This window comes from Oxyura jamaicensis, chromosome 7 (genome assembly GCF_011077185.1).
Source record: "Oxyura jamaicensis isolate SHBP4307 breed ruddy duck chromosome 7, BPBGC_Ojam_1.0, whole genome shotgun sequence".
Classification (NCBI taxonomy): domain Eukaryota; kingdom Metazoa; phylum Chordata; class Aves; order Anseriformes; family Anatidae; genus Oxyura; species Oxyura jamaicensis.
In genome coordinates this window covers 4,044,629-4,186,572 of record NC_048899.1, presented here as the reverse complement: position 1 = coordinate 4,186,572, position 141,944 = coordinate 4,044,629, and the positions used below count along the sequence as shown (strand labels likewise).

Below are 141,944 nucleotides of genomic sequence, written 5' to 3'. Positions count from 1 at the left end.
GGTGACTATTTTTATAATTCTTTGCAAAAGCTGAACGGTCATAGCAATAATTAGCAGTGGCCCTTGTTCTGAAGCAGTAACCACATTTTCTTTCTGGCAGGCAGCTTAATTAATGTTTGCAAAGGAGACTGAGATCTATCAATAGAAAGTGTACTAGAGGCGGAAAAGACATCACCACCTGTGTGTTATACAGACCTGCAGTAGCTTTACTCCTTTGAAACCTAGTTTGAATTAAGAGCTGCAAAAAACTTTGATGTGAAGCAAATAATTGTCCTGCCCAAAACACAAGCTGTTTTTGTGCTTTGAAGATGTGTGGCAGTGAAGAGTGGGAAGTCACGACTGACTTCCATGGGAAACATATGACTCCGCAGTACCCCTGTCACTGCTCAGACGTCTACTCCTGGGTCGTCTGATTACACTATGAAAGGATGTGAAACCTCAGAAGTATTATTTCTTGTATATTTGTACATGTCATGAGCACAATGAACACAATTGCTCCCAGGAGCAAATCACAGAGCACGCTGCGTGCTTCTTGTTGGAATCACAATGCACTGAGCACGGATTTTGATCTATTAAAATAGACTATTTACAGCTAGTGGTTCTTTTTTGAAGACGTTTCCCCTTCTGAAATGTCATTAGGAATGTGATGGTAGACGTGTGCTGTCACACATATTACTTTACATGGTGAAGGATGCACCATTAAGCACGCTGTGTGTATTAGGGCTTTGGTACTGACCACTTCATATTGTAATGAGGAAGGTTCACAGAAGCATTTTCCCCCACAGATTGTCAACCAAATAGCAAAAGCTGATGTGGCATAACTCATTCTTCCCTTGAAAGTGTAGCTCACCAGGAGAAAGAACCACCAAAACCTGGTCAGGAAACACATTTGGCCTGTTCAGAGAAGCCGAGATATTTCCGGGACCGATAAATAAATAAATAAATAAAATTGTTTCTGATGCTGTAGTAAACAAATGAAAATAAAAACAAATTTAATTCACCTAAAGGCAGAAACACCTGGCTAACCTTAGCAGGTGACATGTAAAAAATGTGTTCTTAGACATAGCTGTATAGGCAGACAAAATAAATGCTTTTACATATCCTACTGTTTGTTTTTTTTTCTCTGCTCTATTTATGCTTTTGTCATACACCTCTCAAAATGCCTGAATATCTTTGCAATGCCTTTCTGCTCAGCGTCTCTTAGCAATGCGCAGTCATTTTGCAGCTGCTGCCTCTCCTCCTCACATTTCTGGCAAGTGTCTCTGACTCTGACAAAACACATAACTGTTGGACCATAATACAAATTACTACAAAACCACTTTCTAATTAAAATGCCATTCTTATCCGAGCAGCTGAAATTACTTGAAACTAATATTATAAATATATATATAACTCATAAAATATTTGTTCCATTTCAATCTTTTTTTCTTTTAATTTCTAGCCTGGGTTAGGAGGTAGAAAAAACAAAACAAAACTCTGAAAGCTTGCAAACGGGAGCAACAGAAGTTCATTTCAGACCATATGCAAGGCGAAAGAAGCACATTAGCTCTTTTCGAGGCAAAAACAAAGATCATGTGAGGAATGTGCCAACTTTCCATAGATAACCAATAGAAAACAATTTGACTTCCTTCATGTATTTCTGCTTTTCCAAGGTCAGAGGAAAGAGAAGAGTTTCAAGGAAATGAAACTCCCTAGTTACAAGTATCAGCATGATTACATTTGCTATATCTGTGCTGAGACACACGACTTTCTAAGTGCAGAAATAAATAACAGCAAATATTCCAACAAGTGATCCTGAGGTAAGAGGCATCACGTGAATTTTCTGGTTCGCTTAGACATAATGTTTTGGAGTCGGCAGCCACATGTCGTGGTTAACCCTCCTCTTATAGGCACTGGAGTAGGTTCTTCAGCAGCTAAAGCATCCTTGCTATTCACGGCCTCTAAACCAGCAGATTAAGCTGCTCTCCGGCACAAAATTTCTTCCATATCAGTGGCAGCGTGGAAGACAGTGACATATATTCTGGGGCTGAGGTGGAGTTCCTTGTATTAAATTAAGCACAGACTTGGGGTGGTGCAGATGGTGTTTTGTACGCTGCTGACCTCATACCCACATCTTCGTACTGTGCATAGAAATGTTTTACTGTACTCCGCATCTCTGTTTAAGGAAGTATTTTCACTACTTTGTCAATAAATTAGCATTTGAAGCTTCACAAAATATAATGGAGATTGCTGATTCTCAAACAAAATCAGCCTTATCATTTCTGGTAACAGATGTGCTATGACAGGACTGCGGCCCAAAAACGGAGCCCTGTGTTGCACTCCTTTTGGAGACGCAGCGCTCCTCAGAAAGCGGAAGGGAAGGAGGTAAAGGTGTGGAATAGAGCTCCGAACCACCTGTTAATTCATCCTTTTAAGTGCCTGTGTACTGAAAATAGTTGCTAGATTGAATTTAGGTCATAAGCCCATTGCTCATGAGATCCAAAGCCCATTGAAACGTATGCAAGTATTTTCCCCCATCAACTTCCATGGGCTTTAGGTCTGGCCTGCATTCGTCCACTTAGTCCTTAATCTACAAACTGTCAACCTAAATAATGGGACAAAACTTTCAACAATTAGAGAATACCACTGCAGAAACCTCAGCAGATATTGCTCCTGTTATATTGCTCCCTCAATACTGAGCAAATCCTTTGGAAATATTTTTCTCCTCCCAAGCTGCTCTTCTCTGCAGGCATTTCACCACGCCTGGCATGAGCCCTTCAGGGGGCCAGAGGCCACTGATGCTGTGAGCTCCTGTGGGCACTGAAAAGCCCGGGCTGCAGCACGACGGGCCGGTGGGTGGGAAGGAGAGGGCTTTAGCCTCTGACCGAGATACTGGAAGAAACTCTGAGACTCAGGTGAAAGCTCAGGGAGAAACACACTCAAGCTAGGATGTCAGCCTAAAGGTGCTGAGCAGGTCTGAAGGTCAGAGTAATGGCAATCTGTTCTCAAACCGTGAGAGCTGCTTTCGGGGTGGTTGCTAATGCAGAGACGCTTGCACTTACTTCTTGCGTCCACTCCTACTGCCCGGCCAGTTAACAGAACCTAGGCTGTTGTGGAGAACATCTAATATGCGTATTTTTCACCTGTAGCCTCTCAGTTTAAACTGTAGTTTTCCTGGCTCCCCTTTAGCTCAGGGAACAGAAGCAACAGAGAGGATTATTTCAGGCCAACAGAGAAATATTCGCAAGGGAGAACCATTAGGTTCATAAAGCTTAAATCATTGTATTGATTGCTCCCTATCATTCCATGTATGTTAAGCCTAACGTAAGAGAAACCTGACCCTTCCAAAATATGTAAGACTCCTAACAATTGGATTATTACTACTTTAGCTCAAAGTAACTAATTGTTTCCTACCTAATGAGCTATGTTACCACGTTGTGCAATAGCTGCTTTCTGGCTTGGTAACCAGAACTCAGGCTTGTGATTTAATGCAGCTGAAAATACATACTAGTAGTTATAAACTTGCCTTATAGGAAACTGCACACATCTCCTGACCACTTGAGTACAACTTCTGTTCACGTCAGCACAGACTCAACACCCGCAGTTGGAAAAGTGGACGGTTATTCTCTGATCAGCTGTAACCATCATTCTGATAACACTTCAGTAACAAGACAGACAGTATTTTTAGCTTCTTCTCACTCCTAAAGCCTGTAATCCACACGGGGGATCTATTCAGGTTTGTGTAAAGTGCTTGCTGCATGTACTAATAGCTTGAAGTGAAAATTTACTTAAAAGTAAGGGTTTATACCGCAAGTCAATAGCCTTATCAGATTTGTGCCATCCAACTTTTTGTGTTCATATCTCATCATTCTAATAATTAGCATTATTAGATAAACATTATTAATCTGAAGTGGGTGGCGAGTGGCAAAGGTAATATTGTTTCATCTTTTAAAAAATGGAAGGTCCTATACAGACTTGTCATTAAATAGTATTTTCCGGGGGAAGTGATTCTGGAGCCTAATCAGAGGGTGTTTGGTTTTCCAGGCATACAGAGCCACTCACACATGTAGTTTTATCATCATGATGTTTTAGACAGAAGGGTAAGATGAAAGAAAGTAAAAGCCAGTCATATCTCCATCCAAAAAACACGCAACGTGCGTTGGCAAGGAACTTCTTTACATGGAGAAAAAACAGAAAGAAAAGGCTGTCACCACCTAGGAAACTCACAAGCACCTGTGCTAAAAGAATCTGCGGTAAGTGCAAGGTATTCTAAAATCATTACCTTTACCAATGATTTGGATTGCCACAGATTTCCATTCATTACAACCATTTGTTTGAATTATTGTTTGGAACTTCCAATAAAGTTTCAATACTTAAGTAATTTCTGAAGGAACAGAACACAGAAGTTTTTGTCAGAGTCAATTTTAGTTCCCCACGCACACCCACACACAGAAGACACAGGTAATAACACTCAGTGTCCTCTGTCAGCTTCTCTGGGACTAAAACAGGGAAGATGTTCATCAAAACCTCCGCGGCACGGCTCCGGCAGTGGTGGGAGGAAAGCTTTGCGCCTGCCAAGAATCTCAGCGACGGCAAGCAGAGAGCTGAACTTTGCCTTACATAGAGGCTGACGAGCCCAGAGCTGTGTAAGGCTTTCATATCTTCCTTGGGCTTTACTTGCTCACAACAATGTAAACTCTGTGGGAATCCAGTGAAAAGCAAGCTTTCATTTTGAGTTACTAATTCATGCTGTGTTAAACCAGTAGCTACAGGTCAGCTTTTGCTATAATATGCAGCCACTACAGATTTCTTTTAACGTCTTCTCATAAAAACTTCCCCTCCTTATAATGACTGAAAAAAAAAAAAATGGATTTATTTATCTAGTCTCCACCTACAGGGCCCTGCTTTGCCAAAAATAGCCAGGAGAAAAACTCACAAGGGAAGCCTCACATCTGCATTTTCCTGTCAAAACGTTTAATCTTGCCCACATGAACATGAGCTGAGTGAACACAGGAGCACCCAAACCCTTGACAGCAATTTTGTCGGTTCTACCTATGCCAGAGGGAAATTGATTAATTCTTGGAGGGGATTATTTATTTTCTTAATTCTTTGGTTTGTTGTTGTTGTGGGGCCTTGATGCCACGTGGCACTTCTTACCATTTCATTTTCACACATCACGTTCCCCTCCCCAGCCATACAAATCAGTAGGCTGGGACTACAGCAGCAAGGAAATTTTGTTGTGAATTTGGATTAAATCACTGAACAGCTTCAACTAAAACAAACAAATTTTCCTCTTGACTTTAAAAAAAAAAAAAGTTTGGGGTTTGACATTTAAAAACATTTCAATGTTCTACTTTGCAGAGTTACTTTTGTTTAGAGAATAATACTTTAAGTCACATTTTGGATAAAGCTCAATAATTTGGCTTTCCCAAAATACATTTTGGAGTGTGTGTTCTTTTGTTGCTAATTTTTGTTTGTTTTTGCCAAGAGCATTCAAGTTTTTGAGGCTGAGCAAGACCTGTGGTTTTTCTTTCCTCAATAATTCCACCCCCCTCCCCAGTTCAGTCATTGAACCAGTATCTGGTTTTATTGCCTAGCTGTAAACCTGACTTTAGTTCTCGATCCCTGACTGAATTTGCAAAGACATTGTGAATTCTCACCAAATTCCACTGAGAACTGTGCTGATCACTCTGTTTTCTCAGGGGGCACCGCTCTCAGGTCAGATTCCTTCCAGCTCTCATTCCCTGCCCCTCCCTGCAAAGGAAATGCCATGAGATTTTTTTTCTCCAGAGAAGCAAGTTTGGCCACAGGGATGCTAGAAGTTTCTCCCTGCTTTCCCAGTAACCTTCCTGCCCCACAGATCTGCTGATCTGCACCCCATCAGGGCTGCTCCTGCAGGGAGCTGCATGGTCTCTTGTTGGGCCCAAGGCCACCTCACAGCTCTGTAGGCCATAGGAGCTTGCAGAGGCAGCATCCCACACGGGCTTTTTGGCTTTTTTTTCTTCTCTGTACAAGCAAGAAGGTGGACATGGGACATCAGATGTGCTGCATCCTATTTTCTAACTGAAAATTGAGGGGGGGACCATGACGTCTAAGCTTATTTGAGCGTCCCGCAGTGAGGCACCGCACCAGGGCTCCTCTGTGGGAGGCCGATGGCGGGGCTGCCCCGGCACGTGAGGTAACCGGCTGCCCGGCGAGATGGGGAGAGAGCACAGTGCTAGGCCTCCCCGCGTGGATAAGGAAAGGGGATTTACAAACTGCCAAAGTGCCCATCATCACATGAGCTTTGTTTCCTTTTTAGTTCTACTCATGATTTTATGGCAAAGGCAGGAAGACCACTACTTACTGCTCGTGATGCTGGATTTCTGCTACACAGAATGAACCCTTGACACCTACCTACAATGACAGAGTAGCACACACCTGGCTGCGGATAAAGGACATGAGCATTTCTCACACACATCGCATATTTTAAGATCAAAAGGTAGAATTCAGCTATGTTTATGCTCACTCTCACTCTGTCATTTCAAGTTGCCTGCCTTATAGCTGACCTCTAATCACTGTATTTTTTGGTCATCACGAAAAATACAGATGAATGATTGCAAATCAAACCCCAGTCCAGGAGATACATACAACTTGCTTCCTCTGTGTTAGCAGCCTTGAGAAGGTTGCTAACCCTCCTGCCTGCACACAGCGACATAAAGCTGTACTGTGTAATACGAACGAGTTCACCCTGTCACGGTTATATTTCCGTGGGTTTTGGGTCTCTTTGGTTGAAACAGTTTTCTCACAAGAACTGTAGTGCCAAAGATAATTATGTTCAGTGGGAATATTTTTAGTGAAAACTGTATCCATTCAGCTGAGCCCTCTCCTTATGTTGTATAACTTCGTGTGCTCTCATACTTCTAATGAGTGATACATTAATAGATTTACCACATCATCACAGATAAGTAAAAACGGAAAACTATAACTAAGGAACACATGATAGCAAGCCTCAAAATACTCTGGGATAGGTTTGAACGACTTACTGGCTAGGAAACTGCTGAATCATTCCCTCACGGTCATACCGAAAATAGCATTTAATTTGGCAAAGCACATACAAGCTACTCATGTTCCCTATTGTTTAATGTCTGCTGAACAGCTGCTGATCAGTAAAGGTGAAGGAGCGCTCTCCTAACTTTGCTGCCCCCTTGGCAGGAAAAGAATAGCGATTATATTTTTTCCTACAGTAACTCTCCCTTTTATAACTTCAGTTTTTAAATAGGAATAAATAAATAAACCCCCCAAAACAGCTTCAAACCATCCTGTGAGTTTTCTGAGTTTGAGGCACCTTAGAATAAAATGTACGTGCCTTTTCACACACAGAGCGCTGAAGGGTAGCAGCTATCACTCATCTCAGTTACAGTCAGTCCTCTGGTGAGGCTGACGTTTTCAGTACAGGGCCTCTAAGTTATTTCTTAGATTGAAGGGAGAAAAAGAGCCTATCTATGTCAATTAAATATTGAATCAATACGAAGGAAGCGGTGCTCTTTGAGGTCTTAGAAAAAGTGATTGCTTAATACTCTTAACAAGAGGTGAGAGGTTTTTAAAAGTTGAGTTCAAAAGTTCCAGCTGGAGTTAATTATGTTCTCTAATAGGCTTTGTAATGACTGCATTTCCCTGCCCCTGGCGTCCCAGTGGTGGAAGGAGAGACAAGAGCTGCCCTCTGAGTTTCTCTGGGAGCCTAGTGATCTCCTCCCTTACTCCTTCTGCCCCGGTGTAACAGAGCCCTGGGCTGAAGTCCCAGGTTTATCAGCAGAAAGGGCACAGCACAGGCTGCTGGCATGACCTTGGCAAAGTCTGTCTAAGGCAGACCAATGCCCCGCTTCCAGTAGCACAAGCTTCATCCTCTCTCTGTCCCCTGGTCCCCATGGTGCCTGATGCCAGCACGGATGCTGTTGGCCTTACCCTAGGTGCCTTAGCCCTGCTGGAGGGATAGGTTGTACAGAGCAGCCCCTTCATCCCAGCTGCCAGGGGACAGGCACCAAGCAAGTGTAGGGAGAAACTTAAGAAGGGAAGGAAAATGCAGTTTTCTCTGCTCAGTCTGGGAGCATCGCTTCCCATATCTCTCTTGACTCAACCTCTCTGCGGTGGCTGACCAGCACTGAACTCGCCAACTGTGCTCCCACTGGGGCATCGCCTGCTACTGCTGAGCCCCTGCTGGTGCTGGGAATACAGTGCAAGGTCTGATAACGAGGTAAGGATGTAACTGTCCATTTAAAATCTGACCATTTAAAGCATGATGGTGTTTTTTAAAAGAGTAAACGATATACTACCCATTAACCATTTGCCTTGTAAACTTTATTTGGGAGCCTGTGTATCACTTAATGAAACATTCTCATGCACTTTGTATTAGTGCAGTGTAAAGTAAAATGTCTGTGGTGATCCAGCTGTGTGAAGTTGCAGCTCTTGCATTTTTGTCCGTAACTTAAATACAATCATATAATTTTTCTTGCAAATAAAATCCACCTTTGAAAGGAGAATGCTCTCCAGGCAGGAAGCGTGGGCAGCCCAGCTCTCCAGTCTCCGTGGAGGGCAGCTTGCTCCGAAAGCAGAGGGTGGCATTTCTGGTGTTTCCTTTACAGATCTCCAAATTGCGGTAGGTTGGACACACAGGGGCTGCTGAAGGGATGTGCTGACTCAGTTTGCTGTTTTAGCAGCGCTGCCTGGTACAGCTCATCTGCAGTTTCCACACCGCATAGGAGGTTATAGGTACTTCACTTCCCTAATTACCTTTTCCACTTATGCTACCTATTTCTCACAACTTTGTGAGTAATTGACTAAACTCTTCGGCACAGCCGTAATCAGGTAATTCCTCTCGGTTTCCGCCTGATAGGTTAAACTTTTTTTTCCAGAAATTCACAAATAGGTTTTGCTTCTTGGCCCTGCTTTTTTAGATTTCAACAGTAAATGACTGAGCCTATCCAAGCCCAGAAATGGTGGTCCCCCCACAATCACAAAGCCCACGACACAAACAAGCCGTGTTAATTAACCTTCAGCCAGCACCATTAGGGTGGTGCAGAGCCACCTCACTCCAGATGACTTCAGAAGCAGGAGGAAAGTCTGGAGGCAGTTTGCTAGAGTGACAAGCAACAGTTTGGGGTGAGGGAGAAGGGAAGGATGGGAGCTGCCACACAGTAAGATAAAGACCTGAAGGGTGCAGGGATTTCAATAATGCCTAGAAGAGAGGTGATCGCGTGAAACCAAAAAACCTCATCCTTCAAGATTTATTTGCCTGTGCTCTGTCAGATGTTCCTGGTGAGCTGCTACACTTCCTTCTTTCTTAATATTTTATATCCTTTAGCTTTCCAGCCTGAGCTCTCCAATATGTTCTTCTACAGGCGTTGGACTTCTGGTATATTCTACCCAGCGTGACATAAGGCAAGAACTGCTGACTCATCCCTGAGTTCACCCAATAATGCCTTGTATCACTTCCTCTGGGTGGTCTTGCGAAATTGTTCTTTTTTTTTTTTTTTTTCCAAACAGTGCTATTCACAGATGCAAAGTTAGCTGAATAAAAACACATTGTAAGAACTGCAGTCAGTACTACTGAAGTGAGCTTCTTGTATTTATTTCATTCCTTAAAACTTTACTCAGTAACAATTTGTGTAGGCATCAATATATAATGACTAAATTGTTCATAATTTATCAAATAAGCAGGATAGCATACTAATATCCTTTTAGTTTTAAGCGTTAACAAGGAGGATTAGAATTGCAATTTTTGTTAACAGTTTTGCCTGTTAATGAAGAGAATTGGAATTGAGTAAACAACAAAACTTGAAAGTTGCAGCTGCCTTGATCGTCTTGTTTGGCACTAGGCAGCAAGTCAAGTCTGCGCCCTGAAGCTCAGTATGTGAAAGCCACCAATAATGCTGAAGTGCCACCGATAATATAGTTCCTCCAGATTCTTTTTTTCCAATGTCAAATTTGTCCATGAATACAAAATTGTCCTCAGCAAATAGGTGATGCATTGGAAATATACAGACCTTAAAATCAGCACCTATCCTGAAGACACGGGTGCAACTTCTGTGGTCTGGGGCTCTGTGAACATGGAGGTGCCTGGCTAGGGTTGAGGAGAATGTGGACCTGTAATTCAGTTTCTTTATCACATTTAAGAGTAGTTACCCTTGCTAGAAAGCGCAGTGGTTATTCATACAATCTTCTAGTGCTTCTGCTTCCATGCTCTGACACTTACCTAACCTGTGTCCTCAGCTTCTATATGAGGAATGCCAACTAGACACCAGAAAGAAATACAGAATCAGTCTGAAGTCACAGCTTTCTGCTGAACATCCAGATATTGGCCTTTGTCTCTTCTGTTTGCTCTGTTCCATTTAGGTAAGACAAACATTTAGATTTTACCTCAGCTAAACAGATAAAATGAAACCTAACTTCCTTTGTAGCCTTGAACTTGAACTTAACTGGTCCCCTAAGGTAACACCCAAGCAAGGTAAGCCAAGTTACCATTTCATTACTGAAAACCTAGTCTCAGTTAGGAAAGCAAAACTGGATAAGAACTAATTATCTGTAGAGGGGGAACAAACCTATGCATTCACCTTAAGGGAAAAAAAAATCTAATTCTTATAGGCTAATCAGGCTCTTTGCTTTGCATCCAAAGATTGGACATCCTCAGCTCTGGTTCCTCTATTCACTGAATTCCTCTATTCAGAAAATCTATTCCCCTGGGTGTCCACCTGGTCCCACAGAATTAAAGACACAGAAGAGAAGCAGTGGGAGCACAGTTGCTTTCTTTCCCTTTTTTGGCCAAATGAGGCCAAATGACACAGTAGGGGAAGGATTTAAAGGTGATGAGATACATTGCATTCTTTTGTAGATACGGTGGTTTCCGCACTGAGGCTGGTGCTATCTGCCAAGTTTGGGCACTAATTAAAGCACACAAGAGAGCAGAAAATAGAGCCAGACTCTACCTCTCTGACAATTGAAAATCTCTAGAAAGGCTATCCTGGCAAGTAAAGGCAGTAAAAAGGCAGTAAAGTTAAAGGCCCTTGAAGCATGCATGACAAAACCAGCTGGTTTTTTATCATAAGACAATGTTTGGATTGCTATCCTACACAAAATGAAAGAATCATTGTATCTTGAAAATAAATGAGCACAAGCTTCCAGACCTATGTGAAGTTTCTACATATTTCAGATGGGGAAGAAAATTTTCAGAAGACATTTAGGAGACTTTCTTCCACAAAGCTTTTCTCCTGGTAGAAGTATTTAATGTTGTTTTTACGTTCCTTCCATGGGCATATAGTACCGTAGTGCTACGTTGTGTGTCCCTCTCCTGAAACTGGTCACGTTCCAACAGGCTCACAGTGTCCTGAGGTTGCAGGGCGATTTCTTCCTGATGCCATCCCCTCACTCCATTAAGATCCTGAGTTTATGCTACCGAAATTTGCAGTGGTATCAGCAGAGCAGCTCTGGCTGTTCGTTCACAACCTCTTGAAAGAAAATATCACGTGGATGAAGCCTCCTGTGCTCAGACCTCTACTGAGGAAGCCCGGCAGCTCAGAGGGGCTGTTTAGTGTTTCTTTGGTCCCTGGCTGTGACACAGTTTGCTCCTTTCGGGCATGGCTGAACAATGCCAAGTCACTATACGCTGACATGCAGTAAGTATTTTGCAGCCAAGCAAATAAAAACATCAGAGCTCATAAGGTTTCAATTAACTTATTTTTATTCCTCTGAAACTTTTGTCAAAGCTGTCCCAAAGAATGGGTTCTTTATCTTGTTTTGTTATCTTTAGGAGATAAATGGACTGCAGCACACTTCATACTGTAAACAGTGACTTTGACTGGCCTTACTCCAGGAGCAGCTGAACAAATATTTTTAATGTCGACAACTCCTCCTCCCTCTTTCTCAGCTGGACAGACAACATATTTTTGTAACTCCCCGTTAGTTCTTGTGTCTAATGTGGTCAGCCTGCGGAGGGAAGCCCCCCAAAAAGAAGAAATTCAACCATCGCAAGTACCTTCTCAGTAGTCTTAAAACCAAAATGTGCCTTTCTAGGAGCAGTCCCACAAAACACACAGTCCAAATTCTCCAAGCTAAGGTCTGCAGCTCTTACTTAAATCAGCAGGCTACAGACAGCTGAAAGAGCTTAAAGAAGCAGACCGCATAGGAGATGCACACATATCATGTAGGGAGGCTCTGCACAGGAATATTGTAGCATTTGAGCATTTTGGACAACGGTTTTGGCAAGTCTGCTTAATGATAACAGGGTTGTCTGCACTGTTCCACCAAAATAATTTGAGGGGAAAACTAATATTCCTAACTGATATGCTAAATAATAAAGTGTAAGATATTCTCTGCTGAAGTAATAAGGACATGAATCAAGAGGCATTGAGTCCTTTAGTTCAAGATAAAATACCTGAAAGGGTTTGAACCATGTTGCAAGTGCTAACGTAAGGGATGTATGTTTTCTTCACTTTAGGTGCCCTGCTTTAAAAGGATCCTTCAGTGAAAAGGTGCTGAAGCCTTGTTACTTGTACTTTCGAAGTATAAAGAGGATTTTCACACTTAGCCTAAACTTTCACAACCCTGCAGAGCAGCTTGTAATAGTGAATTCAGAGGTTGGTTATAAACTAAAAGCAAATATTAAGTCCTTAAATGAAAAGATACATTTCATAGAATCATACAATCACAGAATGGGTTGTGTTGGAGGGGACCTTAAAGCCCACCCAGTGCCACCCCCTGCCATGGGCAGGGACACCTCTCAGCAGCCCAGGCTGCCGAAAGCCCCATCCAGCCTGGCCTTGGGCACTGCCAGGGATGGGGCAGCCACAGCTGCTCTGGGCATTCATTGATGGAGAGCTAGCCACTGGACAGACCTTGGGAGGGCAATTAGCTGGGGAGAAAAGTCACTGTGAACTTGTCTGCTATCTCAGTAGTGGCTCTAGGGGAAATATGGAACTGAACTAAATGTGGAAAAATATTACGTGCAATGGAGAAAAGTGGAGCTGGAAAAATGGTACATCTCCCTTAAAGATAATTAGAAACTCCACAACTTCCAGGGCCGCAAGCGTACTGTAAGCTACCTTTGTTCTCAAGCAAGATTACACAGTATTCTCATCCCCTCTTATATACTCAAGTATGGTTAGCATCACCTTTCAGTCTTTATGTGACCCCAATTCTTTCACTCCTCTCGTTTCTCTCCAGTTAGCACCACTGCTCAAGAAGAAATGGGATGCAGTACCCCAGACTTCCCAGTTCCAGAGGACAGCCTGTATGGTTCACTTCAGGAATCACGCACTACATCACCTGTTCCCCTTTCTCTTTTCATGTTATGGCGTTGTCTTATGTTTGGCCTCGATGCTGCAACACTGCCATTCTTTTCTACAAAAACAGATAGGTGTTCCCTAGCCAATATGCGAGCAGTCAGTTGTTCCGTACGTAGAGCCCTGCACTTGGCTACATGTGGTTTTGACTTATTTTTCTTCCAGACCATTTGATCAATTGGTTAGGATGTGCTGTTGGCAATCAACTAATTACAGCGGTAGCACACAGCACGTTACAGGCATATTGCTTTTTTACCAGTTTTCTACGGACAGGGGACTTACAGAGTCACCCTGCTTTCTGTAACACGCGCCTCCGTCACTTCGTGGCAAATAGCTCCCCAATCACCTGGTTAATTCCAGCTACATGGGCTGAAAGAGAAAGGTCTCCAAGGCTGATTTTAATCATAGAATCCATTTTAATGGGTTTATGAGAATCAGCGCCTGGCTGGAAGCAAGCCTGGAACTAGTTCCCCTCCCAGAGAGAAAAGCCCTTGGCATGAGCACAGGCCTCCTCTGTGCTGTTTGTGCTGTCGGCTGGCTAATCAGTCCCTGAGCACCCGCGGGCCGTTGCAGGCAGGGCGCTCCTGAGGGTCAGGCAGAGCGTGTGCCCTGCTTTGCCCTGCTGATAACAGCGGGCAGTGCTGCGAGGAGATCTGGTGGAAGAGCCAGGAGGACACAAGGCAGAGCTAGGAGCTACAGTTATTGCAGTTGTGGGTGTACGGTGACCTAGGACACACACGGACACAGAAAGTCACGCTTCCTTAGTTTTGCTGCTCAAGGAAGAATGTGTTTTCAGATTTGGGTGCAGCATCATCAGGATGCTGATATGCTGTACACTGTACCACGAACAAACGGTTGGCTGTGTTTTCTGAGCTGATACCTACCATTTTAACGAGTGTTTGCTTTGCTAACTGTTTTTTGGGGGCCTTGTTTGTTTCACTTAAAGGAGTGGTGTGCAGTTATCTATTGGAGCCCTAACAGCAGCAGGTACTGTGCATTCTCTTTCCCTTATCTGCCTAAGGAGTAGAGTCAGATTTTCTAAATGTAAGTCAAGTAACTTCCTGCACACTTACCATGGAGTAAGAGACCTCTAAGTCTGCATGTGCAGATTGCTCCATCGCTCTACCTAGAATACGAGTGGAAAGCACATGGCTGAAAGCTTGTGACCAAACGCAATAAAAGTTTAACTAGAAAGAAATACTGACCCGCACAAGGACAAGCCAAAGAATTTGAAAAAGCTTTACTGAACAGTTCGCACTTTGTCCATGCACTTTGCAAGTCTTTAAGCAAACATCCTCGTCCAGCTTTTTCTGCCCATCAGTTGCAAAACACAGTCTGTTTTATTAAGGTGGAGGCACAGTCTTACTACAGGAGCAAAATACCTTCTTTTAATCCCACAGTGGTTATTACACCATGCAGTTAACGGCACCTAGAAAAAAGAACATGAGTACAGAGGGCAAGAAAGTACTGAGCACAAGCACTCTGAAACTTACTACTTGCCTCTCTGCTGCCAAGCACAAGAGAAAAATCTGAATGCTGAGCGCAGCAATTAACTCCTGGAGGACCTAAAAACTGGTCAACTTCAAAGAAGATGAAGCAGAATCATCTCCACAGATAAAAGTCATGTTAGCTGCACTGCTCTTCAGCAGAAACAATCGTCTTTACTCTGAATTTTTTTTTTTGTATCATTTTGGCCTTACAAGGAGCCTATGACTTCACATTGACTCAGTAACATCTGTTATTTTTAATACTAAATGTCAGAAGTTATTTGAAATGGAAGACAAGAATGGGCTGTTCATTTGTTACGGAATGCTTGTTTTTTTTAGGATGTTCTCTCTGCAAATTGTGCTCCTTTGTACATTAACAGTTTAAAGACTGCTTTGCAACACTAGTGAAGCAGGCTCTGAAGGAAGAGGGAAAAGAGTGGGGAAAATAAAACCCCAAAGGAAAAAGCGTGGGCTTTGAGACTGATAGGAAACAAGCAACCAATGTATTAAGCACAGGAGTTAGCCCAGCTAACCTGGGACATACTTTGTCCCATACACTGCATACTTTGTGGAAGCAAAGACAACTGTAATTGTAATATTTTTAAAATATTAACTATGAACCTGGCCTGCTTGTTTTGAATTTCTAAGGGATAGAGCTTTCTGAGGCAAGAAACAGGACATAATTTAATCCTTAGGGACTGAGCTTATTCTATCCTTCTCCTTGTATCTATATATGATTTGGGGGTTGAAAATTTTAAGTGCTAGCTCTAAGAAAACTATTTTGAGAATAAGACCAAGAGGAATCTGGTCAGAGAAACACTACTAAATAAGCACAGCATTTCCAAAGATCCAAAGACTTAGTAGTCATGCACAACACACCTTCTATAACAAGCATCAGTCCCATACAAAATACTTATTTGTAGTTTTTTCAAGATACAAGCCACAGTTTATTTGCAAACACTCTTATGCCTAGCTGTTGTATAGTGTTCTCACCTACATATTGCTGCTACAAAAGGCCATCATCTCCGATTCAGTATGGCAGGAAGATGACTGGGAAGGTAAAACCATTTTCTTCCTGCTGCCCAGCAAGTCAAGAGACAGAACTGCTGTATCACAATGCTGGTCCTGTGCTGAGGTTGTAAGATTCTGTGGAACGGTAACTAAAAAGCAGTTTACTAAAGACCAGCTTAGTGTCATGGAAAGGTTTTTACTCCATTTACTATTTCCTTTCTCCTCAGTGCTATTTGTTAGTGCTTCCTGGCTGTTCCCATCCCACCATGACAGAAAAAACTGCTATGGGATCAGTACAAGACGCAGACAAACCGAGTAACACACAACAACCTTTTTTGTGCAAATTTATTCATTAGCTTTAACAAGATTAATACATAAATCAATACTATGTCCAGCATAAGGTTGTATAACAAAATAGGCTATTTTGGAAAGATTAATTTTTAGTGCGTACATTTTAAGGGCAGTTTTCATCCAAATTGGACACATTTAAAAAAATAAATAAATACAAGGCCAAAAATGCTTACTTAATGAAAGTCCTGCTAAGTAAGACTTCAGGCTCCACATTGCTTCAAAGCACTAAGCAGTACAGGTGTCTGCGTACATTTTAGAGACGTACACACGGGTTGTGCTCAAGCAGCATACATTTTTTGACATCTGATTCACTCTAAAGCATACTATACTAGATTTCCAATTTAGACCTCCTTGTTCCTCTCAAGGACAGCATCTATCTTGCTTTTCTGCCTTTTAGGATTGTCTTGCCATCCGGTTGTGTATCTGCACGTACAAATCCCAGGAACAGTATGCATACAAAACGCGAAGGACCAGCCCCCTCCCAATACTACTTGTTTGCCTTGAGATCCAGACTGCAATATCTAGTGGGCCTCTTTGTGAAACACACTGCTACTCTACTGAACTATGACTACAATGATCTTAAAAATAAGAATGCTTTGGGAACAGATGGGAACGTAGTAAGCTCCCAGCTCTACCTGCTGTATGTTCTTGGAGCTCTCTGGACTGCATGAACAGATTCTCTTGGGGATGCCTGCTGCTTAGGGCTGTAGCATCAAGCTTCAGGCATACTCGATTCTGGGGGCTATAGGAAGCCCACAGGAAACTGCATTTTCAGCTTGGCTTCCCTGACGGGCAGCGAGTCCAATACATAAGTTGGTATTTAGATGTTCCTCAAAGTGCAGTTCAGAGGCATTCACTGTTTTTTGGGCTACCTTTGTTTGTTTATATTCAGCAATACTGAAATCTGGTCCCAATTTAGATTACATACACGAGACAACATATTTGGCAAAGCAGACATTTTATTTACTACTTGGAAATTCCTTACTGGTTCAACCCTATTCTCTATCATATGCTGTAAAGGCAATTCTTTGGGCATATTTATTCTACAAATCTAGATTAAACTCGATTTATTTCTCTTTGACTTAAGTTCTGCTGAGGGCAAAATTCCCTTTTCCTCAAAAATTTACACTCAGGATTGAGTCACACATTTTAAAGCTCTTCTAATTTACATGTTATATTAAAAGAAAACCCCAAAGCTTGGACAAAGAAAACACAAACATAGTGAAAACATCCCTGAGAACCTTTCAGTAAGGTATTAATAATGATTAGTTTTGGTCCATTAGAGTCAAAAAATTATTACATCCAGTTATTGAATCCTGAGGGCTACAAGCGGATCGTACATTGGATTCCCATTCATTCACCTTCACTCTTCTTACAAAATACTGAGACAAAAGCCACTAGAAGTGGTTTACATTCTATTTAGAGAATCATCACAAATTTTAAGACAGATGGCCTAGATTCAGCCCTGGTGTAACGCCTTTAATGTCAACGGAGTTCACACACTTACATTCCAGGGTCAAAATTTGGCAACATCGATGAGTGGGTGAAGGACAGTACCTAAAATAAAAACCTTAGAAGTTATGTCAGCAACTTGTGAAAATTATCCTTCTTGTTTCTGCATACTTCATGTAATTTGGCAAACAAACACTTTACAAAGATTTAGGTTGAAGAGTCATACTGTCACACCATAGGAAAACCTGGAACTCTACAGATTTCAACTCTACAGAAAAGCAAAGTGCTCGGAATAGTTTCCACAAAAGTGCATAAATGGCTAAAGACTACAGAAGTACTGTGTTAGTACACACGCAGGGTCAACCAACACAAGAACTTCTTGAAAGTCAGAGGGATATATCATTCTCCATTTCTCTGAAGTTGCTTTAGAGGGCCACACAATCCAACATCTCATTGTTCTAGCAGAATTTTAGAACAAACTAAGTCAAAATCCACATAAATGTAAAACAGATAAAAGCAAGTCATCCACTTTGTTTCTTCTGCCTGGAATACTAACCATTTTCCAATACATCAGACTTCAATAGGGTTTCTGAAAACAGTAGCATTTGAAAATAAACTAAAGCTGCTTGTACTCAAAAGCAAAGGCTAAGTTAGCCCAGACTTTAAGTTCTCTGTACCAGTACTCCTGACCTTAGTACTTACTCTCTGCTACATCAAACCTGAGCAGACCTGTCATTTGCAACTAAAAAAGCCATGCTTTATAATGTTACATTATATTAATAGCTTCTGCTAAAATGAGGTTATGTTCTAGTTTATGAAGTGCAACAGTGTAATACAATATCTTGTACCTATGGCTAATCTAACTCGTAAGAAAACATGCAAAAAAAACCTACGCAGGTGTTTCTGTAAAGTTAAACCAGAACAGACATAATACTAAAAAGCCCTTTGGGGGAAAGCATCGGAACTTTGGAGTTCCCTTCAGGAACAGGATATTTTAACCTTTTTGATAAGACAGGGGGGCAATTTGTGGAACAATGTTTATGAATAGGGGAAAAATAGAAAAACAAATATGGTATATCAAGCTTTTCTAAAGCAACTAAATAAAAACCTTGTTTTGCTCAATGAGCAAAAGAATTGTTCAGAATTCACAAAGTGACTACATTTAACTGCAAAACAGTATCACTGTAGGGGTCTTGGGGACATAAATACAACTTTATTTTGTGACCAAATACTAGATGTATTATTTCCGAGGTTCCTTTGAAACACTAGTCATGAAGATCCAGCTAGGTTGTCCCTAGCCAAACAGGAAATATTTGTGCAGGCTGGCTGTAAGACGGATTTTGGCTCTCTTGGGAAGGCTTCCTTACATGTTTAAGTTAAGCATTCAACTCTAGAGAAACACCTTAGGCATGGTAACAAAAGGCCATATATGTTTTTAACCATGGTATCTGTGTAGCAAGTTAGTAAGAAGTGGATCCTTTCAGACAGTGGACGTATTACCAGGCAGTGAACTATCAGAGACTGCTTTGGGATCAGGAGTGCAACAAGCAAAAAGTTGTTTTCCCAAGCTTTTCTGAGCAAATCTGAAGTACATTATGTGGCCCATTGCAACAAAAGACACAGAAATAAGCACCAATAAGCCAAAAGCTTCAGGATTTGGGGCCAAGATGACCATGATGAAGTGCAGCAGATCAAGAAGGTAATTCATGGAGTTTTGGACACCGTTTATGATGCCTCTTTCAGATTCTACCACGTTTTCTTGGAGTAACTGTGTGACAGTCAAATCAAAGGACCAAAGGCCTAAGGAGAGAAAAAAAGTTATCCATACAACTGGGCTTCTCAAGATAAGCTTTCAGTATTGACACAACCTAATTCATGTTTGTGAATGCTTATTTCTGCCTAAAACATGCAGGTCAAACTAGCCTCCTGTCTGAATACTATGCATTTCACACTGGCACAGCAACGAGACACTTATTTCCCCATTACTCGTATTTCCTGAACTAATACAAACAGCTTGCCCATTTCGCTTCAACACATCTATTAAGCTAACAATGCTTTGCTCACCTGTTCCTTATTTAAATAGCTGTTTTACAGCAACTTACATTGCTAAAAGCTTCCTACATGTGAATCAAGTAATTTCTTCCTCCAAAATTCAGCAAAAGCTGCAGAAATGTACAAAGGTTCTGTAGATGAAGTTTACTACATGTACATATTTATTTTTTACTGTTGATAAATACTAGACTATCTGGCAATTCCTCAAAAAATTAAGCTGTCATTCAAACCAAAGTTTCCTGTTCTAAACTCCTTTGCTCGTCACAAGTTTAAAGAAGAGTTTAAAGAAGAGAATTTATTTAATGAATGAACTAATTTAGTACACTGCAAAATTTGAAGGTTTATGTAGCAGAAGTGTTTAGATCCGTCTTGTGTTAACATGTTTTTAAGAAAGGAAGATTGTTTAAAGATTCTAGAGATGATCATTCCAAAAAAAGAAAAAAAAAGCTATATTAATAAGAACAAGCTAATCCAAGTATGACAACTTCTCATGTTAGAGCAGAATGATATACAAGAAGTTAGAGCTGCAGTCCCTGCATTGGCAATACTACTGTGAGAACATTTCATTTGCCTGGTAAGTGTAATGAATTAGACTTAGAAATGTGATACAATACCAACTGTAGCCTACGATTCTCAATTCAAGTTTGTATTTAGTTGACAAGTACTGTAGGTTCTAGAATTAAAAGCAATCAATAGGTCAGATGTTAATAGCGATGTGATACTCACCAACTCTAGCAGCAATGACCCCTGCAAACAGGAGACTAACAGAGATTAAAGGCACGGGCTCAGGACTCATCTCTGGGCCGCTGTCAGCAGGAGTAGTAGACCCATTTAACAAGTTGGGCATTCCAGTTGCCAAAGCCATTTCAGGCTCACTTCCTGGAGATGCAATCGTAGGTAATGGTTCACTTTTAAACAGCCGGGCACTGATGTCAGCAAATGGGGAAACTGTCAGATCCATAGGACTTCCAGGCATGAATACAGAGATGGCACACAAGATCAGACAAGCAAACTGGGCAACTCCAGAAATAAGGCCCGTGCGGATCAGGCCACATTTGCGACGAAGCCAGGTGAAAGCCACTGTTCCCATGATGCCAGTGACTGCTGAGGCACCCATCAGGAGGCTTAGCACAGAACCACTCAGACCTTGAGTGTATGCATAGCCTGTAGTAATGCAATCAAAGCCCAGAACAGTCATATACAGAAATGCAAGCCCCATGCCTGCAAGAAACACGGGCTGGTTGTAGTACGCAACCCATCCATCACGAAATGTGATGAAAGGCTCGGCAACCCGGGCAGCGCAGCCGACTTCCTTCTCCTGTTGGGGCTCAAAGCCACTTACATCTTTCTCAACAATTAATTGCACTCCTTCAGCGGGTTTCATGTCATTGTCTGTAAACAGAAACGTAACTGTTAGATACACTCCTGCCAGGAAACTGCAGAGCGGGAACTGCAAGACAATTGGCTGCAGTAAGCTCACTGCTCCAGCAGTGCCTCAGTTAAATTTGCTCATTAGCTTTCCTCTGCTTAGTTAACTGTCTTTAATCCCACCTGCATGGGAAGATGAAGTAAAGTTTCTGTATCATTTTGAACTTCTGCCTTTTCAGTTAAACTCTGGTGAGAATGAAGCAGGCTATGCTTCCTTCAGACTTGACTGAGTGATCCATGTCCATAAGGAAGTGATTTACTTAATGAGTATTAGCTTGAATTAGTTGGTATTTTAATACAGCTTTTTATGCTTAGATGAACTAACCAGAGGAAGTCGGGAATTTTTAAACATATGTCAATATGTTATGGTAGAAAAGCCAAGACAGAAGCTTGCTGAAGCCTACCAAAGCCAAAAGGCTTCAAAACCTTTGATCATGTTTTCCTACAGTTCCATGCTTACTCCTTTAGTATAAGAACAAGGCACCATGCTGCCACTGGTCACAAACCAGTGACAAAAAAGTCATGGCAGTGTTTATATTTGCCTAAACTCCCCATATTGCAATTGAGACACTTCAAGTATTTTGGCAAGTTTTCAAAAACTGCAAGTCCTCTACTGAATCAAAATACTGCAACAGCGAAGATTAAGAGAACGTTCATGTTTGCTAAAAGCTTCATTATTCAGAAGCAGAGAAGAGCTGGTTTCAGAGACAGAGAGCCTCCTGCCTTTTTTGTCATGCTTCTCTATCATAGGCTGGCATCAGCCTACTGGACCACAAGGCATCTGTGCCTGGGAAGAAAAGTTTCTTCAGCACATTTAATAGCAGCCTCCTAACTCACTATATATTGAGCAAAGAACAGATTTCCTAGCTCACTTTTGAAGAGAAAACTAGAGTTCTTTGCAAACACTTTTGGCTTTAAAAAAGAGCATGATGTAGTTGGGAATACCATGCATAGCATGGGCTTCCAGTAGTAGTTACATACTGCTATCTCCACTATGGGGGAAATGCTCAAGTCTTGCATTCTAGTGTCTGGCACATTTTGAGTGCTTCGTAACAAAAAGACTACTTGGAAAGAATTTTGTGCTATTAAGAGAATCAAAATTAACATTAATTTCAGTTTTACGGTTGCCTTAAAGATCACATTGCAGGCATCTATACTGCAAATCCCAGTTGTTCAGCTTGGCCAAGGAAGTTGAGTAGATGACCAAACCAGACTTTCCTTCACCGTTTCCTGCAGCACGTAGAACTGAAAACATGCTAGATTAGCAATATTACTGCCTATTCTATATCTTCCTGAAAGCCTGTTAGTACTGTACGTAATTAGAGATAAGCTAGCAGGAAGAGACCTACACAAGCTGTTTTACTCGTAGACACTTCAGAGCAAAGGGCTTTGTCAGCCCTTTCGATGTGATACAGATGGAAGGGTGCATTCAACAAGATCGGCCCTGAATAACAGGCTAGACTGCAGGATTAAGAGGAAAGCATTCATTTTGGGGCTACATTTGATGGGATTTGTCAAATAGCTGCATGAATGAAGAAGTATCACTGCTTAGGAGTCTCTATATCTATACCCAAAAACTGAAAGCTTCAAGCTAGGAGCAAAAAGCTTGAGCTTCAAAGCAGTGTCCATAGAAGATGAAAGTCAACAATTCTGTTTGACTTTGACTGATACAGTGAGGATACTACGGACTCCAACAGTTATGTTTGTGTTTCCAATACCTTTTTTTGCATTCAGCTGTTTCAGTTCTGATTCTTCAACTTTTGAGCACTTGAGAGCCAGAGTAGGGGTCTTCTGATAAACCTTCCAAAGCAGCAGGTATTCCACACACATCGACATCAGGTTCCAACCAGAAATGAATCCACAGCCAATCATTGGAGAGCCAAATGTCATTATCTGACCAACTGCCATTGGGGCCAAGATATTGGTCAACTGATCGATTCTTCGTATTGTGGCATTCATATCTGTCAGAATGATTTGAGGATATGAATCGCTGAATACTTACAGGGGAACATTCACCATTATAACTGACAGTTGCACGTATGCACACACATCAATAAGCGGTGACTCAACTTCAAGTGATTTCAGTAGGAACAGGAATTTGCCAGATACCCCTTTAAAGCATTCCAGTGTCAGAATTTACTGAGAGCAATCCAGGAGTTCATAAGCCAAATCCTTCCTCTGTCAGCTTTGCCTGCAGGAGGTCTTCCAGGTTTAGGATTCTGCATTTACAGTGGAAGCTTATTCCTGCAGGTAAAATGCTTTCTCACTGGATCACAGATTGCCCTTACATCCAGCAGACACTATGGACTCCTAAGCCTCACTAACATTCCAACACAGCATGCTCAACTGCAGACATTAACAGAAACCTGACATGGTAGAACTCATTCCTGAAAAGATAATTTTAGCAGCTACAATCTCCCTCCATTCACCTCTAATACGTGGTGACCACAGCACCCACCATGATAGCAGCAGACCTTTGAAATGGCTTTCCATTTCCTTATCGAGTCACATTGATTGATGGTAGCCGTAGGCATTCTAAGAACTTACTGAGCGAAGTCCTCCCTCCCTTCTGCTCCACTCTTGGATGTTTACAGGCAAAACAAGCCCACAATACATCTTCCATCTGCTGGTAGATGTCTCACCCATCCCAGTCAAATCAGCTTCAGTCATCACACCCTCTAAGTTGCTGGGGGTTTCAATTAATGGTGCCATTGTTCTGCCCCTAAAAGCTCCTGGATGCTCCACGCTTTTGCGCACTATGGGTTCAAGCTGCTTAGAAATATATCTCAAAGCCATTTTAGATTCCTACTAAGGAAATAAAGCTTCTCAAGGGAAAATGAAACTAATGCGATATAAAGCTGGTTTACTGAATCTGTAGAGAATTGTTCCTTTGCATGCAGAGACTAGTTTAGGTTATTCAAGTTAGAATTCAAAGTCATTTCAGTATTAAGTATTTCACTGATATTTAACTAAGATGAGTAAGTCAGACTTGCCTAATACTTGACTTTAGACGCTCCTGGAACTAAGCTTTGTTTTGTTTGGGTAAGGATAGGATTACCAAACTCAGGAGAGCTACAAAGTAATCGGAGTGAACAGAAAGATTAATTATGGACAAAAAAAGAAGAGCAAGCCAAGGCAACTATTAGTTGCCCGTTCCACTGATTTATTTAAATAAGGCTATTCTTTCAAGAAACCTAACAGTGCTGAGATAGACAACAATATTTGCTGCAAAGTCAATGCTGGCATTTAATTTTTTAAGTTAAGGAACCTCAGTCTCGAAGTTATGTTATGACTCAGTACAAAACCACCTTTTCCAGCCTAGAGTGAGATTCACTTTTACATAGATCTGATGAATCGAGGTGCTTAGTTTGGGCCTTTTGTTGGTTTTAAAATCGAGCTGCATCAGGACTTACAGTAACCTCTTGCCTGATTTTTCAGTACAGAATGTAAGTGGTCATGTAACTGTCTGAACCCATCAAGCTGTACAGAGGCACGACTGCCTCCCTTGCAGCAGTTCTGTGCAGGTGTGGTCCGTACCTTATCTCATGAAGGCGCACAGGGATTGGGGAGCATGATTTGCTGAATAAGAACTAACATAAGAAGAAAGGTTAATGAGAACCATTAGAACTTCAAAGCTACTATGGACAGATCATATTTTTCCTACGTGCATAAAGAAAGTTAACTGGTACTGCTGCTCTACAAAAGGCATGACCTAGAAAAGCACTGCAAGGTCAAAACAGAAGACTATAAGGGAGAACTTGTATACTTGGAAATGAAAGCGAGACACTTCAGGCATCTGATGAAGAGCAAACCTCTCCTGGATGAGATGGGGAAGTAAAATTCCTTTACAGGAGATACACTGCAGATTTATTCCTTGTGGTTATGATTCAAATCGTTAAAATGATTCAGGCATGTGAACTGCATGGATAATTTAGGCAGCTTCCTACAAAATTAGAGACCAGAAGCTGAAATGCTGTCTCAGCCTCGAGGTATCTAAACTCCAGAAGTGTCTCACACTTGGAACTTTCAGTCCCAGAGTTACTTCAATAAGCTATAAATGTCTTAGCAATGTCAAGCTGCTCTGTGCCTTGTTTGCACTTCAGTATCAGTTCCTCTGTCTGGGAAGGCTTAAATCTCCTCACAGGGTTGATCAGAGTCCCTACAGCATGCCCAAGTTCATTGCAAAAGAAGCCAGTTCCCAGGCTTGTTATATCAAAGCAGCAGCATAGCACAGGATCGATCACATATCCCTTGGAACTGCCTTGCTGCTAGGAGTACTCCCCAGCAAAGGGCAGTCAGATTCAGTGTCTCCTTGGTGCAGAAGATCCCCAAATCTCTCATATCCAAGGAGTGTCATGGCCACCAAGCTGCAGCAGAACCTGAATGGGAACTCTTTCTCCTAATAATGCCATGCCACTGCACAAGAAAGGGGAAAAAGGAAGGAAAAATATTTACTAGGCCAAAAAGGAGATTAAGTCTGGACTCTAAAACCAAAGGTATCAGTTGTCAAAGGAATACAGAGTATTCAGTTCCAACTGAAAAAGCATCCGCAGCTCTGAGTTAGACACTAACGCTAGAGAACTGCGAGACTTCAAATACATCCGCATGCACAGCATTTCCTATTGGCAGCTTCCCGATCCATATACTTTATTGTTCTGGACTTCATTCTTGTGTATCTCTCTTTGATCCCTAGGTAAGGAGCCCAATTACGCAACAGTTTTCTGTTTCAATCCAGGGACCTAAAAATAAAGTATTGCAACACTTGGCTTTAAGTGCCTTAAAGTTAAATAGCTTTTCTATTAAACACTCATTATTTGGTTTAGGAGTTGGTGCACGTTTATTTGGTTGACAAGAATAAAGATTTCTTCTGACAAAGCTGCAATAGGACTACGCAAGGACAAAAGTAGTTTAGGGCTATCTAACTGAGTTGTTAGCACAATAGCAACTTCTAATCTCTCTAAGTCTGGTACAGAGCAGGAAGGGGGGAAAAAGGGCTGCCCTTTTTACCTGTTGTTTCTCACAGCAGCTGGAACTCAAAGATGTGCTGACCTCTGTAAAATTCTAGCCTAAAGTCACACTCAGAAAGTAAGACAATTTAAAGTATTAAAAAGGCAATGTATTTCACCTGCCAGTTTGCTTCTGTCTTCCCCTGCAACCACAACAATCCAGTCCCTCTGAATTGTGATCGCTGTGGCAGTGCTGGCCAAATTGGCAATATTTGCTATCGTGATAACCAGGATATAGCACATCGTCTAGAGAAATGGGGGGGAAAAGTTACAAGGTGAGAAAAGTGATGAAGGGAGATCTTCACTCCTACCTTGTACAAGGAGAAAAGACACTTTCACATTTGAATCATGCATTCTACTGTTATTCTTCAGACAAGACCAAGTCTATTTTATAATTCCTAAAAGAAAACAATCACTTGTTTCCCCAGCTACTTTCAGTTTTACTTGCCAGTTTTAGCTCACAGCAGTGTCTAAACAGAAAGAGAAAAATAAAAGTTTGTCTCCCATACTCCCAGAAGTTTCTTTATAAAAGAATTCCTTATTAAGAAATTTGAGCACTCACAAGAAGCCATCCGTGGTATAAGGTCAAAAGCTGTGTCTTAAACCAGAAGACAATCATCAGGATAATACCACACAGGATGACAGATGCATTCTGTACAACCAAGGATGTCTGGGCCACTGTTTTAAATCAAAAGAGAATAACCATGAACATGAGTAAACTGTAAGCTTACAGAGGTTATAATTAAGGAACATGCACAGATTCTTGAAGTATTTTTTAGCTTCCTGTTCTCCCAACCCAAATACAAAACAAAAAGTATATATCACTTCTGATTTTGAATAATCCATTGTCTTAGGCAATGGAACTTACTGTCTGATGCAACTTTCGAGCTAGAAGTAGTGCCTAATTAGTTATTCTCAGTCAAAAAAAATGCATGCTGACACCATTTTTAAAAGGTTAAGATACTCGGCTTAAGCCTCTAAAATTCAACTTCAGCATAGCGTGCCAGTGATGCTACTGTGTAAACTCTTGGAAAGCAAGCATGTATATGAAGATGCCACGTTACTTTTAAAACGGGCTACAGCAGACATATTTCAAACAAGTGTAACACAAATGCAATGTTATCACTTAGGCAGAAGATGTTTATATCTAGACAAAAGACAACAAATAATGCATGATGTGTTTGCATTAGAAGGTAAAGAACTTGCCTGCAGCTTTTACCTTAAGCCATGCTCTTTATATTTTGCATTTCTGTGCAGCTCTATGTATTGTATAGGTTTAGCCTGAGTAGTCAATTATCATGATATAAAACTGTTTACCTCCCGTCTCTGACATTCTGTATAGTTATAACCACTCTGAAACACTATCCATAATAAACCGAGCAAGCCCAGTTCTCATATTTGACTTCAGGGGTTAACTAACAGCTTTGTCATTAATTTAATCTATCCTTGAGTAAATAACCTGCTCTGGACATCTAACCTTTGAGCCTGGAGTTCTTGTCCACCCAGTCTCCAATAATGGCTCCCAGGAGAAGAACTGATCCCGCCACAACCAGTCCATAGACTGCAGTCAGGAGTAAGCTGTTTCCATAAAGTTCAACCAGGAATACAGACACAGCAAAATGCCACATTCGATCTCCCTTTAAGAGTAACAGAAAGTATATACACAGCATTATTATTAGCACTTTTCAAGCATGCTAGTTGACTATTTTACAAATGCCCTGAAAATATCCGTATTAGAAGTATCAGATATGTTACACATACAGAGGTGGGGGTTTTGATTTTGGTGTGGCTATTTTTTTTCAATGCATCCTGTCATCGTTGAATTATCCCAGCATCACTAAAATCATCTGTCCTAATGAAATGTAGCACACATTTCTAAGCTCATACCAAAAAATCCTCATTTTCTGTAATGCAGAACAATGTTTGTTACCAGACACATCCACCAGGACTCAGAAAGCTTACATGGATTCTCCAGAGATCAGCTATTAAGAACAGATTTAGTGATTATCAATGCTATTTAAATAACTTATCAAGATAGCAGTTTGCTCTTGAGAATGCTCACTAAATGCCATTTTAAAATACAAAAGCAAGCCTGGGCAAAGCAAGCCGTAATATAGCTCATAGGGATGGGCAAATCAAGGACAGTGGTGTCCTACACATTCCTAAATGTTAAGCGAAGTTTCTGAAGTCAAGGGACTTGACATCATTAACAACGGTAAAATGGGCATATTGCTAAGAGATGGGATAGCAGAGCTAGCTTGGCCTATTGCAGTACTGGTGTTTAGAATACAGAATTTCAATGTTCCGATACCAGTAACAGCAGGCAAAAAATAAGCCCAAAATACGAGACGTGTCCAAGTGATGCAATTCTCCTACTATTCAAAACGTCTTTAGGTTTGCTGCCAAAGAGACCTGTGGCTTGCTGATGAATACACATCAAGGTTTTAACGGTGTCACATGATGGAAGCCGGCATCTCGCTATTTTTAAACATGCTGCCAGAAGTACACTACAGAAGATGTTTTATTTAATCAAAAGGCAGATAAATACAATCATTCATACTATTCTTGGATGACTTGTTTTGCAAGGGTTCCTAATGTTAGTCTGTCACAAATGAAAGACAAAACTGTTTTCTTCTGTTGCCTTATCTAAAATAAGCAATTGCTATGTGAAACAGCAAATAGTACAAATTTTTAAGAACCTCAAGTACTCTAAAGGGCTGGGGGAGAAAATGCAACATAGAAGCACTTACAAAGCAAAGTCTGCCAAATCTGTCAAGCAGCACAGGAATAGAGAGATATACAATGCAAGCTATTGGTAGGGTCAACGTAATTGCAAAGTTTGATGCAAGTCTTCAGTGTAGCACAGACACAAACAAAGAATTTAAATTGAATGGAGTTCTCCAAAGGAGGCTTCTTCAAAGCATAAGCACTTGCTTCCTTAACTATGAGCAGAAAAAGAATTACATGCCAAGTACATGGGAACAAAATTTCACCTGCTCGAGGAAAAAATCTGGGTATTTAGCATGTTTTCTAAATAATGATAGAAGAATGTGTATCTAGGCAAAACTGGCTTAGATTTGCCTTCTCGTACATGAGATAATTTTCATTCTCTAAAGACCCCTAATGTGGTCTCTAAGATATGTTCCACTTATACTCCATATTTAGTAGAAGCACATGGAAAGTATTCTAGCTATGAGAGAACAGGGATGTCATTTCCCAAGTCTAGCACCCACTTAAGCCTAGTATGACCTGAGGCATCTCTTTACCAAACTTCACTTACGATTTATGCACGTGGATTAACTACATCTTGATTAGCCTGGGTAACTGCTTAAGGTGGAAGAATAAGTCAAAAGAGTACTTTTATGTCAAAATTTGATCATAGAAGTTGTTGGCTTTTCTTTATGCAAAGATGTTTCAGTTGTGATTCAATGATTGTGAAAGGAATTTTAAAAGCACCCAATAATGTGAAAGTCCGTGACAATCTCTGACAGGTCTGCAGTCAGACTGAGAAACCCCATCTCACCTGATATTCACAGCAAGCCTCCTCTGGTTCCAGTGAGATCATGATTTTGCTACACAATTTGCTTAAGAAGCCTATGAACTCTGTTCAACCTCATCCAACATTTATGCAGAGTAATTTGACCAGGCCAATACACACTGCTATCTTCTACGGTAACTAAAGATGTTCGTATCAGGAAAAATTGGTTTCATTCAGGAATTAAAAACTATAAAGTGCAAGTAAAGATAAGTCAGTGACACAGAAGAACAGCATTAGTGAATTACAGAGGTTTGAAGCTGATGCGTCAGAATTAATGAAATTTCAGCAGTACGTATTACCTTCAGAAATGAGCAAAACCTCAATTACATAACTTAACCCCCCTTTAAAAGAGTCTCAAAATATGTGTATCTCAACTCTAATAACTATAGCTGGTGAGCTTCACCAAACTTTTAAAGATGGTTCTTAGCTCTTCTGCTGTAATAATTACCCTTATAAACCATCTCAGAGTGGATGTACACAACCCCACCCCAGCACCAAAGCCAGCAGGAGCCTGGCTGCTGCCGGGCCTCCTGAGCTCTGCAGTGCCACAGACAAAGCTGGCAAGTTGCTGCTGACCTCTTGATGAGTACTCAGCCTGGCAGCACCTAGGCGAACTTGGTTTCATTCTGTTCCTTCTTTGGTGCTGAGTGATAGACAGGAATGACTTACAGAGCTAAGGACGACAGCATGTGGTCTAAGACTCCAGGAGAGCAACATCCTGAAGCCAAGCCCAGATTCAAATGCTTTACTTAACGAGAGCCAGAAAGGTATGCTAGGCTTTGTTTGGATCTGAAGACATTGTATTTAATCATTTACAGCTTCTCTCTGTATTTGGGAATGTCTTAGCAACGTGGAAACCAAGTTAAGTTCTCTCAACCACAGCAAAACCCCATTTCTCCTAGGCTTTGTCTTGTGGACATAGCCGGTTTACAACAAGGATGCTAGAGTAATTTGAGTTCTGAAGATAAAGGTGCTTGGTTGCCGTTCCTGTTAAAAACGTTCAGGAGAACACTAAAGCTTAGGAGATAGAGAAGGTGCAGTCCTGCACCAGTTCTGCCAAAATAAGCTGCATTTCTGTTGTTTCAGCAGATTTGGAGGCGGGTTTTTTTTGGCGGTGTTTGCTTTGAGTCAAGGTTTTCAGCACAAAAGAAAACATGCTGGAACGAGGAGTATACCATTAATGCTGCTAACCAGCTGAACAGACGTCCTGCAGCCTGTTTGTCATAGTGCGCACCAGGGTTTTCAAACCTTGCTTTGTCACTCTCCCTCGCTGAGAGCGGCCCCACCGGCAGCCCTGCCAGGGGCAAACAGGGCTGGCCGCGCTGCCAGGTAGGCCCTTTGTTGGCACTGCTGACAGAAGCTCCAGCAGGTAACAAGCCTGGCCTCTGAAGAATGGTGAGCCAAACAGGTACATCACCACGCAGCTCTTTCAATAATATTAGTAATTGCTAAAACATTGCTCTTGTTTAAACAAGCGTTCGATACCACTCCGAGCCTCCTTCCATTAACAGGACACCAACATGACCTTCCGTGGTGGTGGAAGCGAGGCACTGCTGGAGCTGGGCACGCAGTGCTGTAACTGAATAGCAGCAGCCTGTCCACTGCTATACAAGGCACATGTTAATCCAGCCCAAATCCAGCACTGGAGACAGCAGGGAAGACTGGGGGGAAATTCTCCATTTCTTCTTCATTCAGGTCATCCGAAGGAGACTTTGGATTATATTACAAGGTTTTAATCTTTGTTTTCATACATGAAGGATGATCATAGCCTCTATTTTTTGTTTATATTTTAAGGTTATTGAACCACATCTTAAGTTAATAAGAAATGTCAGAGTCAGTAATTTAGTCCAGAAGGAAAGCATTTCAGAAGCTAAGCATTTTGATGGAGAAAGGACCAGTCCCCTGACACTCTCAACTAGTTAGCAAGAGAGCAGTAAGAGGTCTATTGCAAACACGGAGTATTTCCTATTAGTAAGAGCATTAAGTAGTTAAGCCCTCCATTTACAAGTTGCTATGACCTGCCTTTCACGTTCTACTCTGGACCATGCTTGGTGTCTTTCACTGACAGCTCACTCCACAGGGAATCTCCCTGGCTCTGTAGTCACTTAAAGCACAAAAGGTGCAGAATCAGGCCCTGCACGTACTCCTACATGCTACTGGAAACTGAACACACCGCCACACAACACGGGAAGGTTGTGAACGAAGGCTGCTGACGGCAAGGTGCAGCAGCGAGCTGCCCATCCTTGTGGCGTGCCATCCTGGGGGCCCTTTAGCTGGATGCTAACAGCAGGTATGGCAGAGCCAGACTTACCCCGTGCTGCTGTTTCACTTACCCAGGTGGACAGCGCGTGCCCCAGGTAGAGGAGGAACTTTGCAGAGGTGAAGTAGCCGAGCACGGAGCCTGGAGGGGAACAAGAACTGAGCGCTGGGGGCTGGCAGCAGCCGTGCCCTCGCCCCCCGACCATCCCCGTGCCCGTCCCGTGCCCGTTCCCCCCGCGCCCCCCGGCCGCGCACTGACCGCAGCGCTGCCGCCGCTCGCCCGCGGGCTCAGCTCCCCGCGCCATGCCGCGGGACAGGGACCGGGGCTGGGACGCGTCGCTTCTCTCCGTGGTGCCTTCCCCGACTTAGCTAGCACTGTAGCTGAAGTCGGAAAGCGCTGGCCTTATGCGCCGGCGGGCCGGGCGGGCTCGCTGTGCCGCGGGGCAGCCGAGCAGCGGCTCGGCTCCGCTCGGCTCCGCTCGGCTCGGCGGGGCCGGAAGCGCGGGGGCTGCGCGCCGCGCTTTGTAGGCGGCGGCGGGAGACGCCCACCGACACGCCCGTCAGCCGCACGCCCCGCCCCCTGCCGCGAGCCCCGCCCCCCGGGTGTGGCACTGAGGTGAAGCCGCCTGCCCGCGGGGGAGGTGGGGGGGGCGCTCGTGTGGTAACTCCGGGGTACCGAGGCTGAGGTCTTTATTTTATTCCTTAGCACCGTAAAGTTCCTCCCTATCTGCGTAAAATCTCTCTTTATCCCCCCCCCCCCCCAAGTATATAGGCCATCCCTGCAGCAGGTGTTTGACATAATAGACCACTAATCTGTTTTGGCTGTGCCGCTCCTGTGATCCTGTTCAAAGTACTCCTTGTATTAATTAGATGGCTTTCTGCGCGTGAATCACGCTTCGTCCTTTGCATAAAGGGAGCTCTACCTTGGGAAGAAAAATAACACGGGAATAAAAATGCATATAAACATAGGAAGCCTAAAATTACTGCTTTAGTGGGGTTGGCTCTCCTGGGTGAGCTCAGTGCTGCTTATATGGTGCATTCCTTAGAAAATGCACAAAAGCTTTCCTCAGATAGAAAGATAATTAATTTTCCTAAAATGACATGTTCCATGGGGGCCAACGTGCCTGACTGGCACCTTTTCAGCCCCTGTCCCTGGTGGCGTTTCTGGCCGCTGTTACGCTCTGGTCACGGCACCTGATGGATCTGGGACCTGGCCTGTCAGGTACCCTACCTAGCACAGCAGCAGCAGAGCTGGGTCCTGAAGAGATTTCTTACCCTCCGTACAGTACCGCTAGGAACACATCAGAGAAGCACTGCTGGTTGGGCCCTTTTTTTGCTACTAGAGAACGATTTGGGTGGATTAAAGTTCAAATAACCATTTCTGACTGAACGCTCGCTGTACTTTATCCATGTGCCTTGGGTTCTATAGCTGAAGTCATTATCCTCATTATTTTTCCTACTGGCTAATGACCCACTTCTGTGATATTTAGGGCATGAGAAAAGGGCAAGAAAGCATACTTCCCATCCTTTCACATTTAAAAAGCAATGGTTCCTGTATGCCTGTGGGATTTCTCCGACAGAAGGATATATGTTCTGTCCGGCGCATACACAGTGGGTCCACCATGCCTGTGAACACTGAATTTATTAGATGTCACGAAAAGACTGTACCACGTGCAGCACAGAGTGACCTGCGCACAATAACGCCAGCCTGTCCGCAGAGCACGAGGCATGATGCACACGCTTTGCATAGTGCAAACAAACCGTGCGGTTCCTGCACCGTAGGTCATGTATGTCCCGGACACAGCACTCACAACACGTCTCACACAGCCAGCCTGCACCAGCTGGTACAGTGGGTACCATCCAGAATTGTTGGTATCTGAAGCCAGTAACAGCACCTTTTCCAGTGTTTTGTCTGCCGAATGTCCGGCTAGACATACAGCTAAAAGGCCATAGCCACAGCTGATTTGTGAAGCTTTTGTCTGCTTCCAAAGGCAGTGTTGTTGGCAGGTAGAGGAAACCCAGTTTTTCTGAATTTGCCACCATTTTGCTGCATGATCTTTCACCAGATGCTTATTAAAATAAGTCTGTGCCCACGTTTCTTTCCCTGTCAAGCAGGGAATCATGTAGCATTTCTTACAAGGATGAGGTTAAAACTAAGAAATTAGCTGGAGTACTTTGATTTTACATCTAAGAAGTCACTAAAAAAAAACAAATATTCTTATATTTGAACTTACACCTCCAATAACTCAAAAATTATTAAATTTCTTTGTGAAAACCTTGTGAATATTTTTAAAGAGACAGCTTTTGTTTCTGGGTGACTGGCTCACTGGAGTCTTTTCACCACAATATTTACAGATTTCAGATGCATTTAGGGAGGTGTTTAATAGCTGGAAGCCGTATGAGAGGAGTTACCTGTTTTACTTGGTATAGACCAGACTCAGCAGTCTTACAGCAGTAATTTACATAATGGGACAGCATACCAGCAGTGGATTTGAACCCAGGCCTGACTAATTGTCATTGGCAGAGTGGAACTGGAGACAAAAAAGTGGGATTTTGGAGATCAAGATTTTTTTTATATTATTTTTTTGTCAAAACACAGGTGCTGGAAGTCTGTAGGTTCAGAAAGTCTGCTTTCATATCTATGTTTCAGTTTGCAAATAATAGCTTCTGAGTTTTCAGAGGTTGTAAACAGCAGGATTCTCATCTTCCTTTACAACAAGGGCAACCAGCACGTGCAGAAGCCCTAGACTGTGTTTGCAAGCGTTGACCAAAACAGCAAGCCAACCTGGCTATGCAGATAACACTGGCTTTCCACCATTCACTAGAATATACGTTTGTGGGCAGCCCGATAGCCTCTTCCATTCGAATGCCAGCCATAGCTTCTGACTTAATAACTTGATGTCTCTTGTTCTTACCTACATCTCTGCCTTTCCTAGGGGAAGACTTAATCTTTTCTTTCATTGCTGCCTTTTCCAGATTATTAGATAGCAGTAGTTATCTTTATTTATTTTTTTATCATGTGAGGAAAACCCTTTCAGAATTTAACTGCTGTTGTGGCTGTCACAAAGGCATTTTATTCTTAACAGAAATTTCTTAATTCTTTACTGTCTGTCTCTGAAGATGCACAGCTATTAACAAATATTTATGTTATAAATACAATTATGTTATAAATACTTCCTATGCAAAACTTTTTAGTGGTTAAAAAATCTTTAATTCCTTACGCTTTATTTAAAATACATGATTAACATTGTCTCTCCAGTTATTACCTGAGTAAAGAAATGTGACTACTGGAATAGTTTAGAATTTTTAAGCTTCAGATTAAGATCTACAAAGACCTCAATTCAAAAGACAGAAATATTCTTCAAAATGTTTCTAACGAAACACCTGTCTGTAACTAAGAAAGCCCTGGTAGATTTAACCTGCCTGGCAACAAGGACAACAGCTCAACTACAAGACGAGGAACAAGAGAAAACATTTTAGTGATTGGTAAGCACATAACTATGATGGAAAGAACATTCAAAGATATGCTTCCAGGAAAGACATGTCTTGAAAAATAAGAGAGGGCATGTTTGGCTTTTAACCACTGCCCACATCACTGGCAGTTTTTGTATGTGTTGTGCTTGTAATAGAGCTGCTGAATCTAGAGCAGCAGCAATTTCACAAAATAATTTCTACAAATGTCATCACGGATTCAACCAAAGAGGCGTGAATAATGGTGAGAGACCTCGTGTAAGCTCAGATCTTACACTCAGCAGAGAGGTTTCATGAAGCTTAATTATCAGGATGTTGCCATTCTTTCTTCATTACAGCTCCCCTCTTGGTGTGCAAAGTGGCTTTTTACTCATTAGCTTACACAAGGCCTGGCAAAGCTGGCAAGAATGTGCATGATCTGTGGCCTTTTGAAGGGCAAAGCGGGGAACCACTCACTGAGCAGGGCCCTGCTGAGACTGCTCACAGCCCCCTGCCCCGAGCTGTTGGGCCCCCTGCCTCTGTATCAGTGGGCACACCGAGCCTGAAGTTGGCCATGCATTGGCATGGGGAAACAGGCAGAGATGGGGTGGGGAGAGCCTCCCTGGTTTCTTAGGCTGCCTGCTCCCATGCAGGGAGAGATGCTTCTTCCTCCAAAACCATTCATTTCACTTGCCTCTAAGTAACCTGGATATCTGTACGTACTGACCCGCAGCAAGGAAATATCCAGTCCCTCCCACCTTTCTCGAAGACCCGCGGTGTTATGCTCCTATTGGATTTGTCTCATTTCAAAGTGACAGCTCTGCCTCTCGGGGACAGAAGACAGGCTGCAGTCATTGTCACCTGAAGCGATCATCCTTTTCATTACCAGTGACAAACCCTTGTAGGGGATCCATTCAGAGGGGCTAGCAAACTCAGAATTCAGGGATTGATTCAGACAGGACCTGATCCTTAGCTTAAACAAAACTCCAGCTCAGGAGGCTGGACCACCCTCTGCTCACATGCCTGATCCAAGGCATTTGTAAACGAAGCAGTGGTGGCCTGGCTGGTGAGCAAACCAACATGCCTAAAATCCTAGGTTATCTTGTTTCAGTAGGACTCCTTTTGTGTGAGATCATTCTCAGCCATAAGAAAACATTGTACCCGAAACACGAATAATGAAAGCAACTTGTACCAAAGGAGAAAAAAAAGTAATTAAGAGGAAGGAAAGCACTCCATCTGCTAATAACAAGTGGATGTTTCACACTCGAATGACAGCAGAAACATTTCTGCAAACTCCCTCTATCTTACTGAACATTCATCCTAAAGACTGTGCAGTTACTGACTTGAATTCGAACACTGTGTTGAGGAAGGGCCTGAAATGAGTCCTGAGGGTGAGATAAGAGCCTATCTGCAAGCTAAGCTCATTTTGTTTAGCTTTCCTCATTAGAACTTCAGCCCTTTGTCACCTCGGGGGTGTCATTGTTCTCTTACTAAACAATCAGACACTGTTTATTAAACAGTATTTTGTTTCTCGTCCATATTTCAGTAGGCAATATGAAAACATTGGGATTTGTTATTTTCCCTGCAGCTTTCTAACACCTATGAGTTTTGGCTTTACTTTTCCGTTCAGTGTTCGGGAATTTTGACACATGCAATAAAATCAATTGTGAAAGCAAGTCAGGAAGTATTTGTATCTCTTAAGAAAAATACCCTACTGTCAGTAGAAGGCATTGTCCTCTTGAACAACTCCCACTGAAGGTTATGCTTGATGTCTTTAGGACAGTCAGATTTTGACATCCTTGTTCACCTCTCTGCAATATTTTGTTCTGATTCTGTGCCAAGAAAAAAAGTTTAGGCACAGTTTAAAGTTTAAAGTTTAGGCACACGTTTAATTTTCACTGGTTTCAATGAAATAAAAAAAAAATAGATTTAAGATAATGTTGAAAGGTTTTCGGACTAGAAGTGAACTGGGGAATAAAAGCTTCTTTTGACTTGCATGAGTTTGAACAGAACTATCTGTAATATGAGTGATTTTTTTTCCTGCTGTACCTCTGCAGCAGAAAAAAGGAAATCCCTCCGAAGAGCTACTTAATGTGATGTACATGTGTTTTTTGCACATATCTGTTGCGCTATCAATTTCTGCTTTTGGGTGTGTTGCCCAGAACCGTCTTCATAAAAACATATGTTTTGTCTTTGGAGCCAATATTAACTCACCTTCAAATCAGCAACAATTTTAAAGTAATTTTTTGGACAGCAAAGCATAAAGTGCAGGAAGTACTTGGAATTACATGAGGAAATAAGATTCTGGCAGTGAATAAAATCATTAATATAAGCAGTTCTACAATTACAAACATAACATCAACCTCACCAGCCATCAGCTTTGTTGGCATCTATTTTGTAGGCGAACGAGGAAGGGCGGGGCCCTCTGCCCATAGACAGCACCCCATGTGAACAGGACTCTGCAACAGGGCACGGGACTCAGCCAAACAAACCTTCAGCAAAGCCTGCACCGATGACTCTGGCATTTCTAGGCACGAGAAAAATGTACGACCTTCTAGGCGTACTTGATGTTAGGCAGTGATTAACTAAGCTGCTGTATCTTATTAGGAATTAATAAACCAGTCTTCTGATTTTGCAACATCATTAATATAATCCTTTGGAGCAAGTGCTATATTGATTATTTATAATAACCCATCTAGTAATTAGTTATCATTCTACAATTACTTAGCTCTCGATTCTAATACATCCTAGCTGTAGCTTTCAGAAGAGTCATTTTACTCATCAGACTCAACCTAATACCTTCTTGCCGTATGGTAGATGACTTCACCAACACTAGTAAAGATCAGCTGTCACTTCAGTCAAGTAAAGCTGGTCCCACAGAAAGCTTTGTCCATCTTCAGACTTCCTTCTTACAATGTGTTTAGCATTAATAAATATTTGAAAAAAGAAAAAACAAAAAAGAAAACCTTAAAATGTAAGTTCATTCTGCAATTTCTTTTACAGAAAGAGCAAGAATACACATGTTAATAGTTATGTTACTGTTCTCATTTACCTGAGATGAAAGTTAAAGCAATTAAGCACCAAGGAAAGCACTCCCTCCCTGTTCCATTAATGATGCCCATGGTCTCAACCATATTACAAAGATACTGCCTGGGAGATCCCTCCAGTAACCAAAGTGGTCTGCAGAGGCTGTTGGCATCAGAGGCTTTATGCAGCTGTGCTCGGCGACAAGATACAACCCTCACTGCCCCAGGGTGTTCTTCAAGGAGGTGGTCTTAGCCCTCACTTTCTGCTTTGTGTAGGCACTGCTCCGTCAGAGCTGAAAATGTGGCTTAAGGTATTTGCAGAGGGTTTTTTCGGTATCTTAAGCACAAATCTACTCATTAGCTGAAATCAAGCTAACAAAACACAAATATGGGTGATAGCTTGCTTTTATCTTGCTATAATACTTCTCCACCCTATTATTATGGCTAGCACTCCCAAATGGATGGCATGACCTGCTATCCTAACCCATATATATGGCTAAACTACAATTTTTCATGGAACAATTATGCTTAATGGCACAAACTGTGATACATTTAAATAATTAGTTAGGGAAATCAAGTCTCCATGTAACTGCCCACTGAAAATTTGAAAAACAAGCGTGGTCAACATTTCAAAAAACGATCAACAGAAGCAAATGCAAAGTCTTAGACGTGGGAGGAATAACTCCACACAATAGTACAGGCTGGCGGACAGCTGTCTGGGATGCAGCTTTGAAGAAATGGATCGGAGGGACATGGTGGACTGCGAGTTGAACATGAAGCAGGTGAACATGAAGCAGCAAAGAAGGCCATCTCCACTCTGGGTTGTGTAAATAGGAGGGTAGCCAGCAGGATCAGAGAAGTGATCATTTCCCCCCTATTTGGCACTGGCAAGACAGCACCTGGAGTATTGTGACCAGTTTTTGTCTCCAGAGAATAAGACATGGAGATACTGGGGCAAGTTCAGCTAAGGTTAGCAAGATGGTCAGGGGGCTGCAGCACATGACCTAAGAGAAGCAGAGAGGCTGAGAGAGCAGGGCCTGTTCAGCCTGGAGAAGAGAAGGCTCAGGGGAGACCTTAACACTGTTGGAGAATACACTAAAGACAGAGCTAGACTCTTCTCAGAGGTGCACAGCAATGGGATGAGAAGCAACAGATACAAACTGGAACAGGAGAAATTGTAATAGCTATAATATTTTTTTTAATCACAAAGGTGGGCAAATACTGGAATAGGTTACCCAGAGAGCCTGGGGAATTCTCACCATGGTGGTGTTCATTGTGCAGATGGACAAGTCCTTGAGTAACCTGCTCTGAGACTTTATTCGAACAGGGTGCATGACCTCCAGAGGTTCTTTCCAACTTTAATTATTTTGCGATCGTGGAAATTGTATAACCTCCAACACTCAATTTCTCAAACTGCAGGCAGGCTGGGAACCTCTCTTTTGGAGGCAATGTAAATAAATCCCGTTACAGATCCACCAGGTAGAGTCAGCGTGTGTGAAGAAAAAACGGTCAAAAACTGATCCTGTTTGTCTGAAGAGGCGATGTGGATTTGAATTTGGGGAAGAGTTGTAAATAACCAGGTATTACAGAAGAACTGCTCATAAAAACAAAGCTGTATTCAGGGCTCATGAGTCAATCCATTTAAATCAAGGTAAAGCTATTAGAATAATACACACAAGCAGATCTTTGATAATTTGCACATCAGAAGATCAAACAATAAACTAAGGGAACTGATTTGGAAAGCTGGTGACATCGTGGGGATCTTGTTCTAAATATATACGAAGCCTGGCATGCGAGTCAAGCGTGCATTAGCAAGATTCCTTTCCTAACACATCTGTGTCAAGAAAAAGAGCAAATGTGTACAGACAACTATGAGAAGAAAACAATCTAATGAAGTCTGCATATTACTGATACAGAACAGGTATATATTAGGTATATTCTTAAACTACGTTGCATGTGTTTGCACATGGGAAAAGTAACAGCGAGATCAACAGATTTTAAATCGTCTCATAAAAAAAAACAATATATCGATTTTTTTGTGACCAGTTGGGGCTGAGGCAGGACTCTTGCTTAACTGACTTAAGTTGCCTCTCAAGGTAATTTTCAAGTAAGTAGTCTTTTAAATCTCTGGGCTGCTCACTAATTACGTCTTCTGTTCTATAAAAACATATAATTGTCCATTACTGTATTCAGTGGAAATAGTCAAGTATTTATTATGCACGTGCTTCCAAGTGTTTTTAGGGTGAGAGTCTGTGCCAAAGTCAATTAAATATAGGGCTCCTAAGTGGTTGGGAAATTACATAGGATAAACAGGCAGAGGATGTTTCTTAAGTGAAGATGCAACTCTGGATGTTGGCCACGGTCAGAAGCATTGTTGTGATGTAGTTAACCTTGCGAACAAACAGAAGAGCTGCTGTAACGTATAATTATTAAAGAAAACATTGACACAATTAAACCTCCAACTTTAATGTCTATTTACAATATTCACATCCATCCCGAGGAACAGAGGTTTTTTATTTGTGAATTCCTTTCTTCTGTAGTCTTTCTGTTTTGACCACATTCTTATTGCCAGCAATCAATTTCATGCCTCCCGTTGCAAAACAAGTGCTTTGTTTATGCTGTTGTGCATCACAAGTTTCAAAATGACGACTAATTTAGCTGAAAAATCACACCATGACTTCATGCTACACAGAGCCAAATTAAGCTGCCTAAACAAAGCATCTAGTTTGAGACACCCCGTGTGTCTGAAACACCCAAATGGCAAATAAAAAACAGGTCCCCTAAGAGACCTGTGCTCTTCCGGAGTATCAGCTCCCTGGCAGATAGGACACCCTGTGTCATCTCAGATGATATTAGACATCTAAACTTAGGAAAACAGATAAAATCCTGACACTCTACAAACCTTACTGAGGCTATTGGAGATACACTAAACTTTTAGGACAGTATGTGTTCATTATTATTATTCTTATTGTATGTTATCCAAGTGCCAGTGCTTCTCTGCTTAGACTCGGCAGTTCTTCTGCACTAGGTATTACAGCTACATTGTGGAAGAACTGAGATTCAAGAGGATTGAGAGTGTCTTGAGATTGAGATGAACCCTTCCCAAATTCTAGTCTTTTCTGACCAGCATTTCCCGCAGGAAGAGCATAGAGCTAACCAAACACAACCCTATCTCGTAGTTGCAGTTCAGATGGCATGTGCTTGGAGCTACGTAACTTCTTCCAGGATGACCACTTGGAGCCACCAGAACCCTGAGATGGAGTCTTAAGGGGGAACTTATCCTGGCTGATTTTTAGAAGGAAAACTGAAGAGAGAAAATGGTGGCTCTCCAATACCCGACCTTGTGCTGTTGCAGTGATTAGCAGGTTGTAGTAATAACTGAGGGAGCTACTCACCACGAAGGAGAGAACCGAAGTGGCCAGAGGAACATGTCTGTCTTCACAATTACTGTTCCCTAGACAATTAAATGCATGGAGATGGGCTGTGGGAAACATTGGAGTAACATGCTTAAGTTCCTCAAGATTTTGTGTAGAAGCCTAGATCTGGAGGTTAAAGGAAGCCATCAAATGAAGTGTTTCATTAACGGATTCATGAAGATGAATTAGATGTGTTCTTGTGATTCAGCTTTGATATATACTGGCATTTAATTAGTGAAATTATATAATTATGCTCTGATATATCAAATTAACAAATACAATACATTCAATTAGGTTTAGTATTTTCTCTAAAATGCAGAGGCCAAAGACAGCACCTAAGAGAAGAGAAAACTGGGCATTTCCTTAACTACAAAAGGAGGGGGGAAACCAGAAAATTCGAGACTGTACCTGCCAATGTGGACATGATCTAATCTCCAGTGGGGCCTGGGGGAAGTAAAAGACAAATGGGAGGAAGGCAAGGAAAAAAATGAGGTTTTGGCACACATGAAGACAGGACCAGGAAAGAGGTGGATCCAGTGACTGACCAACAGGCTGGGTGCCAGGCACTTCTGGATTCTGATCTTAAATTCATCACTGACTCACCACGTGGCCACGAACAAATGACTCCACCTTTATGTCTCAGCTTCTCATAAGCAGGGTGATATTTATCTACCAGTCTCGTGGAATGTTGTAAAGATTAATTAATAAATGTTTGGAAAGCACTTTGAAGATGAAAGGCTGAATTCACAGTAATGGCTAGGAGGCAGTGAATTGGCTTGTTATTCCTTTTCAGCAAACACAGCCTATACATAGAGAAAACACACAAAAATATGCCAAGATACATTTCTATTATTGCAGTCTACTCTCTCCCCTACCTATTTTCTCCTATGATTACGCTCAGTATTTAGTTGATGTTTGATTCAGGCAAATCATACGTGTACAGCTATTTATCAGCTAAAGTTAATCACGTGCCCAAACGATTGTCAGATTAGATTCCAGGACTGTAAGTGGTGTGTAAAAGATCTTTTATCATATAGCTACATGTATCAGGCAAATCTGATAAATGCGTTTTTAAGATACAAATAATAATAGCTGGTTACGTTTTTAAAAAGTGACAAATACATTTAGCATTGGTCATCAGCTCTATGAGGCTGGAACCCTTCTTAAGGTCAGTATTTCTTGATGTCACAGCACTGAAATATACTGCTGATGGCTGGCATTCATTAGAGTTGTATATTATTAAAATACAAAAAAAAATCACAACAAGCTATAGGATATGTTTATTATTTCACCTAATATCAAAAGTCTAATGCATCTTAGACACCCTTGTGTTTGTTTGGTCACAATCAAACAAGAAGCAGATTGCTGTTTTCTGGGCTGGTAAAATTCTGGTTGCTTCCTTTCCCTAATGATTCCTCTACTCAAAGCTGAGGTTTTTCAGGAAAGCAAAACAGTGTCAGCTAGGCCTTTCGTGTCTTACGAATGCCATCAGTCAACCAGAATTTCTGTCCAACTTAATAAGCCTGCCTTTATTATGAGTTTATTTAAAGTTATGTGTTTTGGGCTTCACATATGCAACTATCAATGAAATCACAACTTGACCCAATTTGGTAATGCTGAATAACTGAAACATTTTTTGTCTGGGGCAATCCAATGAAAAATAACTTACAATTTTTGCAAGGTGGGAAGCGTAGGGGGGTACATTATTATGTACATTATCATTAAGAATGTTAATTCTTTTTTCAGACCATTTTAAAACTTAGATGAACACAATCAAGCATGCTCACAGGTTTTGCAAAAAAAACTCTGCAAGATGCAGTTGTTTAGCAAAACAAAATAACTGCTAGTTTAAAAAGAAATACAGGCTGTATCTCTGAACATGACAGAACAGTCACTAGTTTTCAAGAACATCACATATAAATAACATCACTCGAGAAGTTACAAAACGTTACAATTTGCAGATGAATATTGTCCTGCCCAGTAAATTCAGACAGCTGTCATGTACAGTCATGTCTAGTTTTATATCCTCCAATTTCCTCATCTACAAAATGACAATTATTATCTTTTTTATAATTAATGGGTCATTAAGAGGTTAAATTCATGAATGTCAGTCAAGTATTCTGAAAACATGAAAAGGGAGGCAGCACTCAATGAATATTATTATTAGTTTCACCACATGCAAATTGCACAAAGCACAACTCTACGGAGAGGCCAGGGAGCAGGAGACAGGGAACAGTGATGTTATTGTGACCAGACTGCTGTTGGCACAACGGCCATTATAACCCGATGATACTCAATTAACTGCGTGGAACAACGGCTGAGGCGTAGCACCCAGTACTCGATTAGTTGTGGCATTATAAATCAGAGAGTTCCTAAAAAGGAGGTCAGTTCTCAGGGTTAACTGTGTTTGGCTATTTGTTGAGAATTGTTTACGCAGGAAAATGTGTGGCTCGGTTTACAGATCTACCGTGCTAAAAGTGAGAAATTCAAAAGGGCTAAAACTCAGCTGGGCTCCTTCCCCGGTGACACCAATCACATTTCTGTAGCAGGGTCCTGCAGCAGGATGCTGAGCACTTCTAAAATCCCAGAGCAAAGTGTGCTGTTAGCAGGATTCACAAGTCAGAATTAGTTCTTTGGGAGGAAAAGTCACGGTGTTAATACCTAAAACACATGTGCAGGCTGTCCACTGTACTGGGCTCTCCTTGGGGCACCTTCCTTGAAGGTCTTCAGAGTCACCTGTCCACTGCATGTCTTGCCATTACATTTGCCATCTGCTTTCTGATCTGAGACAGTTTTTTGGTGACCAACCTGCATTAGAGCTGTGGGATCACGCAGAGTCTCTTGAGGAGTGACTGTGCAGCAGTACAAAGAGTGCAGGTGCAGAAGCAAACAGCGCATATCTATTGAACAGAGGGGACAGGAGGGAAAGTGGAATTAACTTAATTAAAGTCTAAAATACAAGATGTGATTAATTTATGGCAGGTGTTGAGGAAAACGTGAGGATTAAAGAATGGCTGGAGTAATAGGATGAAAGTGTCTTGGCTGGACACGTCAAAAATGCGACTGTATCTGAAACAGCGTGGCACTGATCACATACACTACTACTATCAGCATGAAAGAGGCAAGGAAATTAACTTCAGTAATTGAGCACATGAAAGGAAACAACAAAACTTCCTGACATTATAATACGGTACACACTGTCCTTGTCCACTCCTCTCTCCAGGATAACTTCATGAAAGTCAAACAACATTGGAGAGAACTGATCAGCACAATCTTTGTAGTGGAGTCTGGGGCAGATCAGTGGGTGTGGGAAAGGGGTTTTGAGAAATGGCTGACAGGAACCTCCGCTGAGAAATGGGCTGAGAGGGTTTTGAGAAATGGGCTGAGAGGGTTTTGAGAAACGGGCTGGCAGGAACTTACGAAGTTTGACGAGAATTGCAAAGTCCTGCACTTGGGGAGGAACAGCCCTATGCACAAATATATGCCGGTGGCCACCAAGCTGGAAAGCAGCCTGGCAGAAAAAGACCTGGGGATGCTGGTGGACACCAAGCTGCACATGAGCCAGCAACGTGCCCTTGCTACTAGGAATACTGATGGCATCGTGGGCTGCAGTAGGTAAAGTACTGCTAGCAGGTCGAGGGAGGCCATCCCTGCAGCACTGGTGAGGGCACACCTGGAGTGCAGTGCCCATTTCTGGGCTCATTAGAACAAGAGAGAGGCAGATGTACTAGAGAAAGTCTAACAAAGAGACATGAAGATTATTAAGGGACTGGAGCTCTTCTCCTGTGAGGACAAGATCAATGTCTATAAATACCTGAAGGGAGGGTACAAAGAGGATGGAGCCAGGCTCTGCTGAGTGGTACCCAGTGCCAGGACAAGAGACAAAGGGCACAAACTGGAACACAGGAAGAGGTCCCTTCCAACTCCAATCAATCTGTTTTAGGTAGCACTCCACACAGACACTAACAGAAACAGGAGATGGGAGCAGCCTGACTGGAAAGAAGGGCAATCAGAGAAAGGAGGATGTTGCAGGTAAACATCAGGTCAGATTGTGGCAGGTTTTATCGACCTTGTAGATGCTAGACACCTTCAAGCATTTCTAGAAATCACAGATTTGAATAACAGGATAATTAAGGTTGAAAGGGACCTTACGAGGTTTCTTGTTTAATCTCCTGCTCCAAGCAAGGTCAGCTATGAGATCAGGTTACTCAGAACTTTATCCAGTCTGGTCTTGAAAACCTCCAAGGTTCAAGACTACGAAACCTCCCTGGAGAACCTGTCCCACTGCCTGACTGTCCTCATCTGCATCTTGTTTTATCTCATCTGAGAAATGGATTAATGCTTCCAGCTGCCAGGCATCTCCTGCATCTGTTCCTGCTTCATTGTTGTTCATATTGACAGCCTGGAATAGCTTTTATTCTGCTAATGAGGCATAACTAGGTGAAATTATTTTTTCCAGAGTTCATATATTATGAGCTGGACAATGTATAAACAAAATAGAAGGGAGATGGTGTTACTTTATAAACTTCAGAAAACCCATCTTTGTCAGGAGATTGTGAGGCATTAGGAGCTGCCTTTCACAGTTGGCTTATCAAGATTCTGCAGGCTATGAGGCACTAGCCTCTTGGGCTAGGATTTTAGGAGTTCCTACCTGATTCCTGTACAAGCTGAAATATTCGCATGGTCATCAGAACAAGGATTTCAGTCCCCATGGATGTTTAATGGCAAAAAAAAACATAAGCAGCTGTGCAAGCATTCCTGCCAAAATAATCCAGAAAACAGTAACTAACAGCAACTGGAGTGAGCAGCTGTTTAGCCTGCACCCTGAGTGCCACAGGGAGTCAAAGGGAGACCAGCAGCTGTGGAAGAAGTAGTTACAGAAATAGAAAAGGACAGCAAGATACTCCACGATACAGATTTGTATTCGTTCTGAGGTATGCACCTTCTGAGACAGGTGTCAGAGTGCTTGTCACCTCAGAGAATTAAAACTCAACAACATCGTTTGTGTCCCAGACAAAGCACTGATAAATGTTCTTCCCACACATGTGTGGGGAGGTGTGGCTCTCTGGTCTTTCATCAAATCTCTGTTTGCAGGAAAACTGGTATCTGTCAAAAGCTTGACAGATACAGCGTCTTCCTAGCAGGAGCCTTTCACAATGCACACTCTTAACTTGGCTGGGTAATGCAGAGAATTTTCTCAAGTTAATGACCCTTCCTGTTTAAAGATAGCTTTTTTTCTGGATAAATTGGTAGAGCCTGCAGGGAGCTCAAGGACTAATTACTCCATTTTCCCTCCTCAGACAAATTTTCAGTCCGGATGTTGCAGCTGTTTCACTGTGCACAGCAGTCCTCTGCAATAATTTAGGCCAGGAAGCAGGGATTACTTCATACTGATGCAGGGCTAGTTGATGATTTTTTAAAATTCTCAGAGGTGAAGTATTATTTCACAACAAACCATTAAGTAAATAAACACGTGAAGTGATGGCACCAAAGTCAGGCAGGAAGCCTGCTTAACAGTTTTGAAGTACGAAGGACTAAAAGTACCGGCTAACATAAAATGACAGTAACACACAGAACAAAAATATCCCCGGCCTATTCACCTGAACTGCTGCATTTAACAAAAATGATTAGCCCACTACTGAATTAGACACAGGCTGCTCCATAAGCAGTAAGAACTACTTGATTCAAGCCCCAAACTATAGTCAGTTTGATGAGAAAAAAGCTATTAAGAATTAAATAATGAAATTTTGCTGAATCCTTTTTCTGTGCATGAGGTAAGTATGATTTCAAAACAACTGCCACCTATTCTGCCCATCAGAAATTCAGGCATAATAAACACATGCAAGAAGACCTATTTACTGCCTACAGCTATATGATAAAGTCTTTTAAAGATGAACTAGTTAGAAATTCATTTAAATGGATCACATTAATGCCTAAGCTGAGTTCCCTTTTGTCATGTCTCTTAGTAAAAACTGGAGTTAATGCTTCAGGAAAAAAAAATAAAAATAAATAAAAATAAAAACCACTCACATTAAAACCCAAATGCAAAGAACTTAAGTTGGATCCAGTTATTTTTAATTCATCACTCTACATAGCATAGAAAAAAAATCAGAACTGAACCTGATAACCAAAAGGTAGCATTGCCAGCTACCTGTCCTCCCATGCAGGAAGACAAGTCAGACTACACTGACTACAATTTGTGAAATTGTTCTGCTTCTGTTACTTAACAGCTAGCAGCAGTTAGGTCTAGCCAAGACTATGTCGCTCTGCTGTTGTTGTTGACTTCTTAAATGGAAAATTTGATATTGGAGCATCAGATCTATCCCATTCAATCTAAGTGTCGGGCATTCTGGCTTTTGCTCAGACCATCAGTCAATACTATAAAAGCAGATTTCAGTAGACCTAGACATGCAAGGCACTGCTGCATTTGCACACACCACTGCAGAAAGAGACTTGAGGGCTTAAAACAATTAATTTCTGACACCTGCTTATGCCCTGAAGCATGAGATGTGGTTCCACTTATTCTATTGTACACTGCAACAAAAAAATGTCATTAGTGCTGATAACATTAGTCTATTAAAAGCCAGCATTTTTAGCTTGGAATTTCTGTGACATTCCATTACACTCACCGTGTGCATCATAAATATATCCAGTTCCCAATATATTACTGTTCACAGGTCCTTTTTCTGTTATTTAATTAAATTTCAGAGAGGCAGCCATCCCAGTTTGCATGTCTCACTCAACCACTTTTCCAGTTCTAATACAATTGTCCAGAAATTCTCCCACACAACAACCACATAGTACCAACGAGGTGTTAGATCAGAAACATAATTAATGTCAACACTGTTACCAAATTTCTTGCCGATCATCTAGCGAGTATTTCCTCATTGCTGTTCTGTGTAGAGCCAGATATTTCACCTGGATAGATGGCGCAACCTGTCATTAGAAGCTGTGCTGGGATGGGGCTGAATACAAGACTTCTCCTGCCCCCACTCCTCCAAATCACTTCCCTATCTGTGTATTAGTACAGAAAATCTTTACCACCGATGTCCTTAGCTTTGTCCTCAGCATCAGAACGTGAAACACACTCACAGCTTTGCAATGACCAGAAAACAAAGCAGCCAGTAACTACAGTTAAATGTCCAGCTTTCCTCCTCAGCCCAGTACGTGGTGCAGCCACGTGTTCTACCTTCAGTTTTGAAAATCTAAAAGCAGCTTGAATAAGACTGAATGTATTATCAAAATAAACAGTAACAGATTCTGTGTGTGATTGGAATGGAGTGGTGCCTGAAAGAAAACAGTAAACTGAAGTGCTCTTACATGCATATTTAGCTCTGATTCCTTATGTGTGATATGGAAATTGCCCACTTTCCTGCTTCATTCCTATTAATGCTTTAATTCACTTGACTTTTAATAACTTCCATGAACTTGAAAAAATATTAGCTGAGTTATCCATGATAATTTAAAAATCCTACTCAGAGCAGGATCTGCCATCCTTAGAGGTAATTGGGCCTAACAGAAAAATTTTATCACTATTCAAGGCAGATCAAAACAGAAGCAGAACGGCATCTATTAAACTATAAAACCATTTAAAAGTCTTCCCATTCTCTCTTCTTTTTTAAAGTTTAGTACCACCTAACTTCCTTCTTATACTTCTAATCCATTGTTAAATATCTTAAACAACGAAGATCCACTAAAAAAGCCGGAATCTTCCTGTAAGTAACTTGTAGATATTCATCCTGGGAACAGCTGTTCAACCCTTGTTGTCATGCAGGGCTTCATCCTGACATGAGTTTACCCTCTAGGTGAAGTCCGACCTTGTCCCCTACACAGAGCACCAACTATTCCAGTAGGTTCCACTACCCATACAATATTTTCCAAGTAGTTTACATTAGACACGCTATTTAAACATCACATAGCAAGATAATCCGATCGAGTTCAAACTTAATTCTGAAGCTGGTGTGGGTTTCTACAGAAGAGCTTGCTCAAACTTCTGGCCACTTTTCCACTGATTCCTAGTGATTTCTACCTGGACCTAACAAAAAAATCACAAGAATCTAGAACTATTTAAGTCGGAAAGCTGTTTTACAATCAAATTCAGCACCTGTATTGCACAGTCTCCTCCACTGCGGTTCCTAAAGAGTCTCCTTCTTAGCATATAATTTTACTATATATTTCTCAACTCCCAAACTATTTTCTCTAACTTAATTCAGTCCTTGTCAACGTTTTAGATTATTCTTGCTTCATTTTCACTAACAATTTCTTAAACTTTTCTATGAACAGTTTTAATATTTTATCTTTCTCTGAATCACTCTTTCACAGGAATGACGTTAACTTGGAAATGATTTTTTTTTAAGAGTTTAACTACAAGCTTCTTAGTTGATGCTATATATATACACATAGGCATTATGTAATTATTTAGCAAAAACGCTATTAATAGAATTACTGAAATATCTAGGATGATTATTATCCCATAAAGTGTGTTTATGTACACAAACTTCTATCCCTCTGCACACACACACACACACACACACACACACACACAAACTCAGCCATTTAAGCTAATGGGAATCCTCCAAAAGCCAGGCTTTCAAGCCTGTGTTCCTTATATTCCCTACCAAAAGAATGCAGTCATCCAAAAAGGTCTTTACCAGCTAACTCTTGCTCGTGTAACTTAGTAATCAACAGTCATGTGATACAAATTATTTAAAGAAGAGGATTTGGTGTTGAGGACTACCAGTCGCTTCACCAAGGAAGATGCAGATCATCTATCTAACTTCCTATACGAAAGTCAGTCTATCGCATAATAGTGACTCTTGTTACAGTTAAAAATACCAATTGTGACTGCAAACTCAAATTCCATTTCCCATTATTACTCGGAACAAGAAATGCTTATTTCCCAATGCAATGTATGAGCACAATTTTCTCATTTTTCAACGTGATCTTGAGCTTTTAATAACAAATGAAATAATATATCAAAAGTGCAAAGATTCCCTTGCCAAATTAAACTCACCCAGTGGGTTTCTTATGAATCTGACGGATGTTTTTCTAGTTTTAATTCAATTATTTGAAACCATGTGTACATCCTCCTCCAACACTTCTGCAAAAGTCATGAAAACATCTGTGAGTTCAATTATTGATTAGAGTCTGAAACTTGTCTCTGGTAGAAGTCTGTTTATGAAAGCAATGAAGATAAAAGAGCATGTACTTCAGAGGCTCTTGCTGCTTATTTGTGAGGCTTGAAAGCCTAAGTAAATACTACCTTAAGCATGTCTGCTCATGCAGAAGTCACAGCTCCTGATAGCCAAACAGCGGTCATACAAAGACGTATTTCACTCTCCAAGTTGTTAGCTCTTAGCTCTTTTATTACAAAAATAAAAGTACAACGCTAAAGGAGGAAGCATGTAATGTGCAAGAGTCTTTTCAAGTGTGTGACCGAAAATAAGCATGGCAAAGTCTCCTGGCAACACGCTGTGCAAAGATACAGTAAAGAAATAAGTTACACGGGTGGTAACTGAACATAAGAGACTTCCTTTCTTAGCCAAAAATATTTTGAACGGTTCTGTGTCCAGTTAAGGACCCGTTGCATGCACTTCAGGAGCAGACAATCCTTGTAAGACTGTATATTTAGTGGACTTATTTCATGGAGGTTTAAAAGTCAGTTAAATACTTCAGATAAAAACTACAGTAAAAACTACAGTCAGTAAACTACAAGAAAAGAAAGGGTAATGGCATCGTCTCACTGACTTTTAAGAGGATCATGGCATCCTTCTAGTTAATATCATTTCAATCATTAATGTCTTAATATAATTTCTGCAGTAGTAGTTTAACTAATAGAGCAAATCTGACAGTTGCGAGGCCTGGCTAGTCTCTTTTGCTTATTTTAAGGAGAGGCCTTTTCAGAAGGTATTTGCCAAACCTGTCAGCTCTACCCATTAACTGTGTTGAACACAGTATAACTGCATTAGCAGTGGTGGCAAACATGTCACTTACGTACGTTCTGCTCACCAACATGTCAGGCACAGCCTTGTAGGGGCTTGAGCCTGTTTGGTTTTGTTGTTGTTGTTTTTATTATTATTATTTACTTATTTATTTCCACTGGGACAGCTGCAGGGATCCTTGGAGTAGTAGTGCAGTCTTGTGCATTCCACACGGCAATGAACCAAAAACTAAATTATAATCCTGGCTTTGACATGAACCGTGAGAATGCTCCCCTCCCCTTTCACCATTTAGCTCCAGCAGCCATTTGGGGAATTAATTACTTAGTGCCTTCTGCATCCTACAAACACACATTGTTACACACATCCTAGCACCTGTAAAGGGATTTTCGCAATACAACTTCTTTTGCAGATTATTACTGAGAGACAATGTGTCTTTCTTTTCCTTTTTAATATTCACTTGTGCTAGAAAACTGTAGTTCTCTGAGTCCAATAAATTAGAAGAAGCAAAGAAACATTTATTCCTTAAAAATTCCTCTTAAGTGCTGAGTCTACCTGGAAAAACTGACAAGTTTTCTCTGGGGAAATGACAGGTTCCCCAGAGAGTTTTTATATACATTGCACTTTCGTTCCCTACCCCGAGAAGGCACGCACCTGACTCCTCCTTTATCAGCAAGCAGTAGGAACAAACCCAACTCATCTCGTTAAAGAAGGCAGTATGCTTTCAAAAACCAAAGAACTTCTGCCACACAGATCACCTTTTTAGTATAATCAGCACTTGATACATTTTTTTTTTCTTTATACCTCTTTGCATATTCTTTTCTGGGCTTCAGCTCTCAAATACAGCCAGAAGCAGCCTACAGACCAAGATGGACCTTTGATCTGACTGCAAGCAGCCACTTGTGGCATATCTTAGGTTCTGACTTACTTTTTTCCACAGAGTGCTGTGTATGAGTAGTAGCAGAATTTTCCTTGTACCAATTTATTACTGTAATTCAGGTACAAGTATACTGAAATAGCTTTATGATGGGGATAATATTATGGGCTATTTTTGGTGCATTATAAGGAAAAGCCATACCAATATACATAGTCCACACTAGAAAAATCTACCACATTCCTCAAGTATCACTTTTGAGCTTTCACATCAAGAACTGAAATTTGTTATCTCCCTGATAATTATTTTGTAACATTTACTTGGAGAATCCCAGAGGAAACCACCTGAGAAGGCTCAGAAGATCCAAAGAGAGTGAAAAATGTTTGCCAGTCTTCCATTTTTCTGAAAGAATTTACACATTCTAGGAATTTCTGTTCTTGAATTACAACTTACTGTCTGGCTTCTTTGTTCCGGTCCAGAGAGAATCAAACGTGGTCACATGTTGCTCATAAGTTGCTCTGAATTTTCCTCCTTTACACCCAAGTAATCTTACCTTACTTACCTTCCTGCCAACTTCAGCCTATAAAGCTTGTAAGAAGAATTTTACAAAGGCTGTTTGTTCTACATTTGCTCTTCTTATTACTAACTTCCACTGCTAACAAGGGTCATTTTAGCATCTCTGCCAAGTTACACTGATACTCTCATATTCTTCTCTTTTTAGAAAGTTTTAAAAGTTTGTTCAAACAGCATTAGCTGAACTCTCAATGTGTGGTGGCTGAGATTTTAATTTACAGGTGTCTAATATGATGTTTTAGTTTCTTCTCCAGACAGCTACCTTACTGTCTTGAATTCAGAAGTGCTAAACACCAATATCTTTCATTAAATAAATGAATATTTATAAAAACGGTATGTTACTCTAATGTTCAATGTTGTAAAATTACACGACTTATCTAGGCTACCTCTGTCACATATGACAATGTATTTGACTGACAGAAAAAAAAACTTTTTAAAGTTTTCTATCACCGAAACCACTGTTAAGACTCCAAGTCATTGTCAATGTTTTGCTAAATATCCACCAGTTAAAATACATGCCAGGAATTACATAATAATGCGTCTCCCTCCCTTGTGGTGGTTTTGGCTTCAAGTGATGAACTGCCCTATTCAAAAATCACTGCTGTGAGTACTAGAAACTCAGTCAACATTACTACATTTCTAATAATCGTATCAGCTACAGGTATACCAATACTCAAAGCCTACTAAGATTTACATTGCTGGATTCTTAGCGTCTAGCGGTTCTGCTTTAGAAAAGAAGGAAGCCTTCTGAGTGCTGTAATACTATCTACGAGATGAGGTTCTTACACCTCGCGGTAGCTATAATCTTTTCATACTGCTGTAGGTCCTTGCTCAATTCTAACAGCTGTAATTATTCCAAAAGTTGTGGTAAAAGTGGGAAAGAATAAATGGTCGGTGACTGTGTTTCACAGGAGGGTAGCTGGGGAGAACAGTTAAATCTCAGTGATGCTCAGACTTGAAATAAGATGGCAATCCCAGTACTGCACAGGACAGAGCAGCAACTCATGACTAGTGAATTTTGCCTTTCTCCAGTTTTTATGCCAACATGACAAATCGAAGATGCTTTTGTCCCATGACATTCCAAAATAAACGTCTCATGAGAACTATTCTCTAAGCTCTTCTGTCAGAGCTCACATAACTGTGGAATCCTAGGCTCCAATAGGACTTCAGTTATTTGGGTCCCAGGTTGTCCTGACGTGTGCAGGCTGATTTGTACCAAAGCTTCATGTAGAAAAAAAAATGCTCGAGGGTAATAAGGTCAGTGGGTAAATGGGAAGCCCTCAGCATAGCATAAGACACAAAGGACAAAGTATAAAAATAAGTGAAGCACAACAACCTGCTTGATAACATGTCCTCTGGCACATCAGAATTTGAAAACCTGAGAGTTTCCTTTCAAATCAGTCCCCTCTCTAATCCTGGGAAAACTAAATTTTCTGTCCTTGGTGTTCAAGTGGCTATATTTGCTCGCTAGCAAGCACTAAGTCCAAATGTGTGTAAAAAAGAGGACAAAGCGACAAAGAGCACTCAAGAGCACCACATTTAATAAATCAGTCTAGGTAAATCCTAATACAGCTGGGTGCCTTTGACCAGCCTTACCATCACTCTTGCCTCAGAGAGCTTTGCAAAGGTATTAGGTATTTCCTCCTCTCTCCAGCCTACTCAGATGTGTTCTGGTCTGCCCAAATTCACAATTAGGCAGGTTCATTCTCTGTCTGGGGGAACGTGCCTTACGGGACTGTAACACTCTGAAATGACAAAGGCCCTGGTTCTAGGAGACTCATGTTGGAATATCGTAAGCAGGCTGCCACTTCTGTACCTTTAGCCCGTACTGCTTGGGCCTGCCCACTCCTTCAAAGCAATCTAATCTCTGTGTTTTATCTGCAAGAAAATATCAGTTGTACATAATATTTTAAACACAGTACTTACCAACAGGGAGGAACTCCCAACAGGAAATAGAAGCAAGCACATAATTATCTCTCTAATCTTCTTCAGGCTTCCTAGCTCAACTTGCAAAAAAACAGGCTCCCGGTCAGGCTGCCTCTTCTCTCGGTGTGTGTTTGGTGCAGTTCTCTTTTCCTTTCATTATCAGATAGCTACATTAGCAGTCATCTGATTTTGCATCAAGACCAAGGTAACATGATTGAGGCGTAGGTCCAGCTGGTGTCCACAGGCAGTTCTGAGCTGCTCACACCCGAGCTCTTTAACAGCATCAGAAGGGCTTCCAGCTTCCAGGCTTTGTACTGTAAACAAAATGATTGTTATAAGACAGAGCACTCGATTTTTTAAGATGCCTGAACATTCATTGCTCAAAGGTTGTATCTAGAAGTCTGATCCCATTCTCAAACTAGACACTTACTCCAGTGAACCCGTGTGTTGGTTATTTAACATATGTGAAGGAATGCTGTTATTAAGTCTGCATAACAAATACGACAACAGAAAGCTTTTTGTTCTACTTTACTAAGTAAAACTACGACTCATAGGAACTTCTAAGCAGTGCACAGCAAGGTGTTCTGCACTAAGGAAGGAAAGATATGAGAATTAAAGGTCAGACTGCATTCTCAGCTATAGCAACATAAGAGCTGGAGAAAGGACCTTGTATTCATTAGGGATATCTCAATTTTACACCAGAGAACACAGTGTGGACTTGAAAAAGTCTATTTTTAGACCTTTTATGTTTAAATCATCAGATGAAAGACTATGCTGGGAATATCTTTATAAACAAGCTGCTTGGTCCAACACACTCAGAAGCTTTAAGCAATGTAATCAGAATATAAAAAACTACCGATAGACTGATGCTATGCAAGTTCTGAGCAGTTTTCACAATAGCCTGAAAACATTCTGTGTGAAAGTGATGAAATTCTGCTTTTAACTGGAAAATTAAGAATTGCCTGCATCTGATCAACACCGAAGGTTTGTGCAAAGGAGGTCACCGATTGCTTTAAAAGTGTATCAAAAGCAGACACTGAAAAATCCTGGCTCTACTACAAACTCACAAAATGCTCCAAGATCTTTTGTTTGCAGTAACAGGACTTTTAAAGCAGAATGATTAGAGGGTTTGCAAGGTTTCTTGTGCAACTGATAATCCAGACACTTAACCTAAGGAAACAAACCACAACTTTGCATAGATTCGGGTACAAAGATCCAGATTCCTGGTTGTGTAAACTAACCTGACTTCCTTCAAATCCCAACGTCTCAAATTAGCAAAAGGATTATCGTGAAGCTAAACTGATTAATTTCAGCAATTTGAATGTTCTTGGACTACCCGGTATGAGTTAATAAGTTACTAACATATAGGTTTAACAGAGATCATTGTTATACCTCAGAATTTACTCATGGGGATCCTGAAGTTGCAATGTCAGAACCCAAAATAACCCAGGATCAGAATGGAAAATATCCCAAAAAAAGACAAAAGTAATGCAGATACCACCTGACCACGCACTCCCCTATCTACCTGTCCTATAACCCAGGCTCCATTCTTTCTTTGACCAGCTCTGGGTTTGCCGAAGAGCCAGCACAGTTTCAGCTTGCTCCCTTGTGGCCAACCTTAGAGCTACAGTTGTCCTGGTACTTGTTCAGTTCCAGTGACTTTCGAGCATCACAATGGCAAATTAAATTTAAGTTTCAGTAGTTACCAGTGTCTGCAAGACAGTAAAGAAATGGTTTTATCCTGTCTAACTCAGCTAGCTATGTAGGAGAGTAAAATTCCTTCTGATTGCCCTGTCTGTTTAGTTCTTGCGACCTGTGTGGACTACAACCTCTGTTTTTTAACTTGAGAAAGAACATGCTGGGTAGAAAGTGCAGTCCTCCAGGTAAGAAGAATAATCCCCTGGGCAGGAAGAAACCTGAGGGAAAACACACACGAAGGCCACCTTGGCTGCTGCCCATCTGGCAGCAGATGGAATCCTTTCCCAGCCAGTACTCCTGGAGCAAGGGGAAAGCATTAGTGAAGCCCTCTTGTTTTGTTACTTCTCAAGGCTGCTGTTGGGATAAAATTACCTCCAGCCCCTTTGCCAAAAATTTTCAGACTCTTGGGAGACTTGGAGCAGCTACCAGCTCATTCCCCAGCCCCAGCTGAGTACTTCCCCTCCTTGTACACTTGCCTGCCCCCTCTGGGAACTGAATGAGCCTTACAGATTTACCTCCCCAAAATAGTTTCATGCTAAAAATAGTCCGGAGCACCGGAGGTGCGCACAAGCACAGGCAGACTGAGCAGAGCTGTATCACTGAACCACGCTGCCCACTTAGCTGACAACCTCATCTTCTAGACAGCGTGAGAGCATTCACCCCACCACCTCTCACACGCAGGCACACAGCGACGCACCGAGCTGGGGTAGCCCTGAAGTGAGGTTGATTTTTGATCTCTCAGGCCTGCACAAGGAGAGGAAAGGTGCAGACCTTTTCCTTTGCTCAGTTTTAAACACAGCTACTCCTATTGTGGGTAAAATGTGGGTAAGTTCAGGAGCAATGATGTAGTGGGAAGCCATTCATCTTTAAAAGGACTTCTCAAAAGCACATTCCATATGAGCGTGTATCCACAATGCGTGGTAAGACCAGAAGCTGAAAATGCTCCATGTTCGCTGTTACGCCTTGAGACCATTATTGTCACTCCTACCAACCAACCGATGTAACAATCTCAGAACCATTTTTGATTAATAAACATTAACTGTGTTTATTACTGAACATGAAAGGGATCGTCATTACAGAAATTACACTTTGACTACCGGGTTACTTAATCATCAACCTTTGTAACAGAACAGCAAATAAAACACGCCGCTGGCAGACGGCTGGGAGGCGCTCCGATTAAACGCATTACTCCACAGAACAGGAGTGACAAACCACCACTAACACTAACCAATAGCATCAAAACTGTGATCCAGGTACGTGTGTTTCTTCTAGAATTTGAAGGACAAGCCCTCGAACCCTTCTAAACCACAGGCAACAGCTGCCCAGCACCTTCAGCTTTTGGAGTGCCGGGATCAGGCAAGCACCCCGCTTCCTCCGTTGTCTCACCGCGCAGTCCCACGGGCAGCTCGGTGACGTGAGGCTGGAGGCAGGAGAGTGTGGCTGAAGTTGGAGGGAGCAGCCAGACTGACCTGTTATGAAACTGCATCCTCAGTTTCTCTTTCTGCTGAAGGCAAATACGGCAATGCTAAGTGTAATGTTAGCAAATTACGGTGTTGATAATTATTCCTGCAGCCAAATTTTTTTTTCTCATAACTCTGCTGGGAGCCCGACTCCTCCTCCTTCTACCACTGCCAAAAATTCCAACCAACTTCAGTGAAGCTCATGGACACCATCAGAACAAGGTACAAACTTGCTCACAAGCTGGAAGTATTATAAAAACGTGTGTGATTATGTGAGACACAAGTCAGAGAGCAGCAAAAGTCAAGGCTCCTACCTCACTTACGCAAATAACAAATGTTTCACATAATTCATCAAGATTTGCACAATGTTTGCAGTGCACTCAACAGCAAGAGGACTTGTGGGATTTTATGAGATTTCTGTATCAACAGAGCTGTGAGTAACAGTCTAAGTTTGGAATGGCTCTTGGGTCTTTAGAATGAGGTACAGTGTTTAAAAAAAGGGAAACGGATAAAATGAGACCAAAACCAAACAAGCAAACAAACAACAACAAAAAAAAAAACACAACAATACTAATGTTCCTACATCGATTTGCTTAATAAAGTCTTACCCAAACCCTCCACTGCTATCCATTATTACTCATCAATAAATCTATGCTCTATTCTCCACCAAAGTCAGCAGACTTCTGATTTTTTGAGATACACAGTTCAGTCACCAGTTACTTCATGGATCAGAACATCAAATTTCTTTCATAGCCAAATAAAATTCTGTCTTAGAATAAATCATGTTCAGAACATTCTTGTCATAATAACTTGGCTCCTTCTCCATTTCTCAGCCTAAACTTATTGATGACATTGAATCATTATACTATTATTTGTCTTTGTGTTACCATTATCCTGCCACTTAAACAACTCTCTGCTTCCCTGATGTATTTGCAAAGACAGGAAAACAGATGTATCACTGAAATATACCTAGAGCAGAATGAAAGAGACAGAGAATTGAGACCATCCTATCACAGGGCGAACTGTATTATTACCTTACTATCTGTAAGTATTATAAAATTCGTATCTCCTCTGGAATGTCTTTAAGCAAACTGATGGGTTCACAAGGGAAAGCGCTTGTCTATTTTTGTTGTCTCTCTTGTCGATGCAAACAATTGCTTTTCCTGCAGTGGAGACGTTAAGTCGTCAGGAGTGAGAGGTGGCTCTTCAGACGTTCTGAATGCTAAACTGACACGAGCAACACGTAGTCAATCCTGACTGAACTACCTTATTTCAGAGATACCTTAGGAAAATGATCACCATTTAAAAAATCATCTTCTCCATCTTTTCACATTATAGAACAACTTCCTCTAAGCAAGATAGTGAGATGCTTATTTCCTGAAGTGTTTTGCTTGAAAGTTTTCCTCTTCAGTTCATTCTTATACAAAAAGTTGTGATTGCTGGATGCCAAAGGATGCTGAACTGCTTGCAGCCCAATCTACTAAAACATTTCAAGTAAGCATCCTCATGATGCAAGCCTCACTTGTGCTTCTCTTACATGTAATTTAAGAGACAATAAAAAGGATTCACCAAGAACACACACTTCATTGAAAAGGGCAATACCAGTGCCATCCAACTGCAGAAACTGCAGATAAATTCATGTCCTACGCTGATTACATCATCACTCATAAATTACAAGTTCGCTGATAAAATGATGCTTATTCAAAAACATCCACACTTTCATCTGTACTCCTTAAATAATCAAAGCAAAGAAACTAAAGCCAAGAGAAATTTTTTTCTGTCTCTTATGATAATGATTCTGTGACTGAGGCTTAATTATCAGGCTTGATGTTCAAATCAAGACTGGGATTTATCACTCTCTCAATGCTCATGTTCCCTGCTCCATGTCAACAGAATCACAATAAAACAAAATCTACTTCAGCAGTGAAGCAAAAATACAGGAGATAGTATATGATGACCACACAGCCTGATGTTTTCTCACCTAAATATTATGATAGAAATATGTCCAGGTGCTGGAATGCCACAGTCCAGTCCACCAGACAAGCCCATGGTGATGAGGCAGGGCCAAGGGCAAAACGAGAAGGTGTGTCACCAGCAAGCCTGGGGCCGTAAGGACAGAGCAACCAGGGCCCTGAGATCCCCAGTGATGAGATGGGTCGCAGGTCGGGCTGGGAAACAAGTCAAGGGGTCAGGGGCCAGGTCCAAACCCAGGTCCTGCCTACAAGGCAGGGCACTGCCACAATGGTAGTGCAGGTGAGAGCCACACGTGAGAGGCTTGGTCTAAAAGCAGCTCCCAAGAGGAGGAGCAGGCCCTGAGATAGCGAGGGGACACTCTGCTGAAGTTTCTGCCAGCTGATTCTCAGGGCTCCAAGCCCACTGGAAATAACTTTTCCCTAACAGAGGGCTAGCACTCTTGGGACAAGCCTCTTGCTCAGGGGCTGACAGGAGAGTCCTATAATAAACTAATATACCATACACCACAGTTGGATTCCAGCCACTGATGGCACAAAATTGGAAGAGATCCACTAAATCACTGAACAAACCGCCTCTGACAATGCTGTGGCCTTCAGCAACCCTGACACAAGCAATTTAGCGGCTTCCTTCCTGTTTTAGGCTGTCAACAAAGCATGAGTTGAGGTCAGAAAAAGGGCTCCCGTGTGAGAGATAAGATGGATATTTTTGTTTCACTTATGTCCAGCACAATGAACTTGCCAAACCAATATTTGTTTGCAAACACTGCATGCTATGAATGTTATGAACACAAAGCGTTCTTGTGTTCCTACATTCCACCCCACCAGCCGTGTGGTATTTCCTGTGTCAGAAGCCCTTCTCAGACCTCCATCCTCCGCAGCACACTGTAGTGCCTCAGCTCCTAGGATGCACTTACCTACTGCGCTCAGCGCAGAGCCCAGGTTGAGCCGAGCACGTGGCACCAGCCTGCTCGCAGCTCTCTGCACCCTCCCGCGTGGTGGGGCTTCATTTCCACTTCCACTGACGGACTGCACACGCTAGGCATGAAGCCCTTTGCTGCTTTACTCATGACACCGCCACAGATTCAGGTGTTCTGCCATATTCTTTTAGTCCTAGCCTTTTTGAGTGTTGCCAAATGCTCTGTTTTGGGAGTCCCAAATTATTGGCTCTGCCTCTCATTTGGTGTCCAGACCAGACAGACCGCCACTGCCCTGATATTTGATTTGCATCCCAAACTGGTAGCATTAAATAAATTTAAAAAGAGGCAGAAAAAGATGAGGCATCCAACCATTACCCTTAGTAACTGTGACAGCTCATTTAACCAAGGAGACTTCAAAAAAAGGTCTTGCTTTGCGACCTCCTGAAGTACGTACCAAACTCTGCAGCCCAGGGCCTTTTCTTTTTCTTTCTTTCCCCTTTGTTTTCCTCGTTTTTCCCCTTCCCGCCCTCTGAGGCCCGCTCTCCGCCTCGCTCCCGACGCCCTCACAGCGCTCTGCCCGCCCCGTTCCCGCCCTCACGGCGGCCGCGCGGCGCATGCGCGAGCAGCCCGGCGGCTGTGGAGCGGCCGGCGGGGCATGGCGGCGCGGCGGGGCGAGGAGGAGGAGGAGGAGGAGAAAAAGGAGGAGGAAGGCGAAGGGGACAGCGCCGTGCTGCGCCCCAGGGACCAGCTGAGCCGGAGGGTGAGCTGAGGGGCGGCCCTGCGGCGGGGAAGGGGGCGATGAAGCGGGTGGTGAAGCGTGTTGGCGGCTGCGGGGAGGAGAGGAGGGCCGGTCCTGTCAGGGGGCTGCGTTTTCATGTCCTATCCTGTAAACTTAGCGGGTTTTCCACGCAATCACGGCTGCGTTTCCGTCCTATAAACTCCGGGGTGTTTCTGTCATTCCTTAATTGCCTGAGGAGCCACGAAGGGTTAGCAGAGAAGTTTTGCAGCCTGTAAACTCTCAAGGGGCTGGCACACTCTAGCAAAAGATGGCACTGCTGTTCTGTCTGGTGAGACAGTTTTAATACAGTTCTAGGGGGGTTGGTTATTTTATTTTCTAATGTACTTATTGATTTTTGCCCGTTTCATTTTGAATCTTGAGATATCTGTGATTATAAAGTGTATCATTGAGGTTATGCTAACTTTTGGTCCCTGAAAGTTATTTGATATTTTTGTTGTTAGCTGTTTGCATATTTTTTTGCTTTGGTTTTGTTTTCTTTGGGGGGGAATCTCTGATCATAAATAGCTAGAGAAACTGATCATAAATAGCTAGAGATAACTCTGGCTTCCCGGTAATGATTGCTGTGGGGGATAGGGGAAATGCCAATTCATGCAAGGTAACCCCTTCCCAGAGCAGTTATTAGTACTGCTGCACCAATCCATAGGTGTAATCATAATTTAAAATTCAAAAGAAGTCTGCAGACTGTAATTCAGTTACATGGCCCAAAGCATTGCAGTACCTGTTTGGAGTAATGGGTACTTTTAAATCACTTTTTCATTCGTGTGTCCACTTTCAATTCAACAGTCCATTCAGGGAACAGGGACTGTGTGTTCTGGTAGCCGTCTCTAAAATGTGGGTAATGGCTTTTCCCCACCAGGATTATAACACAATAGTTTATTTTTAATAATTAAATTGGACTGTGTCTTTTACTTTTCAGATTAAAGAGCAGAAAGTTATAATTGATGAGCTTTCTAATTTGAAGAAGAACAGGGTAAGTATTTACACTGCACAAGTAGCCAAATGCAAACTTGTAATACAGTGTGGCATTGAGGTATTTTTCTTAATGTTTTATCTAAGTTATGATGTTTGACTTGAGCAGAAGATGTCATTAAATATTCTTGCTTCTCATGTTTATATGTTTTAAAATAAAATATGATCCTGTAAGCATGAGGAAGAGAGAAATGCAAAGTAGTGGGCTGACCATTAAATGTTTTTTGAAATGCACATGAGAGCGTTGCTGTCAGCAGGGTAGAAGTAACTCTTCTGACCTAAAAGTGAAGGATATCTCAGTGAACCTGCATCAATTTCTGCTGCGGTGTGGTTGCTTGAGTTTGTTACTTTTCCTTAATGCAGTTTGTTTTGTTTTACAGAAAGTTTATAAGCAGCAACCCAACAGTAACATATTCTTCCTGGTAGACCGAACAGAAACACTGTCTCAATGCAAAAGTAAGTTTGCAGAGTAAAAGCTAATCCAGCAGTTAACTGTTTAAAAGATCTCTGTGTAGCTTTTAAAGTTTTCAAAGACGTATTAAAATGAAAATCTGGCACCTGCGTGTTAAGTGAGAAGTACGCTTCAGGGGTGCTTATTTTTCTGGGTTGGATAAATGTGAAAATGTTTCTGTTTGATATACATATGATACAAAAGCAAGTGCTGAGACAGGAAGGAGAACATCTGCCCCTGTGGAGGAGTCACTATTATTTGTGCCCTTTTGTCGAGCTGTATGCAGTTGGTCCCATTTTTTTATTTAAAAAAAATCCCCCAAATTGCATGGAATGAGTATAAATTAAATAATGACAAACGAAATTGGAAGCTAGGATAGAAATCTTTAGCCATGTGCAATACTGGATTTGTGCAATCAGGGAAGTAGGATAATGGAGGACAAATAGAGCTGATGGTTGAACAGGTTAGAAATATAAATTTAAAGTATAAATAGACTTCTTGGAATGCACAACTGCTAATTTCATTCTTTGGATTGGAGTTTACAGCGTTAACACTTTGACAGCTCACTTATTATGAACGTGTAAACCCTATTGATTATGTAGACAATAGCTGGCCATTCCTTCAGTTCTTAAACTTGTAGCATGGCTTCCCCTGGGGGGGGGAAAATCATAAACTTTGTATAACTGAAGACAAATAGGCTACAGTGAACTAACTATATGTTATATCATATAGACCTTTTGCTTCTGAGTCTTGTGTTCATCTCTTTAACTGAACAAGTGGCTGAAGTTACTCATTTCTTAGATGTGTTCTTAAACTTACTTATTCAAGCTTACTCCTAAACTGACCGAAACTAATTATCTGTGTATTTTTATCACACAGTTGTATTAGATGAATTAAAGAAGGCACATCAGGAGATGGAAAATTCCGAGAAGACTAAAATCAAGAAGTAGTCTGCCTGAATTCAGTCACAATGTGTGGTATTTGTTGTGTTGTTACCTTGCCTAGCCAGCATGCTGTACATGATTCCTTTAATGAAGACATGCACTGCTGTCTGAGAAGAAGAGGACCGGACAGTAGCCAACAGTTGATAAAAACTGCGTCTGATCTGTCTTATAAGTGTCTGTTTTCTAGCCACGTACTTCACTTGAGGGGAGTACTGACTCCTCAGCCTCTGGAAGATGCCAATAACAGTATTTTCCTTTGGAATGGAGAAATTTTCAATGGATTGCCTGTAGGAGATACAGAAAATGACACTGAAGTTATGTTTCGTCATCTTGAATTATGCAGTAATGAAGCTGACATTCTGTCGCTCTTCTCATCGCTTCGGGGTCCGTGGTCCTTTATTTATTATCAAGCTTCTAAACACAGTTTATGGTTTGGTAGAGATTATTTCGGTCGTCGTAGTTTGCTTTGGCAATTCAGTAATAAGATTGACGGGGCCTTCTGTCTCACATCTGTAAGCGTTTATTCTAAATCTGGTAACCAGTATCAAGAAGTCCCAGCATCGGGAATTTTCAAAGTCGACCTCAAAGCTTGGGCAACAACTAAATCTTTGTCTTTAACATTCTTTCCATGGAAGTACAGCTGCTCAGAGAAAACAGTAGAAGAAATATTCATTAATGTTCTGGACCAAGTTTCAAAAGACTTACCAAATCACATACCTCTTGTGATGAATGAATCAAAACTATGTCTAAGAGCACCAGTTATCCCCTTAAATAAAACAATTTCTGAAGCCTCAGATGAATGTGCAAGCACTAATATTAGTGACATTACCCCTATGGTTTCTGTTGAAACTCTTCAAGGATTTCTTGCAAAGGAACACAGGAAAAAAGTGGTCCATCAGTTTATTGATGTTTTAAATGAAGCAGTGAAGAGGCGGGTTTTATTGCTCTTTAGAAATGAAGAACAGGAGACAAGAGAAGTTCAAAGCCTTTCTCATGGGAAAGCCCACGTTGCAGTGCTCTTTTCTGGTGGTGTTGATTCTATGGTTATTGCAGCCCTTGCTGATCGACACGTTCCTTTGGAGGAACCAATAGATCTTCTCAATGTAGCTTTCACGATGAAAGAACAAGCTAAGCAAAAGGGTACTACTAAAAAACATACCAGGAAACGCAGCCAGGAAATAAGGCTTGATTTGCGTAGCTGTCAAGAAAGTTGTAAAGAGACGGATGCTAAAACTGGTGGTCATTTGTCTTGCTTTGATGTTCCTGACAGAATCACTGGTAGGGCAGGACTGAAAGAATTAGAAGCCCTTAACCCCTCAAGAATCTGGAACTTTGTGGAAATTAATGTTACACTAGAGGAATTGAAAGAAATGAGACAACAACACATTAATCACTTAATTTATCCACTGGATACGGTCTTGGATGACAGCATCGGCTGTGCAATTTGGTTTGCTTCCAGAGGGGAGGGGTCTATTAGTAAACAAGGAGAAATGAAACCATATAAAAGTCCTGCAAAGGTACTGATTTTGGGGGGGGGGGGGGATTTGTTTTCTTTCTTACACTTGATTTATGACTGTGAAAATAGTTCAGTTGCAGAAATTGGCAGCAGTTTTTAATACTCGTGACAATTCTGAAATTCAGTGGCTGAATGCAGGATAGTTCTGTATTGATAACCTTTCTATAATTATAGAATTAAAAACTATTCAGTTCCTTTGTCCTGTAACGTTGTTTCAGTAAGCTTGAATAAGCAACAGTGACTAGGAAAAAATAAAACCCAACGCCTCTCATTCTCAAGATCTTAATTCAGTAGTAGTGTTACTCAGTGCAACTGAATAGGTTAATTTAGGGAGAAACTCTAATTGATACTGTTTTGTGCCAGCATCCCAGAAGTTGTAAAATTACTAGCTGCTCCTTTAGACAAATGTACATGATGAAATAGACATTAATAAAGACAGAAAAGATGACTACTTTGAATCTTTTATAATTACAGTCTGATTATTTCCTTTTGTAACTTGTTTTTGTAGTTTTTAGTACAACATTTTAAGTAGCTAGATATTTTCTTCATGACTTCATTTATTTTAATTCCTTCCCCCATCACTACCCGCTTTCCGGATGCTTTATATTCGGAATGATTCCAAAAAATAGAAGCTGTTGGAGTGATGCTATAATGTGCTTTGAAACTACCACTTGTAGATCACTGGTTATTTAGTTGACTGCTCTGCTCAAGTCTGTGCATCTCAGATTTGCAAAATATAAAATCACAGTAGGTCCACAATATGTTGAAATGGGTCATGAGATTCCAAACCAAGTGACAGTCTCATTCTCCTATCAGTGACTACTGTGCGCAGGTAAATTTGGTTGATAACTAGCTAGTGTCACATTAGTAGTACACTGAAAAAAAAAAGGTTAGTCATGACTGGTTATTCTACAGTGAGTTGCTGTTGAAGGTGCAGTAGAGGATCAGGTACAGTAGTGTTGAGGACATCTTACGTGCTTATCACTGAGCAGACAGGACAGCAACATTTTTACTTTGTGTAATGTGGTTATTAACCCAGTAGCTTGTAAATTAATATAATCTCGGTGTACATTCAGGTAACTATGTAGAGTGACATAGCACCATCTCTGGCAATGATTTTTTTAAAAGGCTGGTGCTTAGCAGGTGCTATTTATTGTAACAAACTGACATTCTTCCAAGATACCCATTTCTGACATAGAGCGTTTCAGTTTTCTTTTGCATGCATGAGTATAAATGTAGGTACTTCTTAGGTCTGATCATGAACCTGTTAAAGTTTCTAAGTGGCTTTACTGGGAACTATTTCAAGCTGTGTGAAGATATTACTATCATGATGGCATGTACCTTATATATACAGAAGATACATATTAAAGTTATTTTCCTTATGTTGTAGTCTGGTACGTAGTATTAGCCTGCACAGACATGAAGAAAAATTTCTTTTTATTCTGTTCTCTTAGGTTGTGCTCACAGGCATTGGAGCAGATGAACAACTTGCTGGGTATTCTCGACATCGTGTTTGCTTCAAAAAATACGGCTTAGAAGGTCTGAATAAAGAACTTGAAATGGAGCTAGGACGCATTTCTTCTAGAAATCTTGGTAGAGATGACAGAATTATTGGGGATCATGGAAAAGAAGCCAGGTAGTATTGTTTTAACATGAAGCAAATCTGGTTTTGCTGGTTAGATTCTGGTTTTATCAGTCTGAGAGAAAGCTCAGTTTGAAAGTTGTGTGCACGTTTTTGTCTAAATTCTCTTTCATTTGTGTTCATGCTGCTAATAACATTTGTGGTTAGCTATGAATACCTGGAACTCAGAAGGTTTTGATAATGTGTCGTGTAAAACTTTTTGCTTTAAAGTTACAGCATAGCTTCCTATAGTATTTTTAACACTTTAATGTTTATCTTCGTGTTACTTTAAAACTTTTTTCCTTCATAGTATTTTTGTTTGTTTGTTTCTCTTTTCCCTTGGTATAAAACCAGCATTTCTAAGCTCAAGCAAAGAGCAAAAATGAGCATCAGTTTTGAAAACTTCAGGGCTTCTGAGTTTAAACGTGTTTAAATCCTTCTTCCTCTCACCCAGTATACCTGCTTTGGAGACTTGGCACCAACGGTTAAGATGTATCTATAACTTGCTGTGTATGTCTTTCTCTTTAGGTTTCCTTTTCTTGATGAAGACGTTGTTTCATTCCTCAATTCACTGCCTATCTCAGAAAAAGCAGACTTGACTTTACCTCGAGGAATTGGTGAGAAAATGATTCTGCGCCTTGTAGCCAAGGAGCTTGGTCTTACAGCCTCAGCTGTTCTGCCAAAAAGGGCTGTACAATTTGGGTCTCGGATTGCAAAACTGGAGAGCAACAGTGAAAAAGCATCTGACACCTGCAGCCGACTGAAGTTACTTTCGGTAGATGAATTATAAAGCTGTATCCAAGATGTATTTACCCTAAATGTACATTCAGTAAATCTTTGGTTGTTTTTTTTAGAATGTTTGGTCTGCTTTATTTATTTATTTTTACACACTTGGACTTTATAGTCATCAAAATAATAAAAATAGATGAGTACTTTTAGCAGGATCTCATTATGAATGCATCTATAGGGGAGAAAGAAATACTGGTCACTGAAGACTCTGAAGGAGGAGGTCTTTAAGGTCCCTTCTGCTACCTTTCTAGGATTTTTTTTTGTAGAGCATTCCTAACCATTACTTTACAGTGCCCAGTGATTGAGGAACCCCTTTTATTAATGGCCCTTTCTACATGTGAGAGAATAGATTGCTAGGCAATTTCTAGGCTATTTCTGTATCTATTATTTTCAGTGTCTGTCACACCTCTTCAGCTTCACTTTCTGTTCCCAAAATATGGCTGAAGTTTTGTGCAAGTGACAGTAAACTATGCCTTCTCCAATTGTTCATTCTGTATTTTTCAAATGTAACACCTTTCTTCTACATTAGAAATAACAACATGACAGGCACATATTTGTAACAGAAAAAACATTGCTTTTCCTTGTAAAATGTGAGAAATATGTTTGCTGTTACGAGTAACTGCCCCTATCATAATGTTCAGGCTCAAGTTGCATATACCTCGGCCTTTTTTGTTTTAAGGAAGAATAAGTTGCAGGATGTGTTACAAAGGGAAGAAAGTTTGGCTTACTCTGTGATCTGTTTTTTAAAAAAGAAGAAAGTTAAGTAGTGCTAGCCCTATACTTACAAAAATTAGGATTATGGTGTAGCAATGATCTTCAAGCACCAGCAGAAGAACAGGAGGTGCTGCTGAAATTCGGCTGTAGTGGCACAGCTAACATATTAAGAACTTACTGAAAGTCTGTGCTCACTTGCTTACTTCCTTTAACTTCTCACTCACAGAAGGTATGTTTTTTATATGCAATTTGAATTACCTTTTATAAATTATATACTATACTGTTAAATTATTAGATGATACGTGTTGTAATTACATCATATTACAAATTATAAAGTAAGCATAAGCAATGGAGATGCTTTCACTTACGTTTAGGTTTATTAGAAAATGCACTTCCTTGTTATTGTTTTGATACCTAGAACTCTAAGACAGTTGTGGAACAGTAACTACAGCAACTGGAATAATTGTGATGATACCACACAGCATTTATTTCTCCAACAGGTGATCTTTCAACAACTGAAAACAAAGCGAAGTCAGTATTGTGTAACAGCTTTGAAACAGTTTTCGCTTAACCATTTAGGGTTGCATTTACCTTAAGTTACATCTTAACTTGCCAACTGTAGTATCTTCCTTAATTTTGGCACCTTGATGGAGTCTTCTTCAACTTGGTTTGAAATATCAATTCCAAGGGGAGCTCTAGAAAATAAAGTAGTATATTTGCTAAAAGTAATTAAGATAACAGTATTGCTGCAGTAAGATGGTGGGCCTGTATCACTTGGATGTGCAGATTCACAGACCTTATATGCATTGCAAAGTTGTTCCTTATCTGTTTCTCTTTAGTTTCTATCTCCTTCCACTTTCACTGCCTACAGTGAATAGGTGGAGAAATAGACTGTGAATAATTGAGTACTTACTTGGGTTCATAGCGGATGCCCTCTGTGCTGTTTAAAACACCAAGTCCTGCACGTAATCTTTCAATGCCGTTCCTAAGCAAGAAAGTAATTATGTGAAAACGTGTATGTGGTTCAGTCACCATATAGGGACACTCTTGACTGTCAGATTTTAAAGGACATTACAGAAACACACAAAGAAAAACAGTCCTTACCATGCAATCATAACACCATTATCAGTGCACAGTCTTGGAGGAGGAGACAGAAAAGAAAAATTGTTTGCATTTGCCAGAGTTTGCAGGCCTTTTCTGATGTACTGGTTACTTGCAACTCCTCCTGATACAACCTGACAGCAATTTTAAAAAGAAAAAAAAAAAAAGCATTAACTCCAAAGTAACTCCTGGTAGCATTTTAACTAGCATTCTATTTAAAAAGAAAAAAAAATATAGTTTTGAAGACAGCAATAAATAATAGAACAGCTATCTAGTACTGGTTAGCACTAGATCAAAGTATGGGGCCTGAGCTGTTATAGAAGGTTAGGTAAAACAAAATAAGCAAAAAAAAACCTTGTAGCTTAAAACCAAGTATAAAAAGATGTCATATGAATACCTGAAATGAGTACTACTTTAATACTAGTATTTCAGGTGAATTTAATACATACTGTCACTCTTCCTCACCCATCCAGATTACCATTTTTGTCAAGGGAGAAAGTATAACAAGGCAACTGCATCTTCAAGTTACGTTATGAGAAGTATAAAAGGCAACATGCTCTGTAACGCAAACACGAAACTCAAGTATACCCACCAAAGTTGCATGTTTTGGTGACAATATGCCATTTTTTATGCAGAAAAGCATAGCTCGATATGTCCGCTGGATAATATGAATGGCTACTACGTGCTGTACAGCAGCGGCGATATCCTTAACACAAGACAGGAGCTCACCTTCTTGAACACCTAGAGAAATGTATGATCAAAGGGGTTTTCCTGACTAGAGCTCATCAAACACATGGTTTATATCTGATTTTAAAAATACCTTCTTCTTTTTCTTTTTGTACAATGGTTTTATTGATGAGGTTCTGAAGTCCAGAAAAAGAAAAATCACAGTTACGATATTGTTGCATGGGAAGTCTGAACATGTACTGTTGCCGGTTTCCAGTTTGGGCCAAGTGTTCTATCGCCTTCCCCCCAGCCATGCTGTGGCATTCTGGGTGCTTTATTAAAGAGAGTCTTCTTGCTACCTGAGGAGATAAACAGAATCAAAATAGGGAGCTAAATTAATTCCTCCGCGTATGTAACCGCATAGCTTTTGCGGTCAATGGAGTGAAATCCGACACCACAAAATCCAACATTATTAAGATAAAATTATGATCAGGGTGCTATATGGACAAAATATAATGCCACATGGATGTTTTTGCTAAAGTAATTAGAAATGCCATTCTATAATAATTTGGGCAAACACGAGGACCATCGAATTTTGCAGGAAACATTAATTAGCCAAGTTTTGTGCTGTAGGAAACACACATTGACTGCTATACTGTATTACCAAGTAAATAGGAACAAAGTTGGTTTCAACTTTAAACTATCCCCTTCTCAGCTTAAATCACTTCAACTCCACACATTTTTCAAATTCATAACACATCCTTTGTTTTAAAAATAGGCTTGTGTATGAAAACAAAATTGAAACTGGCCAGTTTTACAGATTACACTCAGTTACCCTGACTGAAAAGTCTCTGAAAGCCAAACCAAGCTTTTCAAGTTATATACATATAAAAAAAAAAAGTAACAGGTGTTTTAATATGTATTAAGTATCCTTTAAAATACTGCTATTGATCTTATCATAATAATATAACTCATTTGTATAATGGCTATCATTGAACTTTCCAAAACCAGTTTTGGTTATGTCGTCTATTTGCTAAAAATATATTTAATAAGCATATTTAATATTGATGCTACTAAAATGCATAGATTTCTAACAGCAGCTTAGGTCTATGATATTTCAAAATAGAGAAATACAATGTTAGGTAAAGCTCTTATCACGTTGTATTCCTGTCTTCAGGCTGATCCTAATACTACGCTTGTGTAGTGTAGCTGCAATAAAAACAGGTAGATTCACTTACGTACGGAAATATTACCTTATCCAGCATGTCACCTGGTGCTATATCTATTGACTGTCCAAGCAGAAGGAAATCTGAAACTCCTTGTGCTACTGCCAAGATACAGTGGCCTCCAGAGAGTAAAAGAACTAAGAAAGGAAACTCCACTTGATTGGTCAGTCTAATGGTAAGTGCGTGAGCCTCCATGTGATGGATGGGTATGAAAGGCTTCTGGTACTTGTCCACCAGTTTTAAGCTGTAGTCCAGTCCCACCTCCAGGCTTAGCGCAAGTCCTGGTTTCACTGTAGTCGCGATAGCAGTAAGTTCATTTACAGAAACTCCACTGACGCTAAGTGCTTCCTTCACTACTTGCTCGATGTTTTCCCTGTGGAGTTGCTGTGCCACAAGAGGAATTATTCCACCTGTTCTAGTTAAAAACAAATATTTGTAACATACTTGTATTTCATAACTAAAAACGTATTTCTATGTGATTTTATAACACCTCGATCTTGCCAGATCCTGCCTGTTCCTTAGGACATTTGAGAATGCCTTGTTTAGACTAAAGAACATCTATGCACTGAAGAGAGTGTAATTGTCATTGGGAGGTCAAAAAAATGTAACTTTCCCTTTTTTGGTACACATTTATTTTAAATATACTTCAGTGCTGTTCCAAAGCAATGTCTGTGACTTAGCGTTCACAGCCCTTCATTCATCAGTTGAGGTACTTAGCAATTAATGCCTATTTTTGATTCATTTTCCCTTAAAATACAAAAACATAGTAGTTTTAGTAGTAGTAGTAATTGAATGTTGAATCAAGCAAAATGAGTTATCTGTGTCTTATTGAAAAAACTTGTTAAATGCACAGCATTTCTTTCCTCACACTTGCTATTATCTAAAGCAGAATGTGTTGGAGCCCAAAAGATAGGTCTTTATACCTACTCACATCAACTTTTCTGGAGAATACTTTTATACAGATGCTATTACATGGAAGCATAACAATAAAATCACTAGCGAGCATATTTAGCCACAACTACGGTATTGTAAGAAAGCACGGTGAGCCATACATATATTCTTACTTCAGATGGACTTCCCTTTGACACTGCAGCGCTTCTCCCAGAACATTGCCAGCTTCATCCACGACCGCAGCGCCTGTATCGTCACAGCTCGTTTCTATCCCGAGAACAACTTTTGGGAGATGCCGTTTTCCACCCTGAGTAGAGCTGCTCCTCAGCCACCCCGCTGGGCTGCATTTAACTGCTTTCAAAAGGCTTTTGGCAACGCTGTTCATTGTTAAACATTTGTCTTGTTATGTCTAGGAAAGAATTGTACAGCTTATTACTACTGAAGGGTCCTCAAGCAAGTGCTCCTACAGATTTAAAATTAGCGTGCTGATTTTTAGGTACAATACACCAGTAATATGTATTTCTCTGAAAGGCAGGATTTTAAAGCTTGCATGGCTGTGAAGATGTGCTAGAACTTTCAAAGTTATGCACTACCACACGTGGGTTTTAAGACCTTATGAAGAAGTATTTTTCTTGAAGGCGCTGGGGGCGAACGCCTGTCCTGCCTTAGCCGTGCTTCAGGAGGATTTCTCTCCACGGGCGCTTGCTGCTCATCGCCTTTCCCACAGACCCACCGCCGCCTCAACTCCGGGCAAACTGCAGGAGAGCCGCACTTTGAGCCCCCCTCCTGCCACTGCCCGCTTCGAACCCGTGAGTTCCATCTCTACGCGCTCTCCCTTCGCTATACCGTTGCCAAAGCCTTACCCGCGACCCGAAAGGCCCCCAACCACCCCCGTCCTTCCCGCCGCCGCGGGCCGCCATGACGAGGCGGGGCACCGGGCGGGGCCGGCGCCATCTTGGGGCCGGCCGGAGGCGGCGCCATCTTAGGGCTGGGCGGGCCGCGCTCATCCCCGCCCCGCGGCGCAGGGCCGCAGCCCGCAGAGAGGAGGCGGCCGGGGGAGGGCACTTGGCACATTTTAATTCCGCAAATTAAAGTGGCTAAGCCACCGTTCCTATTTCCGTCCCACCTGCAGTTTCGCCGCTAAGCGCCGCCAGCCGCCGTCGCGCTGCGTTGGTAATCCAGTCCGTATCCTCACGTCCTGGGCGCTTTTGCACAAAACAGGGATTTTCAATAACATTTTTGAGGGGCTAATGTAATGTGGCGATGGATGTTATTTTAAAAGTAGCCAGTTACCACTTTTTGCACAGATAAGACATTATTTACTTCCAACGACTTTTTTTTTTTTTTTTTTAAAAAAACAACATATATACCACACATTGCTAGAACATTCTCTTTGCAAGAAAAGAGATACACCACTGGGCTTTTTTTTATTCCTCCTCACTGGCTGTCATTGCAACCAAAATGTAAATCAAGTCTTAAATAGTCTTCTGTCAAATCTTGAGTTGTTTTTGTCTGGAAGCCACATGGTATACTTAAAAGTTCATCCTTTTTCCTAGGATACAGAAATAAGCGCTTAGAGCTCTAGCTGTACCTCCTTCATTCTAGTTCCAGAGTTGATTATATACAAGATAACTCAATACGACACGGTACCCCTAAAATGCAGTACTCCTGCACATTTCCAAGACATGCAAATTATTTATATCCTTTTCTGTAAAAGCATACTGTTAGGCTATGTAATCTGTCAATTCACCTATTTCTAGTTCCACTTCTGACAATCTACACAATTTCTCTTTAATATTCTGATATTGTTCTATAGTGAAGCTCCTTCTCCTATAACAACAGCAACCCTTTCCCCCACTGTTGCAGGCCTCTCAGCTACTGAAAAATAATCCATCAGTCAAGTATCAGAGAAAGCAGTCAAAAAGCTACACCTTAAATGACATTTCAGTTTCTCAGGATGTCCCATTGACACAAAGACAAATCAATTTTCTGGTAAGCAAAATGAAATAAACGCAAGAGTGACAACTTGCAAAAGCATACATAAACGGAGCTACCAAGCTGATGTAGAAATCCCCTGAGCTGACAGTTAAGGACTTTCTTCGGTCTTTGTGACAAAAATCACAAGAACAGATAAGGCATGAATTATACCACCACTTTATACCAACTGTCGCAGTATTTACTGTGAGACAAACTTTCACAATGCAGTAACAAACACACCCATCTACAATCCATACAGCAGTAACCAGCTACTTTTAACTATCCTACAAAGGTAGCCCCACCAGTCCTTTGAATGGAAAAAATCTGGATTTATTTAGTAGATTGTCCCTTGTGTCATGGCTGACTGGGCATCTGTGAAACATCACTATCCATTTCAGCGTTTATTCGTAGCTTCCTTACTTGCATCAGTCAGACTTACATATAGTCTTTAGTGTTGATTATGCTTTAGAGCTGGGCCTGCCCAGTTCTTCATGGAAATTTTTCTTCTTGACATTTCCAATTCACATTTCAGTATTGGAAGGCATCTTCTTATAAACCCAACTTTCACACCAGACAACGCTTTAGGAAGTAGTAATTGTATCTCAGATGTAAATGCATCTCTCATCGAATACAATTAGACAAACGGCACAGCAGACTACTCGTTTCCTTCGCCCGAGAAGCAGTAGCCATGTCAGGGTCGGTCAGCCTCACACCTTCTGCTTAGTATTTATTGATGCCAAAGATTCGAACACCGTGCAGCTGTGGCAGCTTGGGGATAAGCACAGTCAGAAGAGAGGTGGTGTTGAGAATAAAGTGTGTTGGATCATACTTTGTGTAGAAACTTGCCAGGAAGTACCTGCAGGAGAAAAGGGAACAAGCTTAGCTGATGACACCCTTGTCGACAAATACACCAACAAAGCATGTTTGAAAAAGGTGCTTCAGTAATCAGTTGTATTTTACTAGCTAGCAATGGATATATTCCTGTATCTCACCTTGGGCTCTAGAACGCATATTATGGACTAAGTATCTTCTTTCAACTGTTCTCAAGGCGCTCGAAAGCAACTCTCAGGTAGAGTTTTCCTCCAGCATTTCTCCCCACCCCTGAAGTTAGTGTCTGAATTCTGCATTTACAAGGCCTATTTGTAATGCAGACTTTACATGGCATAAGAGCTGTTACCAAAATATGTGCATTTTCAGCTACCCTTGCAAACTCAGTGACAAAGCATTTGATATTCTTCAGTGCAAAACTCATTTCTGCTAAGCACATCTGTGAGCGGGGTTATCTTAAAATGCTTCCTGTCTGGCACACATTTCCAACACAATTTGCTTTCAAGCTACTCCACAGCCTGTTCAACTGGAAAAGTGAGGGAATGCACCTCAGAACCCAATTCACTACATACTTTTTTACACATTGAACCAATAATTTCATCTTTTTTTTTCTTCTCTTTTCTTTTTTTTTAATACAAAAACTAGTCACAGAAGTGGGGTTATCACATTTGGGTTTGTTTGTTTTTCCAGCAAATGGGAGACGTTTGTCAGCTTCTTATACATTCTTGGTGCACAAAGAGAACCGTATGCAAGTGTTTGGAATACAAAATTCTCACTGTCAAGCAGGAAGCTATCTTTGAAGAAAGAGAGGATTATCTGAACAGTTATATGTATTTTTTTCATATTCTATCCTTTGTGAGACAACTTTCTATACACAATACCATATCTTTCCTCACGCCTCCCCCAACCCTGCCAAGCCAGTGGACAACTTCCTTATAGGAAAAAACAGAAAAACTTTTAGGACTGGATATAAAATACGTATCTGATTTCTTTCAGTTATGCAACCCTACTTTTGTCAGACAGGTGGTGTAGAGTTTCCAATCAGTCTATTTACATAACTAGTGTAAACAAGACAATCTGAACAAAGCACAACTGACATGCAATACCACGGGCCTCATTCAATGAGCACTGCCACTTCCCTCGTAACTCACAAGATCCAAAATGGTTAATAAAAGCTGTAAAGTAATTTATATGTATTAAAGGCAATTAGTTTAGCTTTTCAATATCTGTGACTTCAAAATCTCTTAAGGAACTTTGAGGGTTAATAGTAAGTTTTCCTCGCAAGCTTTCTAATTTCGTAAACAGTTATTAATGGGATGGGTTTTAAAATTTCAACTTCAGTACATGAATTAGTACTGAAAGCTGCAGGAAGGAAGGCTGTTGATAATATGGTCTGTAAATACATACTCCCTACATCTTTGATGTAGATACGAACAAGCAAAGAAGAGAGAAAACGTTTTAAAATGTAAATTGCAGCTCATTTAATCAAAGCTTTTGAAATCATGGTTTTATGACTCAAATCATCATAATATAGTTTAGAACTCACAGAATTATAGGAGAGATTGTGAAGAATTTTCTTGAAGATGTGAATTGTACTCCATAATCCAGTTGTTCCCAGTGTGTTAGTAGCCTAGCTTTCCCCTGATCAGGTGTTTCAAAAGGAGTTCCTTTTACTGCATGCAAGAAGACGTACATTCCCTGAGGGGGAAAAAAAAAAAAAAAAAAAAAAAGCAAATATAGTGGCACTTCTCTCTGTATTATAGAATTGCTACATTGTTCAATGCGTTGTGGGGAAAAAGAAAAAAAGACTAACTGAATTCTCAGCCAGAAGAGCAGCTAACCTGAAATAACAAATTACAGAAGAGCAAGGAAAAGACAAGAAATGATTTGCTCAAAGTTACGCAGTTAGTGGTGGATTCAGAATTAAAGCCAAGGTCTGTGACATGCAATCCAGTGCTTCGTCTTCTACATCAGATGGCAAAGACTGTATGACATCAACAGAATTCAAACAAGTACTGTGAAAAGTGTAGGGCTACCAACGTATATTACTGCTTTCATAACGGTCTTAAATTGAGTTACAAGGTAGAGTCTGCACAAAGTAAAAATCTATCTGTGAATGTTGGCAATATTACAAGAACTTCTGAAAGTTTTCTCAATCACCCTCTAGCTTCAAATACTTTGAAGCTGACTACCAGCAATCTGCTGAATGCCATCTGTTCATCTCCACTACTTCTCCTGAACCACAATGGATTGTTCTTTTTTTATTATATGATGGAAGGATGCCACGGCTACTAGGTTCTAAAAGATAAATTTGAGTCCCTTCATTTGGCATAGGAGAGTCCGGTTTCAACAAATGAATAAGCTTTCCAATCTTAACAAAAATTTGTCTTCTATCAAAAACAGTATGCCAACTCCGAGCAAGAGTCTCTATCAGAAAATATCAGAGACTTCAGTTTTCTTTCTTTCAGGTTTCATTCGTTTCTTATGCGCCCAGAGAAATAATTATAGAAAGATTTATACAGAAAAATCACATTTTTTTTGAATTCTTGTAAAGGAGGTGAAAGCTGAGCAAGTCACTTCACGTCTTAACATTTTTTTGAAACAGCCTCCTAACTGGAGGCCTACTACCACAAGAGAATTCGTTTGCGTAATATTCATGATGTTTGAAGCATCTCAGTTTCAATAAGCAAAAAGGCATTTTTGGACATCCGAATGCTTACTACACATTTTACTTTGCACCAATACTTACAGAAAGGACCGCCAAAATTGCTTTCAAGGTCAGCTAAGAGTTTTCCTCTAGCAGAAATCTTTATCTAAGGATTTGCTTCAATAATAATAAATAACAACAAAAAACTGCCATGTAAATGCTGAAATATCCAAACTGCGGTTTATACTCATCTTCTGTGTTCCACTAGAAAACAGCTTGCCAGTCAACGCTCTCATCCCTGTTGTCATTATATCTAGTTGAATTCATTTAGTAAGGTATTTGGGAAATATTTAGTAATTTTTGCTTCTGTTAGTATCTTCCTAAGTCAGGCATGTCTCATATTGTCAAAGATAATGAACAAAATGCTCTACTAATGCTTAACAATCCTGCTGTTATTAAACCAACTTTTTTAAAAAATGAAAGGCTCAAGGAAAAATAAAAACAATTCTACAGGATTATAGAGGATATTACCTAACCTCAGTCTCAAGTTGAACTATCATTTTTCTAAATAAGGAAGAAGGTATCTTTTTGTCAAGACTTCTTTGCTAACCTTTGGAAGCTGTGGTAGCAAATCTCAAGTACAATATAAATTGCTGCATTACAGCCCTCTTTTCTCTAAGCTTGGCAGGACCAATATTCGTATTGGCATTATTTAAATAGTTACAACGAAATTATAGCATCCTGGGGAGAGAAGGCAGAAAGATTTTCAAGGTCTTCAGCTTCCAAATGCCGAAGTCATCCTTCAAATCACAATTCACTGAGTAACGAATCAGTTTCAGGGCATGGGTCAATGCGGTCCAGTTTTTCCCATCACTTTCAAATATATATTTTTTAACGTCATATATAGTTACATTGTTGTGTGCTGAAGTCATTCAGAGCTAAATTTTATCTAGCTTGACCAGAAACCAAACCAAAGAAAAAAAACAAAACACAAACGCTTCTGTTCAAGGAACAAGCATCAGCTGAAGTACTGAAATCTCAGATTTTAGGATATGAACAGATTTATGCAGAAACATTAATTGAAAATATTATTTTTAATACACATCTACAGTTCTTAGATATGTTTAGCACATAAGAAATAGGTCATAATTTTTCTGCTTCAACCCAAAGCAATTCTCCTCCCAAAACGTGCCAACCCATTTAATAGCAGATAAGTCACGTAGAGAAAGTGTTTTGGCTAGATGGATTTTATTATCCATACAGCCAGGCTTTTTCCTCTTTGACTGCTTCTAAAAATACGTGTGAACAACTTTTTAAATGGTCTTACAAGAGGGTACTCACCAGATTGTGAATCACATTTGTTAAAGTCCATGCAACAGGGACACTAAAGAAAGGAATGCTGAGCAAGACAATGTGAAGCATGCCAACTCCAAGCGCGTATGTCAGCCACATTCCACGACTGTTCATCACCCGCGTGTTTGGATTTACCTCGCTGTGGGCAACTCCTACGTTCATTTTTACCCTATAAAACAGAACTGTTTGAAGAGTGAGTCTGCTGTGTTATAGAGGTACCTAATATATATACATGCAGGTGAATAATTAGGAAAAAGACTGTTTTAAATAAGGAAGGAGCATGGTGCCTAAGCCGAGATGTTCCTCAAGATCTTCAGGTTAAGTTTTATAAAGAAGTCACTACGAAGAGGCTGACTGTTAAAAAAGATGCACACACACACAAAAAACCTACACCACCAGGCCTGATCTTTGTAATTTTTATCCTCTAAATTCCCTTCTCCTGCCACTACAATATCCACAGTTCTGTCCTACTTCCCATATCAAACAGCTGTCCCCCACCTCTCGCTCGCGTTAAGGCTACACAGAAAACCTGCATACACCAAATGCCTGGCAACCTATTGTTAGGAAGACTGAATAAGGGTTAATTTAGGCCTGCTTTTTTTTGCAGCAAAGTGCAGATTTCAGATTTCCCTCCCCCCTCTGTCAGTTTTCTGCAGATTTTGGAACTCTTGCCTTGACGTTTTTATCTGGCTGATATCAGCCAACAGTTTCAGGCTCTTTCTAAGTGACAGGCATACACAGACACATACAGCACAATGTTGTGATCCTGGTTTCTTTGGGAAATTGACACAAGTTAATGGAGCAGACTCTCCTGGCCTGGCGTACTAAAATTTGTAATCATTATTAAAAAAAGTTGCTGCACACTTCATACTCACATGACTTGTAAGACAATGTACTTGTAAGACTACATTTATTTATGGGACTGTGATGGAGAGCTTTTAACTTCCATCTAAATCAGCACACAAAAGAGTTGTTGAACTGGCAGAAACAGTTTGCGTTTTTTAGGAAGTTTGTTTCTTGTAGCTGGTAGGATGGTAAAGCCCTGTAAGGTGGGTGGTATTACAGCACAATGCGCCGTAACGTGTACAACACGCACATTAGCAGAGGTGGGAAAATAAAAATAGATGCGACCAACCTGAAATTGAACTGGGGCAATGCTGATTCTAATCAACACTTGTTGCATGGTATTTCAAAACGGGCATGTGCAAGGAACACATGACTTGAGGTTTGTAAAATAAGACTGCTACCACCTTGCTAGGACAAAGCATCATCGGCTGGCGGGTATGCAGACAGGAATTATTATATTTTGACGTCGTTTTTTCTTAACGTTTCTTGTTTAATCAGAGGAGCATACTCTCTGTTTCCCGAATCCCCGTGTTTCCTTCCTGCCAGGAACCAGGTGTGCCCAGGCGCACCAAGTAACCCCCTCGCCCCTTGCTCGTGCCCTGGCCGCACAGACCCGGCGCCCGCACGCCCGGCTGGGGGCAAACCAGGCAGCAGGGCGCCGAGCAGGTGCGAGACCAACGGCGAGGCAAACAAGTCATCCGGCGACAAAGCCGATACAAAACGCCTGCTCGGACAAAAGCGCACTCCCACGCTGCCTGACCGCAAAACCTCTCCTTCCAACCCCAGCCCCCCGGGAAGAGGCGCCGCGCTCCGCGTCCGAGCCCCCAAACCCCCTCAGCCTCCAGCCCCGACCCCCGCCGCCCGCAGGCCCCTCCCCGGGCCGGGCACCGGGGGCAGAGCGGGGACGAGGACCCCCCTGCGCCCCCGGCCCGTGTCCCCCCGTCCCCCCGAGCCCCCCGGGCCCGTCCCCACCTTGCCGGCGCTGGGGGAGCTCCGCGGGGCCGAGCAGGGCAATGCCGGCCGGGCCGGCCCGCCGCCCCCGGGCAGGGCTGAGGGGAGGGAAGGGAAAGGGAGGGAGGAGCCGGGGCCGCCCACGGCAGCGGCGGGCGCGCAGGTAGCGGGGGCACGGCGGGGCTGGGGGCCGGGGAAGGGCAGGGAAGGGGGACAGGGGAGGGAAGGGGAGAGGAAGCAGGAGGAAGGGGGAAGCCGCCCGGCGCCGGCCTCCCGCCGCCTCCCGCCCGGGCCTAGGCCTCGGCCTCGGCCTCGGCCCGGCGCCCCCACCGCCAGGGCGGGCACCGGGCCTGCTGCGGGGTGCCCGGGCTGAGCGTTTCCCTCCTCACCGCCCTCCTCTCGTCTTCCTCTCGCAGCTGAACGCTCACGGGAACGCGGCCGCCGTTGAAATGGAGGCCGAGCGCTGCGAGGCGTGAAGCTGAGGCCGCGGCGTGGAGGTTCACGGGGGGTTGTTGGCAGCCTCGCGGCAAGCTGGGTGCTGCACGCTGCCTTCAGCGAGAAGGGTGTCGCGGCCGTGAGGGTCCCAAAGCTCGGCAGTATTATCCCCTCCTGCTCAGCACAGGTTAGATAAGATATGTCTGGTCAGCGAGGGCCTGTAGCAGTAGCGTGGCTTCAGCTGAAATACTTATCTTTAGTGCTAAACATAGGGGTTGGATGTGCTTCCGTACATAGCAAGTACCAGAGGAACCTCCCGCCCAGAAACCTGGACAAACCCCAAAATCCATCATCCCGTTTCACCTTCCCTTTTGGCTCTACCTCCCACAGGTGTTCTGAATTAGCTTCTCTGTGGGCACTTTGTAACATATTCCATTGCACGGTGCAGGGGACAGAAGTTCTGGTTTCGTGGAGTGCTGTGTGTGTGCTCTCCCCCCATTGCTTTTAGATTAGCACAGAGGACCCTGCTGCCGGCTGGGTCTGTGCGTGTTTTATTTTTATTACTTCTGACAGAGAGGAACCCCCAGGAGTGGTGCCAAGCGGCCAAGGAGTGGATGTGTGGCTGTGCTTGTTTTCACCCTTCGAGCAGCAGGCAGGGCTGCGCACCATGGTTTGGGTCCAGGGAAATGGGAGGGCGTGCTGAGAGCTGTTTCCTCTCCCAAAGCGTGTGCATCAGTCACGGCTCATAGAGAACTTGTCTTTGTGATCTGCAACGCTTCTCTTCTTAGATCCTCCCTCACCTTAGTCAGTGTTTTTTAATAAAGATACTCAGCTCCAATCTGGCACTTGTTATTAGTAAGGCATAAAACACTTGACACAGAAGTCCTGTATGATGTGTGAAACCTACCTTTCTGAATGCATGTAAACAATTAATATTGGTCAGTCTTTAACACATATCTTCCCATGTGCCTTCCCTTTCTCAGTTTGTTTGGTGGAAAAATGATTTGTCAGATCTTTTAACCACATCTAAAGGGCAAATTCTCTTTGGAATGTAAATGCCAAGTATAAAGAGAAAAAACTTCTGATGCTGTTCTCAGAAAAGTGCTAATTCTGCTGCTTCTTCAAAACACTGTGCGTTGTTTTTTGGTGGTTAGTTTTTTTGGTTCGGCTTGTTTTCCAAGTAACCACGTATTTGTTTTGTCCTTTGTGTTTACAGTGGCACTTCTGAGAAGGATATCAAGGCAGAGAAGTGTTCTGTAATTGTTGTATCAGCTGCACATACCCTGCAGGGTAGTCTGGGGTGCTGGCCACAGTCCCTTGCTGTGCACGCCCTCCCGGTGTCCTCACTGTGTCAGGAAGAGATCTGGGTTTGCTCCATTCCTCCCCACGTGCTCATATCCTCGGGACAGATGCTGAGTGTGCAGTCAGGGAACCGGCCACGCTGTCCTCCAGCAGATAGCTTGGACTGAAGCAATCAGTAAACTGGGACTGTGGGTTTGTTTGTCTTTCCGTGTAAATAATGGCCGTTCCGCATCTCACAGTAAAGCATGCTGTTGTGGACAGACAACGTTCCTTGTAAGACACAGTGACAAGACAAAGAGCTAGTAATGCTCTTTCTGCCCCCTTTCTTATATACAAGAAAAAGCTGTGGTTGAGGTCCTTGTGTCAGGCTGCAAGGATCAGCAAAGATTTTAGCTGGAGCTTGGTTAAGTATGTCTAGTTGTGTACTTAAAGATCAATATATGCAAAAACTTGCAGATCCACTTAACATTGTCATGGTAGATTGTCTCAAATTATAATACAGCTGGAATTTTATAGCCTTTTGTGTTTCCAGCAATAAAAACATCTCTGTTGGCATATAATATGATGCATCTCTATTTTCAAATGGAAGACCCAGAAATCAAGTGAGCTTCCTGAAGGAACATAGTAAGTCTGATAAGAAAAGTAAGGTTATAATTCAGAAGTTTGTTTGTTTGTTTGTTTGTTTCCTTATTACTGACAGTAGATCATAATGCCAATGAATACGACTTTTCTCAGCACCGCTGTGCAGCAGTTACTTTCAGGTCACGTTTCTTCGTTGAATTTTTGGCTACTGGGAATCGTGCAGAACACAGTCAGCAGCGCTGAGCTCAGAAGTAACAAATGCAGGGAAAAAATATACAGAGTTCAGAAAAAAAAAATGGTAAAGTTTCAAAATTTTTAGTTTTTGTCATTAGCAGTAGAATTAGACGTGGTGCTAGGTAGATACGCTATCTGAAGACATTTCTGACAGCACTCCAGGTTACCATGTAAAGTCTTTCCTGTTATAATTGCAAGATCAAAATCACGTTACGGTAATTTAGAGGAGATGACTTTATAGATGTGAGATAGTATGCTGTTTTCCTCACCGCATCCCTGAATTCTTGAAGTGGTTTGTTGTGGTTTTTTTTGGTAGAAGTTAAGTCTGCTTAAAACAATATTTTCTAGTCTGGACCTCTGTATACTGTTTCTTCCACAAGTCAAACTCGCTGACTGGAGAGAAAGCTGTGTCCTAGTGTGTCTTGAAAATTTTACTCCTTAGCTGTGATGTTACGTGTTACTTACGTTTAAAAGTCACCGTAAAACAATTAATTAGAGATGCAGATTTGTAATGTGTCTTTTATATTCTATTTCTCCTTTGTTTCTGCGCAGCTTCTCTGATTCTAATTCCACTATGAAACAGCTCCCGGAAGAAACTGTTCGTCTCCTTTCAAGCTCTCAGGTGATTACATCCGTTGTCAGCGTGGTGAAGGAGCTGATAGAAAATTCCTTGGATGCCAGTGCCACAAGTATTGATGTTAAACTGGTAAGTCCTCTTTCTTGTATGCTCGCAGGTAATTATACATCAAATAAGATGCTGGGAAGATTGTTCCACTGCCAATGTATTTTTTGAGGCTGTCGTAGTTTTGGTGGTGGGAGGGTATTAATAATTGTGTGAGTATATATTTTAACCTCCAATAAAAATGGTTCCAAATCATTTTCCCTTAATGTTCTGAGGCCCCACTGAAACGACAAGTTATATTGAGTGTGTCTTGAGAAGAATTGCTAGGTTATTTAATACTTTTCTTACTCATAAATTATTTTTTCTGACTAATAGCTTGTTTTAAAAGATGTTGGACTTGAGTTTCACTGCTAGACTGGCTTACTGAGTTCGCCTTATAAAGTATTGGCAGGAGAGTGAAAGTGGAAGCTGTGGAAAAAGTTGATGGCCATGTTGGGTCTTATTGTAGTATCAGTTACTGCAAGCTCCCTAAGCAACATGACTACTGTGGCTGCTTCTTAGTCAACAAAGACAGAAGTGGCTTTTTTTTTTTTTTTTTACTGACAGGCAGTAACCTGTGGGTGAGGTGGTTTGCAGGTAGAAGCCATTGCAGTGGCAAGCTGCAGCAGGAAGCTTTGGCTGGGGTTTTATTCTTGTTGACTTCTTGGCTGACCAAACTCCAATAGGTGGTGTTGTCTTTGCATGGTGTGTCAGCTAGCCTTTACACAAGACTGGGGAACACATCAGCTTGTACTGTAGCTCTAGATAATGTGATATTGCTTTCATTACAATATAAACTTAGCCATTTAATCAAAAACTGAACTGTGGCCAAGATGTTACGTGTTATCTAGTTATTAATTTGAACCTCAGCTCTGTTGCTATTAGAAAGACAAACACGCTGGAGCTTGCCGTGTGAGCAGCAGGGTCAACTGCCCCAGTAGCATGACTGTGCAATAAGCCTATGTAGAGCAATGGTTGTATTTTTGACAAGATGTCCTGGGTTCAGGTTAAAGTATGCTAGAAACCGTTGATGAAGCAATATCGTTGCTTGTGTATCAGTGCAGAGACTCCACAGGCATCAGTCTTAATTTCACTGGCTGAGCTCTAGCAGCAGGAATTTGAGACTAATCTTTAAAGTCTGATTTACACCCGTGTGTTGTAATTAAACAGAGAAGATGAGCAACAGTCTATGTTAGTATTTGGAGCAGAGGTGGTATTCAGAAAGTATGGATCCGAGCTACAGGTTTGCAGCTGTTATATAAAATGGCTGTTCTAAAAGGCAGGCGCTTGTTTCTGTTGCTTTTTCTGCAGCGTGAGAAGTGGGAGCTCTAACACTTAGATCACTCTCAGCAGAAGCGTAGCTCAGGATGAGAGGTTACACTTACACTACACAGCTGATCCATCTAGGCACCTGAAAAGCAAGGACCTAAATCCCTGTGCTTGGTATTGCTAGAGCTTTCTGCCTCTCATGATCGGTTCATAGTGCTAATGCAAAAGGCCAGCGAGAAAGGTGGACTGTGTTGTGCCAATTTAACGAGCTGAATTGATCTTCAGAGAGCTGTAGCTGAAGCACAGATGCAACCATGCAGTCGCGAGTAAGAGAGGAGGGAGCTGAACCACGTGGCTTGGCATCAGTGGTCTGTTAGAATAGCATAAACATCTCCTAGCATCACGTGGTGTATATATATATGATATATGTAATAGAAAATACATAATAGAAAATCAATCAGTAACACTGAAGAAGATAAATCTGCTCACGTTTTTTCCAAAGCAGATGAATGACAAGTGTTAGAATTGAAGGCTCATGGTAAAATGCAAAACCCAAACCCTGCATTGTTGCATACTGCAGTGGAGTGGAGCATTTCCCCTTTTTATGTCCTGACGTGTTTTTAAGTCCAGTTGAGGTATATCATAGTTTCCATGTTGCCTCCCAGTAGGAGGTTGACACAAATATAAGCAAAAGCATTGTTTTTCACCTGAAGATAACTTCAGCAATATTCATTAATACTGAAAGTAAAAACTACCAACGTTTCTATTGTATATCAATTAACTAAATATTTATAATTCTCTGCCTACCTCAGAGGCTTTTGATGTTTCATAATGCAGGTTATATGTGAATACACGTATTATCTTTAGATGCCTTGCTTTTGTTTTGAGTTGCGTTACTTTTTCCTTTGAGAAGTAACTCTGGCAGTACATCCTATTTTTCTTAACTGCTTCTAGCATATGTCCAGGTGGAACAACAAAGTCAGTTCTGTTTTTCTGTGATCACCCATCGTGTGCTCTGCACAGTGTCAGCGTGCTCTGGAACCGTGGTAGCCACTCACTGAAGACATTTTTTTAAGCAAAACCGGTTTTAAGGTTCCTAGATGTACCACACAGTACAGCGTGCATGTCTGTATGTCACATCGTAATCTTTTCAAAGAGCCGCACGTGGCTTCTGTAAAAGAAGTTTAGGTGGTGATCCTGCAGCTCTAATTACTTTAACCTCCTGGCTTGTGAATTCTTTGGGTGTGATTTATACGTGCAGGTTATGATATAGCTGGAAGGAAGCGTTTGTTTGCTGGGGCTGAGTTTGAGATGTTACAGAATCTGAATTCCATCTTTCATTTAGCTGTTCTAATTACTTGGGTTTTCAGAGTTTTAACTACTTATGCAGATGTTTATTGAAATGACATTTAAATCAGACTTCAGTAAAATATGTATCACACATAAAGGTGAATCACAGAGATTGAGGTGCAATATTAAAAGAGGGAAGCAGTATTTTTAGCTGTTTTTTGTGCTGTAATGAATTTGTCTTTGTGATCATTTTATGTTTTTTTTCTTTTTGAGGAGAATTACGGGTTTGACAAAATAGAAGTAAGAGACAATGGCAATGGAGTCAAGGTCGCTGATGTTCCAGTTATGGCAATTAAACACTACACGTCAAAAATAAGCTCTTCTGAGGATCTTGAAAAGCTGACAACGTACGGTTTTCGTGGGGAAGCCCTGGGATCAATTTGTTGCATATCAGAGGTGAGCAGTTGCTATGTGTCTGCACCTCCCTGATCTGTGCGTGTCTGTGAAAGTTTTAATAAAACATCAGTGCAAAGTGTTCAAACTGTTCTGGCAGCCTGCATGGTACCTGTTTTCCGAACAGTCTGGCTTGCATGCGCTGCCTTTCTCTACCCCAGAAGTCGTGTCATAAGGTAAGGAAGCAATATGGGTTTCTTGTCAGTGTCACTCCTGCCATTCTGTCATACTGGTTACACCAGTGCCGCATTTATTTTCCTCAGCCAGAGTAGAGCAGGAATGCATTGCTTAGTGTTTCTTTGTCCTTTTCTTTTGTGTCAGGGTATAGATAGATACGTGATTGCTTAGAACACTGGTTTGCCCTTTGTAGCATTAACAGAAAGTGTAAAGTCTAAGAGTATGGCTGAGTTTGCTACTTGCATTAAGCTACGTCAAAATATGAAGCAGGAGATAGAGGCTAGGAGGATTCACTCAGGGCACTGATGGCCCACATAGCTGCAGTTCCAGTGGGGATTTCTGCCTTGATGTTATCTAGGTGATCGGCAGTCATGGGATCTTGCTGGGCTCCACGTCGCTCCTTGCCATGTGTGTGACGGCAGTTGCACAAACTTAGCGTTGTCCTGAGGAGTAAACAGGAACCTGCTCCCGGCCTGCCTGAGTCTGAGCCATGCGTTTGGTTGGCAGGACTGACGCTGACAGTGTACTGATACTTAAGATGTAACCTGTTGACTAAAAGCAGCCGCGTTAGTTCAAAACCATCTTAGAAATGTTCGTACTGCTCATGAAGGGCACAGCATCTGCGTGTTCCATTGTGCTCTGCCCTTCTTTGTGCTGTGCCACGATCAAGTCTGGGGTTCTTCTTCCTAAGCCTCCCAAGGATGAGATCCCACAGGAAGATTCTGGTATCAGTGTCTGATGGGAAGCGTCAACTACCAAGGTCAGGAGAGGTATCAGAGGGTGAGAGTGCCTGAATCCTTGCTACCTTGGGCTACGTTCGCATTGCACTAAGCAGGAGTGGGTTGTGTGTTTGGATGCAGATTTCCAAAGATGCTTTCAGAAGTGTTGGTGTTTGGACAGACGGTGCCAGCCGTCACTGGCTCCTGCAGACAAGTTGTCAGAGCAGGATGCCATCTGTTCTGAGCATTTAAGCAGCTCCAGGTTGCGTTTCGTAAGACATGGGAGTTGGTCTGACGGTATTAAGTACTTTAATAGGTATTTCTTTAATCCATGGATCAGTAATTACGTTAATTAAATGCTCTTGGTTTTAATTGCATTCAGCCTACCCAAACTGCCCCCTGAAGTTTCAGTTAAGAGGTACTTTACTATTGGCCCTTAACCACGTCTGTAATATTGTCGTTTCCAATTAATCAATTACTGGTTTTTCTTTCCAGAGGCGTGGCTGAACTCAGAATGATTTGTACAAGAAACTAAAATAAACCAAAACGTCCTGAAGCTCTGTAGGAGTGCTAACCCTTGTCTCTCAGGTGGTTAAAGCATAGTGGCTCTGTCATTCAAAATCTTGATACCTGAACTCGGGGAGTTGCAGTATTACTGAACTTCTAGGGTGCGATTGGTCTTGCTAAAGATGATCGGTGTATTACCTTAATAGCTTACAAAACATACCACTACCTGATTGCTAGATACAGTTGGGCGTGGAAAGATAATATTCTGTTTGTTTGATAGTAGTTGGGTTTGTGTCATCTCACGTAGTTGTCATAGTATGTCTTCTCTCGTGAAGGATGGAAATGCAAAATGGTCGGTTGATTTAGTTGTTCGTTTAAACTGTTTAGAATGGAAGACAAAGAAGTGTGTCTTGTAGGTTCCAGGGATACCTTACACCTTATAACACTGTTAGAAATGCGTGGCTTTCAGTTAAATGGATGGAAAAACTGAGTGATAATACTGAATGTTTTCTGTGACTGTAAGAAACACCTGTAGGAGAAGAATTTTATAAACTAATTAAATGTAAATGTGGTGACTAAAATAACATGACGCTTAGAGTGAAAGTGAAGCTTATCTAAGCCTGTTCTGATCTTTGTGAATCCTTGATTAACATGATTTATTTTTATTATTTACAGGTTTTGATCACAACAAAGACAGCTGCTGATAGTATCAGCACTCAATATACTTTGGATAATAGTGGGCATGTAACTTCCCAAAAGCCTTCCCATCTTGGACAAGGTAGGATACTGTGTGCTAGCGTTGCATTGTGACAGGTATTTTATGTTTCTCTGGGGCTCTTATTTGATGTTGAAATGTCTGTTCTGTGCGTGATGGCTGAGTGTGAAATCTTGTCAGCTGTAAACATTTCTTGCCTTATGTCTGTCAGCTGAGAACGTGTTGTTATCATGAGAATGTCTTGGAAGTTGCCTTAGATAGCAATTCTAAACTAGCATCTCCTTCTCTGACTCTTCTTCAAACTGGCAGAGTGGAAAGAAAAGCTGTCATAATTCTGTGCCCCAGGTCCAGGCACAGACTATACATGAAAGATTTGTTCAGGACAAAAATAATGTTTCTGTACGTTGCAAAACCCTTGCTTAAAGGAGGAAGAGTTGCCATCCTATACGTGAGGGAGTAGCCGGAAGCAGCGTGGCTGTAGGACCAACCGAGCAAAGCCTCAATTATTTCTAACCTGCCCGGAAGGGCATGTCATAGAAATCCTTGTGCATGTTTGTGTGAAAGATAAAGGTTGCCCTCGCCTCAGAGGTGGCCTTGGTGGTTCAGACTTGGTGTGGGTTTGGGGTCGCCTTTGTTCTTCTGTTAGCTCTATTCAGCTAATTGTTGCCCTGTGGGGACTGTTAAAGACAGTGCTGTCTCCTCACATACACACTCCAGCAGGTCTGCGTTTCGCAGAAGAGATGCTGTTTGCTCCTTTCTTGTGACTAGGAAGCAGTTGCTGATTGTGAAGGTACCTCTGTTCTCACCCTCAGTGCGTCCCAGCTGAGCCACAGAAGCTGCTTGTCAATATTCTTGCCCCCTGAAGCATGGAGTGCCCTGTATACCCAGAGGGGAGCCTGGCTGCCAGACCTGTCTCTTTCTTGTCAGTCTGCTGACTGGCAGCAGGGAGCCATTAAGTCAGAAGCAGTTGCCTAGGGCTAGTCAATGGACAAATCCCAAAGAAAGGCCTGAATCTGAGAACTCTGCAAATTAGAGAGCTGATTTTAACCAGGGAATCTTTCTGGGGTTTAGGCTGCAGTCTTTTCTACAGCCCAAAATCCTGGTCTGGAGCCTGTAAGTTACGTTGCTGTGTGTTTTGTCAAAATTGTGAAACAATTGCTGTTGAAAAATGAATTCTGTGGCAACTATCTAACTTTGCAACTAGGAATTTTTATGGTTGTATTGGTAGATTAATACCCCTCTTTTTGTTAGGTACTGCTCCTTGAGCAGAGGTACCTTAGGGGAGGCAAATCTTGCGAGGTCTGTTGGCATTTATTTCGGTGAGATGACTGCTAACTTGGTATATTTCTTCTCCTTGAGCTGATACAACATAATTTAGTGTTACTAGGATTTATTTGTATGCAGTGGCATACATACAGTCCTCTTCAAGTAGAAAAAAAAAAAAAAAAAAAAAAAAAAAAAAAGTTGTTTACTCAATGTAACTCCCGCTTGTTTTGTTTGTTTTTTTATCACCTGCTTGCAGGTACAACAGTGACAGTCCTCAAGTTGTTTAAGAACCTTCCTGTAAGAAAACAGTTTTACTCAACAAACAGAAAATGTAAGGAAGAGCTGAAAAAAATCCAAGATCTTCTGATAGCATATGGCATCATAAAACCAGACCTGAGGATAATCTTTACGCATAATAAGGTACTAATGACTTTTTCTCTGTCAGCTATGTTAAGGCTCAGTTTCTGAGGAATTTATGAAGTTCATTAAATAGTTACATAACCTCTTTTCATTCCTAGGAATTTCCTTTCATCATAGGTTCCTTTTGGACTTCCACTTCTTTCTTCGTTCTATATATGTATGTTTTACGATGGTTACAGATTGGAATCTTAAACTTCTAAAACACAGGCTCGGATCTGCCTTTTGGTCTGCTCCAATAGATACCTTGGATAGATGCATGAAGTAGAAACGTTTTTAGCTGGTGTTTGCTGAACAAAGAACTCGGATCTTAGGATGACAAAGGGCCCAATCAAGTGTTAACCTATAGCACATACAAGTAGCTTGCTGTGTCATTAGCTTGCTGTGTCATAAGAGCTCAATGATGGTTTTATTTTAAAAAGCTAAAAATTTCCAAACAGCTTGCTACGTTGGTGTAAGAGTAACATGCTGTAACAACAAGCTTTAGTTGAGCTTGTTGCTTGAAATTGAGAGAACAAATTCAGAGGCTTCTTGGAGGCTACTTTGACTTCACAGGTTACTGAACAGTAATTTTAACACACAGCTACAGAAGGGACACCTCAAGCATTTCTCCTTTACCTGACCTCAATTTCCCATAGCTGATTTTACTGGCTGTGCTCCTGCTTTTGACACACCAGAGGGACGTTAACTGACGAATTCCCAAGTTGCCACAAAGTCGAGAGTGACATCTCGTGGCCAGACCCCTTAGCAATTCTCCTATTCTAAACTCCTGATTATTGACCTTGTTATTTTCCATGTTTATTGCTTGGTTTGGATCAGTTACTTGTTGTCAACCAAACACTCACGCTGGAGTTCCCATTCCGTGGAAATGGTGAATTACACTGTGCTTTCGTGAAAAGACAACAGATTGTCCATCTGCTTCTGGAGTTTTATAACATGCTTTGAAAATATTTAGGTATGTATTTCTAAATATCAAAGTGTAGATCTTGTGAAGAACAAAAAGCTAGCCCTGTGGCTACAGAACTAGTATTCCATAGCTGAGTAACTACATACAGTGCTATTTCATTGAGACTACAGAAAGCTTGAAACCAGAGACACCTCAGGATTTTTTACTTCATAAATTGTGTGAAGCTCACTGACATATCTAGCAGTGCTTCACAGTATTGGTCTTAAATGTTGGTTAAGAAAACTAATTTAATATTTAATTGGTGGCTTGGTTTTTGCCCTCTCTGATGTACGTGGTATATTGTTTTTGTGGTTAAGCTGGGGCTTTTATTTATGGTTCTTGGTTACTGTAAGGGCTTAGTACAGTACATCAGAAGTACCTTCTGTCGACCTTTTTTTCCCCTGTGTGGCAACTGTAGCTTGTTATCGTCTATTACAGATCCTAAGTTTGATACGCTGTGTTGGGAAATGCCTTGCTTCTTGTATAGAACGTGGTTGCTCAGTTGACCTTGCTGAACTAGACATCTGTTGCATGGTTACTTTCAGAGCTTGTGTGATCCAGTCTGTTTGGAAGTTCCTATTGATGCCTCTGGATGTTGGCAGAGAGGCATAGGAATGGCTCTCCTGGTAAGGAAGCAGTCATTGTTGAGGAGTGGAAAAATGAGAACGTTGAGATAGTAAGCATTGCTGTTAGCTTTGAAAATTCACTAAAGGACCCAATAGTACGTTTTTTTTTGTTGGGCAGTGGACTTGATAACAATCTCATTTTGCAACATCACTGTTAAGTTCTTTGTGGTATCTAAAACCCAGTTAAAGCTGAAAGAAATGCATGAAGATGGAAGTGGCTCTGTTCTACCAACCTGTCCTTTTGCTGACGAACGAGAAGGAATGCAACCCGTGTCCTGTAAGCTGTTTTGGTTTTGTTGGAGGTAATGGCTGGGAAATGCTTTTTAGGGATATTTTGTCACCAGGTTAACTCTGTTCACATACAAACACATTTTCGGATAGTGAAATTGTACTTCAAAGTGTGGGAAAACAGCAAGCTGGAGAAAAAAACTTTGAGGGGGGGAAAGCAATGATCAGGATGCGTGTGTTATAGGAAATGATGGTCGTTGTGATCATGTAAACGAAAAAAAAATAGAATTATGAATGGGCATTATCTAACGGCATGTGTGATACTTCTACAGACCAATAGTCATAGGAATAGAGGATATTACATGGTTTGGCACAAGTCTCTGATATAAAAAGAAAGGAAGAGACAAGAATTGCTTCAATTGTCACTACGTTCTTTGCCATGGGAGGGTAGCAGTAGTTCAAAAAAAACCTTACTGGCTACTTGAAGCTCATTTCAGGCAGTAGTCTCAACTTATCTTAGGAAGTGATGCATCCATGTTCCAAACCACTTGGTTTCCAGTTGCCGGGAATGTGTGTAGGCAGCCTATCAATCCTCTCTGCTTCAGAGGGAAATTCTTCAATACCATGTTTGGGTTGGCTTATTTGGTAAAGTAAATCAGTACAAAAGCTATCTGCAGGCAGTATATATCCATTGTAATGGCAAAAGTGCTGCTTATTTTTTAGGCTCTTCATTTTGCACTGCTGGCCTCGCAGTAATTTAATTTATTTAAAATAAAAACTAGTAAAAAAAACAAAAAAACTGCTCAGACATTTTTCAACACAAGAGGTCGCTCAGTAGCTATTGCTGAGCTGGAAATACCAAAGGCCAAAGAAATTGTATAGAAAGTGGAGTCTGTTCTTCAAAACTGCTTTAAAATAATTTTAAAAACTGCTTTAAAGTAATTTTCAAACTATTTAAAGCCAACAACTCTTTGAATGTATATTCCTGTGTGTCCACTGCTGTAATTCCTTGCAAAATAAACATTGCCTATTGCACCGCGTGTTTTCAGAAATTTGGAATTACGTAATTCCCGTGCATAACCACTTTCAGCAAGTCTACATGCATTTGTTTGTGCCATAATATCCCAGAATATGAACTGTAATTACTTTTCCTTCAGATGCTAAATATTATTGTCATTACAATTATTAATTCAGATCAGAAGATATATGTCCTACAACGATCCTACAGGATCCGTTAGGATAATACTCTACTGAATCAGGATGTCTTTTATATTTTTTTTTGGTGGCTGTTGTATTTGTTTGACATGTACCAGGAATCAACTTCTTAGAATAGCTTTATTTTTCATGGAGCTCATGGATTATATATTACTTGAAAAAATGTGTATGTTCAATTATTCAAACAAGTTCCTAGAATCCCAGATTCTTGAGGCTGAGCCAACACTTTCTGCTGCAATAGAAGATGATACACGTCAGGAGTAAGATCAGGTTCCAAGGCTTAAAAGAGCAAGAAGGTAGCAGAGATGAGGTACTGCAGGAGACGAGGAAAGATGGGTTAAAAAAAGTAGAAAGGGTAATACAACAGGTGTTGTAAAAAGATCTTGAAAATAAGTAAGAAAAGCAGTATATTTTAAATCATCCTTCTTAAAGCCTGTATTTTATAAGAAATGAAAGGAGAATGGAAGAAAGCATAGCTCTCGCTTTACTGAGGAAGAATATGTAATGTAATGAGGCTGAAAGTTTCATTAACGTGTCTGAAGTTAGGCATCTGAAAATGGTTGTCTAGCTGAATCTAGAAGAAATCCATTTTGGAAAATCAGGCTTCTTATCGAGCTGTTGAATGCACATGCATTTTTAGGATCAACAGTACATTGCATGCTGTATTTCCACTACATTGATTTTAGTGCTGTTCGTCTTAGGCTTCTGAGTGAAATTTCCAGATTTTTTTTCTTGCCGTTGTGCCACGCTTCATATCCGTGTTGGTACAAATGAAAACACATCCATTAAATGCCTGGTTTGTTTTCTGTGGAGAGCGATGCTCTTCCTGCCTTTGAGTTGTTTTCTAGCAAGAAAAATAGATCTTTCACCAATTCCCCCAGGGTTTATTTATTGTGTACTCTTTGTCGGTGAATTTCTGATAGGAAATAGTTGGTTGCTGTTTCTGCTCGGAGCGTTTTGTTTGCATTAGCAATAAATAATGAATCACTTTGCAGATCAACCCTTGAAGTACTATTGCTATTTTGACAACTTGGATTAGCTAGTGCTCCTTCTTTTTATGAAGGTTTATCCTGCCAAGACATTCTTTGAATACTGATAATGTTGATCCTCTTGCCAGTATGGTTATGTTAGAAAGAGGTATTTTTCTTCTTTCATCACCATGTTCCTTGAAAGCATATTGAATAATGAGACAGCCAAATGGAAATAATTTACATGAGTATTCAGCAAGTTTATTTAAAGTTAACATTATCTGAAGGCGTGTGAAGAACATTCCGGAGTCAGCTACCGCTTCAACCACGTCAAACCCTTCAGCCCGAGATGCCATCTTCTGGCCACCTACGGGCTCGGGCTGCGTTTCACGGGAGGTGCCGCAGGGTTCTGCCCTGCAACAACAGCTTTCGTGCTCTTTACTGCACAACGTCGGTAGCCCATGACAGTCTCAGAAGCTGGTGATGTTCGAGAAATGCCCTGGTATGCCATCAGGCTGAACCTCAACTCCACTCCAGCCGTGTCCCCCAGCTGTTCTCTGCTAGTTCTGCGAGGGGAACGTGGCTCAGACCTCCTGGGTGCCAGTGGTCCGCTTCGTAGCCCTTGTAACGGTGGGTGTTATTCTCACCCAGACCCCTTTTGTGGCTGTGCTTGGCCTTAAACTGAAGGATGCCGTTGGGTGATGAGTAGAAGCGTGTGCCATGTGAAGAGATGCTTCTTAATGATTTAAATCAGCTTTACGTAAGATTTGGAAACAGCCTTTTTTGGCATGTATGTGATGCCTGATTTTGGTTGCAGTTACTTAGCATTTTAGTTCTTTGTGAAGAAATGCCATGTTATTCTCTGCTATAATCTCATTTTTTTTTCATTACAAGTAGTCTCCTCTTATAGGACAGCCTTGACCACCCCCAGTCTGTATCCATTAGTAGAGTAACAGTTTGCTTTCTGTAGTAACTGGGCTTTTTTGTTGTTGTTTTTTAGGGATGGAATAACCAGGGTTGTGCATTAGGGTAAATTCACCGTTTTTAATAACAGGTTTGCACTTCAGATTCATTCACGGTGCTTCCAAACTCTGTCGTAGAAAAGAAATCTACATTGAGCAGAAACAGCAGCACTCCAGCTCTTCTGTGAGTTGGAAAGGCCACTCCTTTTAATGTAATGAAGATAAATTGACTCCTTCCCTAATCTATGTTTTAAAATATAAAGGGGAATTACGATTAAGAATCTGCAGTGCTCTGCAGCCAGTGTGTTTTCCTGCTGACCTGGAGTACAGTTCAGTCTTTTCTTCCCTTCACTGCTCAGAGGCTTTGCAGCGAAAGCCAAACAGAGAGTTAATTATGGTGGTTTTTGTGATGTGGACACCTGTCCGCTAGGAAATGCGCTGAGACCCTCAACTCAATTTACATCAGCCAGAGAACAGCTGCCAGATGGTAACTACTTTTGGTCGCTACCAACCTGGTTGAATTTGAACTGGTGACCTAGAGGTGAAATGCTTTATATCCTATTACTAATTCCCCGAGGTTTCCAGTTTCTCATCCATCACTTTTTTCAAATGACAGCACAGTGTATGTCTGAAATCTCAAAACAATTACTGTTTCACGTACGCTGTGTGTGCTGCAGTGTCTGAGATGTGCCTTTTAGCTCTTGTAAGGCTTTCACATTTCTGTTGTACCCTTGAAAGCTTAGCACAGAAAGGATGTTTCCAAAGCCACCGGGAGTTTTCCCTCTTCCTTAGCAATGTACTTTGTCACAGTTAGGTACGTTCTCTGTTACTTCTACTGACTGGTACCTTACAAAAGGCTTTTAAACACCCTTCTTAAACTGGAAATCACTATGATGATGTTGCATCATCTGAATGACAATTTAGGATTAGAAACTGTGTAGTTTGGGTTTGTTTTTAAGCAGCTGAACTGTTTGCTTTCTTATGTTGTTATTTTCTCATATGGAAATGGAACTTCTCTATCCACCATAGTAGAACACGTGGATAAAGCAGCCAAAAAAATTGAACTTTTGCCTCAGTCTTTGTAATTCTTGAAAGCTCATAAAGATAGGTGTTAGCAGGTGAAGGTCCCTGGCTCCTTGTAATATCTCCTGGTTCCTCTCATAACTTACCTTCCAGCTCCCCGGTCTGAGTGCTTTTTCGTGGCACGATGCTCAAGAATGCCTCTTCCTCGGGCGGGTGCTCTCATATCACAAATGGGAAATCTGAGCAGGAAATTCTTCAGAATTTCTAGGATGAAGGGTGCTGTGGAAAATAGCTACCTTTCATCAAATTTCTTTGATGGCTGTAATGTCTGATGCCTATGTGCATCTGATGATGGGGGTGGGGGGAACAGTGCCTTGAGTTTCTCTCTTCTCTATCTCCACCGGCGGTTGAGCCACCATCAGTTACAAAGATTCTTCAGAGGCAGATGTAGAGGGTTGCATGGCTTTTCTTTAAGCTAGGTTGCAAAACTGCCATGATTCCTGTTTTCAAGGGAGGATTATGCAGGAGTTCTCCTTTCTGCCACGCTTTTTAAAACAAGATGCCAGTTATGGCCTGGAGCAGATCAAACAACATCGACGCTTTTCAAGGCTGGCGTTTTAAATAACGTGGTTAAGCCTTTATCTTGGTGTCTTCTTGATCTGAGGTGATAGATTTTCTTCCACCGCAGAGAATGTGCCTGCCCTTGCAGCAAAGTGTCGGTGCATCGTGAGCAAAAGCGGTTATACACATGGTACAAGGTGATGTCTTTGTTTCGCTTTGGCCAAATTCAGATTTTGTTGTGGCTGCCTGGCTTTGTTCCTGTTTATACGCCGTATTAACAAGTAGGCAGGGATGCTTTCGGTTCTGTTGGAGCTTAATAAACTGTCAGGCTTAAGCGTTAAGTCAGGAAAGCTAAGAAGCAGAGATGCCAGCACCATGCATACGTGTATGTTGTCATCCTGCACAAAGGGATGCCTACATACACCTGTGTTCTAGACCTGGAGGGGGCCGAAGAAATACATGCAGGGAAATCAAGCACGTGTGTATGTGCAACAGTTTTATATACATTATGACTTTTTTTTAATAAGATCTAGCTCATGTAATCCCCTTCAATGAAAGAGAGAGGGAGGTGGGATATATTTGGCTAGCTCTAACAAAACCTAAGATGGTCCGTATGTAATAATATATCTTTGAGTAGGCTGTTTTTGCAGTGTCATCATACTGACCAGAGTCAGATTCTTCCTTGGCTCATCCCGGACATCAGGTTAAATGACCTAGAAAAAAAAATATGAGGGGTGTGTGGGGCTGTGTATTTTTAGCTGAACTAAAGGGTATAATCAAGGTTAAAAAATTAGGGTATTGCAGGAACCTCTTGGAAACAGGCACTTTGTAAAATAAATGAAACGGAGTAGTCGTTGTTTCTTAATGGAGTTTTCTTTTTAAAGCCTGTTGATACATCTGGAGAGTCTAGGAAATAATTTTCTTTAAATTGATTGGCTGTTCCTGCATTGTGGCTTCAGAATACGCAGTCAGGGCTAAGACTGAGCACATAGTCTATTCTATGGTCATTTAGCATAAAAATTTAAGGAGTTGCATTGCCTCTTCGGTATGTGGGCTGTAATGTATGGTAATGGTAATTTAATGGTGATGGTAACTAGTTCCTAAATTTTTCTCTGTAGTTCCTAGCATTAAAATTTGCCCAATATGTGGGTAGTTCAAAAATCAAATGAAGAAAAAACCTCCTGAACTTATTAGCAGTATCTACTTTTAGCAGGTTTGCATTTAATAAGTTCTCATGTTCCCTGGCTTTTTAAAAGCACTTTACTGAAGTGATCTTTTTACAGGTCCGTGTATCAGCCATTCAGCAGGTCCAACAGTGTAATAACAACCTTGCATTAATCAGCAGCTACGATTTATATCTGTACCTGTGGCATCACACTAGTATAACCTAAAATAAGCAGCATGATGTTTATATTAGTCACGTAACAAGTGTCTTTCTCTGTTTGGTCACAAGCGTTTAATTTAAAATGTGTCCAGTAAAGAAAAAAATGTTTGGCACTCCGTGTTTCCATTTTAAGTAATCAATTTTAAAATAGCAACAGTACAGGATATGTTTTATAAGATGAGCTCTAGAGAAGATGACCAACTCTTTCATCACTCGAAATGTCTCCGAGGAGATGTGCAGCAGGTGTGGAGGAGGGAGGCCGAGCGCAGCAGGCTTGGGCAGCCCCGCTCCGTCCTTTGCTGCTGTCTGCTTCCAAAGCCCGGAGCCATGGACATGCGGCCCATGGTTCTCCTTCACCCCTTCATGTATTCTCTGCCCTCCCTGATGTAAATTGTCTTTTATTTGGGGGGTTTTCCAGCTTGCTGTAGGATGGCAGGGCTGCAGGCATGGTATTGGTGAGGGGCTGTCAGGCTGTGTGCAGAAGGTGAGTTAGATTCAGGCAGGAGTGAATTTGGAAGTGGAAAATTAAAGATTGAGGAACAGTTTTAGGGTCGCCCGTCTCAAAGCTTTAAAATCCCACCTGTCCTGTAAGAAGGGAATATCATTTTACAAGAGCACCGTGTTCTTCAGTGGAATTCACCCTTCAAGGCCAGCGAATATCCTACAGGACAGGTGGAATTTTAAGGCTCTGTATTGCATTTCTTGAGATTGGTGCATTGCTCACCGTGCCTTCACATAACATCCTGTACCCGAATACTGTGAACTCATGTTGAATTTATTGGGCCTATGTAAACATCTCTTTTTAAACTAGCACTGTAGTGTCAGATTTAATGGGCAACTTCCCACACTTTTTTCCTTTTATGTTTGAATGTTGCACGCTGAAACACTCAGCTAACAATGAGAGAAGCAGATACAAAGCCATTAAGAATCCAGCAGTCTCAGTTGCCTAGAGTGGAAAGCCAATTAAACACTTTTGTTGTTGTTGATATGCAGTGGTAAAAGTTAGCAGATCCAGAGTTAAATCTGTGGCTGTTTCATGTAGTCATTCATTCTCTTTCATTAGTGAGAGACAAAATTTCGCTTCCCAAAGCAGTTAATACTTTCTGTGTATGTAAGAGGACTTAACAGGTGAAGTTTTCTTATGCAAGTTGCAGTTTATACTGCCGTACCGTATTTATTAAATCTTTGCAACAGAATTGTAAGGTATGTAGCTAATAGAGCAGATATCCTCCTATCTAACAATTACAAAACTTTCATTAAACAACCAACTGCTTTCCGTAGAGATACTTCCTTAGAAACTGCTTTCCTTTCTAAAAAATAGACCTAGAGTAGACCTAGAGTATCCAGACAAGAACTGTGAATGGACAGCTAACATCCCAGTTTCTACGAAAATGGTTGATATTTTAAGTACCACAGGCATTGTGGTGTAATGTCCACCTTCAAATGCTGACCATCATGCCAAAAACATCAGAAACCCTCAGTTTGTGTGCACGGTAAAAATACATAGCCCACTGCTATGTATCTTAGACGAAAAGTGGTATTTCTGTTGATTTATTGTTTAACAATTGTTTCAAGTGCAGAAGTCCAGATTAGCCATGTAACGTTCATGAATACAAACTCCTAAATTTTCTGATGACTGCAAGTCTAAATAAGTAATACAACATGAGAAGACATGCCAAAAAGTACCGTATCACGTGTGTTAATTAACACTGAAAGTTGTGAATGTAAGAGGGTCAAAGTACAGAATGTTACATATACAGTATGTGTGCAGTTGCATATGCATGTTAATAGACATGACTTGAGTTCAACAAATATAAATATAATGTCAAAAATTTGACTCTGTGCCATTTGTTTCAGGCAGTTATTTGGCAGAAGACCAGGGTGTCAGATCACAAAATGGCCTGTATGTCAGTTCTGGGAACAGCCGTTATGGGCAGTATGGTACCTTTTCAACACTGCTGTGAAGATCCTGAGGTGAGTTTAAACTTCCTTCTCCCAAATCCACTTAAAGCCTGTCAGTGAGGAGCCAAATCAGCACTCAGAAAGGAGACTTTCAAAAAGAGAACATTATCTCCAGACTGACATCTGATTAATACATTTGATTCTGTTACAGCTCTCTCTGTAAAATTAATTGGTTTGGTGATTGAAAATGCACTCCCAGAATCATCTAGTCAGGACTCATGTGGCACTGATCAAATGGCAGTAAAAACAGTTGTGATGACAAATGCAGAATTGCTGATTGCTCAGAGCTGTCTAAGTTAGGATTCCTGGCCTGCAGGCAGGTTGTGCTTTGATTAATAACTAAGCATTTATATCGTTCTCATCCTCGTGGCCTTTTAGCCTTATCTTCTAAAGAATATCTCCTCAGTTTCAGTCAGGGGCACCTCAACCGTAAAATAAACACATACTTAGAAGGCAAGTTGTGCAAAATTTATGACAAACCTCTATGTCAAGGAAATACTAGCTAGCTTTCAAAAATTCTCGTGCACATAACTTTCTTTGCTCCTGTTGAAATTGAAGGAGCTCCCCATGATACTGTCCTTCGTCTAATATTTTCAGGTTATTTTATTCTGCTTCCTTTTTTGTTGCAGACATTCTTATGAAGGAGAGTCTTCCTCCTGTTGAGCCTGGAAAGTTGACTTTTTTTTTTCTGTATCTTGTAGTAGTAGATCTTGTCTGGAGCCACGCAGATGAAATGAATTGCTCTGTGTGAAGTCAGAGTGGCTATTAAACACAGTGCCATGCTGCAAGAAACTGTTTATTCAGACTTAAATCGGGAGTTTGTAAGAGTGCTCGTGGTGTCTATGTACAGGGAAACGCTGAGAGGGATTGGGGGGAGTAGCCAAGTTGCTGCTTATGGTTTACAAAGAAGTTTTTCCTGTTTATGTCCGAACAAGTCCGGATGTTCTGTTCATACCTGAGCGCCCGCTGGCTGTGCCTGATATGGCAAGTGCAGGGAGCTCTGCAGGGAAGACATGGGGGTATTTAGAAGAGACTAGCTCGAAGGAGGCACTCAGGTTCTCACGTTACCTCTTTGCTATATCATGAGGCATCCATATTCCTTGAATAGAAGTTGGAGAACATTCCATCTCTCTCTCTGTCTCTAAATAGTGTGTAAAATACCACGTGCATCATTTATAGGTGTATAAGTGATCCATGCATATTGCACTTGCACAGATCTACATTCAGAAACCACGGACGTTTCTAAATTAAGCGGCCAAACACTGAAATGACAGAATTCACGTTGCCTGTGTAACCCTTATCTTTCTCCCTTGTGTTCGGGAATTGGGATAGGTGTTTAATGACAAGACATACGGCACTTTTTCCTTCCTATTAGGCCCGTGTCTCATTCAGTACACAGACCAAAGAGCAGCTCCCTAATTCTTTTCATTTCCTACTTGTCCGTTATGTAGTTTCTTAATCCTTTACTGCAAAGTCTACTCTGAAGGCAAAATCAGAGTTGTTATAAACAACTTTTTGTAAGCTGTACCTTGCTAACCGCACATTTAAAACTTCTGCAGTGAGGGATCCCGGGGTTTGCAGACGGCTAGTCTTTAAAAACCTCTCCATCCTGAGCACTGAATGAAACAAGAGCATAGTTCAAGTTGGCTCCAAAGCATGGAAAAATCAGGAACTACTCACAAAGTAGAAAGAAAACCAAAGAAAATAAAGAATTGTCAGTTTTTAATGTGCAAAACAGCATCTATGCTTTCTGCATCCCCATTCTTGGAAATGGGTGGATCCATTTTGGCTGAGAAGCTTCATTTGGGAAATTTTTGTAGTGAAAGGGATTCCTATGGAATTCCTAGGAATTTTCCTATTCTGTGAACGTTAAGTTTGGCAGGCACACAAGCCTCTGGGAAAAAGGTGAGTGCTGTAGAAAGACATTGTCCGCTTAACACAGATATATTTTGATATGTGTATGTATTTAGTAATTAATATTTTCCGTTCTGTGTAATTCTGCTTTAATAAAAAAACACTTCTGTATAAGAAAATTCTAGTAATTACGACTAGTTTTAGGAATCGTTACCAACTTTTAACGAGCATACTGATATTCCACGTGGCTTTAAATAGTAACAGCAGTCAGCCATTTCTAAATATGGCAGCTTCTTAAATGTCTTATTTAGAGACTTTCAGTTTTGTTTTAATGTTGTCTGTATATAAAAATGCCGTTTGAAGTGAAAGATTTGTACGGATATTTGGAAATTGGAAAAGGAATTTGAAGCATAAAGGAGGAACATTCAAAGAGGATGTGCTAAAGCTGCAGGACAAAATCTAGAAGTGCTGCATGTTGTTTTCTGATAATCATCCAAGAGATATTTGACACCTCTTTAACTTGACCAGTGGTGTTTGGTTATGTGCAACGTTGCTGACCAGAACACTCCAGCTTTAGCACAGAATGCTTGTTACAAGGTCAAGAGGGAATAAAGGAGCACATGAGCAGATAGCTGGTGTGACGTCGGTGAATGGGAAGGATAGGCCAAGTCCCAGGGATTTTAAATTCCGTTTCAAATGCATGATCACTCGGATTTTAGTAAATACAAGTGGTTCTGCCAAAAGAAAAACTAACGAGGTCTGATTTCTGTCTTCTGCGATCCACCCTGCTACCAGAATATTCTCCAAACTTTCCCATGTATCCAGAATCTCAGTCTCTGCTGTGCACCGGCCCCCACTGTTCCCATACCTGTTTGTCTGGGCAGCCTGCAGTGGGGCAACACACGGGCAGGTCGGCAAGTCAGTGCTTACGTGCTGGTGGATCCTGTCTTTTGAGAAGTTACAACTGCCTTTTCTGCACTAAGGCCATTATTCCGAGGCTGCCCTCTCCAAACAGCTGTCAGTTATCACAGAAATTGTGGAAATGTAATATCTTTGGGATTTCTGCTTCTTCATCAGATTGAATTGAAATTGATCCAAGGGTTTCCGAGTTGCTCGGTGGGGGGGGGAGAGGGGGAGGCAGTGGGGCAGGCAGCACAAGTCATCGCTCTCATTTTGACAGGAAAAAAACAAAAACAAAGCAACAAAAAAAAACACCCAAAGCTAGAAAAGCTTAACAGAGAAGTTTTAAAACTTGGAGTTAATGTTAGGTAATCGAATCGCGTGACTTTTTCCTAGGCTCCTTGGCAGGGTTGGGTGCTCACAGGTTGTGCTGAAGGCTGTGAATCGTGGGTGCTCAGCACCCTGCAAAGTCAGATGATTTGGATACAGGTGGCGTAGGTAAATTTAGGTGCCTCAATAAATGCCTGCTGACAAGCTATTTAAGGTGCCATGTGTACAGAAAGGGAGGGATTTTGTGTTTTGGTGTTCCCAGTTAGAGATAGCTCACTACTGCCTTCACCGGCTTGGGCAACACTGCATGCCTTTAGCTTCTTGCAGACACTAAGTTGGCAGCCCTGCAGCCAGCACATACAAAGCTGGCTGGCATGCTCTCTGCAGCCCCCAGCTGTGACAGCAGCCTGGTGCAACTGACAGTCCAGATGGGAAATTTCTCAATCAGTTGATCAAGGGTAATAAATACAGAACCATCCCACTCAACCTCTTCTTTAAGGTGCTTTTATAGTTTGAATCATAACTCTAAAGAAGTAGTGCATGTGTTTGAATGACTGGGACTGCTGTAAATTTCACTGTAATGTTTCACCCCTAAATAAAAAGCTTTTGGGGATTCTCTTTTAAAGACTTTTGTACTGTATTTGTTTTCCTTGCAGATAAACCTTTCTGGATTCCTCCCAAAAGCTGAGTCAGACAGCTCTTTGACATGTCTGTCAGGTTCAGAAAGGAGTTTCATTTTCATAAACAATCGTCCGGTTCTTCAGAAGGAAATACTGAAGGTAACATCCTCCAGCTTCTTATTCAAGGAATAAAAACATGATTTCTTTGAGGACAGAAGGGCTTATACTATCTGCAATATCTGCCCACATGAAATAAGTGGAGTAATACAAGCAAAGCATTTATAATAGAAACCTCATCCACAAGTCTGATACTCCTGGTATCTCAGCTCTGTTACGTTCTCTCCAGTGACTTGCAACCACAGAGCTCGGGCTATACTTACGGCTGTTTGAAAAAAGTAAGAGCACAGATTAGTTTACATTAATGTAGCAGAATTACACCTGCGTGGTTTTCCATGAGGGAGCTCTATGTGCTTTCCTGTAAGAGAATTTTCCTGAAAATAAAACTTTAATTTTATTCACTCTGTACTGAGGGCTTATCAAGCAATTATGCTTGCTTTCCCTTTAAATCTGTGTATGCATTGAATAAAAATGAAAGTGATAGTGCAGAGGCATTGGCTGCAGCTAGGCATTGTGTAGGCAGAATTTGATACTCTTGGGTTTCTCACACTACTGAACCTTGCAGCACCTCACTTGGAGCAGCAGTGCTGTTCTAATCCTTGCCCTCCACAGAAAATAAAATTCCATTCATGCTGAAGAGTACATGTAGGTTTCAAAGTGGAGGCAATCAAGTAGGTTTCAGCTGGCAGTTTTGTAGATGTAAACCCTGAACTTGTGTTCATATTTTAAGGCTAGTCCTGTGCTCCATGTCCACACAGTAATTGATCTACCTGGCTCTTGCTGGAGTTGAAAGCTCAGTTTGGATCCCATGTAAGAGGCGGCTTTTTAACCAGAGCAGAGGCTAGGTGGGGTTCAGGTTACTGTCATGCAAAGTAAAAATACAGGGCCCTTCATTTAGGGCTCTTCTCATAGTGGTGATGGCGATGCCTTTTATTGTTGTCCACCTTTTAGTTGTTTTTATGATAGGCGAGAATAACAATTCCTCTGTAACAACACCCTTGGATAGGTTTGAAAAAAACAGCTGTAGACCACTTTCTTCATGCTCTGTTAATGTATGAGGGAAGAAGTGCTGGTGGCCCCCTTATTACGGCAGTCCAGTGCCAGGTGAGGACAGACTGTGGGAATAGTAAGGTTAAAATATATTTTAAAATATTAAAATATTAATAAAATAATATTTTATAGTTAACATTTATTTACAATTCAAGTTTCAGAAGCTCTTTCTTTTTTATACAGTTAGTCTGTTAACTTATTTTCTCCAGTATATACTGGAAAGGATCCACAATACCAGAGGAAAATACAAAGACCTTGATTTGATCGTTCTAGTTTGCAAGACCTGCGTTATGAAACAACAAAGTAACTTTGTCGTTTTTTGACATGAGTTTTCAAGAAGATTATAGAGAAAACAGTAAGGGCAAGCAGAGTTGGAGAAAAGTAGTAAGTTTATAATTGGGTTAATAAAGGGAACAAATGAATCCTGGTCTGCAAAAAGAGCAGGCCTGTGATGCCAGTGCTACTCTCTCAAACAGGCTTTGGTTTGGCTGAAAGAGACAACAATGTAGTTGCATGCTACATAGGTAGATTTTCTTTAAAAAGCAAACATGGAAATAATAGCATTTGCGTTGATTGAGGAAGTAAGTACTGGAACTGCAGTCCAGTTTGAGTATTTTTAAGTACAAGCATATCATGTCTTCATTGTATTGATATTGATGTATTGTATTGATATGTCTATCAATGTATTCATTCAGAAGGTCAAAGTAGCTGCCATTAATTTCTTGGAATTTGTTCTTTTTTCCTTTTTTTTTTCTTACTTTTTTAATTGTGAAAACATGGAAACCACCAGTAACTTCCCTTTTGGTGATTATTCTGGCATATATGTATATCCACAAAGATCTTTTTCGTATTCCATTAATTTGGGGGAAAAATACAGTTATGATTTTGTAACATCTGTGCCTTTGTGTCTATTTTATTGCCTGTACTGACATCTCTCTACTAAATGAATCTGTAGTTAATTCGACAGTACTACAGTGCAGCGTCACACAAGGACAATACCCGCTTCTACCCTGTTTTCTTCTTGAATATTACTGTACCTGCATCTGCTGTGGATGTGAATTTAACGCCGGATAAAACTCAAGTTTTACTGCAATATAAGGTAATTGATGTCTAATTCTGGTTTTGAGTTGACAACTTTTTACTTACGTACGCATAATAAGGACTTCTGGGACTGCTGAAATGTTTGAAGGTAAACAGTGCCACTAAGGTTTTTAGGAGGATTATTTGAAACTAATTTCCCAGTTGATTTCAAAGATCATTTCTGTGCTGTCACATACCTGTGTGTATCACTTTGTTTCCAGATGGCTATGTAGTAGTGACTGAAGCTAAATGGAATTATGATGTGTGCTTGAATAAATCTCATGTTTAGTTTCATAATTACACTAAGTAATAAACTTTTCAAACGCTCCACACATTAGGGGAGGAGGAGATGATTTCTACCAAATGCAATATTTGCCATTACATGTGTAAATAATTGTCGACATCACTTAAGTTTCAGGACATCCAGTTCGTGCTGACAAGACTTGAAATTTAAACAGTATATGCCCATGTTTTAGATGTTATGTAGTGATAGATGTTCCATAAATTCAGTTTCACTTCTTGGCACTTCATATGTGAGTGCCACAAAAATTAAAGCTGCAGTGGTAAGGCTATTATTCAGAGTGAATGTAGGTAGTCACAGCGCGGAGATTATCCTTTTCTTCCGTGAAAGTTTTTGTGCTTGTCTGTGTTAATCTTGCAAAGGTATTGCCTGTTAAGTGCCACTTGTATGAAAGTTAACATTGCTTTCTCACATTTCTTCTACCTTAAAACTTTCTTTAGCATTACAAAGGGTTAGTTTGTTTTATTTCCATCATTTTGTTGCAGAACTGTCCTGGAAGCATCTTTGCAAACATGCTTACATAAACTGGGGTGGTGTTGGCACTTCTGTCCTTACTATAAGCTTCTAACACCATGTTAGGTGGAAATAGCTTCACTTGATACAGTTTTAAGAAATTGGTACACTGTGTTAAAAAGAAAGCAGTTAATTGCTTTTGTAATACCAGAGTACACGAGTGAAGCGAAGCCCCTATCAAGAAATACTTGAGGTGAAAGGTGTCTACTTCAGAGTCTTTGGAACGTTTCTGAAAAATTGAAATGCAATAATCCGCCCAGATTTATTTGAAAAGTATTATGAGTAGGATTACTTTGTTCTTTATTCTCAATATCGGTCAGTTATTATGTATTCATTTTTTTCATGCTTGTGTTTTTTTTCTTTTCCCCCTTCAGGAGTCTGTCTTATTTGCTGTTGAAAATGTGTTGAAATCACTCTATGGGCCACTACCTGCTACGGTCTCTGGTGAAGCTAATAAAACAGATGTTACCTCAGAAGACATGTTTGTTCATAAAACAGAACAAACAGATGTGGTTGTTAATGAAATGGAACCATCTGGAAACAATGATCTACATGCTCATACTTCATTCCTTTCATTCAGCAGTGATGTGCAAAATTGTCAAGCAGGAAAAAACACAGAGATCTGTTTAAATCATCAGGCATTTTGTGGTGATAATATATGTAGTCGCCTAGAGGAAAAAGAGGTTTCTAAGAGTGATGCCTTTCAAGACGGTTCCTTAAATTTATTGTGTGAGGAGGAGCAGAATGGGCAGAATACAACTGATATTCCAAGTCGCAGTGCTCCAATGGAACCTGAACATAAAAAAGCTGACAAGCATCTTTTGAGTTCTGATAATACTTGCGAGATAGAAAATAATGAGGAAGCCTCAGTACCTAAAGACTTACCTGAAATCTCTGCTGATAATTGGAGTATGGGGAATGGATTTAAAAACTCTTTAGGAGACAACCTGGAACCTGTTAAGATTTTAGTTCCTGAAGTTGGAGGAGCAACTAATAAGCAAAGCGAACATACTGGTGAACAAAGCTGTGATCCACAAATCCCAAATCAAAGTATAAGGAAAGCAAATGTAATAAACGATAAAGCAGGACAAGTAACTGCTTATGACTTAATTAGTAGTCGAATAATAAGGAAACCAAAGACCGCATTTGCCCTCTTCACCCAAGAATATCGTTCAAAATTGTTTTCTGAGCACCCAAAGACTAGCATGAAGGACATCCTGTTGAAAATTGAAGAGCAGTGGAAGAATTTGAATGAAGAGGAAAAGAAGAAGTAAGTTTCTAGGCTGTATCTTGCTTCTAAATCTCTGGTAATTACTAATGAGCAAATGAGTCATCTGTTGTGAATAAAATATATATACATATATGTATATAACTTCCCAGTTACTGATGAAAAACAGAACAGAAAATTATTTTTGGCTTTTCAAGAACAGCATTGATACAGTAAGTTATCATATTTTGCTGTGCGCAGATGTGAGCTGCTGATCTGAGTTACTCACTTTGCCACTGTACTTGCCATGCGGCAGTTAAATAGGGACAGTTTTGGTGAGTTATTATCTAGAACTAACAGACAAGAAATGTACTTTTTCAATTGTACAAACCTCAGTCTTTTAAGGGCTTGCTGTATATTGTCACTGCAGATGCAGTGTCAATGAAAACCAGCCCAGTGATGGATGAGGCACTGTATAGTTCCTCCAGAACTTTTTCCAACCAGCAGTTCTTTTTTATTGCTCTAAAGTGAGAATTCTTTTTCAGGATCTTTAGTACTTGAACATTTGGTAAACTCCTTTCCCTTAAACTTAGTAAGTATCCCAACCCAGGCTACCCCGTTATTGTATTTATAAAACCCAATGAAATGATACGAGGAATTTATTTTTTTACCCAAACATATATTGCAGTGCTGGTTCAGAGAATAGTACAGGTTGAATGCTTATCTATCCTCTGCTTCACCCTAAACCAAACCTCTTTTCAGATTACAATCTGAATAGCTAAATTTCATTTTCTACACTGAGTTCTATTACTGTAATTTTGAAATGAAATCTACAAGCAAGGGAAATATTTCACCCTTTTTATAAGGGAGAGGTGGTAGTGGAATAGTTAATACGTATATGTTGTCCTTTATGTGAAATTTAAATTATGGTAAAAGATTAATCAGAATAGCAGATTTTGAGGCATCCTAAGACAGTTCCAAACATGGAAGGTAGGTGTTTTCTTTCTTTTGTGTGTGTGTGTTTGGTTTTTCTTGGTAATTTTGTGAAATGTGAAACACTTCAGGGCAGGAAGGAGGAGAATAGTTCTTCAACAGTTTTACAAGCAGTGATGTGAGCACTCATTGTGATTGAGGCAGAAAGCTTGGGAAAGGGAATTTGTTTTTGAAGAACAAAGTCACTGGCAGTGTTCTGAAAATGTATTTTCTTAATGTTATGGAAGCAAAGAGAGGGAATTAAGACCACTGAAGAAGTTATGCTAGCCAAACAGTATAATTTCAAACACTAACGAGAGATTTGATGAGGAGAATGGTAAGAAAGAGGAGCTGTACCTACTGAATCACTATTAACCTATCTGTTTCCTGTACTACATGACTCTTCTATTTGAACACATCTGCATTGTTCTGAACACCAGCCATATCAGAGTGAAGCAAAACCGTAATATCTAGCTTCTGATTTACCTAATTTAAAGGTCACCAAACAAACAATGTGCTCTGATCACAAAGCCATGCCTGTGAGAAATAGCGTGTTGTCCCTCTCTGCTTCAGCAGAAAGCTTAATGCAATAGTAGAAATCTACTCCAATTATATTTGTGCTTTTAATGAAGTGAAACAAAAGGTTCTGCCAGCTGTTTCAGAAAATTTTAATTTGCTCTGCTTTAGCTTTTGAGATTTCACGGTTGCTTTCCTGGTACAACTGTTATGTTTAAGAGTGTGCCTACAGATTAACGTTGTGTTAGTTCAGGAAGGAGACCTCTGTGGTAATGAATTTTTATCTTACATACAGGACTGAACGCAGTATAGTCCAATGTATGTTAAAGTCAATGAAGAATTTCCCGCTAGTTGTATCAATACAGCTCAGCTTTGGTATAGCTCTCTTCCACTTTTAATATGGTAAGATTGCCTCTGAAAATAACAAATACGAAGAGATCTGCAGGTATCCTTTCCTTCAAGGTAACAATCCAGAAGAACTGCTGCATGTCTGGCAGAGAACTTAAGTCTTGCCTACCAGATACTCTGGATAAATTGGGCCACCTAGAGGTAACAACAAATGTATATGCGACAGGGCTTCCACTGAGCACACTGTACCTCCAACTCCCTGTGACCTTTTCTGGCAAGCCACCTCTTTTCCTAGGCTCCAGACCTCCATCCTTCTGCGATGAAGTCGCGTGTTTGGGTTACAATGGGTGTGCTTGGCTTCAGCGTCCCTGTTTATCTCTGTGGCTTCTCCAGCAGGTCTAAATGAATTTAAATGCCTTTTGGGAGCAGTGCAACTAACAGATGTCTCTTAATGACATAGGATAGCCTTTTCAAAACAAGCCAGCATTTATTACTCAACCGGAATGTAAAATGTTATGGTCTTTAGGTTATAATAGAAGAGGAAAGCTTCCATGCATGTCCATGTTGGCAGCATTGCATATCCCCCTGCTTTGCACAGCCAGGATTTAATTTCGTAGACTCACTCTGCTCTTACTTAATACAGCTTGTGTGTGTTTCTGGCCTTAATATTCCTTGCGTATCGGGCTCAGGTAACAGGGAGACAAGTCCATCCAACTGCCACAACAGGCAGCAGAAATCATCATGAAGGTGTAGGAAAGGTTCAGGGCTGCACATGTGTTATCACGGGGCTAACAAATTACCTTGTTGGTGCTGTACGGTAATTCTTTGTGAGTATATTTGTACCTTGGGAGAAATACCCCTTCAGGTAGCGTGGCCCTTTGCTATCTGTTGACAGGTTGGAGCGTGCCCATAGACTGTCATTGGTGACCAGTAACTAGCTCGTGGCTGCTAGCTTTTGCCTGCCTGATAGATTTTTATGCATTTCATGGCTTTTGTGTACGCCTTATTTGCAAATCTTTTGGTATAGATTCCTTTGGGGTAAATATACTTGCTTAGCAATTTCAGAAAAAAGATTTTTTTAATCCTTTAACGTTTTAGTCGGTATGTTGTTTCCTTTGCATAGCGGTCACCAGGTGGTCATTGGCCATGCATTGTGTTCCTAGCCAGCTCCATTCAGATGCTGCCAGATATTAATAATAAATAATGGTATCAATAATTGGTATCAGTCCTTACGTCCTGTTGTTTGTCCCCAGCATTTGTTTAGTAGTAGCTGCAGGTTCATATTCTCCACTCGGAGGAAGCTGTGCTGGTCACCTGAAACCTGCGCATTTCAGAAGCACGCTGTGACAGGCTGATAGGAGCAATTAAAAGCTTTATTTGTCTTTTCCCTTCACAAAGGCTGGAGACACAGAAATAGAATGTGACATTTACTTACGATGAGAGTTTATCTGGGTTTTGTTATGTGAAAAGGCTGATGGTGAGAGGTATTGCATTCAGAATGGGATACCTCTTCTCTGGACTTACACAAGTCGGTGCAAGTGGCCAGTTCTGGTCAGTTTAGTCCAAATAGCTCACCTGAGGTGGGTAGTTTTATTTGTCTACTCAGTGTAACTGAGAGACATTATGTTAATTTTTTTTTTGTTAGATGCTGAATATTTCATTTAGGTTTAAGCTGCAAGGAGAAAGTAATAAATCGTGGGATGCATTTTTCTAAGTTGCGCCAAAGTTTCCTTTGAAACGAGGCTTTATTCTAGTCTTCCACTTCCCTCCTTACGCCCAGGTTTTTGCAGATTTCCTTGCCTTTAGGCTTTGTAAATGGAGGAAAGGATCCTGATTTTGCAGTCTTAATTCACAAAGCAGGGAAGAAACTGTTCTTGTTGATTATACTCACTTCTCTGGAAGGCCCTTTGAAAAAGCAAAGGTGTTCCCTTCTAGTTTGTAAACTGGCTGTTTTCTTTGATCCTGAACAAATCACTGATAACCATTTGCAAAACCCTCACAGTCAGAGCTTGCAAGGCTAGAATTTTTCTGATGGTGGCCTAAAATGACAAATAAGGAGGACTTTCTTAGAAAGTGTTTTTGTTTTGGGTTATCTGTATCATTGAAAGCTCAGTACTCTTGTAGTTAAATATTCTCCTGCAATATGACTGTGTCTATTCAAAACAAAGTATTTATTGATCTGGTCAAAGCTATAGCTATAAATGTATTCTGGATGAAAAATTTCTGTTCAAGTGATTTCATCCATTCATTTTAAGAGGAGCAGATGTTTTTTATCTTAACATTTACTCCATATTTTCTAGGACATGATTTATTGCAAGAAACTATTTAAGCTGACTTTTTTAGTTAACTAAATATTGGTACCATATGTGAGTGCTAGCACATCATAATTAATTGCAAATGGTGACCCTTTTGTTGACCTTAATTTTCCAGTGTGCATACACATAATTGAATTAAACTGTTCCAGCAAGTAGCAATAAATAAATATGACCAGCTAAAATACTTATTTCCAATACTTACACGTGATAGTACTACCTTTTATTGAAGATCAGGTTGGTATGAATAACCTGCCAGAATTCAGAATATCAAGTCAGGGCAAAAGAGGGAGTTAGCACATTGCTCCTTTGGCCTTCAAAAAATCAGGTCCTTATGTAGGAGGTAAGCATAAACCTGGCACCTATAAAACCTGAGCTATCTTCCTGACATTTGCAAACTCATTAAGAATCCATTCAGGTTGTAGAGATTTAGTATGTAGCAATGGTTTCACTGTTTAGACAGCATTTATAATAGTTCATTATTGAGTACTTTTTAAAAAATCTGTAAATTTATTAGAGTTTTGTGATAATCTTGTTTATTTTGGATTCTCGTGTTTTTATTTCTGTGGCTAATTGCAGGCCGTTTGAAGTCAGTGTAATTCTTTACCTTAAAGAAAGCTGGAGGCTTATGAAATTATTTAACCTCCATACTCCTAGGTAGGCGCTTGGACTCCCCTTGAACTTTGCATAGCTCTAGAAGCTGAAATGACCTTGTGAGCAGGGCTGGATGCGCCTGTGACAAAACTCCTTCAAAAGCTGAGCATCTGATTGCAAATTAGAGTCAAACACAGTCTTTGGGACTGAGGTCTACAGCAGTCCGCAGTGGCTCTTGGTATGATGCTGTAAGATGCAGCTTACTCCTCCCTGCTCAGTAACTGAGGTTTTTCCTGGCTGTCATGATGAGGGAAATTTCCCAACTCCTCATGTTCACTGGGTAGGGTCACCTACCAATCCCAGTCTCCCTCCCACCCCATTTGTAGTGGAAGCATATTGATGCGGCTGCTTAAAGGAACCATGGGCATTCTTGCCTATATAGGAATGGTTTCCTTGCCTTTTGCTAGTGTGTTCGGAGTTGGAGTCTGGGGTTTCTTGTTTGGTTCAACTGGTTCATTTTCTCTTTTAAGTTATGAAATGAAAGCTGCTAAAGACCTGGAACGATACAACAGAGAGGCCAGTAAAGCTATGCAGCAAGCAGTGCACAGACCTACAAAGGAAACAGAGAAACAGAAACCCAGGCTGAAGACTTCCCTGTCCAACCAGCGAAAGCTTGACAAAATGTTCCATGCTCAAACTGAAAAGAAGCAGAAATTTGACCAGCCTTTGAAAACTGTGACAGTACCTTTTTCCCTGAGTTCCTGTAGACATCAGAGACACGAGAAAAGTAATTCAGATGAACACGAGCTTTACCTGATCCGTCGTCAGAGTTTTCCTGATATCTGGATATTTGCTACTGAAAAAAAGCTAATGTTGCTGAATCCATATAGATTGGAAGAAGCCCTGCTGCACAAAAGATTGCTGAAGAATCATCAGCTTCCAGTAGAGAAACTGGACAAGCCAATCGTGTTAACAGACAGGTATAGTACAAACGAGCAAAAATTTGTATATTATTTAAATAACTTATGGTTAGTTAGAGTAGGTTTGTATGGCCCTGTTTGCTAATTGTGTGACTATTTTAATCTGGAAGCATACAAAGCATAAAAATACGCTCTTAGAGATAAACAAATGAACAAATAATGAGCAGGCCTGGTCATACTCCAGTTGAAATAAGTATGAATTTTGACCTGTTTGGCTGGTAGTACAGTGAAGACAAGTTTCTTCCCCCAGAGGGAAACTAAATGCTGCACATTTTCACAACTTCACTCTAGCTAACTTTCCCCACGGATTAGGGAATGGCTGATGTAATTATTATTATTATATGTCTAAACTTGGTCATTCTTTAAGATACATGAATAGTTGATGCCTTATATTTCTTCTTTAAGCAAACTGCTTTTTTCCAAATACTTAAAAAAAAATTTTGATCACTCTTGATACCTTAATATTTTTAATGTATTTTTTTTTCCTCACAGTTTTAATTTTCAAATTAATTATTTTTTTAACCTTTTGGCTGTTCTTTCTTTCCAGTATTCTTGGTGGATCTCACTATATGTCTGCTCTTTACAAAATGCAGAAGGATTGCCAGAGACCAAATGGATCGGGTTATTTGACAGATCCAAGGCTTGTAGCAAATGGATTCCAGATAAAAGTGATTGAAGGTATGATGGTTTTGAAATCTTTTAGTCTAACTAGGGCTTGCTTCTTCTGAGTTACTGAATTAAATGATGTAGATCTTGTTATTCAACATCACCTTATCATTTAAAGCACTGAAGTCCTGCCTTCCTCAAGACAGGGAATGTATTGCCTTGTTAGGACTGGAATCGTCTACACGGAATATTGAGTAATAAAAACTAGTAACTGAACAGAAAACATGAATAAAAAAGGAAAGGTCTGTAGATAACAATGTAATGAGCACTTCCTATTTACACATCTCAGCATTTCAAAGAGTGCTTGAAATCCACATTCTCCTGACATTTTTATTAAAGAAAAAAAAAGAACGTACTTTCCAAATGCTGGATTGCCATTCTGACAGAATGATTAAAGTGATGAGAATTCCATAGTCCAGCAGCTTCTTCCAAGAGGGTAGTTATTTGCAGAATCCCCTGTGAGTACATGCTTTAGCTGACTATCCCTCTGCCCTTCGGAAGTTGAGGAGGTCCAGTAAGGAGGCGGAGCAGGTTATTGTTCTTCTCTCATATCAGGAGTTAATACAGAGCATAAAGGGGCCAGGGAAGAGAGGGTTAGAGGATCACTGTCAGCCCTTTCAGTAGAGTTTGTTCTCAACTCTCAGACAGTCTACTTTCCAATGCCTCTTCTTTGATCACAGACTAGATCTGTTTAATATAACATCCTTTCACCTTAGCAAGAGAGATTTAATGTTTAAACATTTTTCTGAAGAGTGATTTACAGGGATGCTGTTGGAAGTCCAGAGGCAACCCATCCAGGGTCAGTTCTGTGCAACAGGATTTCTCCAGCAGAATTCCAAGAAAAGCAGACTTCCTTGGGGGTGGTACCTAGCTGTGACAGCTCAGAGAAAAGGTTCACTATAAGAGCTGTTAGAAATGCTATAGCTTCATGTGTTACAGAACCCCGCATATGTATAGTGATGACAGATCTTCTCTAACATATGGGATCTTTTAAGAGTAGGGACAAAAAAGGGATGTAGAGTAATTCCCTCAGTCAGAGGCTGGTTCCTGGGAAGAACAGAGCCTAAGCTGTTTTTTCTTAACCATGCACAACAAAAACAAGGACGCTTCTTTCTGACTGGCTAAATCCTGTGATATATAACAAGAACTTCGTAAAAGAAGTGCTCATGGAAATAATCTTAGATTGAATGATTAGGGGAATAGAGTGCCTGTGGTCAGAGACAGCTCTTAAAAAGCTCAGTCAAGTAAATCAGAAGCTGGTCTACGATTTGTCTCTAGACAAATAAGGACGAAAGGGACCTGAACTCAGCCTTTTTTCTCACATACCTTCTTTGAGGGGTGTAGGGGGCTTCTCCCAGTATTCAAGTTTGTACAGAATCTGATTAATGTAAACTGTTTGTGAATGAATTCACCGTGGAAAATTTTTAAGCTAGTTTTTAGGTAACAACAGATTAGAATTGTTGTTAAGCAGTCTCATGATACTGGAGAAGGGAAAGTACTTTTAAGATGCTTTGCTTAGTTTAAGAGCAGTATTTAATATAACAATATTGTTATTATAATTAACAATATAACACCAAAGGACTTGACCTAGTAACCAGGAAATAGTAAGTAACGGTCTTCAATACGATGTCCCTAACTGTATAAAATCAAGAAAGTTAAGTCTTGTGAGGAAACTTTTGCATTTGGATCACTGTTAGTAGAAGTATGAACGCTGCTCCGTTGGCTTTGTGTGTGCTGTACAGGTTGAGGAACCATGGTAGATAAGCCATGGACTTGATCAGTACTATATGGCCAGCCCATGTGAAGAATGGGAATCTAATTCTGTTCTTTGTCCCAGTCTTATATTTTAACTACTTGAATGAAACGTTAATAACATCTGAGGCTTGTCAGTCATGTTTATAAGCTTCTGCTGATGACATTATGGCAGTTACAGCCTCTGGTTTTAAAAGAGCGTATCATTGCAGAGGAAGGTAGAAATACCAGGGAAAAAATGGAATTTCACCCAGCCTTTTTCCAAACGACCCAAGGATTTTTCCTTAATACTTCATCAGGTCCTCTTTTTTCTTTCTTTTATTAAACTCCCCCCTGAAATACGCTGCAAACTCTTGCTGTTACAAATGCTTACTAAATCTATTTTTCAGGAACACAGATATTAATTATTAACACTCCTTACCTGCCTTTTTTTTTTGGAAATTTCATTATGTAGTTTGGGGTTCTTTAATTTCTAGATCCTTCTTGTACTTTACGTAAAGTGACCTGCAGACCAGGCATGTTTTGTCCAACTTACACCTGAATATTCTCTAGCATTTCTCAACTCTGAGTACAAGTTCATCTCATAAAACATTTTACAGGGTCTTTGATTGATTTGTTTTTTTTAAACTCAGACATATCACGTTTAAAGGATGATGCGGGACCTGTCTGGCCAGGCAGAAAGGCGGTCAGTCTCTAGAGTTGGTACACAGACCATTCATCTCAAAGCTCTTCACCAGCTCTTCAGAGTGATCGGACACGATTGTAATGTACAGCATTTTAATGACTATTTTGGGGACATCCCCATCTTAGAGGCTTGTAGAGACCTGTAGTCTTTTTGTGTTCTGTAAGCAAGATGATTTCATGTAGGCCCTCCCCAAAGCTTTCTTTTCCAAAGTATCCATCTGATTTACTTCTGATCCCATGGACAGGAAGAATGAAATGCTTGACTTCAGGTGGAGTATTGCCAATATTGCTAGCTAACCAGTGGAAGTTTTCATTTTGGAATTTTGTGTCTTCTGTTCGGAAAATTAGAACCCTGCCATCATTAATAGTGGCGGATCTGCCACTGTACTTGGGCAGTCCCTGCCACTTTAAAGTTGGGATGTTGAAGTGCTTTTTGGAGTTAGAATTGGACTGTTTGTTTGTTTGTTTGTTTTGTTTTGTTTTTCCATCAGAGATACTTTATTATTTTTTAGTAACAGAAAGCTATTAACTTTTTATGTGATTTATTTGCCTAAATGCTTAGTTTTCAATTTTGTCAGCCTTATATTTCCAAGCTGTTTTTCTCTGACTTCTCCTTTTGAATGGTCTAATTAGGACCTTTCTTCCTACAAAGGACTCATTTTCTCATGGAGTTCTAATCTTGTTCTGTCATTTCAGCAGGTAAATTCTTTCAGCTTCTGGCGATGTTACCCTTTTTCACCAGTGCAGCCTTTGGATGGCAACTTTTACAGAAGTGCAAGGGTTTCAGGCCCTACTTGTGTATTGCCTTCATTTAAGGCTAAGTCTGTCCTTTGAGTACTCCTTTGCTGTGAGACAAGAATGTCATTTAGCTTTGTTTTTATTGGTTTTAGACTCTGACTGCAACCAAAGCTGTTTTAAGTATCTTAGACATTGGACGTGTCACATCTTCTTGTTTTGGTAGACCAATATTTTCCATAAAGTCTCTTTGTCTCTCCGTATATTGATTGCTCAGCAGTCTAAGGAGTTCTTAACTAGATTTTTCTCTGGATAGCTGACAGTGAAAAACATGTTGTGAAATAGCTCAGAAAAAGTTTCTTGCTGTAAATATGTCACTTAGGCAAAATCAATGGTTTCTTTGTGGAACGTGCCAGTTGTTGTGATCTGCAGAGCTGTGACGCTGAGCTCCAGTCCTCCTTCCACTGCCCTCCCGCCCCCTCATGTTTTGGCCTTACTGAGCCTTCAAGTGATGCTACCTTTGGGAGAGCAGTCTGTTTGCTTTTACTTAACTCGGTACTCCAGGATCCTCCAGGCATTTGTTTGCTGGGTGTAGCTTGCAGTGATCCCTATATAGAGAGGAGCATTTCAAGAAGTAAGATGAATTACTTTGCATCCAGTTCTTCTTAACGTGTTGTTGGAATATGGACCTTTATAACACGTCTGTCTCTTTCCTCCATGATAGGATGAATTTTGGGGTGGAATGGAACTGGGAGCAGGGACCATGTCTTACCCTTTTTATTTATTTATTTATTTATTTATTTTTAATAAAGCTGGGCCTAGTGTCATGCCCTAAGGCATGCTGCTAGGGTAGAATTGTATGCTTAGTAGAAGACGTGTATCTAACCCCTGTATATGCAAAGAATGTGCTTACAAGGCTTCAAAGAGCAGTAACAGGCAAATAACCCATCTTCCTTGGTAACATGAGCTGCCTCAGCTCTTGTAACCGACCAGTGGAAAATCATGCTGCTACTTCATTTCAGCTTGATTTTGATCATAGACTGTCAGCTAGGTAGTCTTAGAGTGTCACCTAATCTAGGTGGCAGCTGGAAGAGAACAATTTTTCCTGGCCATCAAAAAGGAATTACCCAAAGATGATTGTAAATGTTTTGTTTGGACAGAAAAAGGGGAAATTTGTAGCAATGAGAAATCCACATTTTTAGTCAGTTGAAAACTAGTTTATTTGTTCACTGACATATTTTCCTTGGAAGTTGCAGAGCATTTCACAGAAATTACCATGGAAACTGCTTGAAGACTGCTGTTTGAGTACTCGAAAATCTTAATGTATATTTTGTTAAAAATTTACAAGTACACTGAGGTTTGGACATCTGCTTATATCATCAGATGTTGCCAATATCTGAATTCCTGCAAAGACTTGCAGATAAATATGTTAATCAGCATGCAATGGACTACTTTTCAGTTTCAAGAAAGTAAGCAGAAAAGGAGAATGATACACAAACAGAAGTACTAAAGAAGGAAATTTTAGGATTTGTATTGTTTTTTCTTATGTTACACTTGCTTTAAAGTCTCATGTGACTTTCAAGTAAGTGAAAAGTATTGTGAAATCAAATCTGACTGTCAAAATTGGCATACAGAGAAATTGCTATTGGTAAAACTGAAGTTCTGAGCATCAGCAGTCTTACAAGCAAGCATGTCTGACTGGTTTATTGGATTTGCTTAAAAAAAAAAAAGCTTAGCAAATCCTGGAACTCACTGTCATGAGACTTTAAGAGGGAATACAAACTTTTAAACTGAAAATCTGAACATTTGAAACTTAATGAAGTTCTTTGTCCTGTCTTTGTTAGCATATAGAGCTTTGGTGGCATATAGAGCATATAAAATCCTGTTGTTGGTAGCATGTAGAGCATATAGAAGTATTGAAAGTTCATCAGATAGGATATGCTCTTATTGTAGAGAGAAAGCAGTAAGTGGTCTGGAACAGTGACACAAATCTAGTCTTGCTTTCATTCAGACAAAATTTGCATAAAAATGAAAAGAGCTGGGGGAGATTAAGAACAGACTTCATCTTTGACTCTCTCTTGCAGCCTTTCTTATGGGGAAATATTGGCCTAGTACATGGTCTTATCTCACTTTTAGTAACTGGCAACCTTTCAGATGAAGTTTTTCTTTCAGCTGATTCTGATCACAGGCTTACCACCGTACATAAAAAATGTCTGGTTTTACTGGCCAAGGTTTGGGAAAAACAGCCTGAAAAAGAGGAGGACAACAATGCTGGGTGAAAAAGGAAATAAAGCTTCAAATTTGAAGTGGTGCTAAATATGTAGCTGGAAGTAGGCTACGTGATTTTTAGTTCCTTGTATCAAATTCCCACTCTGGCCATGAAGCATTAAACAAATCCCACATTATTTACCTGGTGACACACTCATATTTAGAGAACTGTTTTCAATCTGTGTAGTCCTCCTGTTGACCTACAGACTCATTTAACGACTGTGAAATAAACAGTGCCCAGTCATGGTTAACAATCTCATTCCAATACCTAATAAAAGAATGATCTCTCAGATCATTCATAGTATTAGCCTGTGCCTTTATTAGGAATGTGAGTTGTCCCTTACCACAGTTTTTTTAGTGTAATCCTGTTTATACTAATCTGTTCGTCTCCTGCTTTTTTTGACTTTGCAAAAACCATTCGTGCCCCAGGCTGAATGTAATTCAGCCCACCTTGGGCCATTACAGAAGAGTGGATTTATTTTCATTAGGAATTGTACTTTGCCATGCTTTTCCTGTGAAGTTCTTTTTCCTTAAGTTTGTGGCGGAGGAAAAGGGTGAATATCCATGCCACTTGGGTTGAGATTTCTGTGCACTCTATGAATGAGCTCTGAAGGTCTCACACGTGAGCTGGGTGCCTAAGAACTTCCTTCTGATAGCATTTAACTGTACAGATGTTTAAGCCAATTCCATAGGAAGTAGTGCCAACGCTGTTTTATTTTTTGTTCAAACTAAATTGAATTTTGTTACAAGCTTCTTATTCAATGTTATGTATGTTTAATAAAAGCTGTAGAAGTTTTAGTTATAAATAAATTTTAATTAAAGCTATGCTCAAGATTGGGAATGTTGCAAAATGATTTAAGCATTTAAACAGTGCCAGCTAGGATTTGAATTAAAATAAACAGAAGCATTTGTGATGTCAGTATGCACACGTCATGACTGTGAAACCTTGGACAAAAAAATGCTTTTCACTCCAGAGAAGGATGACAAAAAGGTTTCCCAGTTGTACATGAGTTTTCTCTGAATTGCTCCAGAATAGATATCAAAGCAGTGTATAAATTACTGTTTTGTTTTCATATTTTCAGGTCCTTCACCTACAGAAAGTCATATGGAAATAGAAGGAATGGCTAATTGCCTGTCATACTACGGTCTTTCTGATCTGAAAGAAATTCTGAATGCAGTAGTTAATAGGAATGCAAAGGAAGTATATGAATGTAGGCCTCTCAAAGTGGTACATTACTTGGAGGTAAGATGTAACAATTTGCTAGGAAGTCCTTACACAGCTTGACAAATCTTTCTTCAGTTTTTAAGTAATGTAGTTCTGTTCTACACAGAAGTTACTTCTGAAAAGGAGAATGCCAGATCTTCTTTGAGGTGTATGAGTTCTGCATTGCTTACCCAAATACTTCCATCAGACATACTGCAAAATAGTCCAATGTGATCCAGTACGTTGTTAGGTTCACAAGATTATTCTACTTAAGCAATTTTCAGACTAGAAAGGCTCCATGTTAGAATACAGAAGTGTCATAAAATTGCTTACAAACTCTACAAGCATTTGAATCCAGAAATCTTCAAGCTTTTACTCATTTTTAAATAAATCTGTGAAGAAATGATAAAATGATTTAAGATAGTAGTTCATGAAAAGCATTATCTGAAGCTTAATTCCTACGTAAAACTCAATGAGATACACATCCTGAAAAGCAGAAAGTACACCATTTCCACTCAAAGAAAAATTTCTATGATTCATTCAAAGAGAGGATAGAGACAAAGGGAGACTTCCTTGCCAGAAAGCAAGCTGTCACTTGAATTAAGACATGGAAGTAAAAAAATGAAGTCTCGTGTGCAGTGAAACCCACATGCTTCTGCAAATGCTTGTATTTAGTTAACATCAATAACTTCCACAGCTGAAGGAAGCATGTGCTGATGACAGTCCTATAAGACCACTGTGTTCAGTGCACTAGTAAGCTCTGCTGTGTGCTGGCAGAGGAACCCACGTGTTCTTCACCAGCAGCCAGCATTTTTCATAAGCAGCTAGAGGTATGGTACTTGAGTAAAAGAATCTTTAACTGTTTTCAGGAGTTGGAACTTGAATGTCTTCTGTCAGTATTTGATATGCAAATAGATAACCTTGTCTGTCCAGAGACAATAATAGGCATGAAGTTTCAGATACAATTAATTCATACAGTACTAGTTAAAGCTGGAATAACTAAGAAGAGTAGTTTTTGATCATTTTTTATTTTATTTCTAGATGTTTCACTAATGCTATCCTTAATCCCAATTCCTAGCAATCTGTGAAGAAAGAATACCAAAGTACATGCTCAATTTTTTCTTGGTTTAAGCAATTGCCAACATGCTTTCCTGAATCAGGCTACTGAGTGGGACTTGGGCATTTACATAGAATATATACTTTACTTTTTAAATATTACTTACACAAATCTTTTCCTGTCTTTTGGAGGCAGTTAATTTACAGCTGCCTTTGGAGCAAGTGTGATCCTGTTTGTGTGATGTGTACTACTGAACCATTCTCATTCATGTACCCTTGAAGAAGGGGTGAGTTAAGCGCTGAGACAGGAATGTAACTTGGTTTGGAGGTAGAAGCTTTATTTCTTCTACTTACAAATACTCATTAGTCAGATGGACTGGGACAGAGTTGGTTTGTATGAAGGCTGGTGTTTAGAAGAGAGGTGTGTGTGCATAAAGGTGTGTGTATATATACAAATAATAAAGGTAGATATTAAGAGGTATCAAAGGAAGCTTTATTAAAAAAAAAAAAGATCCTGTGAGGAGCATTTAGAAAGAGGAAGCACATACAGTAATAATAGTAGCTGGAAAATGCATGTTTACTAGGAAGTATATGGCTTGCAATCATGAACAAAATGATTATAAAATAAGCACTGGATGTTTTTTGCCATTCAGGTGGGCTAAATACTAGAAGTGCAGATTGCTGTCATGTTCAGAATTGCAACTTCTATCACCAGTTTCATGTTTGAGCCGTCAGCATGTCCTCATCTTTTACCATCTTCTGGCAGACCCAGAAGCAAAAATTGTCTGACAAATTCATTTGGAAGTTGTCTGATTATTTGCGGATGGGTGCTTCAGTAGTTGTGTTTAGTAACTAGTCACTTCTGCTTTCTACTACTGTGAGATAATTGCATGCAGTATATTATAGCTAATACAGCATGCAGTATATTATAGCTAATACAGCATTGATTTAAAATTTCACTGTATTATTTTTAAAACTGTATAGCTGTTTAATTTATGCTAGTTCTTTATCTTGTGGTGTACAGTGTGTCTTGTTAACTGATGTCTTCAGCTGATACTGTTGCCAACAGAAAATCATAAGATTCATTCAGAAACACTGAGCATCTTGCAAAAGTGGACCCTAAAAGAAAGGAAAGAGTACAGACATGACCAGGAGACTGACTATGTGTGACACTGTTGTAGAAGTGCATGAAATGACCAGTAAGATATGTTTAGAGTTCCATTTGAGTTTCTGGGATTCAGAATGTTCAGAATATATCAGCAGAAAAGAGAAAAGTGACCTTTCAACAGTGAGTGCTTAATTCCTGCTTTCTGGTAGCCTCAGGTTAATATATTACAAAGCAGTACTTTAAAACTATTGGGTTTTTGGTTTTGTTTTCCTTTCCACAGGGAGAAGCAGTGCGTTTAGCTCGGCAGCTGCCCTTACATTTGTCAAAAGAAGATGTACAAAACACAATTTACAGGATGAAGCAACAGCTTGGAAGGGAAAATAAAGGCTGTGTTCATGGTCGTCCTTTTTTTCATCACTTAACAGATATTCCAGAAGTTAACAAGCACAACTCCAAGGAATTTATTCAGTAAATGGAACATTTTGTGTGGGATCATTTCTCTCTTACTTAATTTTGATCGTTACTCTGTAACTTCAGAATGTTTTGTGTAAAGCTTTTGTATAATGATTTTTTATTATTGTAAGCTCACTTTCTGGAGTTTTTTTGATTTAGATTCCAATGCTACTTCACAAATTAATACTGTAGAGAAACAACTCCACTTTTTTTTTTTTTTTTTTTTTTAAAGAATCTAATAAAGAAATATTCTCAACCGGCTTGATTCTGTCCTTATTGCTGCATGTTTAGAAAATAACAGTAACCACTTCATATCTAAAACATTTTGATATAGAAACTGCTTTCATCGTAGCCTGGCAAAACTTACTGCACTATGACAGGAGATGATAATTTTTAAAGGTCATCAAAAACTGGCAAATGATTTAAAAGATGAAAGGATCAGAGTAACAACTACAGGTTGGAAAGGTTGGCACTGGAAGCAAGTGTCAGTATGTGTTGGTAAAGTGCTGTACATAAACTGGGAGCAAGAAGCACAAACAGTCCCCACTTAAGGAGAATGTGGCATAACTAGAGAGAAGTCTGCTATATAAAGAGCTGCTGATTCTGGTAAACTTGTTCATCCTCTTCCTTCCATAATGTAGTGTTTTCTCCTGTATTTGGAGTAGTCAGCTACTTCCACAAAGTTATTAGATTATGTCTTCTGTGCATAGCAGCTGCACTGTCTCTGAATTAGTATGTTTTAAAAGTTTCAAGAAAGGTCACCTGAAAATTTGTCTATCCCCAGTTGTTCTGTCATAGCAAATCTTGGCATTAGGAAACTGAGAGTTAGACCTACTTTTTCAGTATTTCTGTAGCTGCTAGACAAGTGGTTAGAAGGTTGCTAAAAGGCCTAAGTGTAAGCTAGTTTGTGGATGAGAATATCAGACCAGATAAGCAAATGCACACAATGAAAATGCAAGTTACTGGTTTACTGCTGTGTTTCAACCAATGTTGAACTAGTGAATGAAGTTAAGAAATTGCCTAACAGCAATACATGACAGCATACACCTTGTGCCTCCATGCAGGCAAAAGGCAGGCTGAATCCAGCATTTGCTCTATTATGCATGCAGATGACCCAGCCACCTGCTGCTGAGACTTCTGCTCCATTCAAAACACATGCTGACTTCTGCTTGTGAGGCGCATAGAAGAAAATATAGGACACTAAATGCAAAAGGAAATAGCATTTATTACCTGGAAGAATGGAGCAAAGGCATGATCTAAGAGAAGATGTTGTAGTAAACAAGCTACTCCGTTACTGTTGCTGTCTTGGTAGGAGCAGGAGCACAAGAAAATGCAACTTTCTCTGTTGCTGTTTCCTACCTCTCATGTATGTGCGAGGTCAGACTGAGAACAGGTGAAACATTAGGCTCTGAGAGCCTTCAAGTGAATGCTGCGTGACAGTAGTTAAGTGGGAAGGAGTGGTCTTTCTGTAAGAAGAGAAATTTTAATATCTACTGTAATACTTGATGCAGCCTTAGAACATAGCAGAGGAGTACCTCTGAAGGCCTGCAGATATTTTGCGGGTTGATGTGCTGCCTGACTGAAAGGCCATCTGATGCCTGGTGCCACCACGTGGTTGACCAAGCGGTTAGCCACCTTTCTTTTGGGTCCAGGCATTATGCTTCCCACCTGCTAAAGGTTTCAACAGATTTTGGTGTGTTGGGATGAGTTTACGGAGGGATTTTGTGCCGGTGAGAGAGGCACAGGATGAGATCGTGACTGGAAAATTGGGCGCATGTTGGCTGTAAACATCAGTCAGTGCAGTTTTTTAGAGACTAGGTGCAGGGAGGCACAGGAAGGAGATGTGATACTTGGCTCCAGGGGGGAAACAGGATCCCAGGTTGTCAGTGGATACAGAAGGTTATAGTTTATTTAAATTTCTGTTTGGATATAAACTGTTAAGAGTTCAAAGAGTAGCCCTAACATAAATGCCAAAGATAATTGGGAGAATGGATCACCAAATGAAGTCTGGTAAACTTTAAAAGAATATGTACACCTTGTATAGTCAGTTGGGAAGAGTAATTGATGTAATATATAGCATTTAATGAAATTAATATTTATTTACCGAAAAGTAAACTGTTTACTTTGGACCAAGTACTAGTATCTTTGATGAGACTAGTGGCAGCATCAAATGCTTTCATACAGTAGAACTGTTTCAGAGGAAAAAGTGTTCAATAGCTATCCATCCCCTAGGCTGAGTTAAAAAAGGGAGGGTAAATTGGGATTTACAATATTTTACACAGGTGCCAAGCTGGTCTCATTTGCCATGGCAGCAAATTAGCACCAGGCATTTCTCTCAGGGCAGGTGCACTAGGCCAAGCCCTTAGGCCCTGGGGCTTCCCTCTTGCCTTTCAGGTCAGGCTGGCTGGCTGCTGCCACAGAGACTGCCCTTTTTCATTTCCCTTAGGTAGGCGAGCATACAGTTTGTTTTCTGTCTTTGTGGGGTGCTGAGGGCTGTGCTGAGGCTGGGTGCTGGCAGGATGGCTTTGGGGAGCAAGCCTGGGCACGTGAGTTACAAACGGTGAGTTGCTCTGGTACTGAGCTCGCTGATGGGAGCGGGGGATGGCTTTAGATTGGGTGGTTTAAAGGAAGCCGAAATGGTGGGCTTGGTGTAATGACTCTCACAAAGGAAGGCCCAGCAACGTGTTGTCATATCCATGCCTGGTGTCACTCAGACCTTTCATGAAGTGACAAATCCCACCAGGCTCTCCTCAGAGTGTGCGTGGGCTACATGTCTTCCACCTGCCTGTATATGGCATTTGCTCTTTGAAATAAAGAAAAACTCTTTAACTTCTGATGTGAAACAACGAATAGACATAGTTATTGTTGTACTTGGCCTCTTCCTTTAGAGGAAAGGCCAGAGGCAGGCCTGTGAGGTGATGGCGTCGAGCAGGCAGGGCAGGCCGCCTCAGCATGGTGACCAGGTCTGGGTGTCTTGCCTGACTTGAAGTATTTGCGCTGCCCTCTGCTGGTACTTTTTTATTTTTTTTTTTTGTGTGTGTGTGTGTGTGTGTGTGTGTGCAAATTTGGTGATTAAAATCAGCAGCTGAGCGTGACCATTGTGCCTTCCTTCCAGCCACAAGCATGTCAAAGTGTTACTGCTTGTGAAACTTCTCATGGTGCGTTGTTTCTCCCCTTCCCAAAATAAGCTTAGTGCAGGTAGCAGTGGTCCTTGTGTAATAATTTAGGGCTTTTCAGGCTAAAATAGGCTCTAGTGATAGTAGTTAAAAAAAAAAAAAAAAAATCTGTGTGTAGACTTGCCATTTTTTTCACATGCATGATTTTCACACGATTGTGCGCTTTGATCAGCAGTGCTGGTGCATTTACAGCTTGAGCATCCACCTTCCCCAAATTCTGAAAAGTTACATATTCTTTAAATGTGAAACCATTGAATGTCAATTTTCTTTTTTAAAACAGGAAAATCTCATTGAAGAAAGAATGATTTTCCCTGCATATATATATATATATATATAAGCATGCAATGAAGGTAACGTCTTTTACATATTTCTTTTCTAAACGTATTAAGAATCCTAATAGTGAAGTTTCCATTTCCCCTTGGTTAAGAAGCGTGTGTGAAGGGATTTGGAGTATTTCCATGGATTTCTTTCTTCCTTCAGTATGAATAGTAGCAGTTCAGAGAATAATAGTAAAAACAGAGGAATGTTTAACTTATTTCAGGAACGCTTAGCAAGTCATTGGCAGCAGTCATATCTATGATGTATGTTGTTAAATTGGGTTCCTCATCTATATTTCTGTATTTTAATATAGAATATTTAAAATATTTAGCAATAGAATCAACACCTTCAAGCAACATCTTAGTTACAAAGCTGGTAATTCCCCAGTCAAAATCTATGCAAGTGGTTTCATTCTATTTCTTTTTTACTTGCATAGTGGTATTACTTCAATGAAAGTAAACATCAAAGAGCAGATTTTTTTTTCATTTATTTACTTATTTGGGAAAGTGTTGTAATATTTGGTCTTCAGAGTTTGTTTTATCTGTCATGAATAGGTCTGGTTTTGGTTTTGTAAGGTCTCGTGTGTCTGTGTTTCTTAAACCTATCTCTGAGTTATTTTTCTGTCTGCAATGGCAATTTTGAAGGATTCTTGACTTATCTATTTTTTATATATATAAATATATATGTATATATTTTTCCTTTTATGTCTAGCATTTAGCAGGTTGGGTTAACCATTGTAAGAAACTTAAGGTACATTTTTCAAATGGAAACCTACCAGAATTGGCTTTTATTTTCTCTAGCTCTCAAGTGTGGAGTATCATACCTAAAATTATGGAGAGTATAAATGTGGAAATGTTAAATCTTTTGTTAATGGCTTCGAATTAAGCACACATTGTTGCAGATGATTTGGAGGACTTATTTAAAGTAAATATACAATTTCAAGCTCAATTATCATTCATAGTTTAACTACACATAGCGAGATATTAGGTCTGTGAATTTGATACTGTGTTACTTCATAATTATGATGCTTTTTTACAGTAAATTTGATATAGAACAGTTGTTAAAGGAAAGCTGCTGAATAGTGTGACCAAACATTTTATGGAACACATCTGGTGAATTAGTTCAGGATGTGCACTGCATAAGAACAGAGCCTTTTGCACAAAATGAGAAGGAAGCTAACTCCACATGTATATGTTTTGCGGACATGAGAAGAGGTTAAACAATTACAAGTTAATTGTGTAAGCTAATAGGAGGGGTGTTCATAATGACGTTTCAAAATAGCTAAAGAGGAAATGGATGAGAATTATTGTTTTAAAATCTCAAATGAATGGTTTACACCTGTTAATGTTACATTTAGAACAGCTGTTTCTTTTATTATCAGTAAACAGATGCAGAAAGTAATGGAATGTTTTAAAGCAATATGTTAATCCTGTCCCCCACTACTGAACATTCTCACAATCTTGTGATTAGATATTAACCGTAATGCTGTTGTCATCTGCAGTTAGAGATTTCTTAGTTATTTTTTTAGTCATTTATGTATCTGAAATTGTAAATGTTTGTCCAGTGTTATTGTAGTCCTTTGTCGATCAATTGCGAGTCCTTTTGCACATCAGTAATTTTCCTGATGATTCCTCTGGGTTGAATTACTCTGCCAAAGCAAAACTGAATTTGGTTTTGCTCAAGAGTTATTTCTGTCCTTGTAATTTCTCCCTGAAATGAAACAAGCTATATTTATAGGAGAACAATTGCTCATGAGGGCCCAGGCTAGCAAAGATTTCATCTGAACTCTACAAGTCGTTGCTTGGTATTATGGGTAAAGCTTTCTCAGAGCGTGCTCTGTTAGATCCAACATTTCACATGACTGCAGGTTGGAATAGTATCAATGAAGTGGTATACGTGAGGCTCTTACGTAGTACATGGAAATTTTTGTTTTATATGAAAATAGCTTTAACCCTAGTTCATTTATTTTCTATACACCTTATGACAGATAACACATTACTAAGGGTTTGAAGTACAGATCAGCTATGGTTCTGACAGCCTCTTGGAAAAAATCAGACCTCAAAACCACAGATAGAATACTCCATGGAGCTTTTAAAAAATAACTAAATGAAGTTATTTAAAAATTAGTGCCTAAATTGACCTGAAGTTACCTAGAAGCCAGTACTTGCCACTCAGATCCTCAAATGTGGTAGTTGTAGTTCCTCAACCTAAAATGTGTTAAAGTTATAATATCTGTAAAGGTTATTTAAAAAAATGTAGCATTTCAGTGATGTGATGTGCAATTGTGGTGCATTACTAACTCAGCACTCCAAGAACGGAAGCACAGAAGATTAATACTGTATAACTTATTTGGCAGATTAGTTTTCAGGAAATGTAGAGACCAATGAATATGGCAGCTGCATTATTGAAATACTGTATTCAAGCCCAGGTCAAATTGTTCATTCATGCATGGAGTAACTCAGCATTAATTGAATCATTACATTTTTTAGATATTTTAGATACAGATATTTTGTGCTTCAACACTTGAAATGCCTGTTTAAATTAGAATATTCACAAGGAGCAACCATTTTGACCTCTGTATAAAGTGTTTGTATAGGAGCATTCCTTTTGTTGTAAGAAAATTAAGGTTCTACCTTATTTCTGGAGGATTTTAAGGTCGCTGAGTCAGGTATAATTATATAAGTGGATGTAAAATAATAAAGAGGTTGTGTCTTTCCTTGTTCTCGTTAGCCGGGTACTGACTCCACGATATGAATGAGAGGGACCCTTCCTGACAAAAGAGAAGAGTTTATTGTCTTAAATTGAAAAGAAGGGAGAATGAGGAACCCTCTTGTATTCATTAAGTAGGTGTGTTGTGTTTTGTTTTTAAAAAAATAATAATAATTTCCTCTCACTTCAGGAGAAATCAAACGAAAATCCTTTCAGGAAAAATGAAAAGTTTATTTCATACAAAGTAGTTGTTGTTGTTGAAAGGCAAATGGTTTCAGCTGTGAGGAGTAGATCTAAGTATGATTCTTGTCAAACTTCTGGCCCAAACCAACTAGTGATAAATAGATTATTTCAAAGCAATGTACTGTGGGATTTCTGTTCCTCTTCACTTCAACCAGACAGAGTTTGACTCTTACTTAGTCAAAATTTCTGTTCCCTGACAGTTCAGGTGTGTGTAACTTAGAATAAGAACCTGTTAATAGTTACTAACCACTTCTAGGTTTTGGAAACTAAAGAAACAGCTTAATCTTTCTTGAGTTGGTTGGAGCTGCAGAGGGGAGGGAGGAAAAAAAAAAAAAAAGTAAGTGGTGGAGTCTGTAATTTCTAACTTTTTAGAACTAAGAGTCACCAAAAGTATGCAGGGTTTTGTTGTTGTTGTTACTACCGTGTGCTGTCTCTTCTGCATTTGCTTGGATGCTATATAGAAAGAAGGTGTCATGCTGAATTCTTAAATCATTTAATGCAGGTCCCAAGCACCAGTGTTTTTTATTTTTTTTAAAAAACCTGCGAGGATGCAGAACTAAAACTAAAATCAAATAATTTGAATATTCTAAAGAAGGACTTCAGTGATAAAATACATTGCAATGATAGCTATCTTACAACTTTTCTTATGGTTGTCAGCCCAGGTCTTTAAACCGTAGCTCAAAAATCTGGAGCAAGTATTTTGGCATAGGACAATTTGTTGTAAGGAAGATTTAATAGCTTGTTATGTCCTATTTCTATAAACAGAAGTCATTTGGAGTTCAGCAGATATATTTAGAATCAGCATTTGTGCTGGTAGTTACAAGCTGAATAAAATTATCTTTGAAAATCGCTATATACAGAAGGGGATATACAAGTTCAAATTTATCTCACAACAAACTCAAGGCTTTGACTAACTTGCTATTATTAACCTCCAAAACTGGGAGTCGAATTTAAACTAATTATTAAAAAGATTTGTAAATGAAACGATAATAAGTTTGGTGTGAAACACCAGTAGTAAGGGGGGAATTGTATGATTACAGATGTACAGAGGTTTGGTCTCACACTCTTTACCCTGGTGAAATCTCCTCTCCTTCACAGAGTCTGTCTGTGTACCAAGGAGCCCTATGTAGGGCCCAATAACATGGAAAGCTGGACGTTCTGGAGAAGTTTGCTCTACTTGGGGCTGTTTTGGATCAAAATTATGAATAGGAGTTTACACCGAGTGATTTTTTAATCTGTTATTTGCTGACTTGAAGGTATGTGTACTATCTGAAAAATGTATGCGAAGTCTAGTTGAAGATACGAGTTTTATAGAAAATTAAAACCATGGTGACCTTTTGGCCTTGTTGATCATGTGCATGAAGATGTTCATCTGTTAGACTGGACTCATCGCAGCAGCAGGGCTCTTGCTCAGGGACAGCAGATATGAGCAATGTTCTTGCATGTTTGTTTTTCTGTGGTTTTAGAGAGAAAACTCTGCAATTAAAACATTTATAGTTGCATTCAGATGACGCAGTTTTTGTATATTCTATTCTGGAAAAGATGGTCATGCAAATTAGATTTATTAAGCGGCACAAATAGACACCAGTGTCCCAGTTTAAATTTCAGTTGATGTTTCTGCCACGATTGCTGGCTCTGGCCCCAGTGGTGAGAAGTTTAATAATTTCTCCTAGATTGCTGCTGCTATAGATTTTGTCAAACACTCAGGACTTTGAAGACCTAGAATTCAAAGTACATGTTGCTTTTAAATATCTTTTCCCTCCTGCATTTTAACAGAATGACAGCTGTTGTCCTTTCTTCTATGCAAAATGTCCATGCTTCAGCATCACAAAAAAAAATGTCACCTGGTCATGTAATCCCCCGGTCACCTTACTAAAGAAGCATCCTGCAAGGATCATTTTGTAAATAGCGAAAATGTTCTCTTTATATTATCATATCTAAGCAGGACATCTTTCAGTTTTTACCATGTTTGAGTTTTGATCATTTCACTACATGTTTATGTAATGTTATTTTAAATGGCCTTACTGCTGAGGGAAAGCATACGCAGGCTTTTTTCTCATGTTACTCACAAAGCTTATAAAATAATACTCGAGGGTACTCAGTGCTGCTCATCCAAGTGACTGAGACACAGTTGTGTGCAGAAAGGGGAGCGACATCACACCCTTTTCCTCCATTATGAAGCTGGCGTGTTGAGATGTTGAGAAGAGGACTGGCCACGTAGCTGGCTGTTGGCTGATCTGGGAACAGAACCTACCAGGCCGATAGTGTTTCCCTGCTTTAACTGCACTCGAAGTCTACTCGCGGGAGAAAATGATACTCTGGTACCAAATGATATATAGGATGTGCAACACAAAAGATTTCCTGTTTCAGTTTATATTACATGACCTGTGGGCTAGCTGAAGAAAACATCACTGAGAAAATGCTACATCTACATATACAAGTGTTTCTATTGATACGTTATTTTTCTAAGATTTTGCTGAGTAAAGCTATTTCCATACATAAGCGTTGTGGCCATCTGCAACTGCTTGTCAGTGAGGCTGGTTTGAGAACACTGGCTGTAATTGTAACCTCAGGAATGTGTGACCAGCTCGCAGCCAGCTGTGCATGCCCTGACTTTTCCCAGGTGTTACGATACATGGCCACTTTTGTTCTCTCTAACCAATGGGGCAAAATGCATTCCTTGTTCTTCACCACCTTGTATTAAACCTAGAGGCTGCTGTTATTTATTTTCTTTCAAGGTGTCATAGCAAATAACTGACAGAGTTGTCCACATTGTTTAATTGTTGTTCATATCTGTCATAGTGTGCAGCATCTCTACGGTGCTATGGATTTAGAGAAATGCAGATAAGGTCCTCAATGTGCCACGGTCTTGCTTTAAATTAACAGTGCTGACCCTGCAAATTACACAAGTGCTTTTGTTGTTGTTGTTTGAAAAAGACTTTGCTTATGTTTCAGCAGCGTAGATAGCTCTGCAGTTTAAGGCTCTTCAGCTAGACAGTTAGTAGCAACATTTTCTGATCACTCCTTTTATTTACGTGTTTATCATCATTCATTTTTATAGGAACTCTTAATTGCTGACTTCTGCTTGGAAGCCTAAGTGGAAGTTGTCCTAAATCCAATCTAGAGCTATCTGAGTAGGGTTTTTTCTTCAATTCTCTGTCCTTAAGTAGCATTTTGCATACCTGAAGCACTTTATTTACATGTGTAGCATTTTCTGCCTCCAAGGTGAGGCATGAATATAGCTTAAGAGCTATGTGTAGTAATCACAAGGAAAGGACTTGCTCAGTAGCCCTGGACATTGTGCTTAGTTGAGTAAAAAGTTGAAGCATGAGGTCAATTTATGGACGTGGTCATTTGCTGATGTTTTTATTTATTTTTTTAATACAGGAATAAATCCACTTCTCAAGTCTGTACTGCTGGCTTGCATTTGGCAGCAAGCTACATAATCTCCACATAAACTCAGTTATTGTCCGTATCTATTATAAGCTGAGACCCATTCTTTATACAGCTTACCTCTGGAAGTAACCTACTCAGGCCGGTTTCTGGGGCAGAGGGAATTCAGAGCTTCCAGCAGGGCAGCTCTGTAACAAGGTGCAAGCTCATGAAGTGTGAGCTCACATGTACAAAATAGGCTTTGTATGGATCAAAAGGCAACACAGCTTAGGCCGAAAGCATGAAGACCTTGACAGCACTTTAACCAGAAGTAATCCTGAGCGTAGCCAGTCTTCAGTGTTCCAAACTGACTCTTGGGTCAGAGCAATGAATCTTCCATTCATTTTTTGGGCTTATGACCTATTCAGTTTTCCATAGTCGAGGTGAAATGAAAGATGAGCATCAGAGTTGGAGACCTTTCTGATAGTGCCAAGCAAATCCTTTCAAGACACGATAATCAGTCAAGTGCAACTGTGCTCATTACTGCGAGCAAGCACGAGTTTGTTCTGCACATTCATTTCACTCGGAGTAATTTTAAAACATTTAAGTGTTGCTAAAAACTTTCGCCTTCTGTGGCGTTTCAAAGATCTTACACCATTGGTTTTGGTTATCTTGGAATGTAGAAAGGACACAGATTCTAAATCAGAGCTAATGTTTTCCTAAATACTTTGAATCAGTAGGGAATGAGTATTCGTGAAAGCTTTGTAAGTGTCTAAAGCCTTTACAAAATTCAGTTCTTGGAGGCTAAGAAGAGCTCAATTAATTTTGAAAGTCAGTGAAGAAATGAACTCCTAAACACTTTTTAGCTCTTGAAAATTGTATGAGAGCTGTTTAGGGAGGAGGAGAGGATCATAGCAATCCAGTGCCAAGACCTGTTTAAACGTAAAGGCAAGCTCGCTCTCATAGCTGCTGTGCTCTGGAGTACCCTTGCAAGATGGTCTTACAGGAGAGACTGAATTATTATCTGCTTATTCAAGGGTGTCCTTGGAATTCAGGTACTGCTCTGTGAACCCTCTTAAAAAGCACAAACTGTCCTATCTTCAACAGAGGAGAGTTGGTGAGACCTGGGCTACAACTGTGTGGTACAAATCACTCGTAAGTGATTTGTGCCTCTGACTGACGTCTCTCCAGTGAAGACTCCCAGCTATGTTCAGCATTGCAAGATTCCTGTAACCGCTGGTCTTCGGTATTTCCTGTGAAACTTAAACCTAATGTTCAAAATCTGCATCAACACTGAGCTGGTTTGTCCTTTGTTTTCTGTTCGTCAAGGTGGCTTTTCTCACTGGCATAAATCACAAAGCTCCTGCAGCAGTAGCGTTGTCCGTGTGATATCCAGCAGCTCTGCTATCACCGAGGGATATTTACAGCCCCAAATGCTCCACCTGGCTTGATTTGAAGCCTCTTCTTGTTCCTTCTTTCTCCAGTTTCTTCCATAATAACAAGTAATTCTGATTATAATAGGAAACAAGGATTTCTAAGAGAAAATCACCTAGAATGCCATGATATTTTTATTATTTATGTCTGATGCAAACAAGACAAATCACCTGAAGGCAAATAAAATGCACCCCTGCAGATATCCAGCAGTTTCAAAACAACAGCATAAAAATATCTGCGGTGCATTACATTAGTCTATGGTAAAGAAGTTAAATACCTCTAAATTGTGTGTAACCTAGTTGAAGAAATAAGATACTTCTGTGGGGTATGGATACATCATGTAAACAATTTCAAAGAGTATTTGGCAGTCTCTTGGAATTTGCTCCAAATGCTTTCAGCTCAATGGTAGTGAAAAGCTGTGCTCCGTTATAGCCTCACTTGATATTTTATTTTGGAAGAGGGAAACTTGGAAGCAAGTCTGCATTTTTTTTATTGCTTAAAGGTGACGGGGGGGGGGGAACCATCTGCATGCTTTTCTTTCTTCCTACCTGCTCGTCTTTCCCACTTTCATTGTTGCTTTTAACTTCCAGGCTTACTTGAGCAAAGAGAATTAAAATGCACACACCTGCTTATTTGCTAATGTAAGATATATGTTTACATTTTAATCTGTGACAATTACTTGCTTCATATATGAAGGGAGCTGTTGTGTGCACATGCTTTAGTTTCCTGCTCTTTCCAAGCGGTTGCTCTTGGAGAGAGAGAGAAGCTCTTTCTGATGTTAACACTGTGCATCTTCCTCCCTGTGCATCTTCACAAATATTTATCATTATACCTGCTGAGATGATCTTGAAAGCTTTCATTACAAGGACTGAGGACTTAGTGGAGCAGGAAACATTTTCTTCCTCTAGAGCTTTTGAAGGCTCGGTTGCTCTGATTCATTGCTGCTTTCAATCACGCTGCCTTCTGCTGCATTCTCATCAGATGTTGCAGGCTAAGTAGTATTAATCTGCTTAGTAGTTAGGTGGAAACTGCAGGGAACGAGCAGAAGTTAATTTCTCCCCGCTTCCTGCAGCGGCATACGAAACCAGTTGAGCAGAGCTGTTAACCTCGCTCCTGAAAGCTAATATAAATTGGCGGTCCTGACCATGAGGGGTTGTTAAAATTCTCATAGGGCTCTTTATAAGATGTTAACCCCCGTGGTCTGGCCAGGCTCCAAAGTGGGTAATTACATTCTTCCTACCTAAATTCCCCCTGCAATTCCGATTCGATGTGCTGGTATTCCTCACTTCCTCTCCGCTGCCATACGCCGTGCAGCAGTTGTTGCAGCTCATCCCGGAGGTACTTGCGGCGGGTGACGGATGGAGTGATCTGGGGGTGTAGCCTGTAAACCATTTTAAGATCCCTTTGGATGGACTATAATTTATGATGCTTATTTTTCTTTTTAATTACCTACGTTTTAAAGTGTACTAGGTTAATCTCAGCCTCGAATGCATGCAAACCATGAGCAACAGACCTAGAATGATCAACAACTCCTCCTTGAGCTTCTTTCCAGAGGATTTTAGGTAGAGAAGGCTAAGACTAAATTACAGGAAGGTTTCTCATAAGGTTTTGTTATAAATTAGGAAGAATACAGACTACGTAGCAAGGCAAATGTGAGTTTTGCCTCAACTGAAGCTCATACATATAATGCATCTTCCACTTCAGAGTATCATCCAAACACTCATGTTTTAAAATCATTACTTTTTTTTTTTTAATGGTCTTACACTAGAAATGCCCTTCATTGTAAAAGCAGTATTAAATTATATTGTTACAAACTAATTGGAAGTAGGCTGGTGTGAATGTCAATATTGCCTCTCAGCAGACAGATACAGAGTTAGTGCTCAATTTTTAGCAAGAGTAAGGTAATCATTATATGCTAAATACAGAGACTTCAAATTCAGTGTTCTCTAAACAGGATTTGCTTTAACACGTGTTTGCAATACAAATGGTATATGGTGATGCTAGGGGACATTTTTGCACGTATTTAAAATTAGTTTCTGTCTTCCCTTTGCTCCTGGGGTGACTCCTGCCAAGCCTAAATGCGCTGCATAGGAAGGCTTTGTACAGACAGCAACCTGAAGGAACTGAACTCTCAGTTCAGAAGGCAGAAGAGGCCTGGTCTGTTGTGTATGGTAGGCTATTGCATTGCACATAGTATTAGCATCAAGCTTAAATACTTGTTTAGGCCAGGTGTTTCTCTCTTGAGCAGAAAAACAAGATCCCTGTGGATTTGTGTGGTGTCCTCCACTGTTAAGGGACCAGTTAAGGGACATCTCATGAGGTGGTCTGAGAATGGGTGAGCTGCTCACCAGGCAGTTGGGAAAGCTGAAGGATTTGCAGGTGATTTTTCCCATGGCACAGGAAAGGTGTTGCCAGTGTTGGATCACAAAAATCGATGTATGTCTATGCTAGCGAATATGGCTCACTAAATGAGCTCCTGAGAGCATCCGTAGCAGTACCTCCTCAGTCAGTCTAGACCTCTAAGTCATGGCTCCTGCATCAGTCACTTGGATCTGTGGTGCTTCTGAGGAAGATATGAAACGCAAAACAAGCAAACAAACAGAACCAACAAACTGAAGAAAAAAAAAAAAAAAAAACACAACCTCATTATGTAAAATAATATCAATGATAAAAAAATACCTGCTATGACACAATGAATTTGCAAGCTTGAAGCAGAAAATTTCCTTGCAACATCTTTCATAGCGTTAAGTGAAAAACCACACTATTATGAACATACCTTTATCTTTGAGCTATGAAAAAAGAAAAAGAAATGGACTTCAATATCTGACACAGAATTCAGCTCAGTGTGGGTCTACCACTGGTTGCTTAGAAAGCAGCCTGTGCTGACTACGCAACCAGATGTTTAGAGTTATACCTATGTAAACGCACTTGGTATGGGTTTAATAGATTTTAACATCAAAGAGGAAGCTTAGTTCACTTGCCTATATCAGTTTGTTCTTATTTGGAAGCAGTTTGCCATTTAAATATTTATTTTCTAATTTTATGCAGTTTTAGTACTGCAACCTTTGAGAATTTGCTTCTCTAATTGCAATATATAATGGTAAATATTTGCACAACATATGACTGTGCTGTGACACGTTTCTCTTCTGGTAATTTGAATATTTAATATTACCAGTGCAGTTTCAAGGTACACTTAGTTGTTATTCTATTGCAAAAGGGAACCTGTTATTTTTAACAAGTTTATGTCTGTATCAAATGTAAATAGATTAACTCATAGTGATAATCTCCTAATAGGTTTACTCATAGTGATGATCTCATGACAGGCATAAGATTACTCTGTTGCCATCACACTTCATGAGTATCTGCATCTTCTGAGCATCCTTCGCTGTATCTGACATCTTCATATTTCATTTGTCTGAGCTTTGGCGAATCAGCATCCTTTTACGTTTTTACCAGCTTCTGTTTCCAAGATGAGACACATTCTTGGATCCTTTTGGTCAGAAAAAAAATCTGAGCACTCCAATACTGTAGGAACCTTTACCTTAATTTATTTGATAAAACAAATCAAATCTGATGGAATAAGGCAGTGAAGAATTTATTTAAATGGAAGATGATTCATAGCTAGGTATTGTGGAGGTACATACCCCATAATTTTGGGCACCTGTTTGATTTTCTCACTTTTCTTGGTTTCTATCCTCTTTCTCTACCTGACACTTGTGTAACTTTTTGAGTGTCTGTTTTCCATTAGTATAAGTACCATATATTTTGTCAGGAATTAGCATTAGTAATGCATTAAATTTACCCATGTTTTGAATCCTTTTTGATTCTTTTTCATTTCTTTTCTTTTCCCTCAGCAAATAGTCACTGCTGTTCATGCTTTTTTTTTTTTCTTTTCCAACTCCATGGCTTTCTTCTTCTCCGGTAAATTCTCTCCTTCGTTGTTTGTTCTGCTGTTTCTTCTGTCCATTGCAACCTCTCCCTCCAGAAAGTGTGCTTTTCTCTTCTGCCCGCGCATGGCTTTCTCCTTCTCTTCTTCTTCCTTTTTCTTACCCACAACCTCCTTTTCCCTACCCCTCCATCTACAGCTTCCTTCCCCCCAGCACTCACTGTTATAATGAGCAAACTTAAATTAGAAATGCCTTTTTGTTGAACTATAAATTCATTTTTAGTCTTAGATCTGAAGCTGAAAGAAAAAGTTCAGCTTTTTTTCTGTTCCCAACAAGTTCTTACAATTTCTCCCCTCTATCCCATTATTTGCGTCATTATACCTCTTTCCTGCTTGTCTCCAGCGCTCCCCTCTCAATACAACTTCCGTGGTGCATGCAATTCAAGAGACAGTCTACAAATTAAATATCCTAAAATGTCTGCAAAAATCAGTTCCGTGGATTTAAGCTTTGGGGCAAAAATAGTTTTCAGTACTAGTCAATGTGGGAAATGTTACTTAGAAATGTTAAAAAAAATGAAAGAAAAGGAGAAAAGCACTAAAACATTTTTTTTCCTCAGAGCCCCAACCTCTTCGTATTTTGGAGATGGTATATTCGACATGGACAAGTGGACTATTATTGTCATTCATCAGAACAAAACCGTAGCAGTTTGTACTCTAAAACTTCATCATTGTGGGATGTTTTTGTTAATGACTGCACTAAATTCCGTTTTTTTTACAACTGTTTTGTGAAATTGGCTGTGGAGACAGGTGGATATTTCCACTAAAAACTGGTTGCGCTCTTGAGGAAACCAGCCATGCCAGGAATACTCCCTTTAGCTGAAATTGAGATAAATAATTTGAGGGTGACTTGCTCAAGTTTAGAAATAGTTAACGCTATCTCAGGAGGAGATGAGGGGTAGATAAATGGTGAACAACTGGGAAGCTGGCTCTGAAGCACGTGCTCTTGAATTTGGACACCGACTAATCTGTTTTGGCTGTTGCTGGCACTGCAAATAACAGCATAATGCAAAACCTTCCTGTTTCTTCCCACTCTCCAGTTTTAGCTTTCCACTGAGGGCAAGCAGCGGCCAACAGCATAAGTAGGAGCCGGGGTGCCGTGCGCAGCCGGTCTGCAGCCTCTGTGTCCCCCAAGCAATTCTGTCGGCTCTTGTGCATGTCGGAGTATGAGCTTGGGAGGCTTTTTTCCCCAGTTTCCAGCCCAGAGTCAATGCACGACCTCCAATGGAGCGTATGAGTGGTGAAGGGGTGTCAGCTGCAGCCATATGGGTAGCATATGCACAGGAGCAAAACTAGACATGTGTAATTGTTTTATGGTGGACCGTCTTCTGGTATTTGCTCGGATGGGGTTTGTGGACTTAGAAATCACCTGGAGAGACTTGCTAATGTGGAGATGTTATCACTCAGGGTTATCTCCTGCTGCTTTTGCATTAACTTTTCACACTACGAAGCACTGAGGGAGCTGGGATTTTATTTTCTTCCTTTTATATGTTTATAAAAATGATGAGCTGTATATATGACTTCCTCAAAATTTTCTCATATGTAAATTACCTTTTGTTGCTTTCTGCAGAAACCAGATCACTTGCCTCGTCTTGAAGAGAAGTCATGCTCTTCAGATCTCATCACAAACCTAGTGATGTCAAATGGATTTTACCTACTGGTTCATCACTTTGCCCAAAGTTATTCCAGCGTTCTTTCTCCTTGAGAGTATCTGTCTTTTTTTCTTTCCTTAACTGCTCACACAATGATCTAAATATACCCTCGATTTTTCAAGATGTACATTAGTAAAATGAAGTTTATCCTCTGCACGC

General features: G+C 40.5%; 6 protein-coding genes and 1 long non-coding RNA gene across 15 annotated transcripts; 4 read left to right on the top strand and 3 right to left on the bottom strand.

Annotated features, from left to right (window-relative positions):
* Nucleotides 1-16,117: 16,117 nt before the first annotated feature.
* SLC40A1 (solute carrier family 40 member 1) lies at nucleotides 16,118-32,384 on the bottom strand. Its single transcript, XM_035331546.1, has 8 exons — nucleotides 32,136-32,384; nucleotides 31,951-32,018; nucleotides 27,557-27,716; nucleotides 26,642-26,757; nucleotides 26,199-26,325; nucleotides 22,792-23,034; nucleotides 20,372-21,037; nucleotides 16,118-19,393 (listed from the first exon to the last, which is right to left on the bottom strand). The coding sequence occupies exons 1-8, from the start codon at nucleotides 32,179-32,181 to the stop codon at nucleotides 19,074-19,076; spliced, it is 1,746 nt and encodes a 581-aa protein (XP_035187437.1). The 5' UTR covers nucleotides 32,182-32,384; the 3' UTR covers nucleotides 16,118-19,073.
* Nucleotides 32,385-61,715: 29,331 nt separating this feature from the next.
* On the top strand, nucleotides 61,716-64,363 carry ASDURF (ASNSD1 upstream reading frame). The gene is made up of 4 exons (XM_035330972.1): nucleotides 61,716-61,887; nucleotides 62,843-62,896; nucleotides 63,276-63,351; nucleotides 64,226-64,363. The coding sequence occupies exons 1-4, from the start codon at nucleotides 61,783-61,785 to the stop codon at nucleotides 64,294-64,296; spliced, it is 306 nt and encodes a 101-aa protein (XP_035186863.1). The 5' UTR covers nucleotides 61,716-61,782; the 3' UTR covers nucleotides 64,297-64,363.
* ASNSD1 (asparagine synthetase domain containing 1) lies at nucleotides 64,281-68,283 on the top strand. Its single transcript, XM_035330966.1, has 3 exons — nucleotides 64,281-65,807; nucleotides 67,261-67,442; nucleotides 67,956-68,283. The coding sequence occupies exons 1-3, from the start codon at nucleotides 64,317-64,319 to the stop codon at nucleotides 68,215-68,217; spliced, it is 1,935 nt and encodes a 644-aa protein (XP_035186857.1). The 5' UTR covers nucleotides 64,281-64,316; the 3' UTR covers nucleotides 68,218-68,283.
* A 1,002-nt stretch (nucleotides 68,284-69,285) lies between these two features.
* OSGEPL1 (O-sialoglycoprotein endopeptidase like 1) lies at nucleotides 69,286-73,414 on the bottom strand. Of its 2 annotated transcripts, none has more exons than XM_035330967.1 (7): nucleotides 72,988-73,414; nucleotides 71,951-72,338; nucleotides 70,852-71,056; nucleotides 70,624-70,772; nucleotides 70,035-70,165; nucleotides 69,844-69,915; nucleotides 69,286-69,625 (listed from the first exon to the last, which is right to left on the bottom strand). In XM_035330967.1, exons 1-7 carry the CDS (start codon nucleotides 73,197-73,199, stop codon nucleotides 69,535-69,537), a joined length of 1,248 nt encoding a protein of 415 aa, XP_035186858.1. In that variant the 5' UTR covers nucleotides 73,200-73,414; the 3' UTR covers nucleotides 69,286-69,534. The 2 variants fall into 2 exon arrangements, with proteins under 2 accessions (XP_035186858.1, XP_035186859.1); XM_035330968.1 differs by having other exon boundaries at nucleotides 71,951-72,333; nucleotides 72,988-73,118.
* Nucleotides 73,415-74,169: 755 nt separating this feature from the next.
* On the bottom strand, nucleotides 74,170-81,561 carry ORMDL1 (ORMDL sphingolipid biosynthesis regulator 1). Of its 3 annotated transcripts, none has more exons than XM_035330969.1 (4): nucleotides 81,435-81,561; nucleotides 79,608-79,803; nucleotides 77,166-77,317; nucleotides 74,170-75,647 (listed from the first exon to the last, which is right to left on the bottom strand). In XM_035330969.1, exons 2-4 carry the CDS (start codon nucleotides 79,779-79,781, stop codon nucleotides 75,512-75,514), a joined length of 462 nt encoding a protein of 153 aa, XP_035186860.1. In that variant the 5' UTR covers nucleotides 79,782-79,803; nucleotides 81,435-81,561; the 3' UTR covers nucleotides 74,170-75,511. The 3 variants fall into 3 exon arrangements, with proteins under 3 accessions (XP_035186860.1, XP_035186861.1, XP_035186862.1); XM_035330970.1 differs by having other exon boundaries at nucleotides 79,608-79,801; nucleotides 81,438-81,546; XM_035330971.1 differs by lacking the exon at nucleotides 81,435-81,561 and adding an exon at nucleotides 80,292-80,310 and having other exon boundaries at nucleotides 79,608-79,801.
* Nucleotides 81,463-125,194, top strand: PMS1 (PMS1 homolog 1, mismatch repair system component). 6 transcript variants are annotated; one of them, XR_004752187.1, is made up of 14 exons: nucleotides 81,463-81,579; nucleotides 84,522-84,675; nucleotides 87,463-87,645; nucleotides 89,721-89,823; nucleotides 91,283-91,446; nucleotides 101,214-101,330; nucleotides 105,059-105,181; nucleotides 107,145-107,288; nucleotides 108,458-109,353; nucleotides 114,563-115,012; nucleotides 115,560-115,690; nucleotides 122,200-122,360; nucleotides 124,447-124,665; nucleotides 124,766-124,897. XR_004752187.1 is itself a non-coding variant. In XM_035330961.1 (13 exons), exons 1-13 carry the CDS (start codon nucleotides 81,479-81,481, stop codon nucleotides 124,955-124,957), a joined length of 2,916 nt encoding a protein of 971 aa, XP_035186852.1. In that variant the 5' UTR covers nucleotides 81,463-81,478; the 3' UTR covers nucleotides 124,958-125,194. The 6 variants fall into 6 exon arrangements, 5 of the variants coding, with proteins under 5 accessions (XP_035186852.1, XP_035186851.1, XP_035186854.1 ...); XM_035330961.1 differs by lacking the exon at nucleotides 124,447-124,665 and having other exon boundaries at nucleotides 87,466-87,645; nucleotides 124,766-125,194; XM_035330960.1 differs by lacking the exon at nucleotides 124,447-124,665 and having other exon boundaries at nucleotides 124,766-125,194.
* Nucleotides 125,195-132,488: 7,294 nt separating this feature from the next.
* LOC118170347 lies at nucleotides 132,489-133,384 on the top strand. Its single transcript, XR_004752670.1, has 2 exons — nucleotides 132,489-132,640; nucleotides 133,161-133,384. It is a non-coding gene; the product is annotated as an uncharacterized LOC118170347 (long non-coding RNA).
* The last annotated feature ends 8,560 nt before the right edge of the window (nucleotides 133,385-141,944 follow it).

What these genes read in the sequence shown, in the direction of transcription:
- ORMDL1 (XM_035330969.1), bottom strand. Translation starts at nt 79,781, where the DNA reads ATGAACGTAGGAGTTGCCCACAGCGAGGTAAATCCAAACACGCGGGTG. An exon ending in CAAATGTGATTCACAATCTG is followed by an intron (nt 77,318 to 79,607) that starts GTGAGTACCCTC and finishes TTTCCCCCTCAG; the next exon opens with GGAATGTACGTCTTCTTGCA. An exon ending in ACAATCTCTCCTATAATTCT is followed by an intron (nt 75,648 to 77,165) that starts GTGAGTTCTAAA and finishes TTTCTCCTGCAG; the next exon opens with GTACTTCCTGGCAAGTTTCT.
- SLC40A1 (XM_035331546.1), bottom strand. Translation starts at nt 32,181, where the DNA reads ATGGCGCGGGGAGCTGAGCCCGCGGGCGAGCGGCGGCAGCGCTGCG. An exon ending in CAAGAACTCCAGGCTCAAAG is followed by an intron (nt 26,758 to 27,556) that starts GTTAGATGTCCA and finishes GATTTAAAACAG; the next exon opens with TGGCCCAGACATCCTTGGTT. An exon ending in ACAGCTGAATGCAAAAAAAG is followed by an intron (nt 21,038 to 22,791) that starts GTATTGGAAACA and finishes TTCTGTTTACAG; the next exon opens with ACAATGACATGAAACCCGCT.
- OSGEPL1 (XM_035330967.1), bottom strand. Translation starts at nt 73,199, where the DNA reads ATGAACAGCGTTGCCAAAAGCCTTTTGAAAGCAGTTAAATGCAGCCCA. An exon ending in ACAAAAAGAAAAAGAAGAAG is followed by an intron (nt 70,773 to 70,851) that starts GTATTTTTAAAA and finishes ACATTTCTCTAG; the next exon opens with GTGTTCAAGAAGGTGAGCTC. An exon ending in GGCATCCGCTATGAACCCAA is followed by an intron (nt 69,626 to 69,843) that starts GTAAGTACTCAA and finishes TTTATTTTCTAG; the next exon opens with AGCTCCCCTTGGAATTGATA.
- ASDURF (XM_035330972.1), top strand. Translation starts at nt 61,783, where the DNA reads ATGGCGGCGCGGCGGGGCGAGGAGGAGGAGGAGGAGGAGAAAAAGGAG. An exon ending in GGGACCAGCTGAGCCGGAGG is followed by an intron (nt 61,888 to 62,842) that starts GTGAGCTGAGGG and finishes TTTACTTTTCAG; the next exon opens with ATTAAAGAGCAGAAAGTTAT. An exon ending in AACACTGTCTCAATGCAAAA is followed by an intron (nt 63,352 to 64,225) that starts GTAAGTTTGCAG and finishes TTTATCACACAG; the next exon opens with TTGTATTAGATGAATTAAAG.
- ASNSD1 (XM_035330966.1), top strand. Translation starts at nt 64,317, where the DNA reads ATGTGTGGTATTTGTTGTGTTGTTACCTTGCCTAGCCAGCATGCTGTA. An exon ending in CATATAAAAGTCCTGCAAAG is followed by an intron (nt 65,808 to 67,260) that starts GTACTGATTTTG and finishes CTGTTCTCTTAG; the next exon opens with GTTGTGCTCACAGGCATTGG. An exon ending in GATCATGGAAAAGAAGCCAG is followed by an intron (nt 67,443 to 67,955) that starts GTAGTATTGTTT and finishes CTTTCTCTTTAG; the next exon opens with GTTTCCTTTTCTTGATGAAG.
- PMS1 (XM_035330960.1), top strand. Translation starts at nt 81,479, where the DNA reads ATGCCGGCCGGGCCGGCCCGCCGCCCCCGGGCAGGGCTGAGGGGAGGG. An exon ending in CAATTTGTTGCATATCAGAG is followed by an intron (nt 87,646 to 89,720) that starts GTGAGCAGTTGC and finishes TATTATTTACAG; the next exon opens with GTTTTGATCACAACAAAGAC. An exon ending in CCAGATAAAAGTGATTGAAG is followed by an intron (nt 115,691 to 122,199) that starts GTATGATGGTTT and finishes TCATATTTTCAG; the next exon opens with GTCCTTCACCTACAGAAAGT.